The sequence below is a fragment of the Rattus rattus genome, chromosome 13 (genome assembly GCF_011064425.1).
Source record: "Rattus rattus isolate New Zealand chromosome 13, Rrattus_CSIRO_v1, whole genome shotgun sequence".
NCBI lineage: Eukaryota > Metazoa > Chordata > Mammalia > Rodentia > Muridae > Rattus > Rattus rattus.
Genome location: NC_046166.1, coordinates 26,832,454 through 26,976,632, shown reverse-complemented (window position 1 = coordinate 26,976,632; position 144,179 = coordinate 26,832,454). Strand labels below are relative to the sequence as shown.

General features: G+C 38.4%; 2 protein-coding genes across 2 annotated transcripts in view; one reads left to right on the top strand and one right to left on the bottom strand.

The window, feature by feature from the left end:
- LOC116914230 (probable ATP-dependent RNA helicase DDX60) overlaps nt 1-30,175 on the top strand; it is a 159,955-nt gene extending 129,780 nt beyond the window's left edge. Inside the window, exons 27-38 of the mRNA XM_032918425.1 lie at nt 3,885-4,032; nt 5,863-6,015; nt 7,646-7,750; nt 9,337-9,537; nt 14,434-14,538; nt 14,982-15,123; nt 19,380-19,501; nt 20,926-21,073; nt 22,621-22,763; nt 24,793-24,944; nt 26,536-26,598; nt 29,457-30,175. Of these exons, the coding sequence (XP_032774316.1) occupies nt 3,885-4,032; nt 5,863-6,015; nt 7,646-7,750; nt 9,337-9,537; nt 14,434-14,538; nt 14,982-15,123; nt 19,380-19,501; nt 20,926-21,073; nt 22,621-22,763; nt 24,793-24,944; nt 26,536-26,598; nt 29,457-29,556 (1,582 nt within the window). The 3' untranslated portion in view covers nt 29,557-30,175. The remainder of the gene's footprint in view (nt 1-3,884; nt 4,033-5,862; nt 6,016-7,645; nt 7,751-9,336; nt 9,538-14,433; nt 14,539-14,981; nt 15,124-19,379; nt 19,502-20,925; nt 21,074-22,620; nt 22,764-24,792; nt 24,945-26,535; nt 26,599-29,456) is intronic.
- Nucleotides 30,176-58,837: 28,662 nt separating this feature from the next.
- Anxa10 (annexin A10) lies at nt 58,838-135,403 on the bottom strand. Its single transcript, XM_032919279.1, has 12 exons — nt 135,216-135,403; nt 101,095-101,176; nt 97,071-97,165; nt 80,787-80,900; nt 79,238-79,328; nt 77,584-77,663; nt 65,766-65,819; nt 65,583-65,676; nt 64,339-64,434; nt 62,272-62,330; nt 61,496-61,618; nt 58,838-59,102 (listed from the first exon to the last, which is right to left on the bottom strand). Exons 1-12 carry the CDS (start codon nt 135,231-135,233, stop codon nt 59,034-59,036), a joined length of 975 nt encoding a protein of 324 aa, XP_032775170.1. The 5' UTR covers nt 135,234-135,403; the 3' UTR covers nt 58,838-59,033.
- Between the last annotated feature and the right edge of the window lie 8,776 nt (nt 135,404-144,179).

The window sequence follows — 144,179 nt, the reverse complement described above, 5'->3', positions numbered from 1 at the left end:
TGTTTTTCTGTGATTGGGTTACCTCACTCAGGATGATATTTTCCAGTTCCATCCATTTGCCTATGAATTTCATAAAGTCATTGTTTTTGATAGCTGAGTAGTATTCCACTGTGTAGATGTACCACATTTTCTGTATCTATTCCTCTGTTGAAGGGCATCTGGGTTCTTTCTAGCTTCTGGCTATTATAAATAAGGCTGCTATGAACATAGTGGAGCATGTGTCTTTGTTATATGTTGGGGCATCTTTTGGGTATATGCCCAAGAGAGGTATAGCTGGGTCCTCAGGTAGTTCAATGTCCAATTTTCTGAGGAACCTCCAGACTGATTTCCAGAATGGTTGTACCAGTCTGCAATCCCACCAACAATGGAGGAGTGTTCCTCTTTCTCCACATCCTCACCAGCATCTGCTGTCACCTGAGTTTTTGATCTTAGCCATTCTCACTGGTGTGAGGTGAAATCTCAGGGTTGTTTTGATTTGCATTTCCCTTATGACTAAAGATGTTGAACATTTCTTTAGGTGTTTCTCAGCCATTCGCATTCTTCAGCTGTGAATTCTTTGTTTAGCTCTGAACCCCATTTTTTAATAGGGTTATTTGTGGATGGAGGCTAACTTCTAGTAACAAGTTTCATTTTTGTTTTTATTTTTTCCACTCATTCTCCATAACTTTCTTTTAGGATGTTTATGGCTCTTTTCATTTCACTCATTCTTCCATCTCTTTCTTTTCCTGAGCCCCACTAGCTGCTTCTTCAGTACCATCCCCCTCATTGCTCCCAAAGTGGATACTCATAAATTCATTATCTAGTCTCTGAATCTTGTACTGATTCCTCAGCTTAGATTTATACTTTCTTGCATGTTCTAGTTTGTTTAGTTAGGAAATTAATAATTAAATTTGTATTTTAAAAAAATTTCCACACTGAGCATCCTTTATCTGAGAAATCTAAAATCCAAAATCATTTAAAATCTCTAGTTCTGGGTGCTCATGTGACACTCTATATAGAATTTTTTACTTGATAAAACTTTGTTTTGTGTATAAATTTATTTCAAATATGTATAAAAATTGCCTTCAGGCTATATGCATGTGGTAGTACAGATAAAACCTAAATACAATTTCTTGTTTAGACTTGAGTGCCATCTCAAGGTATGCTGTTATTTATTGGCTAGTATTTCAAAATCCTAAAGGTGAAATTTGGTTCCCAAGCACTTTGCATCAGTGTTGCTAAGTCTTTGTCAGTTTCTCTAAATTCTGAGCTTCTTTGCAACAAGAGTCATACATTTATTTCCTTCTTTACATCTCCATAGTCTATCAGAGGATTGTTGTTCCAGGGATTTTTACTTTAAAACTATTGTGGTGGTGGTTGGAAAATTTAGGCATGAGTTTGTGTCATTCATCCACACATTCTTTCTCCTCTGGCTCCTTTCTTGTTCCTTCTTTCTCAAATCATGATCTCTTCCTTTTTAATTAGTTAAACACACACACACACACACACACACACACACACACACACACACTACAAGAATATGAATATATCCTATCAATTCTATTTAATATGGTTATATGAATACATGTTTAGTTATGACTACTTGGGATTGGGTAACCTGTCAGAAGCTACTACCGAGTATCCCTCTTTTCTCAGAAAATTAATTGCCTATAGCTCTTTATCTAGGGGTGGGTCCTTATGAGACTTTCCTCATCTATGCTTGTTATCAGCTGGCATTGTCATTTGTGCATTTCCTGAATGTAGATTCCCTGTTGTGTATAGAAGGCACTGTCTGGTAGCAGATGTCTTGGTCTTCTGGCTTTTACAGATTGTATGCCCCATTTCCTCAGTGTTCCTTGAGTCTTAGGAGTTGTATTGTAGATGTATCAAGTGGGGATATGCACCACGTGGTTAGTTCTCTGCATTTTGGCGAGCTGATGATCTCTGTGATAGGCTCTGTCTATTGCAAAAAGAAGCTTCTTTGGTGAAGTTGAGAGCTATATGTATCTGTGTATGTAAGAGTAAGAATTTCAAAGGCAGTTAGTGGTTAGTTATACTGGTAGTCATTTCTCCCCATGACCTGTTATTTCACCAGTCACATGTCATTTTCTGGGTTTACAGAACCAGCTATGAATCTCCCCAATATTGAGTATGTCCTTAAGTCTAATGAGTTGTTGTTAATTATCCCATAAAGGTAACTGCCACTGTTGCACCCTTGGGGATATATTGCTATGCTACTGTTGCAGTTTGTAGGCTTGGCAGCTGGGCAAATCTCTCCATTGCTTTGTTTCCTTAACAGCTTGTGTAGCACCTTCAAGTGCTATGAAAGCCACTACCTAGGGAGGTCTAGAGATATTTTTAAGTAAGGACCTCAGATTCACTTTGAAGTTGAAACAAACTTTTAGAGAATCTGTCACTCAAAAATATTCCAAATTCTAGAGCAAGCTAAAATTTGCTGTATTCCAAATTCTAGAGCAAGCTAAAATTTGCTGTAGATACTTTTATGCATAATGCCTCTTCGTGTTTTGCTGTTTTCTGAGCAGTGTAATTTTTTTTGTAGGCAGTGAACTCCAAGGGGAATATATGCAGGGAGTATAAGATTTCTTGGTAAATGATCCTTTTTAGGATAGCTCTGTGTCAAATGAAAGGTGTTTGCTGTCTTCAACACTCTCATTGTAAGGAGGATGTGTAGCCTGATTCAGGCCCCGTACATTGGAAACTAACACTCTGATTCTTCTCTATCTGCATCCTTTTCTATAACAGGGGGAACCCTAAAGAAACATGCACACCAAGAGCTCACTCTTATGGGGAGGGAGGGTCATGTTTGTTGAGCTTGGAATGACATTTTGGCTATTTTCTTTAGCAGTTTTTATTAACACAGTTATTTTATTTAATAGTTTAAAATTAGAGCTAGACAGTAACCTATATTTCCTTGTAAATACTTTAGCAGATGTTTTGAAACCATATGGCTGGGCCTTTAAATAGTCATGCCGTTTCCTCCTTGTTAAATGCTAGCTGGAGGTGGTACACTCTGGGTGTATGATATATACTACACTATGGTAAGAATGCAAGAAACCTCATCTTCTTATATTCAGATATGTCTTATTTACATATTTAAGAGACAAAGACTGTGAAGGAAGTGTACATGACCCTAGCGAATGCAAACACCCGGTGAATTCACAGGTCCAGGGGAATAGGATTATTTAAGGGTGTCAGCCGGTTTATGGAGGTCTGTCCTAGGCTAGATTCCCTCGTAGCACATGCTGAGAAGGGCTGTACATGCCTTTATGAAGGGCTGTGTTCATAAGGAACTCATGAGGAAGAACAGGAGGGAGACAGGAAAGCACAATTAAGATGTAGCTTCTACTAGAAGAAAGACTGAACTTGTTTCCTTTGAGAGCTCCAGAGGGTTCCCATCCCTTCCCAGCTGATGGTTATGCTTCACAGCAGGCAATCTTTCAGAAGAGCTTCCATCAACTGAGGCTAATTCTCTAGAGAATAGCACAGCTAAGCACCTTTGGGGAACTTTTAGAGCAGCTCCAGTGTCCACCTCAAGGAGGAAGGAGAATGGCCTGAACTGGCAAAGCAGACTGGGAAGAACACATTACCTCCAAATTGAGAGTCAGACAGGTTAAAGGAGAGAAAACTATTGCCACGTTAGCAAGAGGAAGGAAGGCTCATCTGGGGAAAGGAAATGAGTGGAGGAAAAAAAATCACATTCATAATGAATTTATCTTGAGTGATCCATTATGGAGGGATGGTCTCCAGAGGCTGAAGCAAGCACATTGTGGTCATGGTAATACAAATGCTCAAAACTGTGATTCTGGTTGATAAGCAGGACTTAGTATGGGCTTCCTGTAGGGGTTGGATACAAATATTGATTTCCTAAAACTGTATTTTTATAGAGATGAAAAGGGTCAGAAATCTTCCAGAAGATTGGATCAAAGCATTATGTATGAAGCTGAACACAATTACCTCCTGAAGAGTCTGGAGAAGAATCTAGAGATTCCCAAGGACTGCACATATGCTGATCAGAAGGCAATAGACGAAGAGGTCAGTACCTAGGAGGGACCACTGCTCCTGGAGAGTGTGTTGATCATCAGAAAAGTCTCTCCTAGGCAGGCAGTGTTGGCTACATCGCATGCAATCTTGACAGGAAGTCCTTGTGACCTGGAAATGTATCAGGAAGTACACTGTGCTTCATACTGCTCTCAAAGACCTTATAATCTACACTCAGGAAGGATAGGCATAGAACTTGTTGGTTGATTTGTGTCTTGGGTTCTAAACCATGTCTGTTTTTGCATTATGTCATGTATAAAAGTCTGTATATTGTAGTCAGAATTCTATACTTTAGTGTCTTATACCCCATTGAAAACTTAGATCCCTGTAAAACAATATATTTAGATCCTCACAGCATTTCTTAAAACTAGAGTCTTTCTATATTTCAGCTAAAAATTTTCAAAGTATTGCTAAAATATCTAAAATTGGTTTGCCCCGTTATCTTTAAACTTTTTGCCCTTTGAGCTATTGTTTATAAATGACATACTTGACAGCACAACCACTTTCAATAACAGCAATGGCACACGCGTGCACCTGTGTGCGCATGCACACGTGTACACACACACACACACATTTACATGTGTTCATTGTATCATGAATTTGTTAGCTTCATAATTTATTTTCACGACCAAGTGTATACACCATTGTTTCAATCGATCCTTGATATTCTGTCTTATAGAAGCTATATAATCAAAATAACTAGGTATAGCTTTTTACTTTTAGAGACTTAAGCTTCTCCCTTCTCTCTGGGTATTGATCTTTATATATATTATAACACTGGACACAACTGGGTTTCCTCCTTAGGATATGGGTATTTTTTTTTAAAAAAAAATTTATTCACTTTACATCCTGCTTATTACCTCCTCCCCATTAACTCTTCCCAAAATTCTTTCCCCCTCCCCTCTCCTCTGAGCAGATGGGGGTCCCATGGGTAGTCCCCCATCCTGGCACATTAAATATCTGGGAGCTTAGACTCATCCTCTCCCACTGAGGCCAAGCAAGGCAGCCTGGCTAGAAAAACATATCTTCTATACAGGCAACAGCTTTTGGGATTACCCCCCAACCCATGTGTTCAGGATACACATGAAGATTAACCTGCATATCTGCTACATACATGCATGGAGGCCTAGGTCTAGCCCATATATATTCTTTGGTTGGTGGTTCAGACTCTGAGAGCCCCAAGAGTCCTGTCTAGTTGACTCTGTTGGTCTTTCTGTGGAGTTCCTATCCCCTCTGAGGTTTGCCATCCTTCCTCCCATTCTTCCATAAGAGTCCCCAAGCTCCAACCACTGTTAGGCTGTGGGTGTCTGCATCTGTCTGAGTCAGCTGCTGGGTGGAGCCTCTCAGAAGTCCGCCATGCAAGCTGTTGCCTGCAAGCAGAACAGAGTATCATTAATAGTGTCAGGGATTGGTGCTTGAGACATGGTTATTTAAAAAGTCATCAGTGGAAGAGGCATTGTGTGACCTTATTCTATAAAGGTTTTGCTTTACTTTTGGGGGAACCTTTAGAAAAATTCCATAGTCATTTGATCTTATTCAGGTGGGAGTGGACCCCTCTTATACTTCCCTTGGAGTTTTGGTCTACTACTTTGGCAAATTTTCAGTCCCAGAACCGAGGTGAGACTGGGTTGGTCCATGCCAAGACCTGGAATATTTTTCTTATGGTGACTGTTGTTACTGCAAAGTGTTGTTGTTGTATAGAAGAAAGGCCCAATGGTTACATAATTTGGGCAAGTTATTATATAATATGTCTACTGTTTTCATTAAATGTTGGGTTGTTTTAGAATCTGAGAAGCAATACTGTAAATCTTTGATTTCTTTTAGGCATTGCAGATGGTGTTTAAGCGGGTGAAATATGAAAGAAAAGGTGACACGCTGAAGAAGTTGGCAAGAAGGGGCATTGGCTATCATCACAACTTCATGACTGCCAAAGAAAAACAGTTGGTCGAAATTCTCTTTAGGAAAGGATTCATCAGGGTGGGTCAATTTTTCATTGTAAAAGTTGAGAATGTGATTATACAAAGCAGAATATTAATGAAACAAGGAAATACAGCTACCCCTTTATATTTTTTCTCATGTAGCTATGTCTCTTGGACTTTAGATTTGGTTTTCTGACTGTGATGTTTTTGCATATGCCCTGTATCACTTAATTGGGAAAGTATCTCCATGCTGGTCTCAGCGCTGTGTCTTACTTTTTAGTTATCATGTGGAAGGTTGGTTGATGGAGTCTTGCTGTAATTGGGGGAGATTTATATACAGGTTTGGGTCAGATCCTTTTCTAACCTGGTAGCCAAAATAAGAGCACAAATATCTGCCTCCTTGGGGCTTCAGCTTATCCCAGCAGGGCTTGTAGGTATGGCAATAGCTACTGATGTTTCTCCTGTTACTGATGAGGGACAAGAGGAAGGTGGACATAAATAAGTTTCAATCCACATCCTTTCAATACATCCTAGGGAGGCTCATGACAATGATCCAGACAAGTATACAGAAGGCCTTTAGATCATTATTAACTTAATCTGAATCTTGACTAATACTTAAACACTGATCCTGACTTCTACAAATTATCCATTTTAAATTTTGTGTGGCATAGAGTAAATGAAGGGGAGAATACAAGGGAGAGAGAGAAGAGAGAAAGAGGCCTGGCTAAAATAATATTGATCAGGAACTTCTTAGTCACTAATAAAGAGATGAATAACTAAACAGATTTAGGAAAGATACTAGGGAAATGTAGCTTCATCAGCGAGCACAGTTTAGGAAGGTACCTAAGGCTGTTCCTTTTCTACATGCTAAGCTTCTACTCTTTCAATGTGTGTGCTTGGTAAAGGGATTTGAAAAATACATTTAATAAGTAGCGTGTTTTGTTTTGACACGTGTAAGCCTCTGTTACAAAACAATTAGAAAACATCACTTTATACCTTTGAGTATCATCAGAAACCATAGCACAAACAGTGCTCAGCATGAAGAGACAGCACAAGTCAGCAAATGTTAACTACATCAGGAAGACATGAACAAGACGTTACATGGTATGAATGAACTTCACATTCTATCTGTTTCTTATTTCACAGCAGGAAAAGAGAACGCACTTTATTTATATAATTTCTCAATGAACTTTGGTAGATCAAATACTTGCCAGGAAGTAGGCTTATAAAAGATTTATTGCCCTCTCACAGAGAAATCTCTCTTCTCATATTCTACTTACAATCTTTACTGTGATACTTATCCCATGCTGGATGTTCTATGTGACCCTGGAGATAACTGTAAATGATGCTTGCCCTTCTATGTTGGAAAGGTTAAAAAAAACCACAATATTGAGGGACACTGAGGTACAAATGCAGAGAGATAGTTGGGGATGGGAAAAGATAATTATTTTAGATGTGACAATATATATTAAATATATTTCTTGCAAAGCAACTAGTATTATAATGGACTCCATTAGAAAATGTGCTGTTTGTGTTTACAGAATAGGAAGAAACACTGTGTGTCTTGTTCCCTAGTTTGCCCATTGTAATTTAATTGGTATCTCAATGCAGTTTTTAGCAATCACATGGAAATACCTGCATTCTACCAAAATGCTAGCATGAGGAACCACTGTTTTGTTCCTTTTTAGGTGGTGACAGCTACTGGAACACTCGCTTTGGGAATCAACATGCCCTGTAAATCTGTGGTTTTTGCTCAAGACTCGGTCTATCTGGATGCTTTAAATTTTAGACAGGTATTATAATATATTAACTTACTCAATATATTAATACTATATAGCCATGAAATAGTAAAAAAGTTACTTTGTCACTAGTTTCTTAACATGCTCCAGTTTCTGGAGAACACTGTAGGCTACTTGTCTGGTATTGAGGAATCTCAGGGCTGTGAGATTATGTGAGTGTTGCAAGTATGTGTGTGATCTTGGCTATGATATCCAATCTCCTCTCCTATCCGCAGAATATGGGTGACCATCTCTACCACATAACAACATCCCAAACTAAATAAAGTGATTTTTATATGAGGTTCCATGTTGAAGATGATTGGGAAACATTTACTTTCCGGACAACTGAGCATGGGTTTTCTAGTCTAGATCTCTCTTTAATACTTTTCTGGACTTTTGATACACACTCTATTTCCAAACCATCTTCCACACTCCCTGGTTGCTCTACAATTTGCACACAACCCATTATTGCCACACTTTGACTAGCTCCAGGGACTGACCTAACTAGGGCAGCAAGGTAGTAAGAAAGGACAGATACACAGACACACAGAAGAGCTGGGCTCAGGTAGACTTGCCTTTTTTGATGGCGAAGCTGTATGACTTGGAAGCACAATGTGTTTATTATATATAGTTGAACAGGGAAATAGGGTTATTGCATATAGCTGAATGAGCAGGCAGCTTTAACTGATCTCCTTAGGAACAGTCTCTTTAGGAAAGCAGTCTACAGGCATAACTGTCTGGAAGGAGAAAGCTAGAGTAGACCATTTCTGACACACTATCAACATCCAAACATAAACCCAAAGAAGGATTTTCAATCCCTCTTATGGAATAAAGGGAGCTTTGCCATTCCCACGGGGCTGAGGCATTGAGTATCTTTGACATATCTGTTCCCACATCAATGGTATATATTCACATAGGACTTTGTTTATTTCCCTCAGGGCTTCCTCAGCTCCCCATGCATTTTCTTTCACTACAAAGTCTTGTTCTTCAATAGGAAAGCATTTTGCTTGCTTTGGCTTCTCCTGTTCTCTTCTGTTCTGCAGACAGCAAAGTTTGTCTGCATACAGTTTACCTTCTCAGAAATGTTCTGTCAATATTTCTACTGGCAGCCTGAAATTTAGAGATATCCCCTAACATTCAAATTATATATAACATAATATATATGTATATATATGTATGTATGTGTGTGTAATATTATTGTTAACAATACATTATCATATACTGTTATATAATGTTAGAGCACATATTATATATCATAGACTATCGTATCAAGCAATTGCCAGGAAGTAGCAATTATATCTATTATACAGTGTATGATATATCCATTGTATTAGATATATAATCTTATAAATAGGTACAGTTCTGTACAGCATTATACAAATATATGGTATGATTTATGATGCATGGGATGACAGATATATTATGTAAAATAGCTCTGCTTCAGATTTGATGAGTTTCTCAGGTTTAAAATGGGTTATTCATAGTTAACCTCCATAAGCAGCATACTTGGCTCAAAAGGAATGTAAAAGGCTTAATCTCTTTACACGCTCGTAGAAAAAATACTCAGGTGATTCTCACAACATGATTCTGTATATTTCCAGATGTCTGGTCGGGCCGGAAGACGAGGGCAAGACCCGCTGGGTGACGTCTACTTCTTTGATATTCCACTGCCCAAAATAGGAAAACTCATAAAATCCAAAGTTCCTGAGCTGAGAGGACAGTTTCCTCTCAGTATCACACTCATCCTAAGACTCATGCTGCTGGCTACCAAGGCAGATGACCTAGAGGATGGCAAGGCAAAGGTTCTGTGTCCCCTGCTTGGGCCTCTGTCTTCACTGCTGGCCTGGCTGAAATCAGCTCGGCTGTGCTTTTATTTGGCTTTCCATGCCTTCAGCATTCTCTAGAGGGGAGTGGGGGAAGCTGGGGAGCAGAGTGACAAATTCTGTTTGTTTCCATGATCAGACAAAGTTTATGACCGGGTGGGCACAAAGGTTCGCTCACGTGGTCAGTCTCTTCATGTATGATAGACACCATTACGTTGTACCGAAGGACTCCAGCTATGATCTGTTTCTGCTGTTCAGAAGCAAGAAAGATTCTTTTTTGATAAGTGTAAAGTAACAGATTTTTTATAAGACAAAATTCCAATTCATTTGGAATGTTTAGGAAATATAGAAAACTGAAAAAGAAAAGAAAACAAAACAAAAGATCCCATGCCTGGTTCTACCGAATGGTCCCTGATGATTATTATTTTGTTGTTCTTGATTTACAGACATTTTTCAAAGTCATGATCGCACATTTTATAAGGCAGTGGACATCAAAATATAATCAGAACATTGTCTTGATGCTTTAGGGTCAGGTAACAGAGTCTGAGACTGTGAATTGGAAACTCACAATTAGATGATTTGATTTCCACTTTAGTCGCAAGGCACTGCTAAAGGACGTGTGCTCGTTTTCTGTTGGCTGAAACAATACCACAGGTGGAGTGAATTATGAAGAGAGGTCTGTTTTAGTTCATGATTCTGGGGGTTTGATGCTGAAGGGTGGCATCTACTGAAATTCATTTTGTTTGAAGTATCCCAAGTCACAACATATTACATACTAAACAGGAAGCATGCAGGCCTGTTTGCTCCCCTCTCCCCAGCCCCTGTTCTGTTACTCTAGAAAAATCATGAGGATTTCAACATGGGAGCCCTCTAATCTTAAGACTTCCTCTGATTTTCATTTACTTCCTAAGTCCCAGCTCTCAATATGTAGCCAGCACAGAGAGTAGATTTCATCATGATCTAGGGACCACATTCAGGCCACAGCAGGAACTGTACTTCTTAATTCTGTGTATGAATTATTATAACCAGTTTAGTCAGAGACTGCTTATGGGACTAAGAATTCCTGAATATTCCCAATGGGTCTGCTGGTTTTGCAAAGCGTTGTTTTGGAAAGTTTCTTCATTTTTGTGTTTTTTAAAATGTCTTCTTTCCCTCCCTCCCTCCCTCCCTCCTTCCCTCCCTCCCTTCCCTCCCTCCTCCTCTTCTTCTCCCCTCGTGTGTGTGTGTGTGTGTGTGTGTGTGTGTGTGTGTGTGCATGTCAAGGCACAGATGTGGCAGGCCAGAGAACAAGCAGAGGACAATTTGCAGGAAGGAACCTGTTTTCCTCTTTCCTTCTGGGTCCCCTGGTCCTGGATATCTAACTGGTTGTACATCTTGGACACAAGTGCCTTTACCTACTGAGCCACCATATTGGCCTGTTTTTCGGTTCTTAAGAACATCTTCTAATAAGACATATTATTAATTTAATAAGTTTAATATTACAGAATATTTTATTTCATTCATTTACTTATTATAAAATATTTTATTTTACTTATTTTTATAGTATATGTATGATTGTGTGTATACATGTAACTGTCACACAGATGTCCGAGAGCCCTCGTGGAGTTCAGAGGCTCATGGCTTTCACCTGGATTCAAGAGATTGAACGCTCATCTCTAAGCCCTTTACCCACTGAGCAATCTCTCTGACCCCGTATTATTTTTCAGACAATTATTGGAGAGGGTTCATTTTCCGTGCCTTGGTAATTTTGAAAAGTCTGACGTGAAGTCTGTGCTTGCTTGCGCCCACTTTTAAGCGTGGACATAATCTCGTCAGACCGTGCTTTCTAAACTATGTATTCTTTTTATCATGGTATTTCATGACTGTGTGTATCATGTGCTTTGACTACATACTCTCTCCATTTGTCTGTTGTATATCTCAATTTCCTACCACTGGTTGGTCTCCTTCCCATCGTAAACACTCTCTTTGACTGCCACACACATACGTCTTTAAATCTAGAGACTCACTAAGAGAAAGCATCTCTTGTGCTGCTTTGGCTACGTCTTAGCCCTTAGGGTTGGGTGTGTCCTAGAGGACATGTGGTCCATCTCCTAGCTGTGGCCATCAGGCTAGTCTCCTTCCTCACACGGCTAATATCTCCTAGCTGTGGCCATCAGGCTAGTCTCCTTCCTCACACGGCTAATTTGTCTGTTTTCTTCCTGCCTACATAGTAATGCGAGTCTTCTGTTTTGGCTTATTCTTTCCCCAAGCTCTACTTCCTGAAAAGTAATTTATACATGACTACTTAGCTGCTTTGGATGATACGGCTCTGTCTGGCTCTGCAGTTGGTTTTTTTGTTTTTTGTTTTTTTTTTTTCTTTTTTTTCGGAGCTGGGGACAGAACCCAGGGCCTTGCGCTTGCTAGGCAAGTGCTCTACCACTGAGCTAAATCCCCAACCCCTCTGCAGTTGTTTTTACAGTGAGTCGGTTACACATGTTCTTCACTACTGAATTGTACGTACAATGGGGCCAATGTGGAGAATATATGCAACCTTTTCCTAACTATGTTCAAGTAGTTTTTGGACTACAAAGCTCTTAGATTATATGTTTGTCAATGGCCTCATTTTATTCAGGTTCTTTTTCAGTAAGTCATTATATATTATATATACATATGTATATATATATACATATGTGTATATATATACATATATATGAAGTCCTATTTCCCTTTTTCCTCAATTACTTTTTTATTATGAGAGAACATAACATTTGACTTTTGGATTACTAATTTAGATCTTTATATTGTCAATTCTATTTATTTTATTGTCATTGTTTGTGGAAGGGTCTCATGTAGTCTAAGCTGGCTTTGAACTCACTTCAGATTTGAACTCCTGATTCTCTTGCTTCCACCTCCTGAGTATGCTTGGATTATAAGCATGTGCCACTGTGTCTGGATCGACTCTGTTCTTTAGGAGCCCTCTCATAGATTCTGATTATATTTTACTTCTGAGAGCATCCAAGGAGCCCTCCCCAGAGAAAATTAGCATGCAGAACAGTAATGTTCTGAAATTCAGGTGGCATCATCCAGTATGCAGAGGTTCTTGATAGAATAAGAGGAAACGTTTAATGCAGTCTTGCTGTGAGGGGAGCAGCCTCATCACTGCAGACCCAGCATAATGGAGCAAAGCAAGCTATGCATTGAAACTACTTTTTTTCTTCATTAGTTTATTTTTTCACTTTACATCCCAATCACAGCCTCCAATCTCTCCTCCCATTACCCGCTCCCTCCTTCTCAGAGAAGGGTAAGCCCCCTTTGGGTACCACCCTACCCCAGAACATCCAGCCAGAACAGGATTAAGCGTATCCTCTCCCACTGAGACCAAACCAGGCATCCACTTTTAAAACCATGTGCCAAAAATAAATTGCTCCTCATTTAAGTTGCTCTGCTCAGGTATTTTGTGGTAACAGTGAAAATATGAATGCCTCATGCTAGTATGGCGTTAATGATAAGGCCCATGGACACAGTGAACACAGTTCCTCTCCCCAACACTCCCTTGGTTCTTTATTATTTTCCAACTGTTGCTCCTCTGATTCCAGCACACATGGAGAAGGGTGTGGTAGTAGAGGTAACTTTGGTTTCCTCCATAACCCATTGTCAAGCAGGTGGTGAGCTCACACCTTTCTTTTGCCTCTAGTACTCCCTCCGTCCAACACACATGTATGTACAAAATGACCAATAAAATAGTTCTTTCTTGTTTTGTGTGTGTGTGTGTGTGTGTGTGTGTGTGTGTGTGTGTGTGGTTGTGTGTGTGTGTTTTACCAAAGGACAGCTGAGCTTCTTCCTGTATTCTAGAAACTCCAATCTAAGGCAGACAGGTTTGCATTTGAGTGAGGCTAAGAATCTTGGCCTTTATTCTGACTTCACAGGTAGTTAAGAGAGAAGTTGAATACCACACACACACACACACACACACACACACACACACACACACACCGTGCTGCTTGACACTTGAAACGAAGCACTTGAATATTACCGATACAAAATATTATATCTAGCTTCCTCCCACCACTCACCCCTCATAACTTGCTCACTGCAAGCTCTGAAATGGGAGTGTCTTTTATGCTCATACTGACAGTTTTGTCTTAGTCACTTTTCTGTCAACGTGATAGGACCACGATGAAGGCAAGTCATAGAAGGACAGTAGTTTACTGGGGACTTCAGAGTCTATGACCATCATGGCAGGGGCAGGGCAGCAGGAAGGCAGGCATGGCACCGGAGAATGGCAGAGAACTCACATCTTGAGACAGTATGACAGGGTAGAGACAGAGAGCTAACTGTGATTGTCCTGGGCTTTTACAAACTCAAAGCTTCCTTCCAAAGCAGTTCCATGCCCTGGGGAGTGAGCATCCAAGTACATGAGCCTATTCTCATTCAAACCGCCATGGTGGTCTTTTGTGTGTTCAAGGAAATAGATACTGGGTTTGAGAATGTGCTGTAGAATGAAGGAAATTGTACTAAATCTGATTGGATTTTGTGTACTGCTGCTGTGCTTCATGGTATTATTCATATCCTATACTGTTGGGGACAGGGGGACAAAAAGGAGCCTTTAAGGACATCCTTTTTGTCTTGTGTATTGTAGTCGGGGGAGACAACATTTGAAGGAGTACAGTAGTAAAAAGGAGATCTTACAATGTTTCTCTGTTCTCTAGAGGTATAGATCTTATTATTCAAATATATACACAGATACACATACACATTTATTTATAGATATACACACATATATAGATATATAATGTTTGTGTGTTTGAACATGTGATATGTAACTTAGCCTATGTTATTTTTTAAAGACATTTCATTCACTTAATGTTGCTAAATTAAATTGCTTTTTTTTTGTAGGCACTGTCAGTGCTGAAACACTCGTTGTTATCCTTCAAACAACCCCGAGCCACAGACATGTTAAAGCTTTACTTTGTATATTCTTTGCAGTTCCTGGTGAAAGAGGTATGGACCGACCCTGCCTTTCTCCCTCCCCATCCTCTGTGTGGAATAGATTTGCTATTATCTAGATTTTTTTTAAGCAGCAGACCTTCGATTTTTACATCTATTTTTTAAAAATGTGTGTGTGTGTGTGTGTGTGTGTGCGTGTGTGCGCGCGCGCGCTGTAGACACAAGAAGAGGGATATGAGAAGCCTCAAACTGGACTTACAACTAACTCTGAAGCTTGATGTGGAAAACTGAGTCAGGTCCTCTGGAGGAGCAGAATGTGCTCCTCACTGCTGAGCCATCTCTCCAGCCCTAGATTTTGGGTTTTAACCCCATTGAATTGTTGTTACTTGTCATGCATATAACTATTATTATGAACTATTTTAAACTGACAATGAGTCATTGACTTGTTATTAGTTCTGTGAGTTGAGCCAAGCTAACAAATTATCTTTGTTCTTTAGGGACATATAGATCAAGAAGGTAATCCTACAGGGTTTGCTGGCCTTGTCACACATCTACATTACCATGAACCTTCTAATCTCGTGTTCGTCAGTTTTCTTGTAAAAGGCCTTTTCCATAAACTTTGTCAGCCAACAAGTAAAAGTAAGTTTGAGGACTGTGTTGTCTGTGTGTCAGTATAGAATCAAAGTAATGTTGTCATATCATTAGCATATAAATAATATATCTTATTAGTATATGGGTATATATCAAATAGTATATAATATGGTACATATAGGTACAACACACACACACACACACACACACACGCACACACACGCACACACACACACATCTTCCCTGAGTTGTAGAAAATAAAAATTTCAGGAAAACGTTTATTCAACTGTTACTTAAGGGTTCACCAGTTTAAAATAATGATGTATGTGTGAAAGTTTTATTATTGTGTACTTAAAGTAAAAGTTTAATGATATAAAAGAGAATGATAATTTTTTTTATTTCTTCAGTGAATATTTATTGAGCTCTTATACTTGTAGTTGTGAGTTTTAAAATACATTATTTAAGTATTTTCTTTTTTTCCATCTTTATTAACTTGGGTATTTCTTATTTACATTTCAATTGCTATTCCCTTTCCCAGTTGTTTCCAGGCCAACATCCCCCTAATCCTCCCCCTCCCCTTTTCTATGGGTGTTCCCCTTCCTATCCTACCCCATTACCACCCTCCCCAACAATCATGTTCACTGGGGTTCAGTCTTAGCAGGACCAAGGGCTTCCCCTTCCACTGGTGCTCTTACTAGGCTATTCATTGCTACCTATGAGGTTGGAGCCCAGGGTCAGTCCATGTATAGTCTTTGGGTAGTGGCTGAGTCCTGGAAGCTCTGGTTGGTTTTTTTTCAGTCCTTTCTAAGATTCCTTAAACATTGTTGTTCATATGGTTCAATCATTCTTCCCAAGTCTTTGCTGTATTCTGGCTTTCTAAGATTCCTTCCTGTCAACCTGGTCCCGTTCTCCATCTTATCTAGTTTGGTGGCTGGCATTGTATGGGGCCACATGTGGGCAGGCTGAATATTCTGCCTCTGTTCTAAACATTGCCTCCCTATTCCCTGCCAAGGGTATTCTTGTTTCTCTTTTAAAGAATCTGAAGCATCCATTTTGGTTCCTGAGTTTCAACTGTGCATTTAGGGTAATTTGAGCATTTAGCTTCATCCACTTATCTAGTTTGGTGGCTGTGTTGGGTTACCTCACTCAGGATGATATTTTTCACCCATCCAATAATTTCACTAAAGTCATTGTTTTTTGATAGCTGAACATTTCCATTTGTAGATGTACCACAGTTTTATCCATTCCTGAATATAAGTTGGGTTCTTTCCATAGTATAAATAAGGCTCAATAACATAATGGATGTGTCTTTGTTGTATGTTGAGGCATTTTTGGGTATGCCCAAGATCAGGTATAACTGTCCTCAAAATTAGGAACCTCCATATTTCCAAATTTTTCTCATCCCACCAAAATGGACAAAATTTCTGCTGTCCCTGAAATTTGATATTATTCTACTAAAGTTTTTTGATTTGCATTTCCTTATTACTAAAGAAAAAAACTTTTAACAAATTGTTTTACAAAAATAAGATAAGTGAAGTTAACTTGAAAATTAGTAAAATAATTTTAATGTAAGTACTACAAAACATCTTTCAGAATATATTGAATGATAAATAATTATAAAGCCCTTTAATATAATATATGATCAGTTTTGAGTGAATATAAAAAGTTGTAAAAATAGTCCTTCAACAAATCTCACTTTAATATCTTTTATTTGTCACTAGAATAATTGGTATAGGTCAAATAATTTGAATTCAATGACAGGACCTTAGACATATTAAATTTTTATATTGCAAAATTTAAAAAATGTATCATGTTCAAAATAAAATTTTTACAAAGATCTTTTTGTGAAATATTGTCCTTTCATAATAGTTCTATTCCCCAAAAATTTGTTAAAATGGAAATACTTTGAATGACATTTCATGCTTTAAAAAATGTATCATGTTGTGACCACTCAGAAAGTTCTGTTCCCAAAAATTTGTTAAAGAAGTCATTTCAGGCAACAGGAAATGTGAATGTGTGATTGTTGTTGATGTGGGGGGGTCTAAATAGATAACTTTATAAAAGATGCATAGAGATGTTAGACAGACTGGTTCTTACCCTTTAAGAAGTCAGAGCTAATACTCAAACATAACTAACCTGATGCTAGACCCCAAGTTTTTGGGACCATCACAACTTTTTAAGCACTCATACTGTTCATGTGCAGTTGGAGTGCGGTGCCTCATGTGAGCCGTGGCTCCATTTGAGTGGAGGAAAGTTATCTGCGGGTTTAGTTTTGGATATTTTGTTGGTAGGCACTGCGATCTCATAGGAGTTTGTTGAAGAGGAGAGAGGCTGTGAAGGTTTGAATGAGAGTGGCCCCCATATGCTGAATACTGGCTCACAGGGAGTGGCAGTATTTGAAAGAATTGGGAAGTATAGCCTTGTTATATGAAGTATGTCAGTGGGGAATGGGCTTGGAGGTTTCAAAAGCCCATGGCAAGTCCAGAGTCTCTCTCCTTTCCGCTGCCTGTGAATCTGATGTAGGACCCTCAGCTACATCTCCAACGCCATGTGTGCCTGAGTGCCACCATGCTCCTCAACATCATGACAGTGGCCTAAACCTCTGAAACTGCAAACACATGCCAATTAAATGCTTTCTTTTTATAAAAGTTGCTATGGTCATGATGTCTCTTTGCAACAATCAAACAGTAGCCAAGACAGAAGTGGGAACCAGAGTGTGGTATTGCTGTGGACTTCAGATTAGGAAAGTTGTGTAACATTTTAAGTGGGCCTTAATAGGCCATAGCAGTAGGACCAGGAGAGACAGGGGTGCTAAGAATAATGTAGATTATAATAGCTCAGCTCAAGAGGTTTCAGGGGAGACAAATATTAGTGGCCTGGGGACCATTTTTGTGATATGTTGGCAAAGAATTTTCTGCTCTTATTCAAAAAAAATATGCCAGAGACTAAATTGAAGAATTCTGGATTACTGACATTAGCAGAGATGTCAGTGCAACCTAGCATTGACTGTATTTTGTGGTTATTTTTTTCATTTTTCTGCAGATCTATACAGAAAAGGAACAAGCTTCACAAAGAGAAAGACAAAATAAACAGTTTGAGGAGAAAAGGAGCACCAGGAAGTGTAATGGAGCTAGGTCTAGTGCTCAACGACATAAAGACTTTAAAGAAAAGCCTGATGCTAAATGGGATAAAGGGAGCAGTGAACCCTGGGAAATATTCCACACTGCCAAGCTTTTAACTTGTGAAAAGGAATTAAAGACACACTTAAGCAGTGAAGGGAACCAACAGCAGTTGGAAGCTAACACAGACATAATTCTAAAAGAGGGCCACATTCTAGCCCTAGCAGGTAGTAGAACTCGGCTTTAAAGTCAAGAATACAAGAAGGAGATTGTGGAACCCCGAGACTAAGAAGAGCTCTTGAAGCCAGGCATGTGTCAGGGGTGTTACCACACAGAGGCTCATCCAGGCCATCACATGAACCTCTGAAGGTGAAGCATGGATTGTGCTGGAGACCCCAAGAATAGTGAGCAGGATTTTAAATTGTTCCTGAAGAACTTTATAGGGATTGCACTCTCTAGAATCCATAAGGGAAAGATACTGCTGGGATTAGCATGTAGTAAATGTACTAATAGATCTGATGCAGCTCCTCATTAGCTTGGCAAGTGGCAGTAGCAGGATCTATGTGCTGACTTAAATAGGAATGGCTCCCACAGGCTTGTATATTTGAATGCATGGTCATTCGGGAGTGACACTACTTGAGAGGGTTCAGGAGGTGTATCATTATTGAAGTATGTCACTGGGAGCAGGCTTTGGAGCTTTGAAGTCTCAAGCCAGGCCCGGGGGCTCCCTCTTCCTGTTGCCTGATCATTCAAATGTTGAACTCTTAACTGCTTCTTCAGCACCATGTCTGCCTGAGTGTCACCATGCTCCCTACCATTTTGGGATTGGACTAAACCTCTAAAACTGTAAACAGCCACAATTTCTTCTATAAGAGTTGCCGTGGTCATTGTGTCTCTTGGTCACAGCACACTGACCAACACAGAGACAGTGTTATAAATTTGGTCATTCACTGGGAGATGGGCCAAAGTGAGCAAAATGTAAATCTGAGCATGAAGTAATTCGTACCTGGAAAGAGAAGGATGTTAATGAAGGTAATAAGTGTGAATGCAAAGGCTCAGAAGAGAAGCAGCTGCAGGAAAAGTTAGTCTACAGTTGCTATGAAGTAAACATAAGAATTTAAACGCAAACAACTTAACCTAACCCATATATATATAAATGAATGACATGGACTTCCTTTTGAACAGATTCAAAATGCTTTTCTGAAGATGTAATGGAGAAGCTGGTTTTAGTATTAGCAAATCTTTTTGGAAGAAGATATATTCCAGCCAAGTTCCACGAGGTTCACCCTAAGTTTTATCAATCAAAGGTAAAAATCTTCTGACTAAATTAATTAATAACAGTACACAGATTCTATCAGAAATGTTTCAAAAGCAATTGGATTTTATGGATATGGGACCATGAATGTATTTTATATATTAATCTATTCTTTCCAGAAATACTATTGTATTTATCTGCTACTCCAAGCATCTCTATTCAAAGTTTACATGCCTTGAGAATAAATAGCATGAACACACATTCAGCGTTTTAGTTGATTTCATCAAAATGTAGCATTAATGAAAAGGGACTTGGTGAAATTCTTGCCATGCAAGCATGAGGAGTTGAATTTGGATTCCTAGTACCCACATGACAAGATATGCACAGTGGCATGCATTGCATTCCCAGAGCTAGGGAGCCAAAAATGCATGGCTCCTTGGACCTGGCTAGGGCAGCAGAGCCTACTGGGAGAGTGACAGGTGTGGTGGGAGAACTTGCTTCAAAAAATAAGGCGGGGAACACAGGAGTATTCATGTGCATATGCACACAATGTAGGCAATTATATATTGAAATCCCAATGGTACCCTCACTGCTGAATGTGTGTCTTGTGATAGGATCATATGTCACAGTGCCCCGTCTCTGAGGAAGTGTTGCAGAGTTAATCTGGGAAATTGTCTTTTGACTCTTAGTGTCTAAATCTTAGAAACATTTTTTTTCAATTTTAATATTTTCATCTTGCTTTGTCAAGAGGTGCATTTGTTCATTAATATTAACAGTTATATGAATTAATTAAACATGCATGTTTGTGCATGAAATTATATTTATAGCACCCTTACCACTCTTTGATGCTTCAAGGAATATTACTCCATAATATTCCTGATGGACCCTTTATGGCATGGCTGACAGAGGCAGAATTTCTTTTCTTCCCAGCTCTTCAGGTACAGAAGTCTTAAACAAAGGTGCTTTGTGAGCACATGCTTTTAGGTTCTTGTTTACTATTAAAAACTACCAAAAAAAAAAAAAAAGGAGAAACAAAACAAAACAAAATTAGATACAAAGCACTTTCATGTGTCCAGGTAAAAGTCATTAGCAGTGTTAGTACAGTAAACACAAGTGAAGGTTCCCAAACTTCTCAACCAGGCACTGTTGATTCCCTGTCTGAAAATCTGCTTTACCTAGGTCCTTTGAAATTACTCATGATTCCAATGGCATTTGAGGGCATGTGTCTATTTTTACAAACGTCCTATCATTTTGATTAAGTTGCATCAGACTAAATGTTGTGAGTAGAGTATTTATTTTTACACAAGCATAGAAGAACAAGAATCATTTTTTTTATACCCTAGTTCAACTAAGAAGAGAAGTACAGCTTTGTTGAAAACAATAAATTATAGTATGTGGTCTTTAGCCTTCATTGCTGTAGATATTCAGTGTTTTATGGAAAGTATTCAACTGGCTCTGGAAAACTTTGGCTTTTAGGTGTTCCTTGATGACCTCCCCCAGGACTTCAGTGATGCCCTGCTTGAGTACAACATGCAAGTGACAAAGGACTTTGCTTCCTTTCTGCTAATTGTGTCCCGATTGGCGGATATGAAACAGGAGTATCAACTCCCCTTGTCAAAAATCGGCAAGTATATTTTAGTCCTACTGTGAGTCAACTTAATAAGAGTCTCGCCCAAGGACATGTCAGGTGGGTCCTAGGGATTCAGGTCAGTGGTAGAGCTCCATGTCTCCCATGTTTACCTCTGAAGGCTGACACTGTAGCAAAGTCAGCCTGCTTGAGAACAATTGGATTCTTTCTAATAAAAATGGAAGTTGGTGGTTAAAGGACAGTGGAGAATGAAACTAAAACCAAGTTTTATTCTTTACAAACCATTTTCAGCACTGACTCTGGGAGAGTTCTAGAAAGTTGAGGAAGTCTGGCTCCAAGACAAGAGAAACAAGAGGAAATCTATGAGTATTTGTAGGGCAGGCTTGTTGCTGATTGTCGTAGACCTTGGTCAGATTCCCTGACTCTGCCACTTCTGACCTCTGGAATTGGGAGAAGTGATGCCCTAATCATGACCTTGCTTTATCAATGGACACTGGAGACAGAGAGGAGTATTGTTTTGTATTAGTACATTTCAAAAGGCTAGTTTCAGATCACCAGTGCACAGAAATACCCTGAAGGAGGGCTTAACATATTACCAAATGTTTCGCTTTTGTTGTTCTTATTCATAACCAATAGATGGAAGCTTCCTAAGAGAACATAAACAGGATAAACAGGTGACTGAGATATAACATTTTGAGGTGGGGAGAAATGTCTGTGGTTTGCTGTACCCTAATATCCTCAGTTGGAGAAATTCACAGAAGTAGAGTATGTACTCTCTTAGACTCTATAAATGTAGAGGCCAAGACAACAGCAGGTGGTAAAGATAGGCATGTACCTCTTGGGGTAAGTGCAGTGGGAGCAGGAGCGTGGTCTGCTTCAGGGACACCCTAGGGCCCACATTGGCGTTTTCTATGAACAGGGATGGATAATGAATGTATTCTCATAACCATTTCCACACCTAATGATAGTGGACACTTAGAGTAGCATATTGAGTCTATTTTTAAGCCACCCTATGCATGCTTAATCTTGTCTGATCTGGAAAGCTAAGCAAAGTTCAGTACGGTTAGTGCCTGGGAAGATTCTAAGGCCAAATCTCAATTCAGTTTGGAAAATGTTATAAATGTCAGAGTTAATTTAGACAACTTTCTAGTTTAATTAACTTTTGACTGTCAAAAGTATAGTACATAGTTTACAATAGTAACACTGGCACTAATTGTCTATTTTAATGAATGGTTTCATCACACACTGTCTCGACTGTATGTATCAATTCAATCTTACTCCATGGTGTGGACCCTGCTAGGTTCAGTGCCTTCCATATTTGCATGGTTTAGCTCTTATACAAGGACATGAGGTTTAACACTGTGCCTGCATTTAAAAATGAATCTTCCAGGCATGATAGGGCCTGCCTTAATTTCCAGTATTCAGAGGCAGGGAATCTCTATGGTCAGCCTGGCAAACACTGAGAGTTCTGGGCCTCTAGGGATGCATAGAGACTTTATCTGAAACAAGCAAGCAAGCAAATAAGAAATTAAAATAGTAAGAATTAAAATAAAAGTGGTTGTATGTCAACTCATTCTGCTCAGAGTTCGCAGGTACAGAATGTGAGGATTCACCACTTGTGTCTCACTTGATGAGCTGCAAGGAAGGAAGGATGGCGGTTTCGCCCTTCGTTTGTTTGTCTGGAAACTTTGATGTGGATTTGCTTAGTCCAGGAGTTCCAAATCATGTAAGTAAAAAGTAATGCTTATTCGTCAGCCTCCGTGGGCCTTTTGCTCCAGTTTGTGTGGTGTGTTATCAGACAACCGTAGAAGCTGTGAAATGCTAGCATTCACAAGATAAAAAATTATGCTTTTCATTTAAAGAAAAATAATCATTTTTGTAAACTTTTGATTTCTTTTTCTTTCTCTCTTTCTTTCTTTCTTTCCTTCTTTCTATCTTTCTTTTTCTTTTTTTTTTTTGGTTTGTATGTCTATATGTGACTAATTGGACATGTCCAAGAAATTGGTAGTTAAGTATATTGAAAAGCAAGCATAGTTATTAAGTATTATAGTTTTCCTTTGCCAGGCTGGACGTGATGATTCATGCCTACAATTCCAGCACTAGAGAGGCTAAGACAGGAGGATGGATAGAAATTTAAGTATTATGTAAAGAGTTTCAACAATCCTTTTTCAAAAAGAGAAGGAGGAGGAAGAAGAGGAGAGCAAAATAATTCCTTTTCCATTTATTATGTAATTAACTGAATTTATAAAATATAACCATCACTTTTATTTCCTTTTTACATGTAAAGTTTTCATGGGGATTCAGAGGGATACGAATACAATGAGGATAGACTAGAAAGTTTGTTTCTTGTTATTGTAAAATCAGCACCAATTAGAAGGTGCCCAGGTGTGTGTGTACAAACACATTGCTACTCACCCTTGCTGACCACAGAATTCTAGCAAACATCTTTTTGCTCTCCCTCCTTCATTTTGAAGCAGCTGGCATCAGTATTTAGATTCATGTTACTTGATTATAGTCTGGTTTTTGCTGGACATGATTCACTCTACATAAATTTCACTTCCTTATATTACTTATTACAGTTTAGTTCTGATTAAATTACAATCTAATCGAATCTACATTCTAATGCTGCTAGATGGCTTATGAAGAGTAGTCACATAGTGAGTACCCATGAACTGAGGCCTCAGAAGCCTCTCCTTTATTTCATTTCCTTGTATTCCACTAAAGTGACCTAAGTTTTTAAATTCATCCAAAAATTTTCATTTTACACATGATTTTGATTACATTTTGATTTATGCTAGCGTTTTATTTCTACAAAAGTGAAGGGATGTTTCGTTGTAGTCTCATGAAAGTATCTCTTCCTATGTTTAGTTTTATGCCTGTAAGGTCCATCCATGTTTTGACGTGAAGCTCTAGTTCGTTTTTCCTGTGCCACAGTAGTTCATAACACAAAACTCTCCATTACTCTGGCTTCTGTCAATGTTTGCCTGCTTTAGTTCTTTGTTGCTACAAACAGGGTTGGTGTCTGTTACATGTGTGCAACTTTATCTTGGATGTGGGTTTTCTGGGTCATAAGAAAATGGGGATATTAAAATATTCAAGTCTATTACCCATGACTCTTAACCCACTCTAGAAGGTAGTTGGGCTATCTTTCAGCATCATTAACCCTTAGCATCAGAGCTCCTGTTGATGACACAAGGCAGTATGCAAAAATGAACAGGCATAGAAAACTACTGATTTGCTTTCTTCATTATTCTGATTGTTGTTCTATCTCCTCTCTACTCTTTTTATTCTGGTTGTTTATTCTGAAGTTCATTAGATTTTTTTTTTCAGTTGAATAATCTCTTATGATAGGGAATCCTCCTGCCCCCTGAAATCCCATTCTGATTGTTAAGGAGACTTTAAAGTTTTTCATTTGCCTTTTTTGCCTAGTCTTTCTTGATATTCCAGCTTTCAAGACTGGCTACTTGACATCAGCTGCTTACAGTCATCATCCAAGCAGGGCTTGTTAAGAATTAAAGGTTCTACTTGTATAGAAGGCAAAGAGGGTATTTGAAGGCTACCAGATAATGAACAACTGTAAATCCATTTTCCTGTTCATGTTGCATACTGGATCACACTGCTGAATAAGTTCCCCTATCTAATCCCTTGCCAGATCAGCCATATATTGTTGGATTAAAATTTCTCTACAAATAATTCCACGTTCTAAGTCATAAGCCTCTGCCCATGTGAATAACCAAAAACTTATATTTCTTTAGGTCACTCTACACACAATTTGTATCAATCATGCACAAGCCCCAGTGCTGTGGCCACACAGATTGGACAGTCAAGGAAGAAAAATGCCACTTAATGCCTATGCACTTGATTTCTATAAGCATGGATCCCTTACTGGATTAGTCCAGGACAATAGGTATGTTCTATCTTGAAAATTTCAAGACTAGTCCTGACAGGCATATTACATTTTCACTTGCAGACTGATGGCACAGATGATGACATATTCTATTCAATTATTTCTAGGTTTGCAGCACAAATTTAGCATTCGGGCCAACTCAGTTCATCTAAATATATACTCTAAATGTGTCTTTGTATATATCAAATTTATCTTTACATTACAGTTCTATTTAGGCATCATTTGGTATTTTAGATATAATTGCAAATCTATCTACAACTATATACACAAATATATAATGGCAACCTGGTATTTTTAGTGCCTGACAGAGTTTAAAGTGTCTAGTTTACATATTTGGGTATGAGACCATTGTTTAAGCTTGTTGCTGGGGAAGCCATTTCTATAATTATAAATAGAACCAGACATTATTTAGATCATCCTTCATACAGTTGACATCAATGACTCTCAGGCTCCAGTGTTGTGGCCACAAAAATTAGATAGTCAAGGAAGAAAACTCCCACTGAACACACAGGCCTTGACATTTGTAAGCACTCATCCTTTGTGCGATTAGACAAGGTCAATAGGTATGTTTGTGCTTGATAATTTTAGGAAATAGTTAATCATACCAAGCATATTAGATATGCACTCCCAGGGAAATATTCAGGGAACTATCCCTGAGCAGAGTAGGGAGATATTGGTGTAAGTGCTAAACACACCATCTAGCAGCAGATACGCTAAGGAATTAAACATGCAGTAGACATAAAATTTCAACAATCCTTATTAAGTTAAGGTATAAAAAGTTTTGATAGTTCTCTGAAACCTATAAAATTTTTGCTTATTAAGGCTGACTTATTGTGGCTAAAATAGCGATTATACTAGTTGATAATATTTTTGTTTGTTTTTAAAAGTTGTACGTTGATAATTTCATAATTGTGTTTAACACATTAAGACCATATCCCCACCCCCACATATTCTTGTGTGTCTTCTTAGTTACATCCCCTAACCCCAGCAAGTCAGCCTCCCATTTTTGCATTGTCTTTAAATTTGGGTTGTTTTCATTTTGAGCCTCACTAAGTTTTACTAGGGCTGTCTACATGAGTGTGGTGCCAACTCCTGAAAGTCAGCAGACTCAAACACTGAAAACAATACTGAAGAAAAATAACTCTTTCAGCCCATAGGGCCCCTGCCTCCCTTGGGAACTAGTTTCTTAGGACCCCACATCTCATCCTTGACTGATGTTAATGGGTCCAGCCTTGTGTAGACCCCATGCAAGCAGCCTTAGCTGCCGTGGACTCAGGAGTCACATCAGGTCCAGAGGACAGCATTTCACAGCACTTGCTTCACATTTAGCTCTTAATTCTCTCTGTCTCCTCTTTTGTGATCTTCTCTGAGTCTTGTTGGGGTGACATAGATATTCCATACAGGTGTCAGTGCTCAGCAGTCACTTATTCTAAGTAGTCTGATTAATTGTGAGCCACTCATTATAACAACAACAACAACAACAACAACAACAGTGTTTTTGACCATGTTTGAATCAGCCTTAATTTGTGGATATAAACATCAATGGTAAATAATTTTTGTATCATTAATTTCTGTTTTTTCTGTCACTCAGGATACATCGAGGGGATGCATATAATCTGTTGAAAGATTTTTACCTTACCATTAAATCTATCAGGTATGTTATATGTCTAAATGTTACTTTCATATTTTTCTCAAATTTAATTGTCATTTTGAAATTTTGAGATTAGTTTCCCCCATGATCCAAGTATGTAAAAGTATCACTGAGTCTGTTACATTCCATGCATTTCAATTTCTCAGAGGTCTGTTCAGTTTGCCATCCCTACAACCTGCTGGTCATGGTCTGTAATATAATTAATTCAAAAATATGTTTGACATTAAGTTCCATCCAGATAGAACCTCAGACTCAGGCAGTACACATAGCTCAAAACTATTCCAAAGCATCCTTGGTCCCAGATATTCTCAATGAGCAAATACATGATGTTTCAGAACTCTCTGTGAGGTGCCAGCAGGTCAGTTTATAGCATTTGCTTGCTCTGGAGTCTCCTGCTACAGCCAATATTTTTTCAGGGTTTGTGTGACTGTAAATTCATAGTCACTTCCTATTCTGATCTGGAACAAAGCCAGTTGCTCACAAAACAATATCAAACTTAAGGCTTCATTGTCCAAATATGTCACCTAGTTAAACGACTATCATCTTAACCCCTTGTCTCTATATGCATTTGAACACTTCAACAGTGTTTATTATTGTCACATGTGTATTCAAGTGACCATAGATTTCAGCATTAGGGTCCTTATAAACAGTTCCTTATTTTATTTCCTTGATCAGAGCTGAATCAGACCTATACGGATGTTTTTTTTATACAGAGAGCTTTATTATTTATTTTATTATTTTTATCTGACTTATTTGTTTTTATATAGTTTTATTATTTGTTATTTTATACATAGTTAATTTGAGGCATATGAGAGCAAAAGGGAATAGCTTTGTTCATCTATAGCAGTGGCTCTCAACCTTTGTAATGCTGGAACCCATTAATAGAAAGGTCTCTTTTCCCTTTCTTCATGCTTGTTCACAAGTTTCTTTCTTTCTTTCTTTCTTTTTTTCTTCATTTTAATGTGATTTTATTTCATCTTTTCCAAATGGTAGATGAGAGACAGTGTCACCATTATCCCCTCGCAAATTTAATCTGTAAGCTCTTGTCAACAGCAAAGCTAGCATTTTAAAAGATATTTACTGGGCATTTGTGTTTTACAGTTTGTTTCCTTTGTACTTTTGCGAATTGCCTGTTCGTGCCTCTTTCAGTTTTTCTCCTGATAATTTTCTTTCTACTGATTTGATTTTTTTAAAGATAAAAATACAGCATGCATTCAAAAAATAAATAGCTACTTCCACACTGGTATTGTACAAAGCAGAGGAATAACAAAGGATTTTGAGAGGTTGGGACTCAGGAAATGTATGCCCCAAAGCAGGGCACTAGGCACGCTGAGAACATTGAACTGGAGGGCCTGGAAGCAATCTCAAAGTCAAGATCTCTCTGTCTTTCTCTGCCCACTGCTCTCTTGCCCCTCCATCTCTCTGGGGCAATCTATTCAAAGCAGAATCTCTCCTCCCCAGACAAGAGCAAGTCATAAAAAGTGAAACCATTTTTCCCCAAAGCGAGCTATAAAAACTAGAACTATTGCTTTAACCCTTCCCTTTCTCCCTACCTAGTCTCTAACCATGAAGAAGTCTCTGACCTGCTCTCATCTAATAAGTCATAAGATCCTCATTCCAAGGAGGCCTTGCCAGTACCCGGGAGAAGGGGCCATTCCACAGACAGGACCAGCACCCCTCAGGCTATTGCATTAGCTCATATCTGTTTTGTTCATATTTCTACCCAATTGTTCACCCCCCCTTTTAACAATCAAACCTAAGCATAAAGACAAGAAGTTGTATGTGTACAGTTGGGCATGTATGAGTAGGCATGTACACATGAAGACCAGAGGACATCCTCAGGAGCCTTCCTATGGAACACTATCTACTTCTTTTGTGTCAGGGTCTCGATGATTGGGAGGGGCTGGCTGACCAAAGAGCCCCAAGGGTCTTCATGCCTCCAATTCTCTAGCAGGGACCTCATAGATGTCAGCTACTATGGCCAGCTGTAACGAATTGTCACTCAATGATATGGACCTATATAAATGTATCATCTTACCATTCTGGAGGTCAAACATCAAAGCGTGTTTCACTGGACAAAATTAGGTGTCTGGATGTTCTAAGGGAAAACCTTGGATCTTTCCCAAATTTAGAGGTTGTCTGTATTTTTGGGTCAAAGTTTCCTTCTGTCTTGGAGGTCAGGAATGTTCAATAGAGAGATATAACCCAAGGTTATATATTAAATATCCACATTTCACCTCTCTGACTCCCATCCTAACCTTCCTCACACCCCATGAGCACCTTTGAGAATTCCATTAGTCCTAAGGAGAGAATCCAGGATAATCACCTCCACTGAAGATTAACTATCATCTGTGGGTTTATCTGTGATGGTAATTCCCCTTTGCCATGGAGCCTAACATGATTCCAGGTTTCTGGGGATTTACGTGAGGTCATCTGAATTAGATGAGGACTCTTATTCTGCTGACAACATCCCACCTTCATTTTTTCTCTCGTACCTAAAGAAAGAAAGGAAGCTTTCTTTCTCCACAGTAGTTTTCAGTATATGCTAGACACAGTAGCAGAAAAACCACAAAATGCCTCCATGAAATATGTAGAGAAACGAAATTTGTGTTGTACTGCCTAAAGGATCAAGGATCAAAGTACATGGAATTCTTTCAATAACCCTGATATGGCCCTGATAAATGACACTCCATCTTATTTTTTGTATAAATATTATTTTGTTAATAAATTTGTTTCTTACCAGCATTTTTTATAATTTGCTAATTTTATAGAACATAACTTTATAGAACAACCATTTGAAAAATATTCAATGTCACTTAATTGAATATATAATTTATTTATCTGTATTTTTGTATTTGTAGTGTCTCCTTGCGTGAACTGTGTGAAAATGAAGAAGACAACGTTGTTTTAGCATTTGAACAATTGACTAAGTCTTTTCATGAGAAGTTTGAATTAGTGTGAAAAGAAAACCTATGTAAACCGCTTAAACTATCACTACAGAAGCTTTGTAAATTACATATTTTTACTCTTATGTCTTGATCAAGCAATCATACATGATGAAATGGAATGAACAGAGTTGCCATCAAACTTCTTATGTTTGCCTCTAAGCACCCTTGGCCAACATACTTGGTGTTTTCCTCAAAAAGTTGACAAAAAACGCTTATTTCTCCAAATTATTGAGAACTGAATGAAAAAAATACAAGGGTCTTGCATATATGTATGTTTGAAGACAGATTTTATGTTCCTTGATACCCAAAGTATTGCATTTTAAATATTTTCATTGTTAATATGTAAAAATGTTTTTGAAGATAGAGAAAATGATTGTAGTATCCTGAAAGTGTAATATAATGTACTCAATCAACATAAAGGGATTTCACTGCTTAGATAGGTAGCTATTGAAACAATACATCTTGATAAATAACCTACTTGTAAAAAATGAATGTTTTCATTTAGTATTTGTGATGCTTTAAAAGAAAACAGGTAGCTAATGTTTTTCTTCATTTTAGTTGCATGTAAATGACTGTTGAAATAATGATGTCTTTAGTTTCATTTGTTTGAAATATATTCTTCTCTTAATCCACTTGCGTACTGCCATTCATTCAATATAATTATTTGGATGGGATCATTCTCTAATTGAGTTCTTAGCCTAGAATTCTCAATAATTCTCAGCTCTAGAATGTTACGCTCTCAATTTGAACTTACAGAGGTTAAACTTCAAAACAAAGGATGTGGTTTTTCTATGAGTCAGGTATCTCACTAAAACTTTATGTTTTGTTTTGTGGCTTTAAAAACAGTTATAGTTCATTTATTTGGGAAGCAGAAAAATTCCAGTTGTTGGAAATGATTTACCATTTCATGCTCCATGTTAGAAATCTCTACATTGTTGTTGGTGATGGAGGTGCAGTTTAAACTGTTTCCATTCTTCTTGTTTGAAGGGATAGAGTTAGTGTAGCCTTGGCTATGAGGGCACTCATTGTGTAGACAAGGCTGCCCTTGAACTCAGAGATCCACTGGCCTCTTTCTTCCAAGTGCTGGGATTAAAGACCTGCACCACCACCTCTTGGCCTGTGTTTCCATTCTTTTTTTTATTAACTTGAGTATTTACATTTCGAGTGTTACTCCCTTTCCCGGTTTCCGGGCCAACATCCCCCTAACCCCACCCTCTCCCCTTCTTTATGGGTGTTCCCCTCCCCATTCTCCCCCCCATTGCCGCCCTCCCCCCAACAATCACGTTCACTGGGGGTTCAGTCTTAGCGGGACCCAGGACTTCCCCTTACACTGGTGATCTTACTAGGATATTCAATGCTACCTATGAGGTCAGAGTCCAGGGTCAGTCCATGTTTAGTCTTTAGGTAGTGGCTTAGTCCCTGGAAGCTCTGGTTGCTTGGCATTGTTATTCATATGGGGTCTTGAGCCCCTTCAAGCTCTTCCAGTTCTTTCTCTGATTCCTTAAACGGGGGTCCTATTCTCAATTCAGTGGTTTGCTGCTGGCATACGCCTCTGTGTTTGCTGTATTCTGGCTGTGTCTCTCGGGAGAGATCTACATCCGGCTCCTGTCGGCCTGCACTTCTTTGCTTCATCCATCTTTTCTAATTGTGTGGCTGTATATGCATGGGCCAAATGTGGGGCAGGCTCTGAATCGGTGTTTCTTCTGTCTCTGTTTTAATCTTCCTCTCTCCCCTGCCAAGGGTATTCTTGTTCCTTTTAAAGAAGGAGTGAAGCATTCACATTTTGATCATCCGTCTTGAGTTTCATTTGTTCTAGGCATCTAGGGTAATTCAAGCATTTGGCTAATAACCACTTATCAGTGAGTGCATACCATGTGTGTTTTTCTGTGATTGGGTTACCTCACTCAGGGTGATATTTTCCAGTACCATCCATTTGCCTACGAATTTCATAAAGGCATTGTTTTTGATAGCTGAGTAATATTCCATTATGTAGATATACCACATTTTCTGTATCCATTCCTCTGTTGAAGGGCATCTGGGTTCTTTCCAGCTTCTGGCTATTATAAATAAGGCTGTATGAACATAGTGGAGCATGTGTCTTTTTTATATGTTGGGGCATCTTTTGGGTATATGCCCAAGAGAGGTATAGCTGGATCCTCAGGCAGTTCAATGTCCAATTTTCTGAGGAACCTCCAGACTGATTTCCAGAATGGTTGTACCAGTCTGCAATCCCATCAACAATGGAGGAGTGTTCCCCTTTCTCCACATCCTCGCCAGCATTTGCTGTCACCTGAGTTTTTGATCTTAGTCATTCTCACTGGTGTGAGGTGAAATCTCAGGGTTGTTTTGATTTGCATTTCCCTTATGACTAAAGATGTTGAACATTTCTTTAGGTGTTTCTTAGCCATTCGGCATTCCTCAGCTGTGAATTCTTGTTTAGCTCTGAACCCCATTTTTTAATAGGGTTATTTGCCTCCCTGCGGTCTAACTTCTTGAGTTCTTTGTATATTTTGGATATAAGGCCTCTATCTGTTGTAGGATTGGGAAAGATCTTTTCCCAATCTTTTGGTTGGCGTTTTGTCCTAACCACAGTGTCCTTTGCCTTACAGAAGCTTTGCAGTTTTATGAGATCCCATTTGTCGATTCTTGATCTTAGAGCATAAGCCATTGGTGTTTTGTTCAGGAAATTTTGTCCAGTGCCCATGTGTTCCAGATGCTTCCCCACATTTTCTTCTATTAGTTTGAGTGTATCTGGTTTGATGTGGAGGTCCTTGATCCACTTGGACTTAAGCTTTGTACAGGGTGATAAGCATGGATCGATCTGCATTCTTCTGCATGTTGACCTCCAGTTGAACCAGCACCATTTGCTGAAAATGCTATCTTTTTTCCATTTGATGGTTTTGGCTCCTTTGTCAGAAATCAAGTGCCCATAGGTGTGTGGGTTCATTTCTGGGCCTTCATTTCTGTTCCATTGGTCTATCTGTCTGTCTCTGTACCAATACCATGCAGTTTTTATCACTATTGTTCTGTAATACTGCTTGAGTTCAGGGATAGTGATTCCCCCTGAAGTCCTTTTATTGTTGAGGATAGTTTTAGCTATCCTGGGTTTTTTGTTATTCCAGATGAATTTGCAAATTGTTTTGTCTAACTCTTTGAAGAAATGGATTGGTATTTTGATGGGGATTCTTTAAATGCTACAATAATGCTATAACCCCAAAACACTTAGAATAACCAGATCCAGTCTAGCACCTCCTAATGGAATGTTATACAGTGTGAAAGGTATTATCATGTTAGTTTCAACTTGTACTCAGGAATCAGATGGGAAGTGAAAATCCACCTCAATAGATATGCATGAGTTAATCTGGCTCCCAGGTTTTTACAAGGCTGAGGTTGTTTGTTTGACATCTGGAATCTTTTTAAAAGCACAGAATTATACCTAACATCCTTGAGGTGAATCTACTGGGTGTCGGTGTACACTGTTTCTTTAATCTTTAGCTAAATCTGAAATGTAGTGAAAGAGCGTACCCCTAAACGGGGAGCCGAGTCTCTCGCTCCGATCGCAGGGTGGGGTGCCCCCAGGAATCACGAGTAGCTGTCTTGATGTAACAACAAGAGGTAGCTTTTATTAACGAGATCCCTATTAGCGAGATCCCGGGTCGATACGTATCCCACACAGGAGACAGAGGAATCGACCCCGAGCCTCCAAACTCGGAGGTTTATATAGGGGAGGTTAGGGGCATTCACGCGGTTACACATGATTGGTCAATTCAAATGGTGCACAGTTACTTTCGGCGCGAAATTACATCAGCAAGGAGTACATGCTCTCTAGCAGCTCCGCAGGCAGGTAGGGTGGCTCATCTCACTCAGGGGGGTGAAGGAAGGGGAGGGGGTGGCTACAGATGGTCAATGTCCTTGGGGCTGATAGCTGGTTTGGCAAGTCCTATCTCTGGCTCTCCCTCAGGCACGTCTGGCCCTGCACATCCGGACTCTGACAATGAGTAACCTTTTTAAAACTCTAGTTCTACAGTAGCAGGAACAGTTTCTTAAGAAACAATTTCTCAACAATTAAATTAAACAATTAAATTAAATTCAAACAATTACACCCTTGTTTAGAAGAGATACATTGTGAAAGGGTAAAGCTGGTATCTTGATTTGCTTACTCAGAAAGCCTATAAAAACTATGTGCTGCCAAGGTTTCTACTTAGAATACTTGAGGATTGTAGAAATTGTGATGATTCCTTGGACTCAGAGAAGAAAATAAAAACTCCAAACAGACAGTAAGAGAAAAGCAGGTCTTTAACCCATGGTGCTGGTTCCTCCAAATTGGCAGTTTTCACACACAGAAAAATGCCCCAGGCTTAAGTGGGTTCTACACTGGAGAAAGTGAGTTCAAGGCAGAAAAGCATTCCATGTCTCCCAGGTCTGTGCATAGCGTTCACTCCTACCACCATACATGGAAGTAGAGCCAGTGTCTGTGTTGTTCTAGGCAAAGAAGGTTTGGATGTAATTCTACAAGCAACGAGACTGTAAATTGACAAGATTATATCTTATTTTAAAGTTCTGCATAGTAAACAACCAACAGAGAAAACCCTTGTAAACTATATATCTGAAAAGAGGATAAAATAAAAAATACACGAGAAACTAAAAAAGCCCTCAAAGAGAAAAATAAACAATCATTTTAAAAGGAATGGATGACCTCAATGGGTATTTATCAAAGGAATGTGTCCAAGGACATGAAAAAATACTCAACTCCAGTAACAGCTAAGAAAATGCAAATTAGGGTTACACTGACATATGATTCCATCCCAATTCGCTATGTTTAAAATGTCTAGAATAAGTAAGATACAATATTGCAGAATTTCAGACAAAAGGATCTTGTACATTTTTGGTGGAAATGTAAATGAGTACAGTTATTATAAAAAATGATTTTTCTCAAGGAAAATAAGAAGAAACTCATCATATCACTCTCAGATTCAGCTGCTGGAAAGTTAGGCATCTGTACCTTTAGGCTGCTTATAGCATTCCTCACAATAAGCCAGATGTAGAGTACATCAAGTGTTGGGTAATGGATATGTCACAGGTAGGAATAAAGAATGGAGCTGGAGGATAGCGTGTTAAACAAATCACACACACACACACACACACACACACACACACACACACACACACACACACCCCAATGCATTCATATGACTGCATAGAAGTAGAGAGAGTTATGGAAAAATAACCATTAGTAGTTATTTTATGTGTACAATTGTCTACCTTGAAGTTTGTATGTATTCCACATGTGTGTCAAGTGCCTGCAGAGGACAAAAAAGTGTGTTGGATCTTCTGTGACTGCAGTTATAGTTTTGAACTATCATGAAGGTCTTGAGACTCAGATCTAGATCCTCTTCTATGACAGTAAGTCCTTTTAACTTCTGAGCTATTGCTCCAGCCCCATACACGGGCATTTCTTTATGTTAAGGTTCTGCTAAAAAAAAAAGCCTAGAAAATTCTAGTCATGTTAGCCATAAAAACAAGTAGCAATAAATTCAGTGAAGGAAAGAATGAATCTCTATGGTGAAAAGCATAAAATATGGAAGATATTGAAATAGATACAAACATATGGAAAGAATTCCATGCTAATAGATTAGAATAATACTTTTAAAAATATTAAAGATATGCAAATTGATCTAAAGCTTGCAAATAATTGATGGGGTGAAGGAGAGAGGCTCCAGAGGGCCAGGAGAATAAATGGAAATATGCAACTGCCAGGGGTGGGTAGGGGTTGGATGGAGCCTCTGGAAAATCGCAGAGACCTGGGATGGGGAAGGCTCCCAGGACTCAATGTGGGTGACCTTAGATAAAATGCCCAATGGGGGGTTATGAAACCTGAAGAGACCACCCTATGGTAGTCAAACAGCCCCTCATCCCAGTGGAGGGACAGGCACATCAACCCACTTAACTTTGGACTCAAAATTGTTCCTGTATAAAAGAAATGCAGAGACAAAAATGGAGCAGAGGCTGAAGGAATGGCTGACAAGTGACAGACCCAACCTGGGAGCCATACTATGGGCAGGTACCAATCCCTGACACTATTAATAATACTCTGTTATGCTTGCAGACAGGAGTCTAGCATGGCTGTCCTCTTGAGAGGCTCTACCAGCAGCTGACTGAGACAGATGCAGATACTTACAATACTTAAAGCCAAGCACTGGACTGAGGTTAGAGACCCCTATGGAAGAGTTAGGGAAAGGATTGAAGGAACTGAAGGGGATGGAAACTCTATAGGAAGACCAACAGTATCAATTAACCTAGACCCTTGAGAGCTCCCAGAGCCATCAATCAAAGAATATACACAGCACTTATGTAGAAAAGAGATGCCTTGGCTGGCCCCAGTGGGAGAGGATGTGAATAATCCTGTAGAGACTTGATGCCCCAGAGGGGTATTCCCAGAGAAGTACCCACTCAGAGGTTAAGAGGAGGTGGTAGGGGAAGAACTGTGCAAGGAAGTACGGGCAGGTAGCATTTGTGATGTAAACAAATAAAATAATTAATAATATTTTTCCTAAATATTAATCTTAAAGTTTATATGGAAACCCAACTTAATTTTATGTTTAAAGAGAAAAGCCTAGGCTGGGAGATTGCTTAGTTGGTAAAGTGCTTACAGTACAAGCAAGAGGATTTTATTTGATCTTCTAGAACCATAATCTAAAGGAGAGACATGGAGGCACACTCTTGTAAACACAATGCTGGGAGGAAGAAACAGGAAGATGGCTGCTGCTTATAGGTCAGGCAGTCTAGATAAATTAGAGCTCCAGCACCAGTGGGAGCTGCCAAATACTGTGGAAAGCAACTGAGAAAGAAAACACTTGACATTGAATTTTGACCTCCATATGCATGCATACTTACATGCACCTGCTCACATGTATGCATGCAAGCACATGCACATATACATGTGTATGAGCAAAGCATAAGGCATTATACTTCCTGCTTTCAATATATTCTATAAAGCTGTAGCAAGGAAAAGAGTATGGCACAGGCCTAGGAATACATGAATGGGCTAAAAGAACAGAACAGAAAACTTAGAAACCTGCCTCCACATATATGATTCATTGAGTCAACTCAACAAAGTTGTCAAAAATATACTTTGTGGAAAAGTCAGTGGCTTCATTAGAACAGCTTGGGGAAACTGAATATTCACAATGTGGAAACTTGAAATTGTACTGTTGTCTCATACTAATCACCATGGCAATCCCACTGAAACCCACATTGGGGTTAGATCACCTTAAAATTCAAGAGATAGTAGGTATCAGTGAAGAAAAAGTATTATGACATATTCTATGCATCTATGAAGATGTTGTGATGTAGCCTATTACTTTGTATCCTAAACTAAAATGTTAACTTTAGCCCTGCTCCCAAATCCTGTGGGAGAGAGAACAGAAGCGCCCAGAAGTGTGGATAATCCTGAGACTGCATGTCAGGAGAGACAGCCACTTCTGCCCACCTTTGCCCACATCCTTGGCCCAAGAGGAAACTGTATAGGGCCTCTGGGCACAGGAAAATTGCAGCAGTCAAGAGGCAGGAGCCCTGTGGTCAAGACCGTGCCCGGATCTGAAGGGACCCAGTCAAACAGCTCCCTACACCCAAATCTCGTGGGAGGGAGAGCTATACCTTCAGAGGGGCAGACATGCCTGGAAAACCAGAGGAGACTACTCTCTGCCCACATTTCTGACTCTAGAGGAAAACACCTAGCACCATCTGGGACCTCTGCACACAGGGACCCAGTAGAAGTAGGGGCAGGACCCTCTGGTTCCCACCTTAAGGGACAGCTGAAAGGCAGCCCCAAGGAGAGACTTCAGGCCTGAGACCAGAGGTAAGACCAACTTTTCTGTTCCAAGTGACCTGCCTAGTGGACTCAGGAGACACAAAGGAAAAAATTCCTCTGGGACCAGACACTTCCAGTTTCTAGCTGGTGCCCGAACCTCGCTGATCCTGGCCCACAGCTCCCTGCTCCCAAACCCTGTGGGAGAGAGAGTAGAGTGCCCAGAGTGTGGGCAATTTTGAGACTGCAGGGGAGGAGAGACAGCCACTTCTGCCCACCTTTGCCCACATCCTTGGTCCAAGAGGAAAGTGTATAGGGCCTCTTGGCATGGGAAGATTGCAGCAGTCAAGCTGCAGGAGCCCTGTGGTCCAAACAGCATCCGGATCTGAAAGGACCTGGTCAAACAGCTCCCTGCACCCAAATCTCATGGGAGGGAAAGCTAGACCTTCAGAGGGACAGACACACCTGGGAAACCAGAGGAGACTACTATTTGCTCACATTTCTGACTCTACAGGAAAACACCTAGTGCTATCTGGGCCCACTGTGCACAGAAATCAAGGAGAGGTAGGGGGAGGCCCTTCTGGTTCCCATCCTCAGGGACAACTGAAAGCCAGTGGACAGGAATGACTACACATCTGAGAGCAGAACACGCTGTTCCCATAACTGGCTGAAAGAAAACAGGAAAAAAGGTCTACAGCACTCCTGACATACAGGCCTATAGGAAGGTCAAGCCACTGTAAGAAATAGCAAAACAAGTAACACCAGAGACAACCTGATGGCCAGAGGGAAGCTGAGGAACCCAAGCAACAGAAATAAGATGATATGGCATCGTTGGAGCCCAATTCTCCAACCAAAGCAAGCACTGATATCCAAACACACCAGAAAAGTAAGATCTAAATTTAAAATCACATTTGATCATGATGATGGAGGACTTTAAGAAAGACATAAAGAACTCCCTTAGAGAAATGCAGGAAAACACAAGTAAACAAGTAGAAGACCTTGGAAAGGAAATACAAGAATTACAGGAAAACACAATCAAACAGGTGAAGGAATTGAAAACAGAAATAGAAACAATAAAGAAAGCACAAAGGGAGACAACCCTGGATATAGAAAACTAAAGGAAGAGACAAGGAGCCGTAGATACAAGCATCACCAACAGAATACAAGAGATAGAAGAGAGAATCTCAGGAGCAGAAGATTCCATAGAAATCATCGGCACAATGGTCAAAGATAATGTAAAATGGAAAAAGCTACTGGTCCAAAACATACAGGAAATCCAGGACTCAATGAGAAGATCAAACCTAAGGATAATAGGTATAGAAGAGGGTGAAGACTTCCAACTCAAAGGACCAGTAAATATCTTCAACGAAATCATAGAAGAAAACTTCCCTAATCTAAAGAAAGACATACCCATAAACATACAAGAAGCCTACAGAACTCCAAAAAGATTGGACCAGAAAAGACACTCCTCCTGTCACATAATAGTCAAAACAGCAAATGCACAAATCAAAGAAAGAATATTAAAAGCGGTAAGGGAAAAAGGTCAAGTAACATATAAAGGCAGACCTATCAGAATTACACCAGACTTCTCACCAGAGACTATGAAAGCCAGAAGATCCTGGACAGATGTCATCCAGACCTTAAAAGAACACAAATGCCAGCCCAGATTACTGTATCCAGAAAAACTCTCAACTAACATAGATGGAGAAACCAAGATATTCCATGACAAAGCCAAATTTACACAATATCTTTCTACAAATCCAGCCCTACAAAGGATAATAAATGGTAATGCCCAACACAAGGAGGCAAGCTACACCCTAGACAAAGCAAGAAACTAATCGTTTTGCAGCAAAACAAAGAAAAGACAAGCACAAACATAATCTCACATTCAAACACGAAAATAACAGGAAGCAACAATCACTATTCCTTAATATCTCTCAACATCAATGGACTCAACTCCCCAATAAAAAGACATAGATTAAAAAACTGGGTATGCAATGACCCTGCATTCTGCTGCCTACAGGAAACACACCTCAGAGACAAAGACAGACACTACCTCAGAGTGAAAGACTGGAAAACAACTTTCCAAGCAAATGGTCTGAAGAAGCAAGCTGGAGTACCCATTCTAATATCGAATAAAATCTATTTTCAACTAAAAGTCATCAAAAAAGATAAGGAAGGACGCTTCATATTCATCAAAGGAAAAATCCACCAAGATGAACTCTCAAGCCTAAATGTCTATGTTCCAAATAAAAGGCCGCCTACATACATAAAAGATACGTTACTAAAGCTCAAAGCACACATTGCACCTCACACAATAATAGTAGGAGATTTCAACACCACACTCTCATCAATGGAGAGATCATGGAAACAGAAATTAAACAGAGGCATAGACAGACTAAGAGAAGTCATGAACCAAATGGACTTAACAGATATTTATAGAACATTCTATCCTAAAACAAAAGGATATACCTTCTTCTCACCACCTCATGGTACTTTCTCCAAAACTGACCATATAATTGGTCATAACAGGCCTCAATAGATACAGAAAGATAGATAATAATCCCATGCTTCCTATCACACCACCACGGGCTAAAGCTGGTGTTCAATAACAATAAGGGAAGAATGCCCACATATACGTGGAAATTGAACAATGCTCTACTCAATGATAACCTGATCAAGGAAGAAATAAAGAAAGAAATTAAAGACTTTTTAGAATTTAATGAAAATGAAGATACAACATACCCAAACTTATGGGACACAATGAAAGCTGTGCTAAGAGGAAAACTCATAGCGCTGAGTGCCTGCAGAAAGAAACAGGAAAGAGCATATGTCAGCAGCTTGACAGCACAACTAAAAGCTCTAGAACAAAAAGCAAATACACCCAGGAGGAGTAGAAGGCAGGAAATAATTAAACTCAGAGCTGAAATGAGCCAAGTAGAAACAAAAAGGAGGATACAAAGAATCAACAGAACCAAAAGTTGGTTCTTTGAGAAAATCAACAAGATAGATAAACTGTTAGCCAGACTAACGAGAGGACACAGAGAGGGTGTCCAAATTGACAAAATCAGAAATGAAAAGGGAGACATAACTACAGAATCAGAGGAAATTGAAAAAATCATCAGATCCTACTACAAAAGCCTATATTCAACAAAACTTGAAAATCTGCAGGAAATGGACAATTTCCTAGACAGATACCAGGTACAGAAATTAAATTGGGAAGAGATAAACCATTTAAACAACCTCATAACCCCTAAAGAAATCAAGCAGTCATTAAAGGTCTCCCAACCAAAAAGAGCCCAGGTCCAGATGGGTTCAGTGCAGAATTCTATCAGATCTTCATAGAAGACTTCATTCCAATACTATCCAAATTACTCAACAAAATTGAAACAGATGGAGTACCACCAAATTCCTTCTATGAACCCACAATTACTCTTATACCTGAACCACACAAAGACCCAACCAAGAAAGAGAACTTCAAACCAATTTCCCTTATGAATATCGACGCAAAAATACATAATAAAATTATGGCAAACAGAATCCAAGAGCACATCAAAGCAATCATCCGCCATGATGAAGTAGGCTTCATCCCAGGAATGCAGGGATGCTTTAATATACAGAAAACCATCAATGTAATCCACTATATAAACAAACTGAAAGATAAAAACCACATGATCGTTTCATTAGATGCTGAGAAAGCATTTGACAAAATTCAACACCCCTTCATGATAAAAGTTCTGAAAAGAATAGGAATTTAAGGCCCATACCTAAACATAGTAAAAGCCATATACAGCAAACCAGTAGCTAACATTAAACTAAATGGGGAGAAACTTGTAGCAATCCCACTAAAATCAGGGACTAGACAAGGCTGCCCACTCTCTCCCTACTTATTCAATATAGTTCTTGAAGTTCTAGCCAGAGCAATCAGACAAGAAAAGGAGATCAAAGGGATACAGATTGGAAAAGAAGAAGTCAAAATATCACTATTTGCAGATGATATGATAGTATATTTAAGTGATCCCAAAAGTTCCACCAGAGAACTACTGAACCCGATAAACACCTTCAGCAAAGTTGCTGGGTATAAAATTAACTTAAATAAATCAGTAACCTTCCTTTACACAAAAGAGAAACAAGCAGAGAAAGAAATTAGGGAAACGACACCCTTCATAATAGTCCCAAAAAATATAAAATACCTCGGTATGACTTTAACCAAGTAAGTAAAAGATCTGTATGATAAGAACATCAAGCCTCTGAGGAAAGAAATTGAAGAAGACCTCAGAAGATGGAAAGATCTCCCATGCTCATGGATTGGCAGGATTAATATTGTAAAGATGGCCATTTTACCAAAAGCGATCTACAGATTCAGTGCAGTCCTCATCAAAATACCAATCCAATTCTTCATAGAGTTAGACAGAACAATTTGCAAATTCCTCTGGAATAACAAAAAACCCAGGGTAGCTAAAACTATCCTCAATAATAAAAGGACTTCAGGGGGAATCACTATCCCTGAACTCAAGCAGTATTACAGAGCAATAGTGATAAAAACTGCATGGTATTGGTATAGAGACAGACAGATAGACCAATGGAACAGAATTGAAGACCCAGAAATGAACCCACACACCTATGGTTACTTGATTTTTGACAAAGGAGCCAAAACCATCAAATGGAAAAAAGATAGCATTTTCAGCAAATGGTGCTGGTTCAATTGGAGGTCAACATGTAGAAGAATGCAGATTGATCCATGCTTATCACCCTGTACAAAGCTTAAGTCCAAGTGGATCAAGGACCTCCACATCAAACCAGATACACTCAAACTAATAGAAGAAAAACTAGGGAAGCATCTGGAACACATGGACACTGGAAAAAATTTCCTGAACAAAACACCAATTGCTTATGCTCTAAGATCAAGAGTCGACAAATGGGATCTCATAAAAGTGTAAAACTTCTGTTAGGCAAAGGACACTGTTGTTAGGACAAAATGACAACCAACAGATTGGGAAAAGGTCTTTACCAATACTACGTCTGATAGAGGGCTTATATCCAAAATATACAAAGAACTTAAGAAGTTAGACTGCAGGGAGACAAATAACCCTATTAAAAAATGGGGTTCAGAGCTAAACAAAGAATTCACAGCTGAGGAATGCTGAATGGCTGAGAAACACCTAAAGAAATGTTCAATCTTTAGTCATGAGGAAATGCAAATCAAAACAACCCTGAGATTTCACCTCACACCAGTGAGAATGGCTAAGATCAAAGACTCAGGTGACAGCAAATGCTGGCAAGGATGTGGAGAAAGAGGAACACTCCTCCATTGTTGGTGGGAATGCAGACTGGTGGAACCATTCTGGAAATCAGTGTGGAGGTTCCTCAGAAAATTGGACATTGAACTACCTGAGGACCCAGCTATACCGTTCTTGGGTATATACCCAAAAATTTCCCCAACATATAACAAAGACACATCCTCCACTATATTCATAGCAGCCTTATTTATAATAGCCAGGAGCTGGAAAGAACCCAGATGCCCTTCAACAGAGGAATGGATACAAAAAATGTGGTACATCTACACAGTAGAATACTATTCAGCTATCAAAAACAATGACTTTATCAAATTCATAGGCAAATGGATGAAACTGGAAAATATGCTGAGTGAGGTAACCCAATCACAGAAAAACACACATGGTATGCACTCATTGATAAGTGGCCATTAGCCCAAATGCTCAAATTACCCAGGATGCACAGAACACATGGAACTCAAGAAGGATGACCAAAATGCGAATGCTTCACTCATTTTTTAAATGGGGAACAAGAATACCCTTGGGAGGGAATAGAACAGATTTGCTGAAGGAACACCGATTCAGAGCCTGCCCCACATGTGACCCATACATATACAGCCACCAAACTAGATAAGATGGATGAAGCAAAGAAGTACAGGCTGACATGAACCGGATGTAGATCTCTCCTGAGAGACACAGCCAGAATACAGCAAATACCTAGGCGAATGAGATCATTAAACCACTGAACTGAGAATGGGACACCTGGTGAAGGAATCTAAGAAAGGAGTGAAAGAGCTTGAAGGGGCTTGAGATCCCATATGAATAACAATGCCAACCAACCAGAGCTTCCAGGGAGTAAGCCACTACCCAAAGACTATACATGGACTGACCCTGGACTCCAACTGCATAGGTAGCAATGAATAGCCTAGTAAGAGCACCAGTGGAAGGGGAAGCCCTTGGTCCTACCAAGACTGAACTCCCAGTGAATGTGATTGTTGGGGGGAGGGTGGTAATGGGGGGGAGGAGGATGGGGAGGGAAACACCCATAGAGAAGGGAAGGGCAAGAGGTTAGTTTAGGGGGATGTTGGCCTTGAAACCAGGATTGGGAATAACAATTGAAATGTAAATAAGAAATACTCGATTTAATAAAGATAAAAAAAAAAAAAAAACACAGAGAAACAACACCCTTCATAATAGTCCCAAATAATATAAAATGCCTCGGTGTGACTTTAACCAAACAAGTGAAAGATTTGTATGACAAGAATTTCAAGCCTCTGAAGAAAGAAATTGAGGAAGATCTCAGAAGATGGAAAGATCTCCCATGCTCATGGATTGATAGGATTAATATAGTAAAAATGGCCATTTTACCAAAAGCGATCTACAGATTCAGTGCAGTCCTCATCAAAATACCAATCCAATTCTTCATAGAGTTAGACAGAACAATTTGCAAAATCATCTGGAATAACAAAAAACCCAGGATAGCTAAAACTATCCTCAACAATAAAAGGACTTCCATGGGAATCACTATCCCTGAATTCAAGCAATATTACAGAGCAATATTGATAAAAACTGTATGGTATTGGTACAGTGATAGGCAGATAGACCAGTGGAACAGAATTGAAGACTCAGAAGTGAACCCACACACCTATGGTCACTTGATTTTTGACAAAAGAGCCAAAATGATCCAATGCAAAAAAGAAAGCATTTTCAGCAAATGGTGCTGGTTCAATTGGAGGTCAGCATGTAGAAGAATGCAGATCGATCCATGCTTATCACCCTGTACAAAGCTTAAGTCCAAGTGGATCAAGGACCTCCACATCAAACCAGATGCACTCAAACTAATAGAAGAAAAAGTGGGGGAGCATCTCTAACCCATGGGCACTGGAGAAAATTTCCTGAACAAAACACCAATGGCTTATGCACTAAGATCAAGAATCAACAAATGGGATCTCATAAAACTGCAAAGCTTCTGTAAGGCAAAGGACACTGTTTTAGGACAGATTGGGAAAAGATCTTTACCAATCCTACAACTGACAGAGAGCTTATATCCAAAATATACAAAGAACTCAGGAAGTTAGACTGCAGGTAGACAAATAACCCTATTAAAAATGGGGTTCAGAGCTAAACAAAGAATTCACAGCTGAGGAATGCCGAATTACTGAGAAATACCTAAAGAAATGTTCAACATCTTTAGTCATAAGGGAAATGCAAATCAAAACAACCCTGAGATTTCACCTTACACCAGTGAGAATGACTAAGATCAAAAACTCAGGTGACAGCAGATGCTGGCGAGGATGTGGAGAAAGAGGAACACTCCTCCATTGTTTGTGGGATTGCACACTGGTACAACCATTCTGGATTCAGTTTAGAGGTTCCTCAGAAAATTGGACATTGAACTACCTGAGGACCCAGCTATACCTCTCTTGGGCATATACCGCAAGATGCTCCAAAATACAACAAAGACACATGGTCCACTATGTTCATAGCAGCCTTATTTATAACAACCAGAAGCTGGAAAGAACCCAGATGCCCTTCAACAGAGGAATGGATACAGAAAATGTGGTACATCTACACAGTAGAATACTATTCAGCTATCAAAAACAATGACTTTATCAAATTCATAGGCAAATGGATGGAACTGGAAAATAACATCCTGAGTGAGATAACTCAATCACAGAAAAACACACATGGTATGCATTCATTGATAAGTGGATCTTAGCCCAAATGCTTGAATTACCCTAGATGCACAGAACACATGAACTCAAGACAGATGACCAAAATGCGGGTGCTTCACTCCTTCTTTAAAAGGGGAACAAGAATACCCTTGGGAGGGAATAGCGAGGGAAAGTTCAGAACAGAGGCAGAAGGAATGCCCATTCAGAGCCTGCCCCACATGTGGCCCATACATACACAGCCACCAAACTAGATAAGATGAATGAAGCAAAGAAGTGCAGGCTGACAGGAACCAGCAATACATAGGCGAATGCCAGCAGCAAACCACTGAATTGAGAATAGGACCCCAGTTGAAGGAATCAGAGAAAGAACTGAAAGAGCTGAAGCGGCTTGAGACTGCATTTGAACAACAATGCCAACAACCAGAGCTTCCAGGGACTAAGCCACTACCCAAAGACTATACATGGACTGACCCTGGGCTTCAACCTCATAGGTAGCAATGAATAGCCTAGTAAGAGCACCATTGGAAGGGGAAGTCCTTGTTCCTGCCAAGGTGGACCCCCAGTGAATGGGATTCTTGGGGGTAGTGAAGTAATGAGGGGAGGATCAGGAGGGGAACAACCATATAGAAGGGGAGGTGGAGGGGTTTAGGGGATTTTGGCCTGGAAACTGGGAAAGGGACTAACATTTGAAATGTAAATAAGAAATATCCATTTTACGAAGATGGAGAAAAAAAGAATATTTATAACAACGTGTAAATGTGCAGAGAGGAATCTTAACATCAACCTCCATATTCTCTCTGCCACTCTTTCCCTCACTCTAGTCTCCTGCTCCCTCTAATACTTTTCCCCTGCCCATCCTTCATTCTCATCCAATGACAGGCCTCATTTTATCTTGTACCTGCCTACACCTGCGTGATAACATCATCCTACTGGGAGAATGCCTTGTTCCTGATTTTAGTAGGATTGCTTCAAGTATCTCTCCATGTAATTGGGTATTGGCTGTTGGTTTTCTATGTATTTTTTTTATCATATTTAGATATGGGCCTCGAATTCCTGATCTCTCCAATACTTTTAACATAAAGGAGTGTTAAATTTTGTCAAATGCTTTTTCAGCATCTAAGGAGATGATCATGTGATTTTTTTCTCTTTGAGTTTGCTTATACAGTGTATTGCATTAATGGATTTTCATATATTGAACCAACCTTGCGTCCCTGGGATGAAGCTTACTTGACTGTGGTGAATGGTTTTTGATGTGTTCTTGAATTCAATTTTGGCGAATTTTACTGAGTATTTTTGCATCAATATTCATAAGTGAAATTGGTATGAAGTTCTCTTTTTTGATTGTGTCCTCGTGTGATTTAGGTGTTAATTGTGGCTTCATAGAATTAATTAAGTACTGTTCCTTCTGTTTCTATTTTATGGAATAGTTTAAGGAGTGTTGGTATTAACTCTTCTTTGAAGGTCTGGTAGAATTCTGAACTAAAACTATCTGACCCTGGGCTTTTTTTGGTTGGGAGATTTTTAATGAGTTCTTCTATTTCCTTAGGGTATATGGGTCTGTTTAGCTAGTTTACCTGCTCTTGATTTAACTTTGATATGTGGTATCTTTCTAGAAAACCATTCATTTCATCTAGATTTTCCAGTTTTGTTAACTATAGGCTTTTATAGTAAGATCTGATGATTTTTTTTAAAAATTTCTTCCCTTTCTGTTGTTATGTCTCCCTTTTCATTTCTGATTTTGTTAATTTGGATACTGTCTCTGGGTCATTAAGTTAGTTTGGCTAGGGGTTTATCTTGTTGATTTTCTCAAAAGAAGCAGCTTTTGGTTTTCTTGGTTCTTTTTATTGTTCTCTTTGTTCCTGATGGTTGAACTGGGCCCTGAGCTTGACTATTTCTTTTCCTCTACTCCTCTTGGGTCTATTTGCTTCTTTTTGTTCTAGAGCTCTCAAGTATTCTGTTAAGTTGTTCATGTAGGATTTCTACAATTTCCTTACCAGGGCACTTAGTGCTATGATTTTTCCTCTTAGCACTGCTTTCATTGTATCCCATAAGTTTGGGTATGCTGTGTCATAATTTTCACTGAATTCCAGGAAGTCTGTAATTAATCTATCTTTCTTTCTTTCTTTCTTCCTTCCTTCCTTCCTTCCTTCCTTCCTTCCTTCCTTCCTTCCTTCCTTCCTTCCTTCCTTCCTTTCTTTCTTTCTTTCTTTCTTTCTTTCTTTCTTTCTTTCTTTCTTTCTTTCTTTCTTTCTTTCTTTCTTTCTTTCTTTCTTTCTTTCTCCCCTGACCAAGTTATCATTGGGTAGTGAGTTGTTTAGTTTCCATGGGTATGTGGATTTTCTGTTGTTTTCATTGTTATTGAAGTCTAAACTTAGTCCAAGGTGATCTGATAAGAAGCATGGGATTATTTCTATCTGCTTGTATCAGTTGAAGCTTATTATGTGACCAATTGCATTGTCAATTTTAGAGAAGGTACCATGAGGTGCTGGCAAGAATTTATTCTTTTGGTTTTGAGTGAAATGTTTTGTATATATTTGTTAAATCCATTTGGTTTACAACTTCTATTAGTTTCAACATGTCTCTGTTTAGTTTCTGTTTGAATAAGCTGTCCATTAGTGGGAATGTGGTGTGGAGGACTCCCACTATTATTGCGTGGGGTTCAACGTGTATTTGGAGATTTAGTAAAGTTTCTTTTATGAATGTGGGTGCCCTTTCATTTGGCCCATAGATGTTCAAAATTGAGACACTCTCTTGATGGATTCCTCCTTTGATGAATATGAAGTGTCCTTCTTCATCTCAATTGATAACTTTTGGTTGAAAAGTCTATTTTATTGGATATTAGGATGTCAACTCCAGTTTGTTTCTTGGAACCATTTGCTTGGAAACTTTTTTTTCCAGCCTTTATCTGTGAGACAGAGTCTGTCTTTGTTACTGAGGTGTGATCTTGTATACAGCAAAATGTTGGATCCTTTTTGCATATCCAATCTGTTAGTTTATGTCTTTTTATTTGGGAATTGAGTCCATTGGTGTTGAGAAATATTAAAGACAGGTGATTGTTAGTTTCAGTTATGTTTGTTGTTGTAGTTTGTACTATGTGCATGAGATTCCATCCTTTTTGCTTTGTTGTGAGATGATTAATATCTTGTGTTTTCTTTGGTGGCGGTACCCTCATTGTGTTGGAATTTTCCTTCTTGAATCCTCTATAGGGCTGGGTTGGTAGATAGATATTGTGTAAATGTGGTTTTTGTCCTGGAATATCTTGGGTTTTCCATCTATGTTGATTGAGAGTTTTGATGGGTATAGTAGCCTGGGCTGGCATTGTCTTCCCTTAAAGTCTGCATGACTTCTGTCCAGACTCTCTGACCTTTAGTGTCTCTGTTGAGAAGTCTGATGGAATTCTGATAGGACTGCCTTTATATGTTACTTGGACTATTCCCCTTACTGCTTTTAATATTCTTTCTTTGTTCCATGCATTTAGTGTTTTGATTATCATGTGATGAGAGGATTTTCTTTTCGGGTCCTATCTATGGGCAGTAACACATAGATTGCAGCAGATCTCTTGTGAGACCTTCAGACTGTGATATTCTATAGGCTTCTTGTATATTTTTGGCCATTATTTTTTTTAGGTTGTGGAAGCTTTCTTCTGTGATTTTGTTGAAGACATTTTCAGGTCCCTTGAGCATGGAATATTCCCTCTCTTCTATTCCTATTATTCTTAGATTTGGTCTTTTCATTGTTTCCTGGATTTCCTGGATGTTTTGAGTTAGGAGTTTTTTATGTTTCAAATTTTTTTGATAGTTGTGTCAATATCTTCTATAGTATCATCTACACCTGAGATTCTCACTTCTATCTCTTGTATTCTGTTGGTTATACATGTATAATTTATGACCTCTTTCCTATGTTTTCCATTTCAAGGGTAGCCTCCTTTTGTGTTTTCTTTATTGTTTATACTTCCACTTTTATCTTGGACTGCTGTGGTCAATTTGCTTCACTTGATTGATTGTGTTTTCCTGTATTTCTTTACGCTTTTTGTTTCCTTTTTTAGGGTTTCTCCCTAATTACCTGTGTTTTCTTATATTTCTTTCAGTGAGTTATTTATATCTTACTTATAGGACTTTATTATCATCATGGGATAGGATTTTAGGTCAGCTTTCTTATTTTTTTAAATCATTTTTTATTGGATTTTTTTAAATTTACATTTCAAATGTTATTCCCTTTCCAGGTTTCCTGTCCATAAACTCCCTATCCCATTCTCTTCCCTATTCACGTATAAGGGTGTCCCCCATTCCCAACCACCCACACATTTCTGCCACCCTGCCATGACATTGCCCTACACAGTGGGGGGGGGGAGGTCCAGTCTTAGCAGGACCAAGTGTTTCTCCTCCCATTGGTGCCCCACAAGGCCATCCTCTGCTACATATGCAGCTGGAGCCATGGATCTGTCCATGTGTACTCTTTGGGTAGTGGTTTAGTCCCTGGGAGCTCTGGTTGGTTGGTATTGTTGTTCTTATGTGGTTGCAAGCCCCTTCAGCTCCTTCAATTCTTTCTCTAACTTCCCCAATGGGGACCCCATTCTTAGTTCAATGGTTGGCTGCTAGCATTCGTTCGCCTCTGTATTTGTCAGGCTCTAGCTGTGCCTCTCAGGAGACGGCTGTATCAGGCTCCTGTCAGCATACACTTCTTGGCATCACAATATTGTCTGGATTTGGTGGCTGTATGTATATGGGCTGGATCCCCAGGTGGGGCAGGCTCTGAATAGCCATTCCTTCAGTCTCTGCTCAAAACTTTGTCTCCATATCTTCTCCTATGAATATTTTTGTTCCCCCTTTTAAGAAGGACTGAAGCATCCAAACCTTGGCCTTCCTTCTTCTTGAGCTTTAAGTGGTCTATGGATTGCATCTTGGGTAATTCGAAAGCTCAACATCCTTAGCCAATCAAAATAACTTTGAGATTACATTACACTTTGGTTAGAATGGCTATCATCAAGAAGACAAAAACCAGCTTATGTTAGCAAGGGTGCTGGAAAAAGAAGTCCTTTTACATTGTTGGTGGAACAGTGAGTTGGCGAACACATGTGGAAATCAAAGTGAAGTTTTCTTTTTTTTTAATTAATTTTTTTATTAACTTAAGTATTTCTTATTTACATTTCGAGTGTTATTCCCTTTCCCGGTTTCAGGGCCAACATCCCCCTAATCCTTCCCCCTCCCCTTCTTTATGGGTGTTCCCCTCCTCACCCTCCCCCCATTGCCACCCTCGCCCCAACAATCACGTTCACTGGGGGTTCAGTTTTAACAGGACCCAGGGCTTCTCCTTTCACTGGTGATCTTAGTAGGATATTCATTGCTACCTATGAGATCAGAGTTCAGGGTCAGTCCATGTATATTCTTTAGGTAGTGGCTTAGTCCCTGGAAGCTCTGATTGCTTGGCATTGTTGTACATATGGGGTCTCGAGCCCCTTCAAGCTCTTCCAGTTCTTTCTCTGATTCCTTCAACAGGGGTCCTATTCTCAGTTCAGTGGTTTGCTGCTGGCATTCGCCTCTGTATTTGCTGTATTCTGGCTGTGTCTCTCAGGAGAGATCTACATCCGGCTCCTGTCAGCCTGCACTTCTTTGCTTCATCCATCTTGTCTAATTGGGTGGCTGTATATGTATGGGCCACATGTGGGGCAGGCTCTGAATGGGTGTTCCTTCTGTGTCTGTTTTAATCTTTGCCTCTCTATTCCCTGCCAAGGGTATTCTTGTTCCCCTTTTAAAGAAGGAGTGAAGCATTCACATTTTGATCATCCGTCTTGAGTTTCATGTGTTCTATGCATCTAGGGTAATTCAAGCATTTGGGATAATAGCCACTTATCAATGAGTGCATACCAGGTGTGTTTTTCTGTGATTGAGTTACCTCACTCAGGATGATATTTTCCAGTTCTGACCATTTGCCTATGAATTTCATAAAGTCATTGTTTTTGATAGCTGAGTAATATTCCATTGTGTAGATGTACCATATTTTCTGTATCCATTCCTCTGTTGAAGGGCATCTGGGTTCTTTCCAGCTTCTGGCTATTATAAATGAGGCTGCTATGAACATAGTGGAGCACGTGTCTTTTTTATATGTTGGGGCATCTTTTGGGTATATGCCCAAGAGAGGTATAGCTGGATCCTCAGGTAGTTCAATGTCCAATTTTCTGAGGAACCTCCAGACTGATTTCCAGAATGGTTCCACCAGTCTGCAATCCCACCAACAATGGAGGAGTGTTCCTCTTTCTCCACATCCTCGCCAGCATTTGCTGTCACCTGAGTTTTTGATCTTAGCCATTCTCACAGGTGTGAGGTGAAATCTCAGGGTTGTTTTGATTTGCATTTCCCTTTTGAATAAAGATGTTGAACATTTCTTTAGGTGTTTCTCAGCCATTCGGCATTCCTCAGCTATGAATTCTGTTTAGCTCTGAACCCCGTTTTTAATGGGGTTGTCTTCCTGCAGTCTAATTTTGTGAGTTCATTGTATATTTTGGATATAAGCCCTCTATCAGATGTAGGATTGGTAAAGATCTTTTCCCAATATGTTGGTTGCCGTTTTTTCCTCAGGACAGTGTCCTTTGCCTTATAGAAGCTTTGTACTTTTATGAAATCCTATTTGTCGATTCTTGATCTTAGAGCATAAGCCATTGGTGTTTTGTTCAGGAAATTTTCTCCAGTGCCCATGTGTTCGAGATGCTTCCCCACATTTTCTTCTATTAGTTTGAGTGTATCTGGTTTGATGTGGAGGTCCTTGATTCACTTAACTTGAACTTTGTACAGGGTGCTAAGAATGGAGCGATCTGCATTTTTCTACATGCTGACCTCCAGTTGAACCAGCACCATTTGCTGAAAATGCTTTCTTTTTTCCATTGGATGGTTTTGGCTCCTTTGTCAAAAATCAAGTGACCATACATGTGTAGGTCCATTTCTGGGTCTTCAATTCTATTCCACTGGTCTATCTGCCTCTCTCTGTACCAATATCATACAGTTTTTTTAATCACTATTACTCTGTAATACTGCTTGAATTCAGGGATAGTGATTCCCCCAGAAGTCCTTTTATTGTTGAGGATAGTTTTAGCGATCCTGGGTTTTTTGTTATTCCAGATGAATTTGCAAATTGTTCTGTCTAACTCTATGAAGAATTGGATTGGAATATTGATGGGGATTGCATTGAATCTGTAGATTGCTTTTGGTAAAATGGCCATTTTTACTATATTAATCCTGCCAATCCATGACAATGGGAGATCTTTCCCTCTTCTGAGATCTTCCTTAATTTCTTTCTTCAGAGGCTTGAAGTTCTTATCATACAGATCTTTCACATGCTTTGTTAAAGTCACACTGAGGTACTTTATATTATTTGGGACTATTATGAAGGGTGTCATTTCTCTAATTTCTTTCTCGGCTTGTTTCTCTTTTGTGTAGAGGAAGGCTACTGATTTATTTGACTTAAATTTATACCTAGCCACTTTGCTGAAGGTGTTTATCAGGTTTAGTAGCTCTCTGGTGGAACTTTTGGGATCACTTAAATATACTATCATATCATCTGCAAATAGTGATATTTTTTGACTTCTTCCTCTCCCATATGTATCTCTTTGATCTTCTTTTGTTTTCTGATTGCGTTGGTTAGGACTTGGAGAGCTATACTGAGTAAGTAGGAAGAGAGTGAGTCTAGTCCCTGATTTTAGTGGGATTGCTTCAAGTTTCTCTCCATTTAGTTTAATGTTAGCTACTGGTTTGGTATATATGGATTTTACTATGTTTAGGTATGGGCCTTTTATTCCTATTCTTCCCAGGACTTTTATCATGAAGGGGTGTGGAATTTTGTCAAATGCTTTCTCAGCATCTAATGAAATGATCACATGGTTCTTATCTTTCAGGTTGTTTATATAGTGTATTACATTGATGGTTTTCTGTATATTAAACCATCCCTGCATCCCTGAGATGATCATGATGGATGATTGCTTTGATGTGTTCTTGGATTCGGTTTGCAAGAATTTTATCGAGTATTTTTACGTCAATATTCATGAGCAAAATTGGTCTGAAGTTCTCTTTCTTTGTTGGGTTTTTGTGTGGTTTAGGTATAAGAGTAATTGTGGCTTCATAGAAGGAATTCGGTAGTGCTCTGTCTGTTTCGATTTTGTGGAATAGTTTTGATAGTATTGGTATGAGGTCTTCTATGAAGGTCTGATAGAATTCTGCACTGAACCCATCTGGACCTGGGCTCTTTTTGGTTGGGACTTTTAATGACTGCTTCTATTTCTTTAGGAGTTATGAGGTTGTTTAACTGGTTTATCTGTTCCTGATTTAACTTCAGTACCTGTTTTCTGTCTAGGAAATTGTCCATTTCCTCCAGATTTTCAAGTTTTGTTGAATACAGGCTTTTGCAGTAGTACCTAATGATTTTTTTTGAATTTCCTCTGATTCTGTTGTTACGGCTCCCTTTTCATTTCTGATTTTGCTAATTTGGACACCCTTTCTGTGTCCTTTCATTAGTCTGGCTAAGGTTTATCAATCTAGTTGATTTTCTCAAAGAACCAGCTTTTGGTTCTGTTGATTCTTTGTATAGTTCTTTTTGTTTCTACTTGGTTGATTTCAGCTCTGAGTTTGATTATTTCCTGCCTTCTACTCCTCCTGTGTATATTTGCTTCTTTTTGTTCTAGAGCTTTTAGGTGTGCTGTCAAGCTGCTGATATATGCTCTCTCCTGTTTCTTTCTGCAGGCACTCAGAGCTGTGAGTTTTCCTCTTAGCACAGCTTTCATCGTGTCCCATAAGTTTGGATATGTTGTACCTTCATTTTCATTAAATTCTAAAAAGTCTTTAATTTCTTTCTTTATTTCTTCCTTGACCAGGTTATCATTGAGTAGAGCATTGTTCAACTTCCATATATATGTGTGCGATCTTTCCTTATTGTTATTGAACACCAGCTTTAGCCCATGGTGGTGTGATAGGACGCATGGGATTATTTCTATCTTTCTGTATCTGTTGAGGCCTGTTTTGTGACCAATTATATGGTCAATTTTGGAGAAAGTACCATGAGGTGGTGAGAAGAAGTTATATCCTTTTGTTTTAGGATAGACTGTTCGATAAATATCTGTTAAGTCCATTTGGTTCATAACTTCTGTTAGTCTGTCTATGTCTCTGTTTAATTTCTGTTTCCATGATCTGTCCATTGATGAGAGTGGGGTGTTGAAGTCTCCTAATATTATTGTATGAGGTGCACTGTGTGCTTTGAGCTTTTGTAAGGTTTCTTTTATGTATTTAGGTGCCCTTGTATTGGGAGCATAGATATTTAGGATTGAGAGTTCATCTTGGTGGATTTTTCCTTTGATGAACATGAAGTTTCCTTCCTTATCTTTTTTGATGATGTTTGGTTGAAAATCAATTTTATTTGATATCAGGATGGCTACTCCAGCGTCCTTCTTCAAACCATTTGCTTGGAAAATTGTTTTTCAGCCTTTTACTCTGAGGTAGTGTCTGTCTTTGTCTCTGAGGTGTGTTTCCTGTAGGCAGCAAAATGCTGGGTCCTCATTATGCATCCAGTTTGTTAATCTGTGTCTTTTTATTGGGTAATTGAGTCTATCGATGTTGAGAGATATTAAGGAATAGTAATTGTTGCTTCATTTTATCTTCATATTTAGAGGTGAGATTATGTTTGTGTGCTTTCTTGTCTTTGCTTTGTCACAAAACATTTAGTTTCTTGATTTTTCTCGGGTGTAGCTTGCCTCCTTGTGTTGGGCTTTACTATTTATTTTCCTTTGTAGGGCTGGTTTTGTAGAAAGATATTGTGTAAATTTGGTTTTGTCATGGAATATCTTGGTTTTTTTCGTCTATGTTAATTGAGAGTTTTGCTGGATACAGTAACCTGGGCTGACATTTGTGTTCTCTTAGGGTCTGTATGACATCTGTCCAGGATCTTCTGGCTTTTATAGTTTCTGCTGAGGAGTCTGGTATAATTCTGATAGGTCTGCCTTTATATGTTACTTTACCTTATTCCCTTACTGCTTTTAATATTCTTTCTTTGTTTTGTGCATTTCTTTGTTGTGACTATTAAGTGATGGGAGGAGTTTCTTTTCTGGTCCAATCTATTTGGAGTTCTGTAGGCTTCTTGTATGTTTATGGGCATCTCTTTCTTTAGGTTAGGGAAGTTTTCTTCTATGATTTGGTGAAAATCTTTACTGGTCATTTGAGTTGGGAGTCTTCTCTCTCTTTTATACTCATTATCCTTAGGTTTGATCTTCTCATTCTGTCCTGGATTTACTGTATGTTTTGGAGCAGTAGATTTTTCCCTTTTACATTATCATTGAGAGTTATGTCGATGATTTCTATGGAATCTTCTGCTCCTGAGATTCTCTCTTTTTCTATTTTGTTGGTGATGTTTGTATCTATGACTCCTTGTCTCTTCCTTTGGTTTTCTCTAGTCATGGTTGTCTCCCTTTGTGCTTTCTTTATTGTTTCTATTTCCATTTTCTATTCCTTCACCTGTTTGATTGTCTTTTCCTGTAATTCTCTCCATGATTTTTGTGTTTCCTCTCTAAGGTCTTCTACTTGTGTACTTGTGTTTTCCTGAATTTCTCTAAGGGAGTTCTTTATGTCCTCCATCATCATGATCAAATGTGATTTTAAATCTAGATCTTGCTTTTCTTGTGTGTTTGTATATTCAGTGTTTGCTTTGGTGGGAGAATTGGGCTCTTATGATGTCATGTAGTCTTGTTTTCTGTTGCTTGGGTTCCTGCGCTTGCCTTTTGCCATCATGTTGTCTCTGGTGTTACCTTGTTTTGCTCTGACAGTAGCTTGACCTTCCTATAGTCCTGTGTGTTAGGAGTGCTGTGGACCTGTTTTCCTCTTTTCTTTTAGCCAATTATGGGAACAGAGTGTTCTGTTCTCAGATCTGTAGTTGTTCCTGTCCACTGGCTTTCAGCTGTTCCTTTGGACGTGTGTCCTGAGTCCACCAGGCAAGTCACTTTTGACAGAAACGTTGGTAAGGTAAGTCTCTGGTCTCGGGTCTGAAGTTGCTCCTGGGCTGGGTTTCAGCTCTCCATGAGGGTAGCAACCTGAAGGGCCTGCCCCTACCTCTGGGTCCCTGTGTGCTAGGTGTTTTCCTCTAGAGTCAGAAATTTGGGCAGAGAGTAGTCTCCTCTAGTTTCGCAGGTGTGTCTGTCCTTCTGAAGGTCTAGCTCTCCCTCCCACGAGATTTGGGTGCAAGGAGCTGTTTGACCTGGTCTGTTCAGATCTGGGTGCAGTCTGGACCACAGAGCTCCTGCAGCTTGACTGCCCCTATCTTCCTGTGCCTAGAGGCCTTATACAGATTCCTCTTGGGCCAGGGATGTGGGCAAAGGTGGGCAGAAGTGGCGGTCTCTCCTGCCCTGCAGTCTCAGGATTGCCCACATGTCTGGGTGATGAGCTCTCTCTCCCATGGTTTTTGAAGAAGGGAGCTGTGGGCATGAATATTCTGAAGGGATGGATGTGTACACGGCTTTTAATGTTTAGGTGGGCAATTATGTCTTATCAATTGGATCAGAGGTTATTGTGCTACGTGCTCTTTCTTATGGCTCTTTCTTAATTTATGTTTAAGAGAATTTGTGGTGATGGAGACACTGGACTGCCATGGAATTGAGATGTATATTTCTGGCATGGAGGCAACCTGACTTGGGAACTAGATAGGTAGAGAGATTGTTGCCAGTCTCAGAGAGAAGCCTTTGGCAGTGTGATATGGGATGGAGCAGAACAGGTGAGATGCTTTGCTGACTGAGATGAAGAGATCTACCATATATCTTGGGGCACTACAGTGCCGGACCTAGTAGGGGTAAAAGACAGCATTTTTTATAATTTTACAGCAACATCTCCTCATATCTATTCTGTATAGTACTTGAAGTTCTAGTCAGAGCAATAAGACAACAAAATGAGATCAAGGGGACACAGATTGATAAAGAAAAAGTCAAGGTATCACTATTTGCAGATGATATGATAATATGCAAAAGCAATCCCCAAAATTCTACCAGAGAACATCTACCACTGATAAACAACTTCAACAAAGTGGCCTGATATAGAACTAACTCCAACAAATCAGTAGCCTTCCTTTATACAAATGTAAATGGGCTGAGAAAAAAATTAGGGAAACAACACCCTTCACAAGAGATGTAATAATATAAAATGTATTGGAGTAACACTAACTAAACAAGTGAAAGATCAGTGTGCCAAGAATTTTAAGTTTCTCAAGAAGGAAGTCAAAGAAGACCTCAGAAAATGGAGAGATCTCCCAAGCTCATCGATTGGTAGAATTAACATACTAAAAATGACCATCCTACCAAAATTGATCTGCAGATTCAATCCAGTCTCCATCAATATTCCAACACAATTCTTCAAAGACATGGAAAGAGCAACTCTCAATTTACATGGAAAAACAAAAAAAAACTCAGAATAGTGAAAATAATTCTTAATAATAAAAGAATGACTGGGGGAATCACCATCCCTGACCTCAAGCTATACTACAGAGCAATAGTGATAAAAACTGCATGGTACTGGAACAGAGACAGACAGGTTGATCAATGGAATAGAATTGAAGACCCAGATATAAAACTGCACACTTATGCACACTTGATCTTTGACAAAGAAGCCAAAAATATACAATGGAAAAAAGAAAACATCTTCAATAAATGGTGCTGGTCCAACTGGCTGTCTGCAGGTAGAAAAATGAAAATAGATTCATATTTATCACAATGCACAAAGCTTAAGTCCAAGTCTATCAAGGATGTCAGCATAAACCAGATTAACTGAATCTAATAGAAGAGAAAGTGGCAAAGAACTTTGAACTTATTGTCACATTCAAAAATTTCCTAAACAGAACTCCAATGGCTCAACTCTAAGATCAAGAATTGATAAATGGGACCTCACGAAACTGGAAAGCTTCTGTAAAAAGGACAAATCGGCATCCTACGGATTGGGAAAAATTTTTCACTAATCCCACATCTGATAGAGGGTTAATATCCAAAATATATAAAGAACACAAGAAGTTTACAACCAAAAAATCAAACAACTCAATCAAAAAATGAGGTATAGAAGTAAACCGAGAATTCACAATAGAGGAATCCCAAATGGCTGAGAAGCACTAAAGAAATGTTCAAATTTCTTAGTGATCAGAGAAATGAAAATCAAAAGAACCCTGAGATTCCACCTTACACCAGTCAGAATGGCTAAGATCAATACCTCAGGTGACATCACATGTTGGCAAGGATGTGGAGAAAGAGGAGCACTCTTCCATTGATGGAGGGATAGCCTGAGTCCAGAAAATACCTTTGAGGGTGGACACACACTGACGGTGGACACACATTGAGGGTTGTCACACATGGAGGGTTGTCACACATGGAGGGTTTTCACACTGAAAGTGGTCAGACGCTTCAATTTTATAGATTCCAAACTGATATTAAGACAGTTATGATCAGACTTTCTTATTGTAGGAACTGACAGTTTATATTTAAATAAAATCGAGTCCAATGCAATGCTTTTCTTATTCCACCATATACAATTTATTTAGTTACTAATTGAATAGGGCTACAAATCCAGGATTACATATTTTCAATAGTAGATTTATTTTTGTCTCAGAATAATTGTAGAGATATAAGAAGATATGATTTTATAGTTTAGTTTCAGTGTCAATGACAGCACAAGTTCAGCCGTCTATATCTGGTGTCTATAAAGAAGATTCCATCATCTTCAAACCCTCCCTCTTTTTAATAGTCTTCCACATCACCGGCACAGATGGCAAGCAATGCTTTCTTATAGTGCCCTGAAGCAAAATTCTGAAAAGAAAAAAATAAAGGCACGTAAAACTCAAATCTCTCCCTGTTTCTAAAAGTCAACTGTACATTTTATAATTGCAGTATAAAAGATTCATGGACCATTAGCCTTCACTAAAATTATTTTTTGTCTAAAGATTTTCTAAGTACTATTCGAAGTGAAACTTATTAAAAATAGTGCTGTGCTGTAGTTGAAACGATATGCTTTGTATAGAGCTGGTGAAAGTTTAATGTATATTTATGAGCACAATAACATGTTTTACAGTGAATCTTTTCTTCAGCTTTAGGAATTGATACACCAATGTCACTACTATAGTAAATCAGTGTAGATTCTGGACACTGCCAATGTGTCTCAAAAGATTTGAAAATATTTATACTGTTTAATTCAGTAAATCCTATATCAAGAAATACATTTAAAATATTATCAATTATGGATGAGTACCAGATTTATGCTAGCAACATCTGCCCTTTAATGTTACGTATAACAATGAAAGGCATTCAATCATGTGAGACAGTTTTTTCTATTTCACAACGTACTTTATAAAAAGGATGTCTTGTTTTCATAAAATCCTTTCTTTTGCTAGCAAAATGTTATTGTTTATGTCTGTGTGAAAAAAGATCCACCTTAGTCCACTGGGGCTTTCGCCATCGAGGTGTCTAAGTTAGGGCAGATGGGAAATCTAGGTGACAAAGCGTTATGTGAATACTTCTTTATTGACTCCAGCCTGACATGGCAGGAGGGTCAAAGGAACATCCTGGAGCTTTGTCTTCCCAGCAAGGAGCCTAGCCCCACTTGTGGACTCTGTCTTCATGACTTTACTCTCACATGCCCATCTCCTAGCACCATCCCTTTAGGGCTAGGGTTTCAGTGTAGGAATCTGGAGAAACAAGCTTTCCAGCCACAGCAGGACCTAGAAGTATCTCACTGCCAGGTTTTGGTGGTAGAGAACCAGGGCAACTTTGTTTCTTTTTATCTTCTCCCATCAGGTCTAAAGATTCCAGAATAGGTAGCTGAACGAATGTCATTATAGAATCCATCTTCATAAAAACCATTTATTGTATTAATGCTTCTTTACATAAGGCTGTGTAATTAAGACTCACAGATTAGCAACGCGTTATTTTAACTTGTCTTCAATATGATTAGAAATAATTACAAAGAGCATAAACAAACCAGCTTATTCACTTAGAAATTGAGTTCTGACTCAGTGGTACGAGTTGATCACCACTAACAGCTTTAGGTTTTCGAGAAAGGCATAATAAACCATTTTATCAAAGATTAAAAAAAACATAAAGTTGATTTTAACTGATACATCAATTTCTTAGAGCCATTTTGGCTCCCACAAAGGCTACGAAAGCACTCTGGAATTTATGGCTTCAATCTCTGAGGTGCTGGGAGTTATGTCTTGAATAATACAAGGAACTGAACTGTTTTTGCTTGGACTGGGAGTTTCACTTGAAAACAATGTGAGTTTTCAAGGAATAAATTAAGACATAGTTTCAAGTATGGCGTGTGTTCTCCTGCTCTACTCTCTCCATCCTGAATACCATTTTGGTTTTCTTTGCTGAAGAAACTAAACATAATGATTTTATACTGCACCCACAGATTACATGGATGGACCATATATTTCATTTTTTTGCCAAGTTATATAAGACATTTAAAATGTTTTAGGGAGACCAGAATAAGAAATTGGCCTGTTTGTTTTTGAATTATTTCCTTGCCCTCTGATTGGTGAAGTGTTTGGTCATGTAGAGTTTTACTTATTCAGTAATAAATTTCTCCAAGTTGGTAGTTGATGCTATTTGACTGGCTGCCTTGTTTTCTATGAGGCTTTGAGGAGTGGTGCTGGGCAGCAGTTAATACATTCCCGTGGCAAAATACTGGTTTTTTTTGTTTTGTTTTTGTTTTTGTTTGTTTGTTTGTTTGCTTGCGTGTCTGCTTGCTTGTGTTTCGAGAGGGTTCAAGAAGTGGATCCTAGCCTCTAAGTTGCTTTGGAGCTGAGGGGGACCTTGAAGTGTCGGTTCTCCTATTGCAACCTCAGTAGATCTAGTGTGGGGGTTGCAGGTGAAATCACAGGCAAACTGCCACACCCAGCTGGTCCTGTGCTTTTCACATCAGAAGGGAACCCTGGAACCACAGTCATAGGAAGGGAATATTTTATACAATTACATAAAGAATTTTGTTTAAAAGCAAAGATCAGTATTTCTGTGGTGCAATGACTTTTCCAGGTTGATGTTTGCTAAAGCACTGAACGCTGTCTAAGCTCTTCGAGCCAACCATCCTTGTGAGACATGTAGCTTTTTAGATACCCACAGCAAGTTGTTTCAATTGAAGCTTTTATTTACGGCTCAGAAAGAATAATATGTGAGGTAAAGTCAATTATGAAGAGAAGACTTACTTTGATATCATGAAAGAGGGATTTTCCGAATCTCTCCTTGTAACGTTTCCTTATGGTCATTAGATCTATTTCACTTCTGGCGATTAGAATCCTGATGACAGTTTTGTTATGGAAGCCAAAATCCTAAAAACAACAGAAATGTGGGTAGAGAAAACAGTACTTTAAGACCTGTTCAGCATGGAAGGGCTTCCTTTTCAGTAGCGATTTGCTTGTGGGTCCACAGGACTTAAACATTGCTGTCACTGCTATGGGATGCCTGGGGCCTCCCTTCTCGGAAGTTTCAAACGTCTTTCAAGTGGAACAATGGTGACATCTGGTGGCCACTCAACATAATCTAATGCTTTATATCAGAATATTTTTGAGTATAAATCTACTAACATTTCATAATTTGGGGAGATTACAACAACAAAAATTATGACCAAGTTCCCTGAATCAGAACACACCTGGGATCAGGGCACAGCTGGAATCAGAATAACTATGATTATTTGCCCAGGTCATACACAGGGAAGGCATTAGGCTATTGTTGCCATCATGATGCTTTGAATGATCAGTTTAAATAAATAAAAAATATTAAGATTCTAAACTGCACGAGGTCAATAGTCCCTAAGTCTCATGTGTCTTAAGTGCCCATGTTGTAGAAAGCAGAGATTATCTGCATTTAATGAATTTCACTTTTGGTGTTTAACTTGCTTCCTTTTGCTTGAACACACTTTCTTTGGAATAAAAATAGTAGATAGTAATTTTAAATAAGTTAAAAAAGTATGTGTTATACTTACATGGATTGCCCTGTATAATTTATAAGCAAAGTAGCTTGGTTTATCCTGAACACAACGAACTAGAGAGGAAGAGAGCAAGGAAAAATTTGAGTGACAGGATGTAATTCTTCGGAAGTCGGGAAAGAAATTGAGCACTTACATATTCTTCCAGAATCATCACGTTGCATTATAGTTTCAATACTTAGAATAATGGTAGCACTAGCCACACTCTATCAAAAAGTATAACATATCAATATTTTATTTTGTAATGACAAATGATTGTCTCTGAGCATATGGCCATTATTATTAAATTTTTTAAAATGTGGTGCCAAATATAAAATCAAACACATACAATCCATTCACCTTCCTGATTGACTACCATTCTGATAGCCTCTAAAACTGGTCTATACCAGCAGCTCTTTGATCCCTTAAAGATTCATGAATAGAATTCAGGTCATTTAAGGAGAAACTGTAACAATGTAAACTGTTTCCTCCAGTTTTAGATATTACTTGATTACAATTGTTAGGGCTCTGAGCAGACTGACACCTGTCCAACAGTTGTCCCTGTTAAATATCAGTTGAGACTGTAGACCATCAATTTGAAAAATTAATAGATTAATTACATGAATGAATAATAGATGAGGAACTATAATGTCTCTTCAAAATAAATCCACATTAGTATTTCTGTGCAGTCCAAGCAATTATTTTAGATCATGAGGCCATCTCTTCATCTTTATCTCATTTTTATTACTGCGACAAGGAAACCTGAGAAGTGATTTCTAGAAGGTGAGCTCCCAGAGAGCAGAGGCGAGTGTTGGTATTCCGAGCTTTGTTGACTCACTGTTCCACCCGCATCAACCAAGTTAGAAATGAGAAGCTGCTCATTCAGTGTTGATTGATGGAGTGAGCCAGATCGCTATTTCCTGGTATTACTGATGTCTGCTGTCTGTTCTCTTATGCCCACTGTTTTCTGACAACAGTTTGGGTTGCTTTGAGATTTCAATGACATGAGTTTTAGTCTAACTCTTTGCTTATCACTGATATGTGATATATAACTATTATATTTATTTAGAATTTGAAGAAATCTATCTATCTATCTGTCTGTCTGTCTGTCTGTATATCTGTCATCTATCATCTATCTATCATCTATTTGTCTGTAGCATCTATCTATCTATCTATCTATCTATCTATCTATCTATCTATCTATACATTCATAGACAAAAGCCATCATATCACATGTCTTTAGGGGTTTCATAGGATTCACCTACTCTTTTTTATAGGATGTTTGCTTAAACATCTCGTACTAGATCATTTGTAAAAGTGCTGTGACTGATATCTCAGCTCCATGTCAAGACATTCTTGGGATTGAAAACTCACAATTGAATATTCAGCACATATCTAAGTGTTCATTTGATGCACCTATTATAGGATACTTCACAATGACTTTTAATGTACATTTTCTGCAGTCTGTGCTGCCAAGTCACAGAGTATATGGTAAAGTGTGAACACTTGAAGAGTTTTGATGACTAAGAGCCCTGGTCTTTTCTGTAACGGGCATAACATTTCTAACAACACTGGGAAGGCATGCCTGTGGATCTCACTTCTAATTAATAATTTAGGCTTTCTTTGATGACAAGATTTATTTCTAAAGGGAAATATATTTAGGATAGTAAAAATTTAAAGAACCATCAAACTTAAAAACTTAAAAAAAATCACCGTTCTTCTTGAAGACAGAAACTAGTCACACTGTTAGCATTTATCTGCTCCTGAAACAGGGGGGGAAGTCAATGACTTGAAGTTATGAGAAGTCACTTATGAGTCCAGGCATCCCAGATTTCCCTTTTCTCGTATGGAAATTGAGCTCGTTCTTGGGGGGAATTAATGCCAGTTGATTAATGTTTCCAGGTTGCCAGTTCATTGAATTGAACTACTAGCTGACTGACTGTCTTAGAGTTTAGGATCTTTCAAATAACTGTGCTGAGAAAAATGCTTCAATTAAGCTTCCACTCATGCACAGGTAATCCAGTCAGAGCCATTCAGTGCTGTGAAAGGCAAGGTCGGCTGTTCATCATATGAAATCCAGCTTACCAATTGCAATCAGTAGCTCCTGGAAGTAACCATCATAACAGTCACTGATAGTATCCACCAGGTCTTGGCCAGAAATAGTTTGAAATTCCTGGAAAACTTCAAGAAATTGATGTGATTCGAATGGGATTTTCATAAATATCATAAACTTAAAACAAATACCAATGAGATTATTATACATAGCAAAGGTAAGTATGTTCTCTGAAGTATTTCTTGGTCCTAATATCCATCGTGATGATGTATCTACTCTTAGCAACTAGTATAGATCCCATGAAATGCTAAAACTTGCATGAATCTTGGACTCTAAAGAACTACTATTGCTGGGCTGGGGAATGATGGTTTTCTTGAGTTGGACTCAATGACTCAAGTGTTGATTGATCGATGGGTGGAGAGCACGGTGTGAACTATTGTCTATGAGGCATCTCCAGAAAACATAAATAATAACCAGTATAAGTTTATTTGCCCACACAAACTTTCCGTTAGGGCTTAAATATAAATGTTAAATAAAAAAATACTCTGAGCGATATTGATGATAGGCATTGGAAGAGCTCATTTGAGAAATAGATTACTGTTAGTGACTTCATTACTAACATAAAATGATGTTGAATGAAACTTCCCTCTTTAAAGAATGTACTCAGCTGGCTTTATCCTTGGCAATGTTTTACTTCTCAGCTATTTACTTCTATATAAAGTGCTACTATCATTAGTACTAATCTTTAACTGACACAAAGTAAAAGAGGCACAGTTGAACTAGAGTAGACTGTTGCTAAAACATTGATAGGCCTTTATGTTTCATTTAATTGTACTGTGTTTTTCTAAAAAGGGAAAAGGAAAGGTTGTATAATCTGAAGAAAATCAAGTATAGGTTAATGCGAGCACATCTTGGAGATCAATAGGCACTACTGATATCTCATCAATCATGTTGTCTGTAACACAGAAACAGTAAGCTTGCTGGAGACTGTTCAGACACAATGTAGTGTGCCTATTAGGAAAGAGATAATACATCCAAATAAGTAGCTTTTAAATGTCAGTATTTGAAAGCTATGGAATTTAGCTAGAGGAAAGAAATTAAACGATGTCAGAACTTTATCCCATTGCAGTATCATTAAACGCAACATGCTGTACAGACATAATTCGGAGCAGTAACTGGCTTTTCTACATTTCTGGGTGACATTTCCTCTTTGATCCTAGCTACTTGTATGTCATTCAGTTGGTTAAAGAGTTGGAAAGAGCCTATTTCTAGTTACTCAGCCAAAGTTGTGGGTAGCTCTTGTTGCACAGGATCATCTGCAGCATGGTTTTATGTTCCCCAGTCTTCTGCTGGCAGGCTTCCCACAGCACCTGCAACATCACACAGCCAGGAAGGAGCATTGGACAAGCCTCACTTTACCAAGAGCTCTACTAGTTAGGGGGGAGTCACATCCAGTTACCATTGCATCCTGAGCAGCCATTGCAGGGTCAGTGTAGCCTTCCTCCCTGTTTCCCTGTGAAATAAGCAGGGATCTTCTTTTAGATGCTTTCAATACACGATACAGGGTTCTTGGGACAAAGATCCCCCAATCATCAAACACTAGTGATTCTTTATCAATCTGTCGTATTATTTGGATATTTCAAAACATGAGGAAATGTTATGCAGTTTTGTAAGGAGTTTAATTTTGAGCTTTTCTTCCCAACAGAGGTACATAGTAAAAAAAATGCTGAGATGTTTTCCACTTTTCACCTCTCTGTGTTCCGATCAGGGTGATGGTCCACCTCTTGTGCGATGTGGTAGTAATGGGTTTACACTTAGTGAAATGATGCATGCATAGTCATGTCTTCTTTGTAAAACATGGTTTATGCAACAACAAAATCATGATGAAATCTAGGCTTTGCAAATGGGAATTTTCTCCATTCCTTATGCTATAAACACCAGAGAGTTCATTTGACCTTTGACACAGAAGAAAGGAAGACCAATCAATGTAAGACCCAACAGTCTCCATGGTCCAGCAAGAGGAGAGAGATGGCAGAGTGTATTTCAGGTTTTGAGTCAAAGTATGGAGGGAGAGATTACTAGTTATGATAGAACATTAAGGATCACTGTCTTTTCCCTGTCATGAACTCAGGGAGTTTCCATGTCAGTGAACCCAGTGACATTGGAAGGTGGACAAAGGTGTGTGTGTGTGTGTGTGTGTGTGTGTGTGTGTGTGTGTGTGTGTGTGTTATCTATGTATGTGCATGGTGGAGATAATATTAGATTTAGTTGTCCTGAATTTGTCTCAACTCCTACATTGCATGAATAGAACCTCAATTTTGTTACCTGATTCTTATTTGGCTCAGAAAATGGTGTTGAAGCTTGAACAGTGATGTTTATGACCATCACAAGGTCATTACAATGACAAAGGTTATAGTGAAATAACATTGACTAGAACTGCATGGGAGACAAGTCTGGCTGTTGTAGGGATTCTTCAGATTCTAAAAAAGTAAAGGTGAGGCTAATTAACTTATCCTGTCTCTGACCAGAGACAGGGAAACCATCATTAATTAACTATCTCTACATATGCAGAGTTAGTACTACGAAGCATCCACATATATCACAGACATTACATCCTTACATTGTCTGTGTAGTGTTTCAACACCTGTAATTTCATAGTCAAGGTCTACAATGATGCAGATCTTTGCTATTTAAGGACACCATCAGGTTCTTTGCTAAGACATCCTGTAAGTGATACACACACACACACACACACACACACACACACACACACACACACACACACAGAGAGAGAGAGAGAGAGAGATAGATAGAGAGAGAGATATGTATATGTGTATATGTATATTTATATATACATTTTCCACCTAGTAGCATCTTGGAGAGAAGTGATGATAGCAAGAATCATGAGATCATGAGATTCTCAATCAAAGTAGAAAAAAGTATAAATGTATCAAAAAGATTGAATGTGAATGTGTACCCATATATTTTGACTGTTCAAGGTATTGTGTTCAAGGTTAAATTTACCATATTAAATTTAATATTAAGCAATTTCTATGTTCTTTTTGCTAATTCAAATCTAAACCCATATAGGAAAGTTGACTTATTCATAGAGAAATAAATTAACAATTTCTTTTGACTAAATTTGTAGCCCTGAAACTTTAGGAATAGAAGACAGCATCTAAAAGAATAAAAGCGACTTCACTGCCTAGTGGGATTATGGGTATTTTATCTGTAAGTCATAAACATGTTTCAGTACAAGATCCCTAGAGGTCTTATGTCTCTTTCTCTTATTTTGGAGATAACAATGAATGGACTTAGAGCTATTAAATCAATTGCCCTAGGTCTGAGAGAGTTAAAGAAGGACAATTACTAGATGTCAGTGGCTTTACTTGCTCTGGGATCTAGTTACCATACTAGAACTCATTCTTTACAAACAATATCCTTGGGCTTTCTTTCCAATTATCTGTAATGATTTTTAATTTACCAGAAAAATAAGTGGAAATAATAGAAGCATTATATCTTCTGGGAATGCATATTATTTATTTGATGAGCTTCTCATAGTTATTATCAGTTTTTATCTTATTTGATTTTCTGCAGGCTTTGGTGTAAGTTCATCAGTTTTTCCTCACAGCTCTTCATTACTTGGCTTTATGTAGTCTTTGTTCCTTTGCTTTTGTTTCATTGAAAACTCCCCAGTCTTGGGAACTGGTTTCTCTTAATATTCATTCCCTTAAAGTGCTGAATCTTGTCTCTGTGGTGCTTCGCATTCTTGTCTGTCTTTACTCTTCCTAGTCTTCTACTCTCTGCTATTGATAAGGGTTTAGATTCTGTCTGTGATGTAATGATATTCCCATAGCTGGAATCCATCACAGAATGTTGTATTACTAATTTCCACTTCAGTGGCTAACCCATCATCTCTCTGTGACCCTTTTCTATGTGTACAATTCCATACACTCACAGCCAGCTTCTGGTCTACACTTTCCAGTTTTCCACCTCTCTGTGGATGGCTATTCCATATTTATTGCTCACAGTAAAAACCTGAGTTATATTTGGTTCTTTTTATTTTGTTTCATGTTTCATATAAAATTCCCCAGTAACTAACGCAAACACAGTCCCCCAAGCTCATCCAGGAGCTCTCTTGATTCCTACTATGCTGCCGTGGCTCATAGTTAACGTTATATCCCAGTTGGCTCTATGCTTGTCTCTATAGTTATATTCATTATGCTTACTTATTATTATTTATAGATTTATATGTATTATCTATTATATGTAATAAATATGATATATTTATTATGTATTTATGTTACATTTTATTAAATATAAAATTTATTGTAAATATAATGTGTAACTTCACAGTAGTCATCCACTCAAAAACCCACATAAAGTTTGCCTAACCCCCATGCCACTCAGAATAAATTCCATGTTTATAGAGGCCACAGTTTGACTGATCCTTAGCACTTGCTGCTTCTTTAACCTTATCTTGCCTTGGACTTTTTCTCCAGTTCTGTATACTGACAATTCACTCGATTATATCTATCTGTGGTTTAATTCATTCTTTCATCTCTATGTTTGTTTAAATCTTATATATTTTTCATGTGAGTTAATTTTCATTTATTAGAAGTAAAGTTGGATCATAGCTTAACTTTATAAATTACCATCAAATTGCTTCTTGTGAAAATATTTTTTTGGGAGAGAGGAAATGAATCAGAATACATTTCATATGTTTAATCAGATCTACTCTGACCAACCAATATCACAATGCAACTTATCCATTCTGCCCAGCCCTGCAATTCCTGTCTCCTACATCCTGATTGGTTACATTTTTCATCACTTTCCAAAGATTTTTTTATAATGCCCATACTCATTAGTGTCTTATAGTATGATTTACTTTTTTAGATGTGAACTTCATGAGACCTAGAAGTCTCCTCTGTTTATGGACGATTTCCAATTGTCAGAAATCATATTTGACACATCATAAGTATTGAAGAATTCCTCACAGGGAAGGCAAAGAATCCTTTTTAGATGCCAGACTTTCATATTTGTTTTTTTAATCTTTGAAATATAATCTTTAACTACGCAGCTAAGTAAACTGCAGCATATGCAAAAATTGTGAGGACTACTTAGAGATTTTTCTGCCTTTCTACTTATCTGAGGTAGAAAGGTGATACTCTTGCATGTATAATGTGCAGAGGTGTCCAATTGTATATGGGTAGAGGATTTGAGTAAGGGGAAAAGATCAACAGGACAGAAATTAAAGACAAGAATAACTACTTGAAAATATTTGAGTATGTAAACTGACAGATGATTACAGGAAGCAGGACAATGGCCGCGATGCTCTGGACGCCCACTGTATAGATTTCAGAAAGAGTCCTCAGGAGAACATGGGCAGACATCATGAGGAGAGGCCGGAGCATTTAACCTGCTAGCTTCCCTTCTTTCTCTTTCAGAAAGCACTTGTTCACAGCGTAATTTGCACATGTTGATTAATTAATCTCCAAGAGACTAATGCTTCTTTATTTGACAGATAATTAGACCCTTCACAAATCTAGTGCCATAAAAGCATGCAGGAAGTGGTGTGGGCCTGCTTAATTACTGGCATCAGTGTTCAAGGGGAGTGTGCTCCCCCTCAGTTGTTTCTTTGCAGAAAACTCTGTGCAGACTAAATACAAGGTTTCCCTCTCAGAAAGCATGGCAGTGATTTTCCTCCTGTGTAGCTCCTGAGCACCTTAAATCTCCTATGTTCTAATGTCTTTTCTATAATGCCGAAAGGGGTGTGTCTGAATTTTAATGACGTTTGCAGAATGAAATCTATAAATTATCTTTCTTTTGATTCTGGAAGTGATGGTGCATATAGGACCAGATGGCATGATTGCTACAACTGAAGGGTAATAGAATATTTGTATTGTGGAAGAACTGAGGGAATTAGCTCATATTCGGTGAGCAGCAGTCTGACTCTCAAAAAGGTCACGTGATAAATCCAAAGTTATACAACTGTGGAGGAAGAAGAAAAGATAATTTTCTGTCTGTCTGTCTGTCTCTGTGGCTGCCTATGTATGTATGTATCCTATCTATCTATCTATCTATCTATCTATCTATCTATCTATCATCTATCTATCTATCTATCTATCTTTTACCTACCACCTACTTATCTCTTTTGGTCTGTGTGTCTGTGTGTATGTGCATCTGTCTACAAGTGCCTGAGCATGCATGTGTGAAAGAGAGGGAAAGAGAAACAAGCAGAGTCAGAGAGAGCATGATACCTATTTGAGTGTGGTAAAGACAAGGATAGATGAGATCAGTCTAAACTATAGTATTCCCCAGGTGTCTGAATAGAGGCTATCAGCTCACGATGGTCCAGTGACCTGATCAATGCTTAACTTCCCAAATCACTGCTTTGGAAATAATAAATTTTAAATCAGGAGACCCAAGAAAGTAGTTGCTAAACATAGAAGTCAGAAGTGTATTAAATTTGTATTAGCAGAATTTGTTTTCTCAATTTTTCTATTAGGCGTTCACTAATCCCCATGAAATATACATTATTTTATTTTTTGTGTTTATCATTTTGTGGATAATGTACTGTGAAACTATGTAAGCATGTAATATTAAATAAACATTGTTTGTACAGAATGCTAAGGAAAAGGAACAAGTAAAATACAAAGAAGCAAGCACATTGTAGTAAAGTGATGAATTAAGTAAACTTTTCTTGCTTCCTGCTAAATCCAAGTTCCAATTCACCCTCATTTTATGCTGATGAAAGTTTTACTATACACTTCATGCTGCTTCAAGTTTACACACACACACACACACACACACACACACACACATACACACACACACACACACGTGTGAGCGGAGAAAGCAAGAGGGAGAATGCTCAGACTCCAGTTATCAAACCTAAGAATTAATACTTATCTTGTCAATTTATAACCGTATTAGGTGAAATCCAGTCACAAAATCATGCTTTCCATCTTATAGACATAAAGGAGATTAGATAGATTGATGATAAACAGACAGAGATGAGAGGTAAATAGAAGATAGATGAGAGGTAGATAGGTAAATAAATAGATCGACTATACAGACAGGTAAACACACCAACAAGGAGGCAGACATTTTTCCTCTTGTTCAATTATAATACAGTTGTATACAAGACTCTCTGAATGGAAACTTTTTAATTTATATTATGTAGTACCATTACTTAAGAAAGAAGACAGTCCTAAATTTAGAGGATGTTTTAATTAAAATTAACCTCATGGTGGCCAGCAAGATGAGTGCTTGCCTACTTGCCTGATGGCCTGACTTTGATCCCTACAGCCTCCATGGTGGAAGGAGACAACTGACTTCTGTAAGTAGCTCTCCCAGGTTCCACATGTGTGTTGTGGCATGCAGACATGAGAGAACTACAAAATGTGGTAAAACTTACTTTATGAAATGTAAAATTTAGAAATGAGCTATTGACATAATACTAAATACCTTAAAACACCTAATTATTTTCTGAAAGAAAACCTTCCATTTCAAATCAAAGTAATATCACTGTGTCACTGTACTCAGAGGTCTTAATTAGGGCTGTAATAATCTGCAGTCCATTTTCATTTTACATGTTAGTAGAATTTAAAATTATCACTCCAGGTCTTGATTAATTAAAGTCAGCGATGGGGGCAGTTTTATGAGCTGTGTATTCACAACAAGCACTCCAAACCAAACACAGTCAAACCAATACCATGTAAAATAAAGCAAGTCCTTGATTTCTCATAAAATGTAAATTTTAGTTTAACTAATGGGTCAATAGATTTGCTTGGAAGTGTGTGTCTTTTTAAAAACTCTTTTGCTTATACTAAAAATAGATCCTTCTGTCATACAACACATCCCAACCACAGTTTCCACTCCGTCCACTTCTCCCTTCTTCTTCTTCCCTGGATCCACTCCTCTTCCATTTTCTCTTCAGAAAGGAGCAGGCCTCCAAGAGGCAATAGCCAAAACATGACAAAACAAAATACAACAAGACAAGGAGAAAGCCTTTATATTGAGACTGGGCAATATGTTTCACTTTTATAAATGGAGAAATTCGAAAGAATCGAATTGGTCATTAACAGTCTTCTTTGGTGTGAAGTCAGTAATAGTTGGCTTCATGAGCAGTTTACAAAGAAAGGCGTTTCTCTAATTTTTTGTTTTTTAGATGAAATAAAAAATTAGGTTAGTACATGAAGTAATGATATCATTATGGTATATTCATCCATACGCCTCATTATAATTTGTATTTTTTATTAACTCTCTTCTTCTGTTGCCCTCTCTCACACTGTCAGCAGTCTTAGCTGAAAAATTGACAGTAATTTAGAAAGAGAAACACGAGGTAGCAATAAATGGTCCTCAGGAAAAAGGGGCAAGAGATGGAGTAAGAATGAATTTGACACAAAAGTGGACAGAGGGCTCTCAGGGTGGCTGGTGGGTACAGGTGCTTGCTGTGCAGGCCTGATGCTCCAATCCCTGGGGCCCAACTAAAGATGACAGGAGAGAAATAACGGCACAAAGTTGCACTCTGACCTCCCTACAGATGCGTTGGTGCATTCATCCCACACCACACATACAGTCGTAGAAATAGCAATAGTAGTGGGAAAAGAAAATGAAATACTTTTTAAGTTTTGATGTTCACTGTAGATGATCACCAAACTTATTTTAACCTGTTTAAAACTAATGGGATAACATGTTCAGCCACTCCTGATTTTAAATAGGGCAAGTTCGACTTACATTTAACCAATGAAATTTGAGAGAGAAAATTACAGCCATTATAAGAAAACCCCAACCTCCTATGAATGACCCTCTACAGTGCTGTTGATTCCGGAGATTGAAGTGACATAATGAATGGGGAGTTAAGAAGATGGATGGAGACTGAACCCTGTGAGACAAGCTCTCTCATCATCATCAGTTGTCCTGGTCTTCATGGGACCTTGAGAAATAGAACTTGTCCTATGCCTTTAAGCTCCTGTTAGCCTAGAAGGGAGAAGATCCTTGTAGGTGCCCAGTTATGTTACTTGAGAAATGCAGAGTGCTTGAAAGGAAGACTGTATTACAACTTGGCCTTGCCGTAACAACGGGCCCACTTCATTGTCTGAGAAATAAAGAGACATATTGGGGATGCAAGTCCTTTAAAGCTGCATCTCAGAAAGTTCAGAGCGTGCACAGTTGTGCATGAATCTGAGTATGCGTGTCATCCTTCTTCCAAGTTATTTAGGATTATTTACTTTTAAAGATGTCACAAACCCATGTTCAAAAAGGAGTGGACTATGCAGTTTTTGAGCAAACTACTGACCCTTTTAAGTTTGTCAAAACTGAGCTCTCAAGGAAGGTATGCTCCATGGTAACCCTTCCCAGGAAAGAAAAGGGGAAATGGCCACAGTAACCTGCTAGCTACACCTCAGTTTAAAAGGCGGCCAGAAAAACGCACAGGTTAAAAACAGTTTAGGGAGCAGGTTGGAATGGCTCCACGGGTAAAGAAAGGCATTTGTTGCTAAATCTGATGGCATGATTTTGTTCCCTGGTACCCACAAGGCAGAAGGAGAGAACCAGCTTTCACAAGTTTTACATGGGCTACCCCCATCAATAAAATTTTAATAGAAAAATCTAGGAAGGCAAATCCAGTAACTGGCAAAAGAGCTTGTTCAGAGCAAAGAAAGAATACACGAAGTGTAACACTGTATTTTCATCTGCTGACTCTAGAGAAAGAATGTGGGTCTGGGAAGCCAAATTGTGCTCTCTTTTCTATTTCATCAGCCCTCAGAAAACACACCAGTGACGTTATACAGTCTGAGCTGGATGTATATTTAGGAACACACACACACACACACACACACACACACACACACACGCACGCACGCACGCACGCACGCACGCACGCACGCACGCACGCATGCGCACGCGCACGCACGCACGCACGCATGCGCACGCGCACAGACTCATAAAGGAAAAAGAGGCCATGAATTTGAAAATAAACAAGAAGGGTTTGGAGGGAAGAAAGAGAACGTAGAAATGAGTTGATTCTATTAACTGTAAAACAGAATGTGTGTGTTAGTCCCCTGCACTCCTTTTCTTTGGTGGATCCTTTTGTGTCTTTACTGCAAAGGACAATTCCTTGTGCTCCCTTCTTTTTCTCCCTTTTTTATTTAAATCCAGAAAATTTTATTCTTTATGATAACAATGTCCAGCATGATAGTGGTAAGATGGCCACAGCAGAGTATACATGTGTTTCTTCCTGTATTGGTAATCATATCAACAAAGGTAAACTAGGTGATATCATAGAGCATGCTGTGTTATTCAGTTTTTCTTTTTTCTATGGATATTTTTATTTACATTTCAAATGTTACCCCTTTTCTGGTTTCTTGTTCATAAACGCCCTATCCCATCCCCCCTCCTACTGCTTCTATGAGGGAGTTCCCCCACTTATCCACCCACCCCTTCCTGCCTCCCTGCCCTGACATTTCCTTACACTGGGGGTTGAGTCTTGGCAGGAGCAAGGGCTTCTCCTCCCATTGGTGCACAACAAGGCTACCCTCTGCTACATATACAGCTGGAGCCATGGGTCTTTCTATGTGTACTCTTTGGATGGTGGTTTAGTCCCTGGGAGCTCTGGTTTTTGGTCTTGTTGTTCTTGTGGGCCTGCAAACCCCTTCAGCTCCTTTAATCCTTTAACTCCTCCAATGGGGACCCCATTCTCAGTTCAATGGTTGACTGCGAGCATCTGCCTCTGTATTGGTCAGGCTCTGGCAGAGCCTCTGAGGAGACAGCTATATCAGGCCCCTGTCAGCATGTACTTCTTGGCATCACCAATAGTGTCTTGGTTTGGTGGCTGTATGTATATGGGCTGAATTCCCAGGTGGGGCAGTCTCTGGATGGCCTTTCCTTCAGTCTCTGCTCCAAAAATTGTCTCCATATTTTCTCCTATGAATATTTTTGTTCCCCCTTCTAAGGACTGAAGCATCCACACTTTGGTTGTCCTTCTTCTTGAGTTTCATGTGGTCTGTCGATTGTATCATTGGATAATCCCAGCCTTTGGGCTAATATCCACTTATGGGTGACTACATATCATGTGTGTGTTTTTGTGATTAGGTTACCTCACTCAGAATGATGTTTTCTAGTTCAATCCATTTACCTATAAATTTCATGAAGTCATTTTTTAAATAGCTGAGTGAACTCCTGGGTCCTCAGGTAGTTCAATGTCCAATTTTCTGAGAAACTTCCAGACTGATTTCCACAGTGGTTGTACCAGCTTGCAATCCCACCAACAATGGAGGGGTGTTCCTCTTTCTTCACATCCTCACCAGCATCTATTGTCACCTGAGTTTTTAACTTAGCCATTCTGACTGGTGTGAGGCTAAATCTCAGGGTTGTTTTGATTTTCATTTCCCTGATGACTAAGGATGTTGAACATTTCGTTAGGTACTTCTCAGTCATTTGATGTTCCTCAGCTGAAAATTTTTTGTTTAGCTCTGTACCCCATTTTTAAAAGGGTTATTTGATTCTCTGTCGTCTAACTTCTTGAGTTCTTTGTATAAATTGGATATTAGCTCTCTATCAAATGTAGCATTGGTAAAGATCTTTTCCCAATCTGTTGGATACTATTTTGTCCCAATGACAGTGTCCTTTGCCTTACAGAAGCTTTGCAGTTTTATGAGATCCCATTTGTCAATTCTTGATCTTAGAGCATAAACCATTGGTGTTTTATTCAGGAAATTTTTCCCAGTGCCCATGTGTTTGAAATTCTTCCCCACTTTTTCTTCTGTTAGTTTGAGAGTATCTGGTTTGATGTGGAGGTCCTTGATCCATTTAGACTTAAGCTTTGTACATACTGATAAGAATGGATCGATCTGCATTCTTCTTTTTTTTCTCCATCTTTATTAAATTGGGTATTTCTTATTTACATTTCAATTGTTATTCCCTTTCCCGGTTTCCAGGCCAACATCCCCCTAAACCCCCCCTCCCCTTCTATATGGGTGTTCCACATGCTGACCTCCAGTTGAACCAGCACCATTTGTTGAAAATGCTATCTTTTTTCCACTGGATGGTTTTAGCTCTTTTGTAAAATAACAGGTGACAATAGGTGTGTGGTTCATTTCTGGGTCTTCAATTCTCTTCCACTGATCCACTTGCCTGTCTCTGTACCAATACCATACAGTGCGTCCTTCTTCAAAGGCAGTGATTCTCTTCTTCACTGCTCATTATCATGTATGAAATTCTATGATTTGAATACATTATTTTCTTTCTATGAATTTAACAAATTTGCTTTGCTAATGACGGGGCTATATTTTTGATGTGTAAAGGAAAGTTTTATAGATTTAGAAATTATTATTTTATTTAGACAAACACTGTGAAACACACACATACACACAGAGAGAGAAAGAGAGAGAGAGAGAGAGAGCAGAACTTACACAGCATAGCATACATATCAAAATATACATGCTATAAATACACACTTTATAAAAATAAAGAAAAGCCCATGGCCTGTAAGTTGTCTTCTGAACCTGTGAGATTTTGTACTTTTATTATTTAAATTCAGATCACTGATTCCACTTGAAATCCTGAATGCCTTTCCTCAATAGGATGACAGGAACATTCGAAAGCAGACATAAACTAAAAGGTAATTATACTTTAAAATATCACTATTATTACAATGCTAATATGTGGAATGTTTTTGATAAATGTTAATTGGATAGAAATAATTGCATACCATTTAGTCATTATAGAAAAAGAAGATAAATGACAAAATATAAGTTTCATTAGAAGTAAGGTCATTCTTTGGTAATATACAGTATAGTAGAACTTGTACAGGCATCACAAGTACTGAAATCTTTTGCTGGCAGTGAAATACAATAGGATCTAATTCAGTTCTGCATTTCAATGCACTGGCTCGATGGGACAGTTGTTGCGCATGTGTGTGCATGCACACACAAACACCACAAACCCTGACACACATTTTTCTTTTCTTTTCTTTTTTTTTTTTTGCTGCTGGTCATACGTGTCCTTTTCCAGGTTAGGGAAGCACTTCACACACACACACACACACACACACACACACACACACACACACACACACACACACTATGTATATATATAAATATATATATTTATAACACATGTGAGTCAAATTTTAAATTAAGTGACTCAAACTTGGCTGCTGTTAAATTTTATTGCATAGAATACATACAACTATAATAGACCTTGATTTTCTGTTCTATTTAGCAAGAATGAAATGTCTCTATTTTATAAAGTGTGATTTTGCAATGTCATACCTGGACCAAGTTCATAAGAGTATCTCGGAAGTGTCCTGATGTCTCTGAATAAATGTCCTCTTGAAGGTTATTGCTGTATTCTGGGCAATAAAATATCCATGTTAACAACATGGTTTAAATCATTCCACTTAGAAAAAGCCTTAAATCTGTTCAGAAGCATAAGCAGTGACTGTGAGAACTACTCAATGCTCACAATACACAATGGGATGGAAATTAATGCAATTTTTTTTCTTTCTGGAGCTGAGGACCGAACCCAGGGCCTTGAGCTTGCTAGGCAAGCACTCTACCACTGAACTAAATCCCCAACCCACAAAATTTTTGATAGGAAAATAATCATACTTTTATTTTAAGAGGTGAAAAAGTTTGATTTTGAGGTAACTTGCTGGGACAATGACATTTACATAAAGTAAAACAATGTATTTGTCAAGCAATGGTTACTCTTTGTTGTATTTTTACTCTACTCAGGTAGAGTAAAGGACAATGCTCTCCAGAATCAAGATGCTGGGCACTCCCTGCCATAGGAAAGCATCTGCCTCATAGACGTTTGTGATCACACTTGAACAAAATTCGCTTGATTTTCTGGAGAATTATTTCCTTTTTGGGGTCATACTCCTCAGTTTTAGTTATTGAACCAATTGGTTTTGCGTGAGTCATATTGCTTCATTTTATTGTCTCTCATATTTTAGGCTGATTGATTATAAGTGCATATATTTATATGGTACAATATAATGTTTCAACCTATGCATACATTGTGTAATGCTATCCACCAGTTACTTACCATTCCTATTTGATATGGCTACTTCTCTCTGTCAGCCACATTGATACATTATCATTATTTCTCTTCACTCTGTGAAGCAGACTACCAGAACTTACTTCTCCAATATAATTGTGTCGGTGAAGCAGTTGATCAACCTCCCCATCCTTCCTTCTACAGACTTAAGAGCTACCGAAAAAGTCTCTTTAAAAAAGATTTTTTTTAATGTATATGAGTATACATTTGATGTCTTCAGACACACCAGAAGAAGGCATCTGATTCCATTACAAATGGTTGTGAGCCGCCATGTGGTTGTTGGACCTCTGGAAGAGCAGTCAGTGCTCTTAACCACTCCAGCTCAAAAACTTCTACTTTACTCCAATGAGTCTTAGTTCAAATGTAATAGTGCCTATCACCTTGGATGTCATCTTGACACATCTGGGAAGAGGAAACATCAAACATTGATTCCTTCAGACTGGTGTGTGGGGCTGTCTATAGTGGAATTTTCTTGTTTGCTAATTGAGGTAGGAGGGTGCTGCCTATTGTAACTGGTGCCTTCTCTGGGCAGGTTGGCCTTAGCTGGACAAGAAAGGTAACTGAACAAGGCAGGGGAAGCATACTAGTAAAAAGTGTTTATTATTTCTGATTCATTTCTTGCCTCATATTTCCATTTGAGTTCCTGATCTAACTCCGATCAGTGATGGACTGCAATGTGTAGGTCAAATAAACTGTCCCTTTCCTCTTGCTTCTGGTCAGGGTTTACCCCAGCAACAGAAACAAACCAGAACGGTAGCTTAAAATTATTTAAAATAAATACATGAAATGGAATACTTTTATGTGTTATTTGAAAAGTGTGGTTGTACATGTGCACAATGCATACATATTTATATATTTCCTTACGTAAACAGTAGGCTTCTCGCATCTGGAAAATCTCCCCATTTGTTCTCGAAGCTAATATTTCAATGAGGCAATTCTCGTCAGTTCCTGCTCCCTAAAAGTCAGAGAGAAATACGAAGATCCTTTTATTTGGAACACTAGGTCTACTTTATGTACAGTAAACAAACAAAGCATTCATGGTGTTCTTAGAGTAGGTAGATGGGGAACGAAGGGTTTTCTGGATAAACGTCAGCCCCCTCTGGTCTATGTCAGCTGTGCACTGTTTGATGTCCTTAGAAAGATGATGCTGTCTGTAGGAACTTGGTCCTTTTATTTGGAAAAATGTTATGGACATTACAATCGACACAGGAAAGAAAACACACTAAATGTTTCCACTGTCCTTTGGAGTGGAATTTGAAACTCTGTGTGTTGCTGCAATATCAGGACTTGATTATTAGTTTGAAACTGGAATATCAGTTTGAAAATAGAACACAGAGCTCATAGTTTATCAAGCCTATTTTGGTGATTCATGCTTGCCTCTCCCTAGCTGTGGAACTGTGCTCCTATTGCCTCAACATTTGAACTGACTGTATTCTGTGGTATCATTTAGCATACAGTGATATCACTAATCTGTTGTCATGGTCTTAAAGGCAACAATCTTTTCCAAGAAGTTTTTGGGAGGATCTTTTCCATCCAAACAGTAGCATGAGACCTCACTCTTACACTTTGTGACTACATGGTTTTATAAGAAATGGTGATTGGAATGTAAAATTTGGAAAATATATGATTGGTTGGTCTTCCGATGAATTTTATAAAATCACTATTCTGATATATATATATATATATATGTATATATATATCTACTAAAATCTGTGTATTTTTAATGTTTTGTCTCTTGCCTCATCTCTGTCACACATAAGCACTTTAGGGAAGTATTTAAATGATCTTAAAGGTGTTTATTGTCAACAGTTGAAGGAAGTCAAAGGCTCTCTTTTTCCCACATCTCCATACAATAAAATCTGTAATTTATTTCATAAAATGACTTTTCTGAAAGATCTTAGTTTTTTTAAAAAATAATTTTGATACATCTGAGTAGTACTAACCATATGTATTTAACTTATGGTCATACAAAATAACAATGTCATTGATATTTTGACTCTGATATAGTATTTTATTTTGATTCTGAGCCAAATAAGTTTAAAAGAGTCTCATGAATTTGAACACATCTTCCTCAACATGAGAGCACATATGGAAGACAGACCAATCAGAAGAGCACCATGAGCTACCTCACTCATTCCTGTTGAACCTGAGCTTGAAGATGGTGGAGTATGTCTGAGGCTCTACAATTGAAGAATAGGCGGCCTGGTCCCTTGACTCACTCTCCCTGAAAGCCTCTTTTCACCCCAGAATTTCCAGTGACACAAAAGATATTCTCTTTTGTCTCCCTGATTTTACAAACTGCAGGACCATCACAGGGAAGTCTGTCCTTTGTTGAAATCTGAGCCTGTCCCTGTCACAGGTGTATGATTGGGTCAGCCTGTATCTGACGCAGGTAGATTACTGGGCCATTCACCTTCATGGCATGCCACAGCTCGTGAGCATCATAAGATGGTGGTGGATACATCAGGCCCACCATCACTTCTTTGAAGTGAGATGAGAGTTGCTCCTTCAGATCTGCAATCAGGTCCTATGGAGAAAGAAGCAAACAAATGAAAACATGCACCGAGTTTATAAGAGAAATATGACTGGGAGCAATCTTTTATGAAAATGTCCTTTTTGTATCCTCCAGCAATAGGTCTGGTTTTGATTTACATACATATCTTTGGGTTACACTAGACAATGGATTTGGAATGACTGCTTTATCAATCACTTCTGTGTGGAAATTTTAGTCACAGCAGTAGAGGAGCTATTTCCATTTGTAATCCTCAACCTGCATGCTTCTTCTGGTATCCTTATGAAAATAAACATTGAACCTGCCAACATTTGAGCTTGCAGTCCTTGGTTTTCCTGGACATAACTAATGACCCATTAATCCTTAAATAAAACACATGTCTCATTTCATTTCCTCATACAAAGTCTTTTTAGCAGGGTATATTTGGTCACTCTATGGACGAAAACTTACATAAACTAATTATTCTTATACCCTTTTTTCAAATAACAGCCACATTATATAAAATATTGAGTGTTACTTAAGTAGAAAAACATACAAGCTAGATTTTACTTTCTGGAATACAGGTATAAAATATTAAACTAATATTTTAGATTTCATTTTCTATTTTTCTGGTATGCTAAGAAATTTAAAAATATGCTAAATTACATTTCTATAAGTTTATCAGGACAATTGAAAGATATTTAAATTTATTGTGTTTTGCTGAAATATGTAAAGTATATCTAGTTCTACTTAAAGGTGTGCGATAGTATTTAGTATTTATACCATTAGTGAGGCATAATAAGCTTTATTAGAATAAATTCAATCTTGTCATACTTTATTAGCAAGACAGAGATATTAGAAAAGAAAGACTTGAAGGATAGGGAAGTTGCTGGCTGGGATTAAATAGAATGTGCATGTAAAGTGACAAACTGTAAGTCATCATCAAGTTGGTTTAAAATCTCACCGTTTATGGAGGCTCAGACATTGTTAGTCCAACCTGTCCTCACATGCCCTGAGAAATGGCCCTGAAAAACTGAGATCTGAGCAAAGCAGACGGAAGAGTGAGAATTTAAGTAACCACTATTTACTGCTCCTATATTCCAGAATGCACTTTGAGGATTTGAAAAGAATTCTGATTCGCTACATCAATTCTCCAACAAGCTGTAAATAGTGCACTGTATAGGTGAAAAATAAGAAGCGGGGCCTGGATATGATCTCTGTAGTTTTTTTCATTTTTAAAATTTTTATTGGTTATTTTAGTTGTTTACATTTCAAATGTTACCCCCTCCCCAGTTTCCCTTCCACAAGTCCCCTATCCCCTCCTCTCTCCCCTTATGAGGTTGCTCCCCAACCTGTCTATACCTACTCCTGCCTCAGCAGCCTAGCATTCCCCTCTCCTGGGTCATCAACCCTCCACATGATCAAGGGGCTGCCCTCCCAGTGATGCCAACATAAGGAAATCCTCTGCTACATATACAGCTGGAGCCATGCGTACCCCTTGCGTACTCTTCGGTTGGTGGTTTAGTCCCTAGGAGCTCTGGGGGGTCTGGTTGGTTGATATTGTTGTTCTTCCTATGGGACTGTAAACCCCTTCAGTTCCAATAGTCCTTGCCCTTACTCCTCTATTGGGATCCCTGCGCTCAGTCCAGTGTTTGCCTGTGTACATCAGCATCTGTATTGGTTCGGCTTTGGCAAAGTCTCTCAGGAGACAGCTATACCGCGCTCCTATCAGTAAGCACTTCTTGGCATCAGCAATAGTTTCTGGGTTTGGTATCAGCAGATGGGATAGATTCCTAAGTGGGGCAGTCTCTGGATGGCCTTTCCTTCAGTTTCTGCTCCAATCTTTGTCCCTGCATTTCGTTTTGACAGGACGAATTCTGGATTAATACTTTTGAGGTGGGTGGGTGACCCCATCCCTCAACTGGGGGCCATGCCTATCCATTGGATATGGTCTCTACAGGTTCTTTCTCCCCTTTGTTGGATATTTTCGCTAAAGTACTCCCCATTGGGTCCTGAGAACCTCTGATCTTTAACAATTGAGCCAAAACCTTCTAGTTGTAAAAAGACAGCATTTTCAACACATGGTGCTGGTTCAACTTGAGGTCAGCACGTACAAGAATGCAAATTGACCCGTTCTTATCTCCCTGTACAAAGCTCAAGCCCAAGTGGATCAAGAACCTCCACATAAAACCAGATATGATGAATCTAATAGAAGAGAAAGTGGGAAAGAACCTTGAACACATTGGTATAGGGGGAAATTCCCTGAACTGAAAATCAGTGGCTTATGCCCAAAGATCAACAATTGACAAATGGAACCTCATAAAATTGAAAAGCTTCTGTAAGGCAAAGGACACTGTCAATAGGAAAAATTGCAACCAACAGATTTGAAAAGATCTTTACCAATCCTGCATCTGATAAAGGGTTAATATCCCATATATATAAAGAACTTATGAAGGTGGACTTCAAAGAACCGAATAACCCTCTTAAAAGTGGGGTACAGAGCTAAACAGAATTTTTTATTATGCATAGGCAAAGAGCATTTATTCATCAAAAATTTCTGCATGCAAGGGTCTCCCCATTTGGGAATGGAGACACCCAGTGGACTCACAGGCCCAGCTTTTATTGTCAGGGGAATTCCAGGGACGGGTATGTGCCTTTTACCTTGATTGGCTAGCTCTATCTCTAGGGGTCTGACTGATTATAATTGGTTAAAGCTCTAGGGACTTTCCAGGATGATTGCTTACTCATTATAGCTGCCTATGTTTGCTTCCAACAAGATGATAAGGTGTCCTCAGATTGGTCACCTGCAGCTGTGGTTGGCTGACCACAGGCTCCTGAATCCTGGTTCTCATTCAGGGGAAATAGCAACTTAGGCCTACTCCCCTGAAATATCAGTTTGCAGCCTGCTATGGAGTCAGCTTGGCTTTGACTGACTCAGTCCTCTCATTCTGATTTGTAACTGAATCAAATCATTGATTCATCAGTTCTTTCCAAGGTCCAAGTTGTTGGCCAATGGATAAATTGGAACCTAAGAACCATAAATTTTATTACTGAAATGCAGACTTTTTTGACTTAGCATCTTAACCGAGGAATCTCAAATGGCTGAGAAGGACTTAAAAAAATGTTCAATCTCCTTAGTCATTAAAACAACCCTGAGATTCAACCTCACACCAATCAGAATGGCTAAGATAAAAAACTCAGGTGACAGTAGATGCTGACAAGGATGTGGAGAAAGAGGAACACTCCTTCATTGTTGGTGGGATTGCAGACTGGTACAACCGTTCTGGAAATCAGTCTGGAGGTTCCTCAGAAAATTGGAAATAGTTTTACCTGAGGACCCAGCTATAAAACTTCTGGCCATATATCCAAAAGATGCCCCAACATATAAAAAGGACTCATACTCTACTATGTTCATAGCAGCCTTATTTATAATAGCCAGAAGCTGGAAACAACCCAGATGTTCTTCAACAGAGGAAAGGATACAGAAAATGTGGTACATTACACAGTGGAGTACTACTCAGCTATTAAAAACAATGGTTTCATGAAATTCACAGGCAAATGAAACTTGAAAACATTCTGAGTGAGGTAACCCAGTCACAAAAGAACACACATGGTGTGTACTCACTGATAAGTGGATATTAAATAGTGGATAAAGAAGCTCTGAGTACCCATGATACAACTCACAGATCATATGAAACTCAAGAAGAAAGATGATCACACCAAAGTGTGGATGCTACAGTACTACTCGGTAGAGGGAAGAGAATAATGTCTGGGAAATAGAGGGAGAGAGGGATATGGGAGGGAGAGAGGAGAGGGAGGGGAAAAGGGAGGCCAGTTCAGATATGGGAGGGGATGGGGAGAAGCACAGAGCTTCGGGAATTTGAAAGTAGGTGTGCAGCAGTGGGAGAGAGGGAACTGGAACTAGCCACTCAAAAGTGCCAGATCTCTGTAGTTTTTAAAAGATAGTCTTACTGTATTGCCTAAGTTGGCCTTGAATTCACTATCCTCTTGCCTCAGCCTCCTGAATACTGTAATTCCAGGTGCATGCCACGATGCCTAGCCAGTCTGATTGTGTAGGAAACAGGGGCCCTAGGTAGTGAATACAGCATATATTTTGAGAATGAGGAGTTTATGTTCCCTTGCAATGGATTGAAAATATTAATGCATACAGACGTTCAACATGCCATTATGAAGAGATAGCAATGCTCAGGCAGCTAATGCAAATGTATTACAAAGGTAAAGCTTGAGCTGGCACCTGTGCCGCTTGTCTTCCTCTAAACTTAAATAGATCCCTTATTTGATATCTCAATAATTTTGAATTTATTATATTATAACAAGGTATATGGTAACACTTCGATGCATTTATCTTTCCAGTGTCTATGAACACATAGATTGTCTCAAAATTTTTTTCTAAAGTCAGCATTTAACTATATGATAGTGTAGTAAAACATGTAGGTAGAACATAGGCAATATGTAAGTGGGTCCATGAAACTGAAAGAACTAACAAACTCATGAATAAATGAGTGTGGAAAGAGAAATAGATTTTACTGTGTGCAAAGAGTAAACACACTATTCAAGTTGACAATTACTTGAGCATTCCAAGTCTATGGTTTAATCTTTTAGCATAGTTGTTTGATCACTGTTCTCATGCCCTATGTATGTAACAGCATCTTCATTCTTTACACATTATACCAATTCTAGACAAATGTTGAATATGTATTCCACTACAAACTGGGTTAGAATCACCACTAGATGGCAATATACATCTTTATTTTGTTTCTCTCTCTCTCTCTCTCTCTCTCTCTCTCTCTCTCTCTCTCTCTCTCTCTCTCTCTTTCTCTCCCTCTCCTTTTTCCTCCCCCCCACTGTGTGTGTGTGTGTGTGTGTGTGTGTGTGTGTGTGTTCAAGACAGAGAGAAAAAGAGAGAGTACTATACTGTTTGTTTTAAAAAATTCAGTTAACATTTTAGTGAAAGAAGCCATGGTTATAGGCACCCTTTATGGACCCTGTTATATATCATGTGTATATTATTGGCACGAGTTACTAAATTTCTCTGCATATTTTACCTCTCTAAGTAAAGAAAACAAAAGCCCTCCTCACAGGATTAGTACAAGTATTGCAAGACTTAGTTTTAAAAACACTTTTAACACTCCCAACGTGTACTCCAAAAATATCATTCCCTCCAAAATACTCAAGAAGCTTGTGTATCAGTAGCCTCTAGCTACAAATGATGGCAGTATAGTGTGGCTTCCAGCTTCCTGTCTTCACAGTATGTGTCTCGTACTATCCCCACAGCTCAAAGCTTTATCTGTTATCTTTGATTAGTTCTATTTTCACCATGCCTGGTGTCAGCACAGTCTATCGTCTCTAATTGGAAACACAGCCATGTTCTGTGGTCTGCACATATGGTGATTCTATAAGAACACAAGGGAGACAAGAAGTTTCCAGTGCTTAGTGACTCTCAGGTTCCTGATTTGAGCAAGTGTAGTCACTCTGGGATGTTCATGCAATGAATGCACTCATTGCCTTGCTCAGTCCCTGTCCGTGGTAAGCAGGATATGCTTACAGTCCTAGAACTGGCCAACTCTACTGGCCAACTCTGGCCAACTCTTGCTGCTTCCCCTTCTACATGCCTTGGCTAGACCATCATCTTTTCTCCTGCACAATAACAGAGCAGTCATCTAATGAGCTCTCCTGTGCTTATTACTTGTGTTCCTCTAAAAAATTGATGATGAGTTCCTGAAAATAAGAAAAGCACAAAACAGAATAATGATTCTTCTGCCTTAAATGTTCCCTTACTCAAAAGGAAAACATTGTCATTCTGCTTCATGCTTTATCTTAGAGGAAAGCAGACACAGGATATGTTATTGCATATAAATATGAATGTAACTTCTTACCAGCATTGAAAAGACTCATAGAACATTCTGATCATTTCTTGGCACTCATTGTTCTTCTCCTTACTTCTGATTGGTCTACTGTAGTTACAGTGGCCTTCTTTCTGCTTTTGGAAGGACACATCTGCACTGATGTTTGACTTTGACCTTCACTCCTCCTTTCCTGGTCTTCCCCAGTGTTTCCTCGCCCTTCAGGCTTCTCAGAGAAAGTGTATAGAACCACTCATTCATGCAGTCCCCCAGCAATTCCTGCATTTCTCACCCACTTCAAACTGATATAGTTTACCAAATAACATTCTTTCTCCCTGATACAGGGATTGGCTCTACCATGGTAGAGATTTGACCTGTTTTTCCCCATGGCTTTTTCATCAGCCCATGGAACTGTGCCTGGTAACTACTAAGTACTTGTACAATAGCAACAAAGCGAGCAAATGAATGGATAGGACAACATGTAATTCAACAATTATTTGTTTGTAGTCATTCTTGGCTAGTGTGAAAATAAACAAGGAAAGCAATCTCGATTCCCAGCAGCTTCCCTTGAGTGGAGGGTACAGAAATCAGGGAAAATAGCCAAGGCACAGTGCACTGCAGGTTGACATCTATAGAGGGGGGCACAACAAGCTATTATCAGGAATGGTACCAGGAAGGAGATTGTGTCTTCAAATAAATATTGAATTGTATGTTTAAATAAGTATACTTTGAAAGTTCAAAGAGGAACATTCAAGTTGGCTTACTAATTAGACCCTTAAATTCTCACTTGGAGTTATATAAATAACTTCTCAGATGTAACCTCTGGAGTGTGACTTTCCCCAGCCTCGTTGCCTGTGATTTCCTATTTTCTGAAGCCTTGCCCTGAAGCAGGCTCTGCCAGGATCACAGCTTGGCCTTCCATTAAGCTAATGAATACTTGCCTTTCAAATTGAGCTGTTCGGTGCCACTGCCAAAGCCATCTGACCACTCTGATTAAATTAAAAATAAAACAACAGTTTCTCATCCGTGACTTCTTATTCACATCTTCTTATGGATGAAGTGGAGGTCAAAAGTGGACTATGCTGTTCTCTTTGTTTGAATATACTCAGGGGAACCTTTCCATATGCTTTTAACTTATTTACCTTTTCCTAATTAATCATAAAAACAAGGCCTATTATTGAAATACTCAAAAGGCTAGCACATAGAGTGAAAGTTTAAAGCTGTCTTAACTCTACTTACTGTGAGATCCCTGTATAAACACAGAATTGTTCTTCATTTTAAAGACATCTGTGCAAGTTGTACTACTTTGTTATAGAAAGAAAATATTCTTCCAAACATCTGTGTTCCACACACAATTTGTTTAATGCTTCAGTTTCTGATTCAGACACGAGTTGTCTGATGGGAATGATAATAGGTTGGTCTTCTAGGGAAACACAGCATTTTGAAGTTGGTACAGTTTGGATCTTGGATTCTCTTGGAGGCTCTTGTGTTAACCTCAGTCCCCACTCTATCATTATTGGGAGGTGATGGAAGCTTTGATAGGTAGGACCTAGTAGGACTAGTTCTGAAAATTATTGGTTTAGGCCTTAATGTGAAATGTTGGGCAGTATATGTAGATAGGAAAATACTCTTTGGGTCAGTTGACAGAGGTAGTCAAGTCATGTATAACTGGACCATAATTATACAGGGGAATAACCAAGGCTGTTCCATAGTTTTGGTGAGTGGCTTTTGGTGAGTGTTCCATACCTTTTTATGAATTTATCGTTGTTACTCACATTTGGGCTGTTGGGCTGATAGCTTTGACTTAACACTTGAAACGTATCAATTGTATAATTTGTTGTGTCTGTAACTGTTGAAAATGTGACTTCTACTAATACCTTCGAAGGCATTCTTGCAGCCATAGGAAGGCATATTCTTTCTGATAAACATGAAATTCACAGGCAAATGGATGGAACTAGAAAATATTACCCTGATTGAGGTAACCCAGTCACAAAAGAACACATATGATATACACTCACTAATAAGTGGACACTATTGCTGATGCCAAAAAGCACTTGCTGACAGGAGTCTGGTTAATTGTCCCCTGAGAGGCTCTGCCAGAGCCAGACTGACACAGATGTGCATGCTAGCAGCCAACCATTATGCTGAGCACAGAGACCCCAATAGAAGAGCTAGGGGAAAAGCTGAAGGAACTGAAGGGGTTTGCAACCCAATAGGAAGAACAATATCAACCAACCAAACCTCCCAAAGCTCCCATGGCTTAAACCATCAACCAAAGAGTACACATGGAGGGACCCATGGTTCCAGCTGAATATATAGCAGAGGATGGCCTTATCTGACATCATTGGGAGGAGAGTCCTTTGGTCCTGTAAAGGCTAGATGACCCAGGATAGGGGAATGCTAGGGTGCTGAGGCAGGAGTGGGGGTGGGGTGGGTGGGGGAGCACCCTCATAGAAGCAGGGGGTCGGAGGAAGGGAGACAGGGAAGGGGATAGGAGTTTTGTGGAGGGGAAACTGGGGAGGGGGATAACATTTGAAATTTAAATAAATAAAATGACCAATAAAAAAATATCTGGAATCTTGATAGTAATTTACACTGCATTCTCCACATTATACTGTTGTCCCTGCGGGTATCAGGAAAGTGGACATCATACAACACACTACACCAGTGTGTAGTGAAGTTCTCAGTGTCTTACATGCCAAGGTTGCCTGTGCTCGCCAATCTTACAACTTCTGTTACATTTAACTTGATTTCTTTCCATAGAAAGGAAATTATCTCACAGGGCATTGCCCTGCACACTTGGCACAGTAGATTCCTTTTTGGGATCTACCTACAGTTGAATATTTTCAAGTCACAAAGCCACTATTCCTAGTCAATTGATTGTTTCTAGTCAGTCATTACCTTAGTCCTTGACACTAGTCCTTGCTGTGTTTTAGGCTTTCTTCATTTGAATTTTTAGAAAAGCATTTCAAATATAGCATAAGGATCCAGGCATTTCATATACCTACAGGGTGGTCCACCAGTTATATGCTCTTAATTCATCAGCCTAGTAAGAATTCTCATTCTAGTTCCTTCTCTTACTATATTTATGCTCATTGCAGTAGGACACTTGAGGTACAGTAGTGCACGAGGAAAGTATCATATCCACTCAGCCTTTTCTTTGGCAATGCGCATAATGGGAAGGAGCAATATTATATAGATTTGTGTCTAATATTTGATATTCTAACAGTACCATCCCTGAGCCTGATGTTCATATCTTTCTCCTGGCTGACATCTGGGCACAGTGTTTGGTCTACACTCTTATCCTTATTGGAAGTCTCACCAAAAATGGGCATAGGGATTCTACTGTGATTTTGTTTTACCTTCTTGTACTCTCTCAGGATTCTTGGAGTCCTGGACTACAAAAGAATATTTCCTCCTCACCGAACATATTGTCTTTTTGTAGGCTGCATTAGCTTTCTGGAACCCTATAAAAATGGCCTTGTCCCTCCCACATTTTACTGTTCCAAACAGTCCCAGTTACATGTTGGAGATAATATAACAAAAGGTGAAATGGGAGCTAATGAAATGGAAGTTGATAGTTTTCTCTCAGTAAAGGAAGAACAACCTTGGGCTGGGTTGGATTACATAATTAAAATATCTTGACTTTGAAAAGTGTTCACAGTGGCAACAGCTAAGGTTACTACAGATGACAGAGCCACATTAAACATTTCCCTTATGACCAAGGTGAAAACAACCTCATAGCTAAGATATTCTACTGAATGATCCAGATTAAAATTTCAAGACAAATAGAGGGTCAGGGTTGAATTTGAAAAGATGGTCTCTTGGATTTTTTTTTTATTTTTTTGAAAGTACTTTTAGGAATAATATGCAGGTTTAATTTTTTTGGTGTTGTGTATACTCCTGTTTATAGAAGATTTAATGAAGATTAAGAAAAATTGATGGTCTGTCAGACTTTGTCAGAGCAGTGAGAGTGAATTATATTTGGCACAATGATAACCCTGAGATTCTATCACACACCAGTCAGAATGGCTCAGATCAAAAACTCAGGTGACAGCAGATGATGGCAAGGATGTGGAGAAAGAGGAACACTTCTCCATTGTTCGTGGGATTGCAAGCTGGTATAACCACTCTGGAAATCAGTCTGGAGGTTCCTCAGAAAATTGGATATAGTACTACCCGAGGACCCACCTATACCACTTCTGGACATATACCCAAATGATGCTCCAACATATAACAAGGACATATGCTCCACTATGTTCATAGCAGCCTCATTTATACTAGACCGAAGCTGGAAAGAACCCAGATGCCCTTCAACAGAGGAATGGATACAGAAAATGTGGTACATCTACACAATGGAATATTACTCAGCTATCAAAAACAATGACTTTATGAAATTCATAGGCAAATGGATGGAACTAGAAAATATCATCCAGAATGAGGTAACCCAGTCACAAAAGACACACGTGGTATGCACTCGCTGATAAGTGTATAGCCAAAAAACTCGAGTTACGAATATGATCCGCAGGCCACGTGAAGCTCAAAAAGGACGACCAAAATGCGGATGCTTCAGTCCTTCTTAAAAGGGGGAATAAATATTCATAGGAGGAGATATAGAGACAAAGTTTGTAGCAGAGACGGAAGGAATGGCCATTCAGAGCCTGCCCTACCTGGGGATCCATCCCATATGCAGCTACCAAACACAGTCACTATTGCTGATGCCACGAAGTGCATGCTGACAAGAGCCTGAGAGGCTCTGTCAGAGCATAAAAATACAGAGGCAAATGCTAGCAGTAAGCCATTGAACTGAAAATGGGGTTCCCATTGGAGGAGTTAGAGAAAGGACTGAAGGAGCAGAAGGGGCTTGCCACCCTTAAGAACAACAATATCAACCAACCAGAGCTCCCAGGGACTAAACCACCACCCAAAGAGTACACATGGATAGACCCATGCCAGCTGTATATGTAGCAGAGGCTGGCCTTCCATTGAGCACCAATGGGAGGAGAAGCCCTTGGTCCTGCCAAGGCTGGAACCCCCAGTTAGGGGAATGTCAGGGTGGGGAGGCAGGAAGGGAGGGTGATTGGGGAAGGGGAATACCCTCATAGAAGAAAGGGAGGGAGGATGGCATAGGGAGCTTATGGACGCAAAACTGGGAAAGGGAATAACATTTGAAATGTAAATAAAAAATACCCAATAAAAAAGTTAAAATTCTACACTTTTCATATTTCTTTATAAATCTCTTCATATTTACATATTTTATCTATCTGTAGTATATATTTTTGCATAATTATAATCATTAAGATAATAATCAAGCAATATTATATAATTATATAACATTTTCAATTAGCATGTTCTCAAGAAATGAATAGCGTAAAAGCATAAATATTTGCATATCCATATAAAAGGACACAATGCTGAAAGAAAAACACATAGAGGATGCAGACTGCAAAATGCCATGAAGTAGCATCTTGTCTATAGCAGGGACCTGGAGCGTTATCTTCTGTTACACTTGTTAAGGAAAAAAGGCAAGCTAAAAACTACAGCGAGATTTCAGTTACACACATGTGATAGACTTGTTAAAAGTGCAGTGAGAGTTCAATTGCACCCACATGATAGACAGATTCATACTGTCCAGTGCTACTGATCATCTAAGGGGAACAAGAATCACGCTTTGTCAGTACAAGAGTGAATTCATAGAAGTGCCTTAGAGAGAAACATGAAGTCCAGTGAGGCCACTTTTAATGCAGAGATAACTGTATTGTCAGCTTACCTTGCTTTCTCTCCCTCTCCTCTCATTCCTGTCTTCACTACTGTACATGTCAGTCCAACATTCCAAAGAGAAAGAATTTCAATAAGAAAACTAAAGGGATGATTTTCTGAAATCATGAAATTTTGATTGTTTAGAATTAATTTTTTTAGAAGTTAGAAATTATTATTCTTATCTGTTAAGTTCCTAGTTTTATCGGGAGGTTTGTTTAATTTATGATAATGCCTATTTAATATTTATAAAATTTTGTCTGTGACAAACTAGATAATCAGTTTCAGTTTTTGGACTAAAGCTATGTGTATTACTCCTATTCAAACTAGAATCGAGGTGTGAAGGAGAAAGGATTCTATGGGAAGGAGGAATAGAACTACAAAGTAGATCATATAATTTCTAGAAAACTACTTTCTAGCTATTTTACTTTGCAGGCATTGATATTTTTAACCATGAAGCTCAGGGACAGAAGGGGAACGTGTAATTGAGAACATGGTGAATTTGAAGAATGAACATTTTAAAATTTGCATCTATTTATGGAGTGCCGGTGGAGCCGGACAGCTCGGGCTGCCACAACAGGATGCCACAGCTTAAATATCAGAGTTTCTGTTTCAGGATGCTGAGGGCAGAAAGTCAAAAGTCTTGGTGAACAGACTTGGTCTCTGCTGAGGTCTATTTTCCTGCCATGTACATGGCTACATCCTTTTCATCATATACACATCCTTGGTGTCTCTTCTTTTTCTAATGAAAGAAGACCTACTAGAAGAGGGATCTATCCTTTTTATCTTTTGATGTTTCCTTTCTTTCTTTCTTTCTTTCTTTCTTCCTTCCTTCCTTTCTTTCTTTCTTTTTACAGAATTATCTCCTTAGAAGTCTATTTTAAGTTACAACATACTGGGAGGTAGTGTTCTGATGTATACATTTTGAAGACCTGGGTTCCATCAATAGTGTCAACCATTTCAATTCAATTGTGGTGGGTACTCGGGATGCACCAGGGAATAAAATAAATATTCCATCCTTTCTGGAGCTTGTGTTTCAGAGAGAGGTGACACATCATAAATAAGAAGAGATGGATATATTAAGATGATGAGTGTTATGGACAACACACACACACACAAAGATGTGCGCGCGTGCGCGCGCGCGTGCGTGCACACACACACACACATACACACACACATACACACACACACACACACACACACACACACACACACACACACACACACACAGACACACACACTCCAGAGAACAGGAGACGGAGTTATTAGTGTCAATATATACCTTAGGTGGGTTACATTGTCAAATATATTAAACTTTCTGGAGTAGTTGACATTGATCAAAACCTTGAAGAATATGGGGTATTCACTGCCTTTGACAACTCTTGTGCTTTCTTGTTAAGAACAAAAGGCAGTAAGGGAAGGCTGTAGAGGGCACAGTTTAGTCAGATGATTTGGTTTTGGCCTTGCAAAAATTACACAACCTATGCTGTGATTAGATATGATTGATAGAAATCAACATATTTCAGAGTTAACTTGTTACAGCTGAAAACTGAAAACACAAATTGCTTTACTGCTTCACTTGAACCTCTTGAGGAGCCATTGTTTTGTTGTGAAGCTTGTTGTGAATGGACAATCTTCTCCCCAACCCTTAGTCCAGTTGCACTGTCAACAAGTCAACACTCATTGTTGCAGGAAAGACCAGTGGGCAATCTCATTATTTATACTGAGATATAGCTTATAGGTCAAGAAGCTGCATAGTCAACCCCGTTCCATTTAGCTTGAGGATTTGTTTTCTGTTATATTAAGGAAATAATGGTGCTGATTAACTCCAAAAGTCTGGTGCTAACATGAACTCTTAGTCAAAAGGTGTTTATGGAGTGTGCCACAGATTATGCTTTCCTCACAGCTAAGAAAACAAGCCTGGTATCAACTCTTGATTATTCATATGAAAGAAATTGAAAATATCAACAGTTAACATAGAAGGTAATCTGTGTTTTCCGTTTGGAAAAATGAGTAAATGTCAAATAGAAGAAGCAATTGTGGATCTTATCAGTGGCGGAGGTCAGGTGGACCTAACTGAAGGTTGTGCAGATTAACATGATAGCAGCCACTACAGGGGGATGAGGGAAAAGAGAGACTCAGACAACCATGAGTAAACATTCTAACCCTAGGGCAGCTGATGAAGGGATCATCCCTTTTAATTTACTTTTTATTTTCACAGAACATGGTCGAAAGCAGATAGGCAGAATGCACTAGACTGATTTATACTTTACATAAAGAATCTCCTACATATTAAACCTTGGACTGAGTTCTTGAGTCAAGCTACAAAATAAGCCAGTTCCTATTTTACTGTAACTGTTATAGTGAACTTGGTAAGACTTAAACAGGAGCCAAAAGCTAGTGTCGTGTTATTATGTAGAGAGACCTCTTGGACTCAAAGAGGAAGCAGCTAGTTCAGAGCCAAGAGCTTTTCAGGAACACCCAAAGTCTGACTGCATCTTACTGGAGGACGTTCACTTAGCTCTGTGATCATACTCATCCAAGAGACATCAATCAAGCAGTTTTAGTGTTAAGCAAGCATTTATACTAAGCTTCGGCCAAGTTAGCGCACTGGTAATGAGAAACAGATCAAATTCATGTGTTAGGTTCTGCTGGATTTGAGGAGTGGGTATTTGATGTCTGCAAGTTTGATGGGTACATCCAATGTGATGAGAAGACGATGAAACAGTATGATGAAGGAGGGCGAAGCAGGCAGGTGTGCTGAGGGAAACTACAGATGCTTTCTGATGGATACAGTCAAGATGTACGAGAGAGCAAGAGTAATGAAAAGGGAGGAAGATGGAGGGGGAGTGAAGAGTGGGGAGGGAGGGTGAAAAATAGAGAGAGAGAGAGATAGAGAGAGACGGGCAGAGAGAGAGAAAGAGAATATGAGAAAAAAGAAAGGCTTCCCATATTTCGAGAAAGGATAAAAGGACTCAGGTTTGGGCCATGCATACATAGATATTTATGATGAAGTAATAGGATAGATGTTAGAGAATTTTTAAGTTTTGCGTCATTCTGGTTTTAGGTGGACTGGTCTAGCCAAAGAAAGAGGAGGGATGGGGGTAGAGAATTTGGTAGCAGGGACTAGTTAGGATTAGTCTGGGCTGAAAACCATGGTAATCTACATCAAGAATCTATAATGGGGAAAGAGAAGAGTGATAAATGGCAAGGCTTGACAACTGGCTGAATGACAATGGTACTTCTGAGGTGAGGGACAAGTCTGGCTCTGTGTTGTCCTATTTCTTCAGCAATTTAGTGATCAGCTGTGACATGCCAGTTGTTCAGTAAAAGTACAGGATTAGCCAACCCTAAGACCCTTAGTGAAAAGGGGTTCTGTCTAGTGTAAGTTATTTTTAATGGGTTTTAAATCCCTCAAGTCTAAGGAACTCATGTCTTACTTTAATCTGCTTTGGCATGCTTTTTGCAGAACTTGATACACAGTTCTTTGGCGGAAATTAACTAGCCATATGAAAAGGCAGGATCTATGCACACACTTGGATTAAAAAATGTTCCTGGGAAACAGCACCACTTATAGTACTGTGTACATTTAGATCCTAATAGATTAATGACTGGACTGCTGTGAACATTTTTACATATTGTTTGCAAGAAAAGTAGCTCTGTGAGTGTGAGTTGAGCTAACAGTTTTGTGTGGACAAAACGTATAACTATCCCCTCCTTTGGTTTAATTCAACTCATGTCTCTACTTGTAGAGCTTTTTGGATCATTAACCACTCTAAAGCACAGGGCTACTTTTTGTCGCATGCGTTATGGTTGTTCAAAGGCTGAGCTTGAGAGACAAAGTCAATTTCTATGGACTAACTCTGTAGACAAAGTTTTATGAGAGTGTTTCATCGATAATGCTCAGTTGATGGACGAAGTAATTGCTGTTCCAGGCCCTTTTGGCCTGAAGAGTTTTTGTTCAGAACCTGTGGTTTAAATGCATAACAAAAGCAAAGACTCCTTAATGGTCCTTGCTTTGAAATTAGAATGTGATTACTTTAAAACATGGATAGTTTTATTGCCTTAAACTATTTTTAAACTGCCATTCCTTTTGTTAATGGTCTCCATCACTGCATGCTGTGGAGAAGAAAAGGTAGAAGAAAATTCATATTGGCTCAGAGCTAGGTTAGGACCTGCAGAGAACTGGAAGAAAAGATGTTATTTTTTGACCCCAGTGATCATTAGTCTGCTCTATGCCTCCCCGAAAGCTCCATATGGGTGTTCCCAGCCCAACACTTATAGCCTAATTGGACCAAGTGGAGTAAAAGGTTACCCAATCTTCCTTTTGTCAGATGCTGTATGCATTGGAGAAGCACAGGTAGTCACTGTGAATGTGAATATATGTCATATGCACATGCTTTTCATGACATAGCTCTTAACCCTTGAAACATGTAAGAGCAAGACATAATTTTTTAAACCAACATGAAGTTCAGGAATGTTTGTGCTCAGTGAGACTGAAGAAAAAAATAGATTCATTTATCCGAGAAGGGTGTTGACACTCATGCACTTGACCTAGAAACAAATTAAAGCAAGGAAGTCTTACCCTGCCGTACATGCTCTGATAGGTCCCAGCTATCATCTGCCGCTGAGCATTGCTGCGTTGTGTTAGGATGTCGATCAACAGGTCTTTATTGCAGTCTAAGAAGGAACCATAATAAAAAAAAATTAGTTCTTACTTAATACCTCGGAAGACTCCATCCTTTATGGACTAAAACAAATGGGCAGGTGTTAAACCAATTAGTACTTTACACTTTTAAATACTATTGGATATCCATCCCCTAGCAATGCTTGATGAATCCTACATGCCCCCAAGGTGTATTTAACAGATGGGACGTGGCTTATAATGAACTTGTGATATACAAATAGGACTTACAGGAGAAAGGGGAGAAATGCAGAAGGAAAGAATAAAAGTACAAGGGTCTTCATTCTTTAGTTGGGTGAAGCAAGCCTATAAAACTGTGGATGGAACATGGTCTCTTTCATCCATTACCTAGACTGCCTTTCTGTGCTGAACGCCCTTCACTTATTCGTATCGCAATACCACATGGCATGACATAACATGACATAATATCATAAATCACATTGCAATACTCAAATAAGTTATATTTCATAATTGTTTTCTATTGTGCTTTATTTCTGACTATTTAGAGTAGAATGACTAAGATAACTTTAACTTTTGCATCAGCTTGACTGAAATGTAAACTGATTCATGTTTGTCAAAAGCCTCATGACCTCCTTTCCTTAGGGTTATTATCTTAGAAAACACAGACGTATAAGTGCCTTCTCTCCTGAGAGACATAAATATTCTTGCTTTTACAAGTTTTAAAACCAGGAAATAGTTTTATAGTTTGTCTTATCTTATCTATCTATCTATCTATCTATCTATCTATCATCTATCTTCATCATCATCTACCTATCTATCTACCTTTCATTCATTCATTCTATCCATCTAACAAAAAAACACAAAGAAGGGTGATTTAGAAAGAGAAAAGACTGTGAGCATATTTCTAAATAATAAATAGATTTTTATTGATTTCTGCTGTGCTTTTCTTATAATCATAACATTAATCGAGTTACTATAACTCATCTGTTTTTGTTGTTCTGTTGAGATTACACATAAACTATCTTTCTGATTTACTCTGTGTTTATTAGTTTTTCAGCATTTTTGTTCACTTACTTTTTATGAGATATTGTGTAATAATTTTAAATGGATCTCAAAAATTTTATTAAAGTGGGTTAATTAAAATACAGAAACAAAATTCTGATATAAAGAAAGCGAGCCCATTATTCATTGACTTTATTAGATAGATAATAAAGGAATATTATAAATTACTCTATGCTCCAAATTTTAATTGTCTAGATAAATGAATTAATTTCTTCAAAGATATGATCTAATCAAATTTATACAAGCAAATTGACAATCTGAATAGATATATAGCCATAAAAATTGAATCAATAATTAATAGTGTCTTGGAATCAAAGTATTAATATTAGATGTTGCAATAATGAATCCAAATTTTAAAAGAAGAAAAACCAGCTATCTACAATTTTTTCCACCCATTTTAATCTAATGATGCCAACTGGTATTAATCTAATGTTCAAATTAGAGACAGACTTTACAGGTAAACTCCTGATAAAGATCTTTCATGAACAAAGATACATCCCCCCAAAAAAGTCCCACAAAAATTTAATGAAACAGTGTGTATGAAGAATTATACTTAGGTTTACCATTAGATACTCAATGCAACCTAAGTCATAGACAGTTTAAACAAACAAATTTATATGAGTACATGAAAAGATGTAGAAAAGATATTTGACAAACAAAGCAGATATTCAAGACAAAAATTTTAGCCAAAGTAGGAGTCAAAAGAAACATTTTCAGTTTGATAAAGGACATCTGCAAAATACCATGATTATTCTTATGTTTAGAAAGGTTCTCCACAAAGTGAAGGTGGCCACATTTAGCTGAGTATATTTTAAAACAGTTTACTTTTGATATGTGTATCCCCTTTTTAAGATTTAGGGATGTGGATTAATAATGGTTTTAGTTATCCAGTGTCACATGGAGATTTGAAAAATATATAGCGTTTAGCTTTAAAAAATCCACACAGCTCTTCTGAGAATATATGAGTATATAAATAGCTACTAATGGTGCTGAGTTAAGAATCTATCATTAGGAAATGCACAGCTAAGAAGTATTTCCTTTTAGGTAGAATGAATATGTATTCTATAATTTTGCTAAAATTACTTATTTTCAATTGTCTTGGAGTTCAGTTTTTATTTTCATAGTTAATTAAATAAGAATATCTGAGTAAAACATTGATAATTATCTTTTCTAATTGCCCTTGTCCAAAGTCATTAAAATCGGCAGATTCTTAATATGTGTGAAACTGTGTTCTTGCTCTGGCATACTTCCCCAGACACTGTGCCATCAAACTCTGGAATATTTCATCTTAACCCTCACAAGAACAACCAACCAAGCCACCTTATGACAGTCAAAATGAATTCATGTTTTCACTCTTAGATTGTAAAAAAATGAAACTGGAGAAGAGAATAATTATTTTTGGCAACCAGATTGCTCTGGCCTTTAGTTTTCAAGAAAAATCATAGTCTGAATCCTGTAAAAAAGTGCTTTGTCTCTGTAGGTTTTTCTAGTAATTACTGATGTTTCAATCCTGTAGAAGGACCAGCAGTCTCAATTAACCTGGATCCCTGAGATCTCTCAGACACTGGATCACCTAACAGGCAGTATACACCAGCTGAGATGACTGAGAGGACTGCTGGGTCTGGCCTCAGTCAGAGAAGATGGACCTAACCCTCAAGAGAATGGAGGCCCCAGGAAGTTTAGAGGTCTTGTGTGGGGGGGTGGGGGACATCCTAGTGGAGATGGGGTGAGGGGCAAAGGGGGTGTGGACCGGGAGGGGAATAAAATCTGGAGTATAAAAATAAATAAAAAAACATGGAATATTTTCCAACTCTTAAAGCCAAATTCAGAGAACGTATTTAATACTATTGTTTTCCTATGTGTGATATACTATTCAGGATGGAAACACAAGTATGTAGTGAGTATTCAGGCACAGAACAAATATACACATACAAACAAGAGTGGGGGTGGTATTCTTCAAAGCAGGTAACCTTATCCTGAAGTTAAGAGTTTGCTTTCTTATGGACGGGTTTAATGTTTTTTATAATACTTTTTTTAATGTTGTCTGTGTCTATCTACCTGCTTATTTAGAAGTCTTTAAAAATTCAGTTTTGTTCAAGGAAAATATATGACGATGTTTCACATCGAATCTTAGAGAATTCTTAAAGAATTAAAAACAGTTATCCTTCCTCTTTTTTGTACATTTCTTTTTTAAACTCTGCCCTTATCATATGAACATTCAGTTTTCTAAGCCTAGTTTCACAAACTAGGAATTCACAGACCAAACTTCAGGTACAATGGACAGGCATGAGGCAAATGATTAGCAAAGGGGAAGGAGCTAGGGAGAAAGATGCCTGGGATGGCCCAGTTGTTGGAGCCTCAGAGGAAGAAACAGAGATGGTGTTCATTTGGAGAACTTAGGGTAAGAACAGAAAAGTGAGAAAATAGCTTCTCAGGTAGGAAGTTTATTGGGACAGTTTACGAGGTGTGGGCAAACAGCCACTTGGGACATCAGGAGACTAGTTTGGGATGCATGAGTAAGTAGCAACAGAAAATGAATGCAGAGGTGGACAGGATGTGTTACTTTTGATTAAGTTTGCTTGTTTATGGTTTGGATGCTTATTGAGGAGTCAACAGTGAGGCATTTGAGGGCATAAGGAACACATTTCAGGACCGAAAGTTGTAATTTCTCCTCAGCGTCTGGCCTTCTATTAATTTTTTCTAATTCTATATTCCCCCCACTCTTGTTTGTATGTATATTCTATATATGTAAAGGAAGACTCTCAAGAAACAAAACAACTGCTATCATAAATCCATTCTGTATCTGTCTTCTACCAAACCTTAGTTTACACTCCTGATATCATGTTACCACGAGGTTAAGAAAGACAATGCAATAACCAAAGCCTGCACTTCCCAGACTTACCAAATCCTTGGAGTGCTCCGTCTAGCACTTGGGCATCCATCATTGGATTGAAATTTGGAGCTGGGAAGATGGTTCCTTGGGCCTGGTGGGAAAAGTCAGCACTTAAGAGAGTGTACTAATTTCCATGAAAACTTTTAACAAAATGATCTACAGAAATGCATACAGAAATGTATTCTACATGTTTAAACTAGTATATCTCAGTGACCTGTATCACACATGGCATGACTGTGCTAAATACAGAAAGCTGATTTTATTATTGAGCGTATTTTATTCAGTAGCTCCCATGAATATGTTGCCACGTATCATCTAGATAAGAAGATGAAATCTTAGGATCAATAATAAGATTTAAAACCAAATTTAAAACATAAGTTTTCTTAGAAACTGATGACAACTTATAGAAACTTAAAAGAAAACCATATTGAAAGATTCAGGCCATTCATCTGAACTATAAATGTCATTCACCATTGTAGCTTTATCCTGCCCTCCATAAAAGTAAAGCTAAAAATCATATAAAAATAAAATATTTAAATGTGGAGTTTGGAATTTCTAAAAATTGAGTAACACAGATAAGCTTGAGGTTACTTACTTGAACTCAGCTGCAGAGAAAACATAGAAAAATTGACCCCCACATGTCTTGACAATAATAAAATAGCAGAACATTTCTGGAAGGTGTTAAGAGTCACATGGTTCTGACTTCACATAGAGCCAGCTAGACTCTGTGCCCTATTCTCACCCTCAACAGGAAGAGCTGTCTATCAGATATTATTAAGAACAAGGGTCAGCTCTCTACATTTGTTGTCAGTGTGTCTGGAACTCTGGGAAAAAATGCTATCTCATAGTGAACGAGCCTATGAGGATTTAAAAACTCATTCTCTGTCTTGGAGCTTTGGGGATTATTAGGTGATTATGCAGCCCTCTAGTACCCATTGTCTAATGGAAGATTAATTAGTTAAAAAGAAAAAGACTGGTTCATAACTTATTGTTAAACAAGTATGAATCCATTGGTACTAGATATTTAGTAAAGAACTTGGAGGATTAAATGCTCTCTTTCCTTCAGTTATATGTAGATTTGACTTTAAACGATATTAATAGATGCATAGTTGTAAATTTGAAGTAGACAATTGTATAATCTGTGGTATATTCATATTTTTAGACTTAGAAGTACATCTATGAGGGCGAAATGTGCTCTGTGCTCATAGGGACAGATATATGTCATTAAAATAAGGACTGCCAGGTACTAGAGCTTACCCTTGTCATTCCATCAAGTCTCAAGTTTCATTTGAGAAGCTGAGGCAACAGAAGTATGTGACTTCAAGGCCAGCTTTGTGTACATAGTAATTTCCACATAGCTGGGGTTGTAAAGGAAGACTCTCAAGAAACAAAACAATTGCTACCACAAATACATTCTTCACCTACATTGCCCCAGTACATTCATTTACAAGTGAATTTCCAGTTAATGTCCAAGGTCTCAAGATTATTGCACATGACCTTGAAAAAACATTCTCTTGAGTCAAGCCCAAGTTTTAAAGGCTATTTATTTATTAGGTAAAATACCCAATTTTAACTTACATGTCTAAGAAAATGTCATATGGTGGCATGCCATTAGAATGACAAATATTTCTTTCATTCATTAAGCTGAGGTAGCAGATTTTAATGTAAATAGATATTCAAAATTTAAACATATTTGTTTTACTTATTTTGTTGTATGTATATGTTTCTCTGCTTTGAATGTATGTATGTGCAGCATGTATATAGAGGTTAGAGAAAGATGCTGGGTCTCTAAAAGTTGGAGGGGGTTATGATCTGGGAAGTGAATCTAAGACCTTGGCAATTATAGCAGTGGTCTTAATTACTAAGTCATCTCTCCAGCTTAGACATTTTCATTTTAATCTTTCAATCCTAGATGAGTTTAAGATTTAAATATTGGAAATACTAGTCACTTAACTTTAACTGTGAGATTATGATGCCATCCCTATATTTTATGAAATATATATATCTGTGTATTTCATTCACTAAGAAAAGAATTTTGAACAATATATTGTTTCAGGCAATATTAGCTTCTCAACATATTTAGCTGAATGAATATTAATTTACCATAACACACCCTATGCTCATCTCTATATGTCTATGGTCACTATCAATATCTATGAGTGGTACATTTGATTCATAGATCACTTTGATACATAATAATCTTTAGCCCTATTTTATATTATGGGTCACTTGTGGAGGTGACAAACTTATAGGAGTATGTGAATCATCATCATTATATCCACTGTTAGCATATCACACAGGCTTGTAAGAGTCCTCTACAGAGTCCTCTGCAGTTTCTTCTCTGTCCTATTAAAAGATATTTTTTCTTTTTTTTCTTTTAGGAATAAGTAAGAGGCACCTTCTTTTGTGCTATGACAGTAATTGGAAGTGAACTCATCAGTTGAAAATTGCCACTCAGTACCTTAATAACATTAAACTTGCTATGTGCTACCAGCCAAATACAAACCTATTTTGTAATTTTAAAGGAGAAAATAAAATCAAAGCATTTAAAAAAATCATGAACTCTAATACCAGTGTATCCGTTTATATTCAGTAATATAATACCTTAGCTGGAACAATATGACAAGTGAAGGCCATAATGAAGAAAGAAATAAGAAAGGGAGATGCCAAGGTATTTACATTTTCAGGTAACATGATTTTTTACATTAAATATCCTAAAGATTGCACCAGAAAACTTCTATAGTTGATAAACACACTCGACAAAGAAGCAAGATATAAAATTAAAGCATAGAACTTAGTATCCTTCTATATACTACTAATAAATACAGCAATAAAGAAATCAGCAAAACAATACCAGCTTATTTATCTTTCTATTGCTGTGAAGACATTGTGAACAACATGCCATATAAAAATAGAATTTATAGGCTGAAACTGACAGTTTTAGCTGGTGAGTCTGTAACTATCATGGTGGGGAACATGGCAGAAGGAAGACAGACATGGCACTAGAGCCATAGCTAAGAGTTTACATTTTGAGATAACAATCAGCAGCAGAGAGAGAAATAATTGGAAATGGCTTGGGCTTTTGAAGTTTCGAAGACCACCCTCAGTGACATACTTATCCCAATAAGGCCACACCGGTTAATCCTTCCCAAACAGTTCTACCAACTGGGGACCAAATATTCAAACATAAGGGCCTATAGAGGATATGATGATTCAAACTACCATAAAAAAATCATTCTTCATAGTAAAAAAGAAAAGCATCTTAGGAAATGAATGACTTGAGCAATGGAAATTTTAAGAAACTGAAGAAAACACCAAAGGATTGAGGGTCCTCCCATGATCATTCATTGGCATGCTTCATGTGTGAAAATGTCCATCCTATAAAAAATAATGTACAGCTTCCATGCAATCCCCACGAAATATCCAATGCAATTACTCATATAAGTTGAGAAACATAATCTCAAATTTCTTACTTCAAGATAGCCATCATAGTCCAAAGAGTCTTAAATAATAGAGTAATAGAAATAATAGAAACAAAATTCAAAACTGCTGGAGGTATCACTCTAGATTTTAATCATATTACAGAATTAGTTTGATCTTTATTTCTGATGAGAAAATACTACTGGGAAGGATACCACATCTGGGAGAAGGAATTTATGATGCTAGGCTGACCACAGGACATAAGGTAAGTTCTCATCAGAAACTGGAGAAAGAAGATTTTAAAATTCCGTGTCACATATTTATATGATTATAAGCTGGGTATGATAGTGAACCAAGAAATCCTGTATGTAGGCGAAATTACCTTTATCACTACTTCTCATACTGCAGATTCTGACATACAGCTGTATGAAGCTGTCATCATGGATTTGCAGAATTACAGATTTTTCAGAGGACAAGGGCTTTACAAAAATCCACTCCATTTGTAAAATATGAAGTTCACCATCTTTAAGTACCTAGGTTCGAAGTTTTACCCTATGATTTGTTTTGAAATGAATGTATCACAACAAGTATTGTATGTGTCTTTAGCTGAAGGTCTAGCAGCTCTTTGGTTAATGAATGAGCTAAGTTTTAAAAAAGATTATAGATTTCAAACAATTCCCTGTAGTGTACAAAGTACTATTCCTTATAAAGGAGGAACAACGTTTGGTTGTGGCCCATAACAAAATTTTTAGACCGCAAAGTGTAGCTACAGTAAATCTCAAGAGATTAGGAGAGTGTATAAATGTTTTGTCTTGGACCTCAGAGAGATTGAACTCATTTCTTTTGCATAGTAATAGTATAGGTACAGAAGTATTTATATTCAACATACCTCATTTTCCTTCAGTTACAAAATAGGGACAATGTGCTTTTATTATCACAGAGTTCTCTAGTGCTGAAATATTTTTTGAGCCAGAGCTTGGGGAGATGCTTAGCATTTTGAAAATGGCAACTCTCACAGTAGTCACAACAATCCATGGAAGAAGACACACTTAGATGTAGGCACGACAAAAGAGCAGTGAGAGAGATTAATGGATTGTGGAAAAATGACTCCACAGAAAACAATTCAATAAAATTAATTTACCAATAATCAAGCAGACAAACAAGCATTATAAATATAAAATGTGTACAAAGGTTATAATTTCTGTCATTTTTATTTTTATATAAATGTCATTTTCTCTGTTTATTAAGAAGAATGTTATAAAATACACAAGAGAAAACATGAATAATATTTTTTACTTCAGGATATTATTTATTTCTCAAAAAATAACTGATAATTAATATCTACATGTTAAGATCAGATGGAACTCAGAACAGAAGGAACATACCTTCACACACTAAAAGTAATACATGAAAAGTACATATACTTTTGATTAAGTTGGAGGGAACTTGAAAATTCTACTAAAATCAGGACATAAACAAGGGTTACAGGGAAGTTAGTACTGAGAATGGTCAGTGTGCATATTATTACAATGGGAAAGTTTAAATATGGTGATCAGAAAATAGGTTTGTAAGACTGGTTTTGTATAAGATACTGAACTCTTGGGTCTAAATATAAGTTTTCATATGCTAAATTCACAGGGGAATCAATATATGGAGGTCTAAGAGCAAATTAATTAATAGCCAAAATTAAAGAATTAAACAATTCCCTGTAGTGTACAAAGTACTATTCCTTATAAAGGAGGAATAATGTTTGGTTGTGGCCCATAACAAAATTTTTAGATGGCAAAGTGTAGCTACAGTAAATCTCAAGAGATTAGGAGATTGTATAAATGTTTTGTCTTGGACCTACTATTACTACTATTATTACTATTATGAATTACTTTATGAATTATTTACTATATATGCCTTAACTTTAGTTATATTGTTATAAAAAAGGGGTGTCCAAAACTAACTTGGGGAGGGAAGGGCTTATTTGGCTTAGCACTTATACTCTGTCCTTAAAGAAGCCAACCCATAACTCAAGGTGGGAGCTGGCAGCAGAAAACATAGAAATCTGGTTATTGGCCTCATCTTTCTTCTACAGTCCAGACCTGCTTGTCAGGACTTATATTATTCAAAGAGGGCTGTGCCCTCTCACATCAACGACTAATTATGAAAACATTTCATAGGCTAATTTGCTGAGGCAGCTCCCTATATGAGGTCTCTTTCCTGGATAAGTCAAGTTGACAAAAGCTAACCTGCATAAAACATTTTGACAATATACACTGCCCACTCCTCCACCTAATTCCTCTCAGATCCTCCTTTGCTTCCACAGCCCCAACTTGTCTTTTTTATCCCCTATTGAGTCTAATTTGATATGGTCATATACTCTTGGGAGTGGGGCCATACACTGTGGCATGGTCAATTAGGACCACATCTTTAAAGAAAATCGCCTCTTTTTCTGTCAGAAGTTTCTAATTTCCCATGCTTCTCATTTAGTGGTGAGGATTTGGAACCTCTTTTTACTCCATGTCATAATCAAATATATGATGCAGTATATTATTGGCTTGATCTTATACAGGCCATCATGGCTGCCATGTACTCACTAGTAAATTAGTCCTATCATGTTCAGTAGAGACTGTCTCACTACAGTCTTCTCAGATCCCTGGTCTTTACAATCTTTCTTCCCCCTCTTTCTTGATGGTCCCTGACTCATGGGATATGAATGAGATAAAGATGTCCAGCTTCTGCCTCAGTAACCACACATACTTATTTTCTGGACTTTGCTAGTTGTGACTTTCTGCATTAATCATTGTCCACTGCACAAAGAAACTTCTCTGAGAAGTCTGAAAGTTGCACTAATCTATAGGTAGAGTTATGAATTTAGAAGGCATTTTGGTAATGTGCCCTTTTAGGAGTATAGTAATAGAAGGTTCATCCCAGGGACTATGAGTTCCTCAACCAAGGAATCTTGGTCAGATTTGCATGTGATTCCTCCAGTGAAATGAGTCTGAAATACAGTAAGAAAGCACTTGGTTACCCCAAGAACATCCATGCCATTATCTTGGATATAGTCCATAGGCTCCATAGCTGAGAGTCTTTTTTTTTTCTTTTTTTCAGAGCTGGGGACCGAACCCAGAGCCTTGCGCTTGCTAGGCAAGCGCTCTATCACTGAGCTAAATCCCCAACCCCCATAGCTGAGAGTCTTAATAACTCCCTCAGCCCACCAGCCTCCTAAACACTGCTTTTTGTTGCTATATAATCTAACCATGTTGGAGGAAGTTTTCTGGTCAATACCATTTGATTTCTCAATGTCCCGTGACAAATATGAATAGCATCTTCAGCCAGAGTCTTAGCATTAGTTTTGATGGGTGACCAAGAACAATGGTAATAACAACCAGCTTGGTTTGGAAAGTCTAGCTAAATTTCTTTAAAAAATCCAAAAGAAACAATAATTGTATTATTACATATTTCAACCCTTCCAGAATCCTTTTATATTTTCTATTCAAAAATGCATGCATAAACTCATCTTTTAAAAGTCTCTAATTAAACATTTAGCAAGGAGAAATCTTGTCTATTACTCAACCTATTGTGCAAGGTTTCAAAGCTCTCTTCTGGGTGAAAGATAAGCCAAGTTCTTAATTTAGAGAAGGGTGGGAACTGTCCATAGTATGACATATTAAAGTAGACAGGGTACTTGTCTGATTACAGAGGCTCCTGTTCTTGGAGAGCAAACACAGTATAATCATGTTTCCTACATATTGACATTAGGGAGATTTTCAAGAGCTAAAATCATAGCATAAATCAAGATTATGGGGAGCAGGCAACGTTACAATAGCTTTTGCCCCAGTATAGAAAACACATGGCTGTAACTACTCACTGTGAGAATGAACATAAGACCTTCTAAACACTCATATCAACTGGAAGGCATGAAATGTTTATGCTGTTATTTAATCTACAAGAAATATTACTGTGTAATATCTGTAGTTTCTACTTTGCTGTTGCTCTGATAAAATACCATGACCAAATGAATTTAAAGAAGGAAGGACTTATTTTGCATTGTGGTTGTAAAGGGACAGAGTCGATCATAGTGGGGAAAGAATGATAGTAGATTGCTGGAACGCTATTTGCATTTTCATCCATAAATAGGAAGCAAAAGGATAGACTTAAACCCTCAATACATGCCCCCAATGATGTTTATACATTTTTCATCAAGCTCTATCTCCTGAAGAATTCATAATATTCTGAAAGAATGCCACCAACTAAGACCACTGTTCAAGTACATGAGCCAATGGGAGGGTAACTCTTATTGAAACCAACAGAGTAGTCTACGGTTATCAGGCTAAGAACACATTCATTGCTCTTCTATTCCCTATAGCTTTGCAAGAGTCCTTGATCTGTTTACCTTGGAATAGCAACACAGATTGACTGGAATTTGATATGTATCTTATTGATATCAAGAGTGTGATATAAAACTGTGAACTAATGGAATTTATTTCTGCTTAAAATGAAATAGTTGAAAGCATATTTATGTATTTAATTATTAATGTGTTTTAAAACTGGGTATTTTGGAAGATACAAAATCATGATTGTCCAATATTATGAGGTATATATTTTAGACTGACTTAGATTGAGACACTTGAATATATTTGACAATGAACTGAATATTTGCAATTATTCAAAACAAGATTTCTTGATATATATTAAGAAGACTGCTGAACACCATTTTATGTGTGTTAAAAGTATACTGTATGTTAATGTATCTGGATATAATTTTTAATTTAAAAAATTGGTGATCAATTGCATATTTTTATCTTGTACATTTAAACAGCTAAACATCATGAAAAGTGTGCATTTGTAAATGTAGACAGATTTGTCTCAGTCTATCTTATTTTTGGAAAAGCCTTTGCTTGTTTGAGAACTGACTCAAAATTTTTTTTTTCGGAGCTGGGGACCAAACCCAGGGCCTTGCGTTTGCTAGGCAAGCACTCTACCACTGAACTAAATCCCCAACCCCTCTGACTCAAATATGTTATATGAAGAATAGTTATGACTTTCAAGATAATAGTCAAATGATAGTGGAAATGTATTTGTTAGCTTCTTTAGACATCTGAAAGTTATGTATCATAGAATTCTTTCTATAGTATAAATAAATATATGCTAATGAAATACATTTACATAAAGTTAGCAAAAAGTCCAGACATGAATTATTTAGTAGCTTGTGAACTTTGGAAAGTGTGGAGATCTTTTTTTGTTTTTTGAAGAATTTCCAATTGTTCTCCTTCATTGTTGTGGTGACAAGAGAATAATGTAACAAACCTTAGATATTGAGCCCATATGAAGCATAATCAGCCAGGAGGGAAAACTGCAAATTAGTTTTCCTACGAAGAAGCACAGATCCGAAGTTGCAGTCTTTGAACTTTATTCATATTTGTCAAGAGGCCACTCAACAATGATTTCCTAGACACGGTTTTGGAGTGTATTTTCTGGTACTTGTTCTATCTATGAGGATTATATTGCTCCAAAATTCAAAACCCAGTTCTAGCTCTACCGATTACATGGCATCATTTTAGATTTTATCAAAGAGTGTTTTCTATCCGTGCCTGTGTTACCTGTGGTCCTCTCTTCTGCATTTCAATATCTTTTCATTGTAACTTCCCAGTGGGCAACTAATGTAGTTCCTTAAATATAATGTGGACTCAAATGATTTTTATATATCAGAAGGATTCCCAAATTCCACAGGATATTAAATTTTTATTGTTGTGTTAAAATCATGACCTAAAGCAAGTTGGAGAGGAAAGGGTTTATTTCATCTTATAGATCACAGTCAGTCATGAAGGGGAGACGGGGCTGGATTTCAAGGCAGCAACTGGAAGAAGGAACAGAAGCAGAGACCATTGAGGAAAGCTACTTAGTGGCTTGTTCCTCAGGGTTTGCTTAGCCTGATTTTTTATACAACACAGGATGACGTACTCACATATGATACCACCCACAATGGACTGAGTGCTCCAATATCAGTCAACAATCAAGAAAATATCCTACATAGTTGCCTATGGACTATGCAATGGAGACATTTTTTCTCAATTGAAGTGCCCCTTTCTCACTCTGGCTTCTATCAAGTTGATGAAGAAAAATCTAACCAGAATGGAGATCTTTAATTTTCCCTGAAGTCCTTTCTAAAATTAATCATTCATATGAGCAGTTTATTTTCTAATTGTTTTCTATTTTCATCTGCATTCCAATGAGCAGTCTTAAGGGACTTACTTGTCTTCTTCATATATGAGACGTCTATGATGCTAAGTTGCTTAAGAGTACACGGAGGCTGTGTTATGAAAAAAAATACTCAAATTCAAACTTTTTTTTTGCTTTGGTTTCCCAAAATTCCTTTCTTTTCTTTTTTTTTTAATTAGATATATTTCTTTACTTATATTTCAAATGTTATTCTCTTTCCCGGTTTCCTGTCCATAAGCCTCCAACCCCTTCCCATCCCCATATGGGTACTCCCCCCGTCCATCCCCTTTACTGCCCCCCCCATAGTCCCCTGCACTGCGGGTCTGGGCCTATACTCAAATTCAAATTTAACTTCATTGTGAAATTTTCATTCCGTTTTCATTATAGCACTAAATATTGTAAGATGAAAGAACACATTCTATGGATAAGGGTTTCTTATTTATATAAAAGAAAATATATTTCCATTTCTAAAGGCCTCTACAGCAAAAACCCAAAAAATTATATAAAATTATAAATTGATGTTGTCATATCAATTTAAAGTGAAAGAAGACAGCAATGCTGTGTGCACATCTGCATGTGTGTGTGTGTATGTGTGTGTGAGTGTGTATGTGTGTGTGAGTGTTTGTGTGTGTGTGCGTATGAGTGTGTGTGTGTGTGTGTGTGAGTGTGTATGTGCATGCATCTTTCCCATTGTAGTATGTGTGTATGTATGTATGTATGTATGTATGTATGTATGTATTTATCTATGTTAGAAGGAATACTGGAAAAAGAAAGACAAACAAATGTAAATTTCTAGTGGTTGGGTTCTCAACATTTTAAAATATCTATTTAATTTTAAATTATCTGCAGAATCCTAATGTGAATTTATCTGCTGTATTGAATCCCCAGTGGAAGGGTTGCAGACATATTGTGTTGATGGCACTTGAATATATGAAAGCACCAGGCTGCTCCACGTCAGGATTACCTGTCACTAAGAGGGCATAGCATGGCCCTTACCTTTGAGAGGGTCATGCCAATGTTCTAGCTGTGTCTTCTGTTTTTTAACTACCTTTCTTTCAACCCAAGAGGTTAAAATCTATATTAAATTCTCTTAATAAACTCCAACTCTGCTTCAAGGGTGAAACAAAAAATCAAACTAGGCCTGTGCTAGCTAGATATTCCCTAAACTAATTAATATCAGGAAACAAAAATTCAACTTTAAGTGAGAGAACAATTAACCTTATTTTCTATATTCTCAAGCTTATGAAGATTTCTAGCAAAGCAGTCACTGAGATATGTTTTTTAAGAATCTAATTTCTGACTAAAAGGGCATTATGACTTCAGTTTGTATCTTTCAAACAAAGTATGTATATTTTATTCAATTACCATAAAATTTGATCAACAGATGGCTAGTTTATTAGTACTGCCACAGCTAGTGATATTGAGATGGGGCAATCATACATTTTTCAAAATTGATGGGGACATAGTTATAGATAAGATCCAATTACTAAACAAGTGAATGTAAAGTCTTTCTAAGTTAGCAGTTAGACGTTCAGGAATCTAAGAGAGACAGAGAAGAATCTGATCTCATTTACACAGTCTCTTACAATTTAACATGCAAATACCTTAGCTAATTTATAGGAAACAATTTTCAGGAAGATGTAATTGCAAATAACTTTAACTCAGTAGAAGTAGTAGTAGACTAAACTCAAGATAATTACAGTAAAATAGAGAACTTCCATGCTGTTCCTTTTCAAAGCATATGACATCTACTTTCTAATGCCTCCAACCTGTGAATGTTACTTTACACTAAATAGACTTTTTAAGTACTATAAAATTAAATGTCACAAGGTGGAACAGTTCTTTGGATTATCTGAATAAATTATAAATATGACTGGCTTTATAAGATGTAGTCAAGGGGAGATTTGACTGTTAAAAAACAGAAGGGAGGCAATAGGATAACAGAAGCAAAAGTTTCTGCTGCTAGTTTTGAATATGAATGGAGGGAACATAACCCAGGAATACAATCATCCTTTAGAGGCTGGGAAAGGCAAAGAAACACTTTCTTTTTTGAGTCTTTAGCAGAATCTAGTCTCACTGACACCTTAAGTTGAGGCTAATGGAATTAGCTGTAGAGTTTTAGACCTTGGGAACTCGAGGAGCATGAAACTATGTGGGTCTGAGCCGTGGAGTTTGTCTTCTGATTTGCTACAGGAGTTTAGGAAAGTAAATCATTTGTTTGAAATCCTTGTCTCTGAGTCAGTCATCAATCCTAAACTCCTGCTTCCCAAAATTACACAGTTTCAAGCAGATTCCTTGCACTCACAACAAATATCTGCATTTTAGAAATGATGGAGATGTGAAAAGAAAGTAAGGATATAGAAATCATCAGGTAATAAAAAATCGTATCATTAAGAATATAATGTAATAATTTCATATTGGTGATATTAATGAAGAGACTAAAGTTAATATTTATACAATTATGTTTAGACACATTTAGGTCACTTACAAAGGAAATAAATTGGCATTAAAACTCTCTTCCTTCACTGTTGTTAGGACAAAAAGGCAACCAACAGATTGGGAAAAGATCTTTACAACTGATAGAGGGCTTATATCCAAAATATACAAAGAACTCCAGAAGTTAGACCGCAGGGTGTGAGGAGCTGTCCGAGGAGCTGTCCTCACATACTCCATTACAAGATGGCACCGGCATCCGGCAGAACGCACCTAGTAAAAAGGGCAATACGCAGGCGCCTGGTAACTTCCCTACTCAAAGGGACATATGCTTTTGGTACATCATCTGGCATAATTAGCGGTGACCAGTCAGAGAGTGACACGTCCTGGCGAGGATAGTTTCCTATATAAAGGGCGGTTATTCCTCCTCGTCTCCGTGATTGTAACTAGCTTATGCTCTCCCTCTCAAGACGATTAAAGCTTTTTCTGCAGAAGGATCCTGTGTGTGCAGCGTCGCTCCTGCTAGGCGCAGACGTGGCGCGGGACATCTGGTGCCAAACCCGGGAAAGACCTGCGCCATCGTCAGCACGCTCTGGAGATCCCTTGGCGACACAAGGGAGGATTCAGAACTGCAGGTACATCAATGCTCGAGAGGCAGCCCTCTCTTGGACTTTGTCTGGGGTTGTCACCGCCTTTGGGAAGGATTTGTTGAGGCTATAGTATTTGTCCAGGGAGCCACCCTACTCTTTTATGTTCTGTTTTCACCATTTTCACTGTAAAAAGGACCGATCACAGCAGCTGAAGGTGCCAGCTCAAGTCTCTCAGATATAAGTGAGCCACAAGAAGCTCCCCTTTTACCTTCGGATTTTGACTATTGAGGAGCAAGGACGCGATAAGGCCGCACGAGATAAGCGGGTGCACCGCCTGGGGAGGCGCGTGTAAGACTCATTACATAAGAAGAGCGTGTCTGTCTCTACCCTTTCACCTCACGCCTTGTCAGGCGGATGGAGATAAGCGGCGATCCTGGCCCATCATGGGATCCTCTGACAGTCTGTGGTCGCGGCCTTGGAAACAGTATTAAAGCAGAGGGACATCAAAATTGGAGGAGGAACACTTAAAACTTTGAAAAGGAGGTGGAGAGGGCGTGGCCTTGGTTTCTGTTCAGGCTGAATTCATGATTGCCTCATGGAACAAACTTGGAAAAGACCTTGACATGAAAATTAGGCGAAGAGGATTAGCCTAGACCAAAAAGCTATATGGAAGCGCGGATTAAGAATTGTTTAAAGGATGAAGCGTGTAAAGGCAGCAGTAGTAGAAGGACAGGCCACCTCGAGGTAGTCCGGAAAGTATGTCAGAAAACCTAACGTGTGAGAGGTTAAGCTACAAAGAAAAAAAGGACGCCCCAAGAAAGAAAAAAAGGCCCCGGTAAGTCCAAGAACCCGGGCGTTGAAATTTTCAGATTCCAGCACTTTCTCTACACATAAAACCAGGAGGGGAGCCAACCTGTACCCCTGTAAGAAAGAGCTAGAAGCGCTGAAACCCAAACAGTTCTGAAAGCTCTGAAAATAAAACCCACTCAGAGGAGGAGGTCAGCCAGCTGAATGAGGAAGCAGCTAAATATGAGGAGAAAGATATTACCCCGAATGTAGGGGGCAATAGAAGCCTTCCTAGCGCGCCACCACCATGGCGCCCCTCCATATGAGACACGCCACGCCTTCTCACTAGTCCCCGAGAGGTGAGGCAGCTGAGTATGACACTTCCTATCTTTGAGACTGAGGAGGGACGGTCCATGCCCTGGCCAGATATAATCAGATTAAGGAATTAGCGGAATCAGTTAGAAAGGGGGAGTCACGCCAACTTTACTCTAACACATCTCGACAGGTTGGCCATGACAGCATTGACACCAGCTGATTGGCAGATGATTGCTAAGGTAGCCCTTGCCAGCATGGGCCCAATACATGGAATGGAAAGCCTCTGGTATGAGGCATCCCAAACACAGGCCAGAGCGTAATGCTACGGCTTATAGCCTGGTTACCAAGAATGGACTTTCGAGACTCTTAATAGGACAGGGCCGCTTTGCGGCTGATCAGTCTGCTTACTAGAACCCCATGCTCAGGTCTCCAAAGCACGGCTATTAGAGCCTGGAAGGCACTGTCCAGGGAGAGGATTGATAATCAACTTTACAAAAGTTGTTCGGGACCCCAGGAAAATTTTCTGGAATTTGTAGCTAGAATGAGCTGAGGCCAGATCTTTTGGCGATCCTGACCAAGCAGCACCACTAATAGAACAGCGCCTGCGTTCGACAAGCCACCCAGGAGTGCCGAACAGCCATAGCCCCAAGAAATAAAGAGGCTGGATTGGCTTAGAGTTTGCAGGGAACTTGGAGGGCCTTACTAACTCAGGCCTGGCGGCCGCCATCCTCCAGTTCAGCGGCGCCCGTTAAAGGGACGGATAAAAGATCATGTGCTTTCAATGGGGAAAACAGACCATCTAAAAAAGAGACTGCAGGATGACAAAAAGAGACAGGGGATCTGCAACCCTCTGTGTGTCCGATGTGGCAAAGGCTACCATAGGGCTGGACCAGTGCCCGATCAGTGAGAGACATTAAGGAGCAAACTACTCCCTCCTTTGGAGACTTCGACCTAATGAGATGTCAAAAAAGCGGGCTGGGCCCCCGGTCCCAGGGCCCTCAAAAAGATAGAACCGCTTTCACAGTGCCACGACCCGGCAGAGGAGGTCCCCCAAGAGGCGACACAAATTGGACTCACGTGCGCCTCAGACTTCTTTCTATTCATGCCCCAGATGGGCATTCAGCCAATCCTGCACCAGACTGTGGGGTCTCTACCCACGGAACCATAGGCCTTTGTCCTTGGGAGAGGATCTCTCGCCCTACAAGGACTGCCAGTCCATCCAGGCCTTGTTGAAGCTCAAGCGCTCTCTTGATATTCAGATTCTTTGTTCAAGTCCCGATGGGGTTTTTCCATAAGTAAAGGAGAGATAGAATAGCACAGTTATTACTCCTTCCGTGCTCCCAGGCCACGATACAGGATACCAAAGGGACCCATGGGTCCACTGGTCATGATTCGGCATATTTTGGTGGTTCCCTTAACAACCGCCCAAAATTGAGCTTAGAAATTAATGGAAAGAAATTTCGAAGGCATATTGGATGAGGCTGATAAAAGATATAATTTCCTCAAAATGGTGGCCTCAATCATGGCCTACACAAATCTTTCACTCACTACAAGGATTAGGCTACCAGTCATGCCCTATGATCAGCTCTGCCCTCTAATTTGGACAACTGCGGTATGGCCGACAGGGACAATTTATTCTTATGTACTTCCTGTTAATCTTTGGGGAGGGATGTTATGCAGACCATGGGACTGACCTTATCTAATGAATACCCCCACAAGTGGGCCCACATGATGTCAAGGATGGGCTATAAGGAAGGGAAAGGCCTAGGGCAATTAGAACAGGGTTGTCTCCACGCCCATTGAACCGAATCGCCAACCCCATAAAAACAAGGCCTGGGTTTTCCTAGGCGCCATTGGGGCAACCTGACCCGCACCATGGAGGACGGAGGACAGGTGTGGGTTCCCAATGGCCATTAACCTCCCTAAGAAATTATAGGCAGCTACAGGACTGGTGGATGAACAATTAAGATTGGGACGTTTGTAGCCCTCCACCTCTCCTTGGAACACCCCAATTTTTGTAATAAGGAAAATCAGGAAAATGGCGACTACTCCATGACTTGAGGGCATTAACGATCAGGGCGAAATCATTGACCCGATTCAGCGGGGGCTTCCATACTCTCGCCCTAAAAAGATTGGAAATTTGGTAATAATAGATATCAAGGATTATTTTCTCTATTCTGCTTTATCCCAGAGTGGGCCCAGGTTTGCTTTTTACTGTCCCATCAATTAATCATACTGAACCTGCCAGTGGAAGGTCCTACCTCAGGACATGGCCAACAGCCCTACAATGTGTCAGTTATATGTTCAGGAAGCCCTCAAACCAGTCAGGGACCTATCCAAATTTACTGTTAATCCATTACATGGATGATATATTGATGTGTCATAAAAGACTTAGAATTACTCAAACAAGCCTATTCCTTATTACAAAAACCCTTAAACAATGGGACTTACATATTGCTACAGAAAGGTCCAAAATTGCTGACACAGGTCATTTTCTAGATCCATTATTTTTTCCCTGATAAGATTATACCCCAGAAACTGGAAATCCGTAGAGACCACCTCTATACTCTTAATGACTTTCAGAAGCTCTTGGGAGATATCAACTGGTTGAGACCATTTTGAAAAATCCCTTCCATGAATTAAAACCTTTGTTCCTCGAAATTATTGGAAGGGACGCTACATCTCCCCTCATCATGCTTAACTCCGCTGCAACCAAGGCCTTACTAAAAGTAGAAGATGCCAAAAAAACAGGCCCAATTGCAACGCATTGATTGATCTCTACCCACTCTGTGTACTAGATACCAAGGATTTACCCACTGCAGTTTTAAGGCAACAAGGTCCACTGTTATGGATCCATCCACATGCTTCCCTGTGAAGATTATTGATTGGTATCCAGTGAGTAGCACATCTGGCTATTAAGGGCCTAAAAGCTGCCATCTGTCATTTTGGGACTCCCCCCCAATCCTTGATTATCCATATCACCCTACCAGGTCCAAACTCTAGCCATACCTCTGATGATTGGGCAGTGCTGCTCACATCCTTTACAGGGAAGATAGATAATCATTATCCTAAAACCCCCTATTGTGTTTTGCAAGATCACAACCTATTGTTTTCCCTCGTGTCTATCCCACAGACCATTAAAGGAGGGATAATTCAGTGTATCTGGATGGGTCAAAAACAGGGGTGGGAGCATATGTGGTAAACTCCCAAGTATTCTCACGACAATATTTGAAACCTCACCCAAGTGGTAGAATGCCTGAGTGGTCATGGAGGTCATTGAAAAATTCAAGTTCCTCTGATATTGTTTCCAGATTCTCCTATGTGGTTAATGCTGTTAGTATTCTGAAACCGCCGGTATAATTAAAAAACCACTAGTAAGGTGGCAGATATTTTCCAAAAATCCAAATTATCCTATTAAATAGAAGATTCCCTGTATACATTACTCATATACGGGCCAATTCTGGACACCCTGGCCTAATGAGTTCAGAGAATGATTTGGCTGACAAAGCCACAAAATGATAGCTTGTGGCCCTGGCCTCTCCTTTAGAGGTCATAAAAGCCTTTCATGGCAATTTCCATGTCACCCTCAGAACTTTACGCCACGCTTCTCTAAATCTAGAAAAGAGGCACGTGATATAGATCACCAATGCCAGCAATTGCTGCCCAGTTCCTCCCTAGTTCCTCACATCGGGTCAACCCGAGAATACAGCCATTGCAAATCTAGCAAATGGATGTTACTCATAATTCTACTTTTGAAAAATTACAGGTATGTGCATGTATCTACTAGACATACTGTTGGCATTCTACATGCCACCCCACTTACAGGAGAAAAAACAACACACGTCATTCAGCACTGCCTTGAAGCATGGAGTGCTTGGGGAAAGCAAATGTAAAAATTGACAATGGCCCCACCTACACATCTCAAAAATTCCATCAGTTTGTGCTCAGATGCAGGTTACCCACCTGGACGGGCCTGCCCTACAACCCTCAAGGACAGGGAATCATAGAGCGTGCTCATCGGACTCAAATCATATTTAATAAAACAAGAAGGGGAATTATGATGGAACTCCCCCCAACACCCCAAGTGGCCACTGCTCTGGCCCTTTTACCTTAAATTTTTTTAAATCTTGATGAAGCTGGACAAACAGCAGCTGGCGACATTGCTCAGAGCCCAAGAGGACAAAAAGAATCAGTCAAATGGAAGGATGTATTAACAAATGAATGGAAAGGCCGGATCCTGTTTTAATAAGATCCCAGGGAGCTGTCTGTGTTTTTCCACAGGACAATGAAAAATCCCATATGGATCCCAGGACGACTTACTCGGAGCATCACAGCAAGTGATCAAGAAGGGACTGGGACTCCTGCACCTCCTCACTCTTCTTCCATGGATGCCAGCAACGGTGCAGGGCGAAGCACGATGGGGAATAATGTCAACCTTTCCACTCCCGATGCGTGATGTACCACTAATAGGGGATTTAGGGTTGGCCTGTTACCTAAGGATCCACAGGTTGAACAACCTAAAAGAAAAATAGGACTATTACCCTTAAGGGCAGCCTTTGTTTTGGCATATTCAACAAAACATCTTTTGATCTTCCTTGCATTATGTTATATAATCAATCTTCTGCTTGGTTAAGGGAGGCCACATGGGGAACTGGTGAAGAGGACATTGTGGCTAATGCCACAGTTCTCTATGGTGGTGGCCTTACATTGCGTTAATGGTAGCTGCACTGATCTTACACCCATGGCGATGCTACTTGGAGGAAAGGGCGAGAAGGGACGGTTGTCATTTTCCTGGACGGGGAACATCAAAACTCCCAGGCCTTTGTGTCACCTCCATATAATATGACAAATTTACCTGAGCTGCTAATCTGTCTAAGAGTCTTTCACAGCATCTGTTACAGAATTGGACCTCGGAGTTTGAACAGACACTTCGGGAGCTGAGAGCGACTATCATTCAAGTAAATTCTACCCGACTGGACCTGTCTTTGACGGAGGGATTGTCATCCTGGATCACCTCCAGCAGTCTCTTATTTCAAGGAATGGGTGGGAGTGGGACTTTTTGGAGGATCCTCTGCTGTGGATTAGTGTTACTCCTCTGGTTTGCTTTGCAAATTGAGATCTCAAACAAGAAAGGACAAAGTAGTGATCGCCCAGGCACTTGTAGCCCTTGAACAAGGAGCGTCAGCCGATATCTGGTTGACCATGCTCAAGCAACAGGTCACCGGCTGGACAGCTCTTGCACTCCTAGAACCTCGGTTCATTGCACAGGATTAGAGTGTCCGGCTTGAGCAGCCCATGAGGGGTGACGAGTTTAGCATCACACAGGGCAGTTCTACCAAATACGCTCCCTGGAAGGCATGTCATATTACATGAGGGTTTCTGCCCCAGTTTTCCCTCCCTCAAAAATGGCAGTCTCCCAGGAGTGCCCGGTCCCAACAACAGCCTAACGGTATCTCTCTTGTACAGGTTACAACTTTAATGAGGATACCACCTCTGTCTTCGCCCTCCTATATCTGGGTGTCCTGTTTGCTTAAAAAAAAAAAAGGGGAGATGTGAGGAGCTGTCCGAGGAGCTGTCTTCACAGATGTGAGAGGAGCTGTCCGAGGAGCTGTCCTCACATATGTGAGGAGCTGTCCTCACATACCCATTACAAGATAGCACCGCATCCGCAGAACGCATACCTAGTAAAAAGGGCAACGCAGGGGCCTGGTAGCTTCCCTACTCAAAGGGACACGACATTTTGGTACGTCATCTGGCATAATTGGCAGTGACCAGTCAGAGAGTGACACGTCCTAGGCGAGGATAGTTTCCTATATAAGGGACGGTTATTCCTCACTCGGCGTCTCCGCATTGTAAGCTAATGCTCTCCCTCTCAAGACGCATTAAAGCTTTTTCTGCAGAAGGATCCTGTGTGTGCCGCATCGTTCCTGCTGGCGAGACGTAGCGTGGGACAGCAGGGAGACAAATAACCCTATTAAAAAATGGGGTTCAGAGCTAAACAAAGAATTCACAGTTGAGGAATGCCAAATGGCTGAGAAACACCTAAAGAAATGTTCAATATCTTTAGTCATAAGGGAAATGCAAGTCAAAACAACTCTGAGATTTCACCTCACACCAGTGAGAATGGCTAAGATCAAAAACTCAGCTGACAGCAAATACTGGCAAGGATGTGGAGAAAAAGGAACACTTCTCCATTGTTGGTGGGATTGCAGACTGGTACAACCATTCTGGAAATCAATCTGGAGGTTCCTCAGAAAATTGGACATTGAACTGCCTGAGGACCCAGCTATACCTCTCTTGGGCATATACCCAAAAGATGCCCCAACATATAACAAAGACACATGCTCCACTATGTTCATAGTAGCCTTATTTATAATAGCCAGAAGCTGGAAAGAACCCAGATGCCCTTCAACAGAGGAATGGATACAGAAAATGTGGTATATCTACACAATGGAATATTACTCAGCTATCAAAAATAATGACTTTATGAAATTCATAGGCAAATGGATGGAACTGGGAAATATCATCCTGAGTGAGGTAATCCAATCATAGAAAAACACACATGGTATGCACTCATTGATAAGTGGCTATTAGTCCAAATGCATGAATTACCCTAGATGCACAGAACACATGAAACTTAAGAAGGATGACGAAAATGCTAATGCTTCACTCCTTCTTTAAAGGGTGACAAGAATACCCTTGGGAGGGAATAGGGAGGCAAAGTTTAGAACAGAGGCAGAAGGAATACCCATTCAGAGCCTGCCCCACATATGGCCCATACATATACAGCCACCAAACTAGATAAGATGAATGAAGCAAAGAAGTGCAGGCTGACAGGAACCGGATGTAGATGTGTCCTGAGAGACACAGCCAGAATACAGCAAATACAGAGGCGAATGCCAGCAGCAAAGCACCAGAACTTCCAGGGACTAAGCCACTACCCAAAGACTATACATGGGCTGACTCTGGGCTCCAACTGCATAGGTAGCAATGAATAGCCTAGTAAGAGCACCAGTGGAAGGGGAAGCCCTGGGTCCTACCAAGATTGAACCCCCAGTGAATGTGATTGTTGGGGGGAGGGCGGTAATGGGGGGGGAGGATGGGGAGGGGAACACCCCTAGAGAAGGGGAGGGGGAGGGGTTAGGGGGATGTTGGCCCGGGAATAACAATCGAAATGTAAATAAGAAATACTCAAGTTAATAAAGATTAAAAAAAACCTCTCTTCCTTAATATTAAATGTGAATATATACTTGACTCCTTCTAGAACCCTAAGGAAAAGGTTTAGAACTTAAAAGCCTTTAATCTAGCAAAATGACAACTTTAAAGAAAGGAAAAAGAACATACTAATTACCTATTATTTCATAAGTAATTCTCAAGAGTGATTTTATCCAATGGGAGTAGAATCAATGGGCAGAAGTAATTGGGAGAAACACTTCAGAACTATTAATATTGGTATTTAAAATCATTGTAAAGTAATAGCCAGCAATAACTGAATTTTTACTACATAACAAATCTTGTGCTAAAGAATGGTAACCTTTTAAAAACATTAGATAATGAATGATATTTAATATAATCAACTTTGTAAATGATGAATTCTCTGGGAAACAATTAAAATAATTTTTCTTCTCAGTACAAAGAATTGTTGGGAATTTCAATCGAAGACATTTGAAGACATAGTGTATCAGGCATTCTTTCATTCTTTCCCTATCTTTGAACATAGTCATATGGAGTTTGTTTCCTAGTTGAATAACTTTGATGTCTTATTTAATAATCTCCCCTTTCCTACATGTTATCAAATTATTTTTCATGTTGTTATTTTCTTATCTTTGAAGACAAATACCATGGAATGGTTTTAAACATGCTTCTCAAATATTCGTATGAGTGGTCTAATAAATCATATCAACAAGACAGTATAAACTAAGGTGAGTGCTCCCATTGCAAAGATTTATATGTGCAAAAATAATAATTCAATATTTATGAATAGTCATTAGTATAATAATTGGTAACATAAAACAAGAGGGTGATTGATGATTTTAAGCCCAGGGTTTTCCAGCATATTGTATCAGTTTATGATTATTCTCATATTAAAAAGAAATGGTATTAAGTTCCTAATGAGGACATTTATGCTTTGAGTTCAGTCTGTGAAGACTAGTGCAGAAGAAAAGGCTACAAATATAAGTACTTTGATATTCCACCTTTAGGTGTGTTGACTCTAGGAGTTGTGTATAGGTATCTTTTTTATAAAGACAAGGAAATTTGTGTTTTTTCAAGCTTATTTTGAACATCAACAGTGCTAAGCTTGTCAGATTCTATTCTTGCAATGTATTTTGAAGACCATAAGACTTTCTTGCTTTAATTTACTAATAAGGCGTGATATACTCACTGGTCTTTGACTATCGATACTCCCATTCTCTTTTAAGATAACTTTCTTCTTTCCCTTCTAGATTCTTCCTTTTATATATTACCACATTTGTATATGTTTTAGGTTGTATATATTTGCCACTGTATCCATTAAGATTCCTGTTCTTCAATTTTCTTTTCTTGTAATGTTGACTTATTTTCTGCTTGAGTGTAGTTCAGTGCCACAAGATGAGTAAGAAAGCCTACTTTTTCCCAAATAGAAGATAATTGCTGAGTTCTGCTTGGCCATGTGGAAGGGATAGGATGATATGGTTTTCCAACCCTACAACAGAGCCAGCAGTGTGTGGGCCGCTGTGAGCATTGATGGTTGCTATGCATGAGGCTTGTTTGTATTAATTTGTTTTTACTTCATCCTTTTTTGGGAAATATTCTCCCTGCTGAGGTTAATGACACCATGATAATTAGAAGCAGCATGAGTGTGGAAAGTGAGGGTGTGTCTAATGTCTTAGCCAAATGTTAAATGCTGAGACCTTCAAGAGAGTCCTTAAGGCTGTGGGAAAGAACTCTGAAAACACGAGTTCAAGAATATATAATTTCTCAACTATACAAAATATGAATTGTATAAGGAGCTTTTTGTACCTAAAAGAGCAAAGGCAGCTGCACTAGTAAGCCAGCTTGTCAGGAAGATACTAAGAAAGGCAGATTCCTGAGTTCAAGGTCAGCCTGGGACAGAGGGAGTTTACCTCCAGGCCCAGGCCCAGGCTCAGGAGTGGTAGGAATGACAATCTCAGGATGGGATCCTACTCAGCTAAAATTGCTATCTGTGTTTACAAATAAGGGCAGAGGTCTGAATTCATTTACAATGTTAAAAAGAAATGTGCTTGTTTTCTCTTTCTAAAAATCAAGGGATTTCAATCAAGGAATGCTGATTCCTGGGGTGATCAATAGGGAACCTGGAGTAAATGATTGAATTGGTATGTAAATAAAAACAAAAAAAAAAAAAACAAAAAACCTGGGCTTGGCCTGCTGAAGAGATAACAACCCACAGGAAGAACTGCTTGGAGTGGTAAGAGCTAATATAGATCTTATAGATTTCTTTCCCTGGCTTTTTCCTTTTGAACTGAAACCCAAGAATTACTTTCAGAATTCTTTTTAACAGGATTTCTGACTTGGTTTGAAAATCCAAGAATTTTTTTTCTAACAGACTTTCTGACTTTGATCAGAAAACCCATGAGCTATCCAAAGAATTTTTTTCTAGCATGAGTGAGCTGTTTCTAGCAGAGAGCTCTTTCTGGGAGAAAGCTGTCTCTAGCACAGAGCTGTCTCAAGCAGAGCTATAGCTGGAAAACTGTCTCAAGCAGAACACAGGCTGTCAGCTGGTACGCACAATTTCACTTTGAGTTGTTTCATTTGCGGCTCTCAAACATCCCGTCCTCAGAACCCATCTACAAGCCAAGGCTGGTTGTTGACAGATAATCGGAACAGCCTCACAGTTCCAAGGAAATGAAGCTACTAGCTGAAAATCTTTCATCAAGGAAAATGCTAGGCCTGCAGAGTTTCATTCAAGGTTGCTTTTGTAACAAATTAATAATACCACTACTGTGGACTTTTTTCTAGGAAAAATAATGGAGGACACTTTCCCACATGTTCTAGTCAACTTAGGAAATGATATTTTTTACTTGAAGTGATAAGCTAAGAGTGAAAAAAAAAAAGACACCTAATGTTCTCAGGCAAATGGCTTAAGAACGTTTAAACTAAACACAAAGATAGGTAAAGAAAATATACAAATTAATAAAATACTGATACTTATGGTTTTTCTTGACTGAGAATAGAGTTAAAAAGAGTAGGAGGACAGAAACAGTGACTGGTTATAGAGGTATTAGAATGAAGATACATTATGAGTAGATAAGACAGAGAACAACTATAGAGAGGTTGATACATATGGGTCTACATACATGGCTGTTTTGATTACGTTCAAAGACTTTTAGGTCTGTGCAATCCAGCTGGCATGTAGACATGCCCTCAGTGCCACCTTAGTCAATCTGGCTTGAGTCCTTTAGTACACACCCTTATTCCCAAACAGTGACTTCTGAGGGGCAGACAAAGTAATAAATCAGAGAAAGATTTGACAGAATGAATCAGAGATAGAATATATTCAACTCTAAGAACAAAGCCATATCAGAGCAGTGTATCAAGAAACAGTCATTCTATTCTAGTCTGCTCACTCCAGTAAGTTCAATGCAGTGGAGTTGAGACAGTTGGGAGCCAGTGCAGTGGGTGCAATGCAGTGCAATGTAGTAGAGTTGCATTGAGTCCTTTTGTGAGTTCATGATGTTTAGTGCAGGTCACCAGAGGCAGTTTGAGCCACAAAATAAGAAGTAGCTAGAAGATTAGAACAGACTACCATAGTTAGTTTGAGGTCAACCAGAGTAGTTCAATAAGAAACAGAGAGAAGCCAGGTAGAACCAGTCAGTTTGGAAAGGAGTTTGAGCAAGAACAGCTGAATTGAACCAGCCAGAGTTCACAAAGAACTAAAAAGAGTGAGTCTGTTTAGCAGTTAGGCTCTGAGATGACAATTACATCAGGCAAATAAAAGTTATATATTTGTGATCATGCATAGAAATGAATACAATTATATGTAGACAACAAATGGGTACACAGTTTGTTGCCTTGTCCACTAAAAGACTATAACAACAGTTACTCCAGTAATCACATTTAATGTCCAGATTTTCAGATATCAGTGAATCAGAAAACTTTAGGAAAGCAGTGAATTCTATGTCAAATAGAGAAGAAATAAAAAAATGAGATTGTTATATCTTGTAGTAGAAGCAACAGAAAGCTTAGTACTAAGTCTACTAAGCTGAATTCAGTCTCTAGTACTCACATGGCAGAAGCAGAAAGAAGCAGCTTTGATGGTTGATGTCCCGTCCCTCGCTCCCTCCCTCCCTCCCTCCCCACTCACACACACACACACACACACACACACACACACACACACACACACACACACACTCATACTCACAAATACATTCATGCTCACAGACACATACACACACTAACTCACATATACACACATAAACACACATGTACGCACACAGTGAAATGTAATAAAAAGTAAGAGTTGACTGTATAGTTTTGAATAACCATAGGCAGGATAGTTTGAAGACATAGACAAATACTTGTAGGAGTATACCTTTATTCACAGATGGAGATGTCTTTTTACCTTTAATACATAAATATGTCAATAAATAGGATTATGCCTATATCTCTTCCTCAAAAAAGATTTTTCAATTATTAAAAGTAAAAAATATAAGAGAATTAGAAAATAAACCCCAATATGGATGCTGAAATTAGCAATACAAAATTTAGAGAGAAAGAAGACCATTGAATAATCTTAAAGTATTTATTTGGTAATACATAAGAGAGTTATCCTATTTTGAGGAACATCTGTACACAGTCATCTTACCACGTTCACTGCAACTAATTGGTCATATCCAGAACTGATGGTTTGATACTGTGATCTCTGTCACAGCATGCACTGGAAAGGATGAAATGTGTTCATACCATTGTTTTGAACAGAGCACAAGTACAACCTAATTTCAAAAAAAAATCAAAGAATGCTAAGTTAAAAGACATTTTATTCATAATTGAATACTCTTTAAAAGACCAAGGTCAGAAAATTGAGGGAAAACGGAGGATTTATTAGAGATTGTTAGGGTGAAAAATATGATAACAAGATGCAATATTTTTGAATAGTTATTGACATAGTACAGGAAAAATGAAAAAATGGATATAATCTGAATTGTATTGCTGGTTTATATACTAGTATTCAATTTGTTGTAATATAATAGTTTTGATGTCTTCAGTAAATATAAATAGAGAGCTGGAAAAGGATAATTGGTAGTCTAGATCACTAAAAAGTTGTATTTATTTATTTTATGTGTGTATGTATGGGTGTTTTACATACATGTATGTCTGTATGCCTTGTAACATACCAAGTGCCCAGGGAAGTAAAAATGTTGTCAGGTCCCCTGAAACTGGAGTTACAGATGGTTGACATGTGGGTGCTAGAAATCAAACATTGATCTCTGCAAGAACAAATGACTTCAACTACTGAGCCATCTTTCCAGTGTGAGCTCATTTGGATGACTTCTGTATGAATCTAAATATCCCTCAAAACAGTTAAAAGTGTCTTGGTTTTAGGTTCAAGCTTATTTTCATAAATCCATAAATGGGATTCTATTGGCCATGTATAAACACATTGCTCTGAGTTTAGTTTCTAACAGTGATGTGTCAATGATGCTGGAGGAGTAAATCACAGCTTGAACCATGGGAATGAGAATGAGGGGTCGTAGGGAGAAGATAGTTAAATGGAGAAAAGCACCAGCATACAGATAAAGTAGAATTACCTTGAGTGGACAACTTCTAGAGGGAACAGAGTTGTGAGTTGAAAGGTGACATATTACTATAGCCATAACTATCTGAAATATTCCTCCTCTTATATTGCCAGAGGGAAGGGACAGATAATTTCACAGATTCAATATTCTGTAACGGATCTCTCTTCATCTCAGGCAGAGGTGTGATTTTTTTTTTGTAGAACTACATGAACTGAGGAAAGAGCAGGCTCCATGGCCAGAAAGACTGAAGTTTATAAAAGTTCTCCAGTCTACATGCTTCTTTGGGCTTCTGGGCAGTGTGGTAGGAGGACCACTCGATAAAAATGTGACTAATGCTGAAGAAGTTAGTCAGATGCCTTAGTTAATTCAAATAACAAAGTTTGAATGACATGAGTTTTTCTATGAATATTTTCTCAACAGTGAAATACAATTATTAAGGAAAACAGAGGCTAGGAAGATAAATCTTTGTGTAAAATATTTGCAATTGCAAGCGTGAGAGCACCTGAGTTCTCTCCCTGGATCCTATCTAAAACTAGAGGGATGATCAGTGACTTGAATTTTTAATCCCAGGCATATGATTGGGGGTTGGGGGTGTGGAGAGAAGGCGTTGGCTATCTAGCCCAAGCTGTTAGGTGAGCTCCAGGACAATGAGAGATCTTGTCTCACAAAACAAGATAAATGGCATCTGAAGGATAATAACAGAGGTTGGCCTGTGGCCTACACACACACACACACACACACACACACACACACACACACACACACACACACAGACACAGACACACAGAAACATGTGAATGTTTATACACATATAGACACTTCACTATTTATGTGTATATGTGTATATATGTGTATATATGTGTATACACATATACATGGAAAAAGAAAGAAGGAAAACAAAATGCATCATAAATTTGTATTCTTATGTCTGTCATAGAAAGGAAAGATGTCTAATACCTAAGAAGCGACAAACCTACCTGTTTGTTAATGACGTAATATGCTATATGTCATCCTGTCTACAAACAGGAATTTATAAATCACTGAATAGCATGAAGAAAATCTGGAGTATCCAAGAATATTAATCCTAGCATTTGTAATATCTGGGAAGAAAGAGAATCAGTATTGCAAGGGAAAAGAGTTCTGAGGAGCTCTATTGATTCCCTGAGAAAGGCTCAGGTGTGACTTTTGTTACACATGTACAACATCCCCGTATCCAAAGGCCTAGTTCCCTTATTACTCAAGGCTCATGAATCTGACTACTGCATTCATTGTGAGTATTTGCTTTTCTACAGTCCAGCTGCATGCCTGATTAAACACCCAGAAGTCAGCACAATAGCAAATGAAAGATACACAGAAGGAGCCCATGCCCCCAGGTGCTAGTGCCTCTGTCTTTCAGAAGCATTGTAAGTGTTTTACCTAACTCTCTAAAACAGTGACAATTTGAGACTGGCTGCAGAATGGATGTCTGGGAGAGATGTACACATATTTTCAACATCTCCAAGGAGTTGAACAATGATTCGAGAAGATTGCTATTGCAAAGAAAAAGAATGACCCAGTTTTAAAAGATAACATGATTTTCTTAGTTACTCAAAACACTAGCAACACACAGTATCACACTGATGAGTCTGCTGGGGGTAAAGTGCTTTCTCTTCTCATAACCTGCAAAATCTAACCATGGGTCTCTCTTTCCAACTTCTTTGAAATAAAATAGTACCAATTAGTATTACTAAGGTGTACAAATTCAATTACTAAGGTGTCCTGTTCCTTTTTTTTTATAGATTGCCACAATATAAAGATGAAAAGGGGATCTGAAGCAGCCTGTGAATGAAACCAATTCTTACTTGACTCATAACAGCCGTATAATAAGCACACAGCCAAGAGTACAGATTAGTTTTATGTTTTGTACATGATATTTGTGGGGGTCTAATTATTTTCTATTTCCTGCTGGCATAATAAACTAGAATGTCTGAAGGACTTGAGTGATGCTATAACAGAAAGAACATATATAGATAAAACATACATATATACATATATACATACATAATACATGTATGAATACATATACATACATGCACACTTATATACATGCATACATACATACATACAAATAGAAGAATTCTATAGTGCATAGGAGAATATATGAGTGGAGATTCATGTGACATTGGACCAAGAAAATGAGCCCTAGAATTTTCCAACTTTTATTCTTTATATAATAAATGCATTTACAAACTGTAAGCAAATGTTTGTGAATTACTGAAGAAAATTGACTAGACTAGACTTGGACACTGACAGCAGGGGTTCAAAAATAGTGTTTTAAAATTCTTGTAATCTCCTTTTGGTGAGTCAGCCTGAGCTACTCCTGATTGTAAGGGACTTCCGCTGATAAATGAGTTCTATAGTACTTAGAATGTACTTGGGTGTTGGTCTGTGAGACTATGCTACAAGATGAAAAAAAAATCAGTGAGCAAGGCCCTGTAACAGACTCTGTTCTTACCTCCTCACCCAATTACAGACAATCATGACTCATTAACGTAACTGGGATTCTTCCTGGCCAAATATAATTTCTCAAGATGTTTATCTTACAATTTAATCGTTTTTAAAATTAAGTTCATAATTTGTGACAACCTAATGATTTCTTTCCTGTACTGTTTGTTCAGGGTTTATCAATTAGGAAGAACACAATTGCAATATAGTTATGCATATTTTCTTTATTCAGACTGAGAAATAAAACAAAAACAAAAAGAGAAACAAAACAACAAACACCCAAATGGATTCACACTGAAACTTCAACATATCTGGTTTAGTTAGAAATATTAGAATTTCAGAAGAGTTAATGAATTTAGAGATGTGGATACCAATTTTCTACAGAAGAGATCCCAGGTGAGCAGTACCTGAGAAAAGTGAGTCTACAAATATAATTCATATTATTTTCTTAGTAATAGAGATAATCTATGGAATTGCTTCCCCAAACTAAACATTTGCAGAAGGCAGACCTTGATAGTTTTACTCACTGAAGATCAGTCAGCAAGTAGTCTATGATGCTTGTGAGTAACGGTTTCTGACTAAGTCACAGAAAGCTAAAGGTAACCCGGACTTCAAGTTCTTTGTTCTTGTATTCATTTGTTCTAGCTTGCAATAATAAGAGGGTAGAGTTGACTCACCAAGTAGACACAAGGTTGGTACTTACATCAACGGCCTGACACTATTACTATGGCTGTAGTGTGGTTACAGACAGGAGTCTAGCATGGCTGTCTCCGAGAGGCACAACAAGCACCTGACTGAGACAGACGCAGATACTTATAGCCAACCAGTGAACTGAAGTCGGGGACCCCTATGGTTGAATTAGGGAAAGGCTGGAAGAAGCTGAGGAGGAGGGCGACCCCATAGGAAGACCAGCAGTTCCAACTAATGTGGACCCATTCCTGAGATCTCTCAGATTCTGAGCCAACAACCAGGCAACATGCACTAGCTGGTTCGACTCCCTCCTACGTCCCCAGCCCCCAAACACACACACACACACACACAGCAGACTGCTTGGTCTGGTGTCAGTGGGAGAAGAGGCATGCTTAACCCTCGAGAGACTTGGGGCCCCAGGGTGTGGGGAGGCATCCTCTTGGAGACAGGGGAGCAGGAATGGGATAAGGAACTGTGGGAAGGGGGACCGGGAGGGTAACAATGGCTGGACTGTAAAAAATGTAAGTACTTAAGGAAAAAAGAGGAAGTCCTTATGATAGAAAAAAAAATGCATTTCCCATAACCTATTTTTTCAGTAATTGTGAGGTTTGTTCCTTTCTTCATGCTTTATATTTTAATTAAATTTGATTCAGAGTATTCTATATGTTGTCACCTTTCTTTCAAACACACAAGAATAAAGATTGATTTACTTGAAAAAAAAAGTAATTCACTTTAGTTTTCTATACTTCCTGTACTCCTAAGAGAGAGAGAGGGAGAGAAAGGGAGGAAGGGAGAGAGAGGAGGGAGGGAGGGAGGGAGGGAGGGAGGGAGAGAGAGACAGGGATCCTACATGATACATGGTAAGTTTCTGCCTGTGTGCTTAGTTACCAGTCACTTTTGCACAGCCCTTACCTTAATGGCAAATCAATAGTTGATAAAAACAAGCATTTTTCCTTTCAAAATTAGCAGAGTGCCTACATTTTAGTCCAGAGGAAATGGTTTTTGCACTTAGTTTTTCATTCCAACACTTATTAATGCCACCAAGACTTCAGTAAAGGTTGAAGCTATACCCAGCATAACTCCCAACTTTTGTTGAATCATATGTGTAAAGTTCACACAATGTAGTCTTGTGATAGTGAAAAGCAATCTGAAATATGAATAACCTTTTAATAATATTTGCTCAGTAAGTCATATTACAGATAAACAATCCAACTTAGATATCTGGGAGGAAAGTTTCTCAGAAATAACCTTTCTACTTCTGCTTCGAAATAATCTCTCCATCCGAGCAAACTCGACTCTCACTCGAGGTCACCCCAGTCTGTGGTTACTTCTCCATAATGCATTCTCCTGGTTTATTGAATTATAGGATTCATTTATTTCACCCTCATCGTGTTCAATTATTTAGCATCTCATTGTCCATATGAACAGTGCCTCTTGAACTCATTTCGAGACATATTTAGAAGTAGAGGCATCTTTGTAAAAATATTCCTGTTATTTTCTCTTTCTCTTCATTGGATTCACAAGGAATCTTTTCTTTGCCTGATAATGTTTGCAAATGTAATTTCAGCTATTCAGGAACCTGAGTAGGCCTATTCAATAGGCTGAGATCTATTCAAGAAGGCCACAAATTTTGAGGCCAGACTGGAAAGTTTAGTGAGACCATATCTTGGAATAAAATACAGTAAAAGTCGAGGCTGTGGCTTAGTTGTCCTGGGTTTATTTCCTGTTACCACAGAAAATTAAAGGTAAATCAATCGACCTATAGAACAATTAGCCTACTTTTCCTACATAAAGCTGGAAGTTTTGCAATCATATTGGCTTCTACTTTTTTTCTCTTTCTTCTTCCCTCTCTCTCTGTCTTTCCCCCCTCTAACTTCTCTTGTGGTAGACGTGATCTGGTGTTGGCAATTTTCTGGCTTTTAAATAATTAATGTTGCTGAGTTTTTGTATTTTAATCTTGAATATTAGGAGGAGCTAGGTTCCTTGAAATTATGGAAGTCTAAAATCCTATAGCTGAAATCACTGAGCAGAATGTCTAGTAAGAGCTAGAAAAATTTAAAAATCTTTAGCATATTAATGTCTATTGATATGAGAGAGTTAATTGTGGATATTAAATTAGATAAAGTTCAATTGTAAGTTTCTCCAGTAGGTGTTCAAAATTGCAATAATTTCTCAACTTTTTGCATATGATATCTTGTTAATTTAGGTATCGGAATATAGATATTTGATGCCAGTATGAATATGCTCTTTTGCTTTTAATATTGTAGTGATTAATGCTTTTCTGTCAGCCAATAAATGTGGTAGAAATATATAAAAGTCTCAAGACGAAAAGAAAAGTAACAGAATGAAAATAAACTTGTCATCATTTCAATGGATCCATAAATAAAATCTTATGCCAATAAGACACCTGGGACTAATTGAAGGCAGGATAAGACAAAATTAGCAAACATTTTCCTAGAATAATCGGCATAATGCATTCTAAAGAGACCATTGTAGTTTGAAGACTTTGAATTCTGTGGATGTTGGAATGCCTGGGTGCGATCGAATCCTGTTTTGAGCAAGATTTTTTTAATAGTATTCAGTATAATGTCCTGTATTCCTCCTGAAACTTGGCATATCTAATTAATAAGTCAAATGATTTCAGGTTTGCAGTAGCCAATGTAATCTTATCTTCAACAGATGCCTTACATATGAGCACATAAATAAAACACATTAATGATGTCAAAGGTAAGTCTAGTTTCTGATCATGAGAAACATCCGTGAGCTGCAATAATCACTGGGATGTACCTAACTCCGCATAATTGAAAAAAAAATACGCATTGGATTCATAGCAATGTCGCTACTTTTCCATGCTACTGCTTCTTAGCTGATGTATGTATGACAGTGCCGTGCTATTCTATAGACATCGAAAGTACTACTGTGTGCATATCAAACATATATGTTTAAATATCAAGATTTTAAACCACAACTGCTAAGTAGAAGGTTGAGGAGTCTACTTTCAACGGGTCAGTCAAGAGTCAAGCTAGTTAGTTATTTCTACTAGAAAATAAGAACTGTATTGGTTGATGGAGAACTTCTTTCTTGTTTGAAGTTACCTCATGCAAAATGGAGACTGAATGATGAAGTTACCCTTAATATACAATCTGCCTTGACATACAATCCTAGACACTTGGATCAAATAGCTTAAGATTGGAAGTTTGTTCATACTAGAATGACCTTAGCGATGTAAAACTTAAGTTCATATTGTTCTCCATTCATGATTGTTCTAAAAGTTTACAACACTCCTCTACAATACAGTCAATCAATAAAATGAAGTGTAGATGTGGTTGAATGTACCTGTTTAATTTTTGTGTTTTATTGTTTCTACAAGTGAAGCAAATTGTATATCTTAAAATTTTAATGTAATAATACCATTTAATCCCTAATTTAGGACACATATCTTACAAAATTTTCCTTAAAAACATTTGTTAACATGGTATAAGTAATAGTATAAGACTGGTACAAAATGTAATGTTAAATACTTTCAGTTAATTTTACTCAAATCAAAAAGGTAGAAAACTAAATATTTTCATAAATTGATTCATTATGTTTGGTCTTGAGCTATTTTTTTTTACTTTTTTAAACTTTTTTTACTTTTTTTACTTTTACTTTCTCCATAGTGAAGCATAACTATGATATAATTAATGAAGATGATGACAGCTTCAACTGCATATGAGAAGAAGTTACAAATGTAAACTGCCAAACCAACGGGGACAGAAGGACGCCACATTTGAAGGGCTCATTCAGTGCTTGTCTTGAAACACGAAATAGATAAACAAAATTTCTAGGAAATAATACTGTGTATATGAGTAAAGAAAATATTTTTGTTCTGCTGAATTCATGTATCTCTGGCATAAAACTTTTCTAGAGAATAGTTTCAGTATAGATTTAAGACAATCATTATCTGTATACATACGTATATAAAACTACCAAGTGATGTGGATACTTCTTCACATATGCTTATACAGATGACCTCTGTTGGTTCTTCCAAAGATAGGGGACTAGCAGAGGGTTTGTACTGAAATAATTTATATGAAGAAAAGTTGAATTAAGTTAAACAGGTACTAAGTTTTAACAGATCCTCACTCAAAATGGAGAGCTGCATTCAACATCACTTTAATTTCCTATATTAAGAAATAAACATGACGATCAATTTTTAGTATAACCTGTCACGATTCTGACTCAGACTACTTATTAAAGTAGCGGCAATTTAATTATAATAGAATAATATATTAGCATGGATTTAAGGCTTAATAATATTAACTCTATTTAATAGTTATATTGGACAATAACTAATTAAAATTTTAATGAAGACAAATTAAAACCAGTGTTTCCTCTACAAAATGCCAAGTAACCTAATTCTCAAAAGACTAAAAAGTTTTATAGAAATAGTTAAAGTACTCACATATTCCCCACAGAACATTTTGAAGAGAGGAAGTAACCAGGGTAGATCACAAGGATTTCAGTCAGGGTCCTACTTCACAGAGTTGTTCCCTGTGAGGCCAGAGTGGCTGAGGTTCCCTACAGTTCCAAATTTAAATATGTCTGCCTGACCAAGTATCTCAGGCAAGAAAATACAGAGGCAAATCAGGAACAGCATGACTCAAGACACAGTATTTATACTTTGCTCTCAATCATATGTAAATAGATAGAATTATTACACAAAATAAATGAACCACCAGCCCAAACCCCTGCTTATGTGTTGATTTAAGGAAATACATTAGCCAAATAATGGAGAAGTGTAACCTTTTGTAAAAGCTGATGACTCATGGAAAGGTAAGCCGATTAGGGACCAAGTTAATGGTTTATTTTCTGATTAATTATTACTAATGCCCAGATGCTTTGAGGTGCCTGGCACTAGTTTCATTTCTTTTTTAATTTCTAGGCTCTGATTTTATTAAGAGTTTCCCAAGAAAATTATTTAGTAATACTTTTATTAATTATTTGAAAATTTCATGCTATGCATATTGAACATATTCACTGCCATTCCATATTCTTTTCATTAACATTTTTCCTTCCTTCCTTCCTTCCTTCCTTCCTTCCTTCCTTCCTTCCTTCCTTCCTTCCTTCCTTCCTTCCTTCCCTCTAGACTGTCTTTGAGATTTTGTCTCTTTTTAGTTTTCCTTCTTTCTCCATTGAGGCCGATTTCTGGAGCCTGACTACTCCTGAGAGTATGGTGCAGTATGCATTAACCTATTGGGAATCATATTGTTAATGAGAGCTGTTAGCTCTCTCAGCTAATGGTGGGATCTCATGTCTCCCTTTCCCTCTCAGGATAGGATCTTGTCTGCCTGGCGTTTTCTCAGGTCATGTGCATGCTGTCACAATAGTTATGAGTTCATATGCCCAGGTACATTGTGTTTAGAAAACATGGCCTTCTTGGGGTTATCTATCACATCTGTCTTTTACAATCATTCTGCCCCTTCTTCCATGAAGATCCCTGAGCCCTGGGTGGGAGGATGTCATATGGATGTCCATTTGTCGAAAGTATTCAGGAAACAGTAATACAGATATAATTTTATTTGCAACTGTTAAAAAAATAAAACCGGGGTTGGGGATTTAGCTCCGTGGTAGAGCACTTGCCTAGCAAGCGCAAGGCCCTGGGTTCGGTCCTCAGCTCCGAAAAAAAAAAAAAAAAAAAAAAAACCAAACCAAACAACAACAACAACAACAACAAAAACCGTGTCCATCTATTAAAAAAAAAAAAGACTAAGAACTTCGGAGATTCTCATTATTTTCATATTGACCATAGAGGGATCTCTGTTACTTGCCATCTACTTCATAAAACTTCCCTGATTTGGATTGAGAGATGCTCTGATCTATGTATACCACAATAAATCATTAGGAGTTATTTTAATATTATATCCATTTAGCAGAGCAATAGTTACTGTATAGTCAGTCTTTGTTAAAGCGTACTGCATTTGCATTTAGTATCCAAGTGGTGTCTCATAATAGAAATCTTAGAAGAAATACAGGTGCTATTATTTTCAAATTTCATTGTAAAGTGTATTATTTTCATACTTCATTACATTTGAAGGAAACAAGTACTTAAAACTCTTCGAAACAAAGATTATAATATGAACTATTTTCACAAATTTCTTACACATCTTTCTAAAATATAAAATAAATTTGTGTTATTTTACTGCTAATCGACATTTAGTGACTAAGATACCGTGTTCATTTTGTTTTTAAAGTATTAAATATAAATAACCCCTTTATGAAGGACAGACTATAAAAAAATAATTACAAACAGACCAATATTTGTAATTCAAAAATGTTATCTTAAAATATATCAAATGTTAAAAGATGGGTAAAACTATATAAGAATGACATATTAATGTAATATATACATTAGTATATAACAACCAGCCAGAGATCTAAATTATTCTTCCTTTTCCTTCTACTTTTTCTCCTTTTCCTTCTCTTCTTTCTCTCCATTTTTCTTCTCTGTGTTTGGATTTTAATTCAGACATGTGCATTCTATATCAAATGCCAGACAATTTCATTCTTCTGTTTGTGGATATACAGTTTTTCCACTGTAGACATTTTCCTTTCCCCACTGAGTTTCCTAATACTTTTGCTGTAAATCATTTAAGTACAGAAATTGGGCTTGAGGGTCAGCAAAATAATTCAAAGGTAAAAGCACTTTGTTTACCACTCCAGAGGGAGTGGGACCTAGGAGAAGGTTGCTATCACTTCAGGGAATCAGAGAATTTTTACTGCAAGGGCTAAGAGAAGTCACCTGAGTGATTTGCAACCCCATAGGAAGAATAACAATCTAATCAACCAGGCTCCCCAGAGCTCCCAGGGACTAAACCACCATAGGAAGAGTACACATGGAGCGACCCATGGCTCTAGTCCCATATGTAGCAGAGGTTGGCCTTGTGGGGCATCAATGGGAGGAGAGTCTTTGGTCCTGTGAAGGCTCGATGCCTTAGAGTAGGGAATGCCAGGGTAGGGAGGTGGGAGGGAGTGGGTCCATAGTGAGAGGCAGAGCATCCTCACGGGGGGATGCGATGGGATAGGGGAAACCAGGAAAGGAGATAACATTTAAAATGTAAATAAAAAAATCCAATAAAAAAGAAAAAATAACATGCAAAAACCTGACACCGAACTATCTGGAAAAAATGAATTTAAAACAGAATTTACAATAGCACCAAAGAGAAATAATTAACATAGACTATATTTAATCAATGAAATGAAAGTTCCAAAACCTACAAACTAAGAAGTGCTAATGAAATAAGCTGAAGACAACACAAATAAGCAGAAATCTATCCTGTATTTCTAGGGCTAGAAGACAACATTGTTGGTGAATGTGTCCAATAAAAAACAAAGCAAGTTGTAGACTTAATATATTCTTAACAGAATATGAATGGCATTTTCACAGAAATAAGCAAAATAACCCTAAATACATGGAACTGGCAATAACTGAAATAGTCAAAATAATCTTGAACAAAAAGGAAGAGAAATCATATAACCCATTTTTAAAATTGTGGTCATTCTCTCTTCCACCTTTACATTCTTTCTAGGAACTGAATTCAAGTCCTCGAGTTTGAAGAATAAACGCTGACAGAGCATCGTCCAAGAATGGACTCATGCACGGAGAATGCCGAGTGCTTGTGAGAAAACTCCAAACAAACAAGGCAAGCGTCTTGTGACTTTAGTTTCTTCAAAATACAGAATTGTTCATGAACGGACTTTTGCTCCTAGGTGTAGCAGATAGGAATCTGTTATTTCAGATTATTCATTACAACTGGCTGTTGTTTTTATGCCTTGGTGGAAAATGTTTTTTCCCATGCAGCCTGCCTACCATATGTGGCTTACCCTTGTGTCTCTACTCTTCCTTCAGACTCCCTCCTACTCTTTATGTTTTTCTCAATAATCCTACTTTCACTTGCCTTGTCACTTGGTTGCTTGCTCCACCTCTTGACTCATGGTTCTTTATTTAATCCTGTTTACCATAAATAGAAAGGTCTTAAAGTAAAAGTGCATGCCAGGGCTGAGACATACCACAACTAGAAATAGTTTTTCCAGTAAACAACGCAATCTCAGGGTTCACAGTGTGGTCAATTACCATGCAACAATGTTCTGCACTGTAGATCAGATTGTTTTAAATAGAACATCACAGGAATTAAATAACATGCTACATAGTCACCCCGTTTGAGTTGCTTTAGTCTACCATTTGAAAGATTTATTCTCATGTGTATCAAGAGTTGCTTGCTATTTATTGATACACTAGTGTATGGCTATTCCACATGTTTCTTTACTTATCTGTTGTATCGTTTAACTGTTGTCAGTAAAGGTGCTTTCATTATAAAATAACACAGTCACTCTTAAAGTCTTAACCAGGGAGTTGTGCACAAGAGCTGGAGAGATGGGACCAGCAATTAAGTCATCTTACAGATGACCAGAGTTCTATCCCCACATCCACACGGTGGCTCACAGCTATGTGCAATTTCTGTTCCAGGGGATCTGATACCTTCTTCTGGACTCCATAGGCACTAGGCACGTACATAGTGCCCAGAGGCATGCATGCAGGAAAGAGCTAAACACATAAAGTAAAACCGGTGCAAACATATCACTGTGTAACTCTAATTTGCAGTTTTATATTATATACTAAATTGAGATTTTCATCCTCTTATGTAAATTATTAAAATTTATCTTGAATTTTAATTTCAGCATCCATTTCATTATAAAAGCATCATCATCATTATTATTATTATTATTATTATTATTATTATTATTATTTCAGAGTAAAAATCGGTGCAGTTAAGACTATTCCTGGCTCTTGTGTGAATCCAAGGTTCAAGTCCCAGCGCATTTGTAGAAGCTCACACTCTAACAGATCCTGCAGATCCAGGATACAATGACTTCTTTTGACATCAGTGAGCCCCAGGTTTTTTATTTACAGTGTACAGCCATGTATGTAGGCAAAACATTCACATACATAAAATAAAAATAAATGCATATTTTTTAAAAAAGCATGAAAACCATCCTTATTTTGTTACTAGGTCAAAGTGAAACATTCAGTTACCTAGCCTGCAGGATTGATAATCAATTGTATCTGCAGGTTTCCAACATGATTTCTACTTCATATTTTTTTCATTTTTAATTCAATAAGTTTCTTCTTTGACTATTCCATGCATAGCAATAGTGTATTCTGTTTATCCTTACCCTCTCCATCGCTCTATTTTTTTTACTTCCCCCTTTTAATTGGATGTCGACTTTATTTACATTTCAAATGTTAATCCCTTTCCAGGTTTCTCCTTCAGAAATCCCCTATCCCATACCCGCTTCCCCTGCTTCTATGAAATGTTCCACCATACACTCACCCACTTCCTCCCTGCTCTGGCATTCCCCTACACTGGGGCATTAAGCTTTCACAGGACCAAGGGCCTCTCCTCTCACTGATGCCTGACAAGGCCATCCTCTGCTACATATGCAGCCGGAGCCATGAGTCCCCCCACGTGTACTCTTTGGTTGGTGGTTTAGTCCCTAGGAGTTCTAGGGAGTCTAGTTGGCTGATACTGTGTTCTTCCTATGGCATTGCAAATCCCCTCAGGTACCTCAGTCCTTTCTCTAATTCCTCCATTAGGGACCCTGTTCTCAGTCCAGTGGTTAGCTGCGAGCCAACCTCTGTATTTGTTAGGCTCTAGCAGAGTCTCTCAGGAGACAATTATATCAGGATCCTGTCAGTCTGCAATTCTTGGCATCGGCAATAGTGTCTGGGTTTGGTGGCTGTATATGAGACGGATCCCCAGGTATGACAGTCTCTGAACAGCCTTTCCTTCAGTCTCTCTTCCACATTTTATCTCTGTATTTCCTTCTGTGAGTATTTTGTTCTCCCCTTCTAAGAAGGGCTGAAGCAGCCACACTTTAGCCACACTTCTTGAGCTTCATGTGGTCTGTAAATTGTATCTTGGGTATTCTGAGCTTTTGGGCTAATATCCACCTATCAGTGAGAGAATATTATGTGTGTTCTTTTGTGACTTCGTAACCTCACTCAGGATGATATTTTCTAGTTTCATCCATTTGCCTAAGAATTTCTTGAAGTCACTGTTTTTAATAGCTGAGTAGTACTCCATTGTGTAGATGTACCACATTTTCTGTATCCATTCCTCTGTTGAAGGATCTCTTAAATTCACCTCTGCTCTTCCCTGTATCCCTACTCTCCCCTTCTCTTAAATCCGCCTCTGTTATTTCCTGTTTCCCTTTTGCAGATCCTTCACTGTTGTCCTTTTGTTCTGTTTTAGACATTTTTATGTTAACTAGGATACCTGTCTGGCACTGATTTGGAATGATCCATTGGATCCTAGTGGACTCCCTGTTTGGTTTATGACAGAGGCAATGACTTTCCCACCTAGAGCATCAATACCGCAGTTGCCAGTAGTTCAGTAGACAAGGGTTTAGGATGGAATTTTATAAAATACATTCTGAGTATACACTCTTAATTATTTTTATTTATATTGACTCTCTTTTGTACTATGGCTTGTTTCTTATTTTTGAAGTATGTCTTATGAATAAACTCAAAAATTATTAGGCAGGTAAAATTCAACTAATAATTTGATTGCTACTTTTTTTCTTTGCTTTAAAAAGATACCACCCTTCTAAGGTCATGATATCCCTTGTAGGTTAAGTTTTAATAAGATATCTGTCTAATGTTAGTTATATTTTCTATAGGATTACATCTTTTTTCTGTAAGATTACACAATTGTTATGACTTCATATGACCTCATTTCTCTCTCCCCTTTCTTCCTTCTTCCTTCTTTCTTTCCTTCCTTTCTTCTTTCTTTTTTCCTTCCTTTCCTTCCTTCATTCCTCCCTCCCTCCCTCTCTTCCTTCTTCCTTCCTTCCTTCCTTCCTTCCTTTCTTTCTTTCTTTCTTTCTTTTTTTCTTTCTTTCTTTCTTTCTTTCTTTCCTTCCTTCCTCCTTTCCTTCCCTCCCTCCCTCTTTCTCTTTTCTTCCTCCCTCCCTTACCTCCCTTCCCTTTTCTTCCTTCCTTTCTTTCTTTTATTTGTGTGTATCAATGCCAGATGTCCAATATATACGTGGAAGCCAGAGGTAAACCTCAGGTGTCATTTTCTCAGGTGCTTTGTACCTTAGCTTGTGAGACAGGTTCTTTTCCTGGGCTCTTTCAGAATCGCATGCACTGTAATTCAAGCATATTCACTATCCTCAACTCGCCTTCCCAGGCTCTCAACTTTCTCAACCTTCCAACCCCGTTTAAGATTATTTTCCCACAAATTCACATGTGGACATGTAGAATTCGGCTCTATAGTTCTATAATTGTTATTTTGAAAGCACAGGGTTTAAGAGTGATACTGCTGCACTCTTGTGTGAACTGTTGATTTTGTTCTAATACATAGTTAATTTTTTTAAATTCTAACAGCAGACTGTGTTCTCTCCCCACTATCATTAGCTGATTAGTTTCTCTGATTTTGTTATTTCTGACTGCTATTTTTCTTGTCTTGTTTCCATTTTTCTGTATTCAGTACTCTGTTACTTTTAGTCCTTTTAGACACTTTTATATTCAATATGTGTGGTCATTTGAATAGAGATAGCTGTATAGACTCATGTGTTTGAATGCTTGGTCCATAGGCGGTGACCCTATTAGCAGGTGTGGCTTTATTGGAGTAGGCATGACCTTGTTAGAGGAAGTGTGTCATTGTGGAAGTGAGCTTTGAGGTTCTATATTTGCTCAAGCTACACCCAATCTTCTGCTGCTTTCAGATCAAGATGTAGAACTCTCTGCTATCTCTCCAGTGCCAAATCTTCCTGCCCTCTGCCCTATTTCTCACCATGATGATAATGGACTAAACCTCTGAACTGTAAGCCAGACCCAGTAAGATATTTTCCTCTATAAGTGCTGCCATGGCTATGCTGTTTATTCACAGCAGTAGAGGCCCTGACTAAGACAGTATGTGATGGCCTAATGCCCATGCTGTACTTGTCTCTAGGAACTCAGACTCAGCTTCCCACTTCTGCTCTGACCCCAGACATTTCTATTACTCTAAGCCAACATTACTGCTACTGTGTCATTCCATTTGTACGTGATACAGGAGTACACACATTCAAGTGGGCAATAGGTAATATATTTTTCAAGACAGAAGTGCAATCACTTATAAATCTTAGGTAGATATATTAGTACTTTCATGATTGGAAACTATATATATATATATATATACATATATATATGTTTATAATTCTGGGAATAAATATCCACTTGTAATTTTGACTGACAGAATTATAATAGTGTATCAACTTCTGACAGAAAGAGCAAATAATTCTCATTAGATAGCACTGGATTTCTAAAGTGGTAGACATGTGTTCCAGAGTGGAGTGAAGGTTATTTCTGTGCTATAACTATAAATAGATGGTCTCTTTTGCATGTAAGTTTATTTTCTGAATATTAATGGTATACTAGTATATCTATAAAAATTTATGGTATAATATATTTAATAATATATATCATATCTACCAATAATATTAATAATAGATTTTACTAGCATCTGGACTATGAACATCTAACATTGTTCATTCTCCTACCCTTCTTGGCCCTCTTTCACTGTCTCCATCCATACACTTGCCTTAATGATGCTGTCTCATTTGTCCAAGAACTTCAGTTCTGAGGTGACTTTTCCAGTATTTATCACCATATTCTTTCATTTCTGGTAGTTCTAAGTCTTGAAAGAGGAGGATTTCAAAAGCAAGCAACCAAACCGAAACCAAGTTTCCAAATTCTGTTGGGACCATACTCTGTGTCAGCAGAGTCCATTTTAACATTCTTTCTCCTGACAGAAAACTCTTCCAATTATTCACACCCTTCCTCTATACACAGATGTACTTGACTTCCCCTTCAATCAGGGTTTCCCTCACAACACTAACCTTGCTATTACCATGAGTGATGAGCATCTTTTAACTTCCTGTGGATTAGTCCTGCTCTTCTAAACAAAGCTGAGAGCATACAATCCTTCTTGATAGAAATTGTCCTTAAGCACCACACACAGCCTCTTAGCTTTATCTGGATTTTATTGGTACGTCTTCTCCATCAGAATTGTAAATTCCACTTACACTTATATATCTACCTTCTATTTTCTCTTCATATTTTCATTAATCAAAATTATATTTTTGTTATTTTCAATGTGTTTCTATGGTTAAAATATAATATGAGAATTGCTCTTTCTATTTCTGTGAAAAGTTGAGTCAAATTTTTGATGGGAATTGCATTGAGTCTGCAGATTGCTTTTGGTAGGATGGCCATTTTTACTATGTTAATCCTGCTGATCCATGAGCATGTGAGATCTTTCCATCTTCTGAGGTCTTCTTCGATTTCTTTCTTTAGAGACTTGAAGTTCTTGTCATACAGATC

Excerpts from the sequence above, each read along its gene's own strand:
- Anxa10 (XM_032919279.1), bottom strand. Across the intron at positions 80,901-97,070 it reads ATCAGAGCATGTACGGCAGG|GACCTGATTGCAGATCTGAA; the intron begins GTAAGACTTCCT and ends CTTTCTCCATAG. Across the intron at positions 79,329-80,786 it reads AGCTGTGGCATGCCATGAAG|GGAGCAGGAACTGACGAGAA; the intron begins GTGAATGGCCCA and ends TCTGACTTTTAG.